At 42.1% G+C, this 139,064-nt stretch overlaps 60 non-coding genes and 9 pseudogenes across 60 annotated transcripts; 68 read left to right on the top strand and 1 right to left on the bottom strand.

Moving 5' to 3' along the window:
* Positions 1–57: 57 nt before the first annotated feature.
* Positions 58–131, bottom strand: TRNAY-AUA (transfer RNA tyrosine (anticodon AUA)). Its single transcript has one exon. It is a non-coding gene; the product is annotated as a tRNA-Tyr (tRNA).
* A 76,878-nt stretch (positions 132–77,009) lies between these two features.
* LOC134981891 (U1 spliceosomal RNA) lies at positions 77,010–77,173 on the top strand. The gene has a single exon (XR_010190791.1). It is a non-coding gene; the product is annotated as a U1 spliceosomal RNA (small nuclear RNA).
* A 152-nt stretch (positions 77,174–77,325) lies between these two features.
* LOC134981500 (U1 spliceosomal RNA) lies at positions 77,326–77,488 on the top strand. The gene has a single exon (XR_010190648.1). It is a non-coding gene; the product is annotated as a U1 spliceosomal RNA (small nuclear RNA).
* A 671-nt stretch (positions 77,489–78,159) lies between these two features.
* Positions 78,160–78,323, top strand: LOC134981881 (U1 spliceosomal RNA). Its single transcript, XR_010190783.1, has one exon. It is a non-coding gene; the product is annotated as a U1 spliceosomal RNA (small nuclear RNA).
* A 152-nt stretch (positions 78,324–78,475) lies between these two features.
* Positions 78,476–78,638, top strand: LOC134981384 (U1 spliceosomal RNA). Its single transcript, XR_010190582.1, has one exon. It is a non-coding gene; the product is annotated as a U1 spliceosomal RNA (small nuclear RNA).
* A 671-nt stretch (positions 78,639–79,309) lies between these two features.
* Positions 79,310–79,473, top strand: LOC134981956 (U1 spliceosomal RNA). The gene has a single exon (XR_010190844.1). It is a non-coding gene; the product is annotated as a U1 spliceosomal RNA (small nuclear RNA).
* Positions 79,474–79,625: 152 nt separating this feature from the next.
* LOC134981499 (U1 spliceosomal RNA) lies at positions 79,626–79,788 on the top strand. Its single transcript, XR_010190647.1, has one exon. It is a non-coding gene; the product is annotated as a U1 spliceosomal RNA (small nuclear RNA).
* A 671-nt stretch (positions 79,789–80,459) lies between these two features.
* LOC134981880 (U1 spliceosomal RNA) lies at positions 80,460–80,623 on the top strand. The gene has a single exon (XR_010190782.1). It is a non-coding gene; the product is annotated as a U1 spliceosomal RNA (small nuclear RNA).
* A 152-nt stretch (positions 80,624–80,775) lies between these two features.
* On the top strand, positions 80,776–80,938 carry LOC134981495 (U1 spliceosomal RNA). The gene has a single exon (XR_010190644.1). It is a non-coding gene; the product is annotated as a U1 spliceosomal RNA (small nuclear RNA).
* A 671-nt stretch (positions 80,939–81,609) lies between these two features.
* Positions 81,610–81,773, top strand: LOC134981872 (U1 spliceosomal RNA). Its single transcript, XR_010190775.1, has one exon. It is a non-coding gene; the product is annotated as a U1 spliceosomal RNA (small nuclear RNA).
* Positions 81,774–81,925: 152 nt separating this feature from the next.
* Positions 81,926–82,088, top strand: LOC134981385 (U1 spliceosomal RNA). The gene has a single exon (XR_010190583.1). It is a non-coding gene; the product is annotated as a U1 spliceosomal RNA (small nuclear RNA).
* Positions 82,089–92,284: 10,196 nt separating this feature from the next.
* LOC134981998 (U1 spliceosomal RNA) lies at positions 92,285–92,448 on the top strand. The gene has a single exon (XR_010190878.1). It is a non-coding gene; the product is annotated as a U1 spliceosomal RNA (small nuclear RNA).
* A 152-nt stretch (positions 92,449–92,600) lies between these two features.
* LOC134981462 (U1 spliceosomal RNA) lies at positions 92,601–92,763 on the top strand. The gene has a single exon (XR_010190627.1). It is a non-coding gene; the product is annotated as a U1 spliceosomal RNA (small nuclear RNA).
* Positions 92,764–93,433: 670 nt separating this feature from the next.
* On the top strand, positions 93,434–93,597 carry LOC134981917 (U1 spliceosomal RNA). Its single transcript, XR_010190813.1, has one exon. It is a non-coding gene; the product is annotated as a U1 spliceosomal RNA (small nuclear RNA).
* A 152-nt stretch (positions 93,598–93,749) lies between these two features.
* Positions 93,750–93,912, top strand: LOC134981412 (U1 spliceosomal RNA). Its single transcript, XR_010190599.1, has one exon. It is a non-coding gene; the product is annotated as a U1 spliceosomal RNA (small nuclear RNA).
* A 671-nt stretch (positions 93,913–94,583) lies between these two features.
* On the top strand, positions 94,584–94,747 carry LOC134981894 (U1 spliceosomal RNA). The gene has a single exon (XR_010190794.1). It is a non-coding gene; the product is annotated as a U1 spliceosomal RNA (small nuclear RNA).
* A 152-nt stretch (positions 94,748–94,899) lies between these two features.
* LOC134981395 (U1 spliceosomal RNA) lies at positions 94,900–95,062 on the top strand. The gene has a single exon (XR_010190588.1). It is a non-coding gene; the product is annotated as a U1 spliceosomal RNA (small nuclear RNA).
* A 674-nt stretch (positions 95,063–95,736) lies between these two features.
* Positions 95,737–95,900, top strand: LOC134981848 (U1 spliceosomal RNA). The gene has a single exon (XR_010190755.1). It is a non-coding gene; the product is annotated as a U1 spliceosomal RNA (small nuclear RNA).
* Positions 95,901–96,052: 152 nt separating this feature from the next.
* On the top strand, positions 96,053–96,194 carry LOC134981522 (U1 spliceosomal RNA; annotated as a pseudogene).
* A 694-nt stretch (positions 96,195–96,888) lies between these two features.
* Positions 96,889–97,052, top strand: LOC134981430 (U1 spliceosomal RNA). The gene has a single exon (XR_010190607.1). It is a non-coding gene; the product is annotated as a U1 spliceosomal RNA (small nuclear RNA).
* A 152-nt stretch (positions 97,053–97,204) lies between these two features.
* Positions 97,205–97,367, top strand: LOC134981457 (U1 spliceosomal RNA). Its single transcript, XR_010190622.1, has one exon. It is a non-coding gene; the product is annotated as a U1 spliceosomal RNA (small nuclear RNA).
* A 670-nt stretch (positions 97,368–98,037) lies between these two features.
* Positions 98,038–98,201, top strand: LOC134981899 (U1 spliceosomal RNA). Its single transcript, XR_010190797.1, has one exon. It is a non-coding gene; the product is annotated as a U1 spliceosomal RNA (small nuclear RNA).
* A 152-nt stretch (positions 98,202–98,353) lies between these two features.
* Positions 98,354–98,495, top strand: LOC134981482 (U1 spliceosomal RNA; annotated as a pseudogene).
* Positions 98,496–99,190: 695 nt separating this feature from the next.
* On the top strand, positions 99,191–99,354 carry LOC134981983 (U1 spliceosomal RNA). Its single transcript, XR_010190866.1, has one exon. It is a non-coding gene; the product is annotated as a U1 spliceosomal RNA (small nuclear RNA).
* Positions 99,355–99,506: 152 nt separating this feature from the next.
* On the top strand, positions 99,507–99,669 carry LOC134981375 (U1 spliceosomal RNA). Its single transcript, XR_010190575.1, has one exon. It is a non-coding gene; the product is annotated as a U1 spliceosomal RNA (small nuclear RNA).
* Positions 99,670–100,341: 672 nt separating this feature from the next.
* LOC134981919 (U1 spliceosomal RNA) lies at positions 100,342–100,506 on the top strand. Its single transcript, XR_010190814.1, has one exon. It is a non-coding gene; the product is annotated as a U1 spliceosomal RNA (small nuclear RNA).
* A 152-nt stretch (positions 100,507–100,658) lies between these two features.
* On the top strand, positions 100,659–100,800 carry LOC134981511 (U1 spliceosomal RNA; annotated as a pseudogene).
* Positions 100,801–101,495: 695 nt separating this feature from the next.
* LOC134981965 (U1 spliceosomal RNA) lies at positions 101,496–101,659 on the top strand. The gene has a single exon (XR_010190851.1). It is a non-coding gene; the product is annotated as a U1 spliceosomal RNA (small nuclear RNA).
* Positions 101,660–101,812: 153 nt separating this feature from the next.
* On the top strand, positions 101,813–101,975 carry LOC134981449 (U1 spliceosomal RNA). Its single transcript, XR_010190621.1, has one exon. It is a non-coding gene; the product is annotated as a U1 spliceosomal RNA (small nuclear RNA).
* A 671-nt stretch (positions 101,976–102,646) lies between these two features.
* On the top strand, positions 102,647–102,810 carry LOC134981882 (U1 spliceosomal RNA). The gene has a single exon (XR_010190784.1). It is a non-coding gene; the product is annotated as a U1 spliceosomal RNA (small nuclear RNA).
* Positions 102,811–102,962: 152 nt separating this feature from the next.
* Positions 102,963–103,104, top strand: LOC134981432 (U1 spliceosomal RNA; annotated as a pseudogene).
* Positions 103,105–103,798: 694 nt separating this feature from the next.
* LOC134981344 (U1 spliceosomal RNA) lies at positions 103,799–103,957 on the top strand. The gene has a single exon (XR_010190549.1). It is a non-coding gene; the product is annotated as a U1 spliceosomal RNA (small nuclear RNA).
* A 152-nt stretch (positions 103,958–104,109) lies between these two features.
* On the top strand, positions 104,110–104,272 carry LOC134981472 (U1 spliceosomal RNA). Its single transcript, XR_010190634.1, has one exon. It is a non-coding gene; the product is annotated as a U1 spliceosomal RNA (small nuclear RNA).
* Positions 104,273–104,942: 670 nt separating this feature from the next.
* On the top strand, positions 104,943–105,106 carry LOC134981915 (U1 spliceosomal RNA). The gene has a single exon (XR_010190811.1). It is a non-coding gene; the product is annotated as a U1 spliceosomal RNA (small nuclear RNA).
* Positions 105,107–105,258: 152 nt separating this feature from the next.
* Positions 105,259–105,421, top strand: LOC134981528 (U1 spliceosomal RNA). The gene has a single exon (XR_010190668.1). It is a non-coding gene; the product is annotated as a U1 spliceosomal RNA (small nuclear RNA).
* Positions 105,422–106,094: 673 nt separating this feature from the next.
* Positions 106,095–106,254, top strand: LOC134981340 (U1 spliceosomal RNA). Its single transcript, XR_010190547.1, has one exon. It is a non-coding gene; the product is annotated as a U1 spliceosomal RNA (small nuclear RNA).
* Positions 106,255–106,406: 152 nt separating this feature from the next.
* LOC134981437 (U1 spliceosomal RNA) lies at positions 106,407–106,569 on the top strand. Its single transcript, XR_010190611.1, has one exon. It is a non-coding gene; the product is annotated as a U1 spliceosomal RNA (small nuclear RNA).
* A 671-nt stretch (positions 106,570–107,240) lies between these two features.
* Positions 107,241–107,404, top strand: LOC134981860 (U1 spliceosomal RNA). Its single transcript, XR_010190765.1, has one exon. It is a non-coding gene; the product is annotated as a U1 spliceosomal RNA (small nuclear RNA).
* A 152-nt stretch (positions 107,405–107,556) lies between these two features.
* Positions 107,557–107,719, top strand: LOC134981394 (U1 spliceosomal RNA). The gene has a single exon (XR_010190587.1). It is a non-coding gene; the product is annotated as a U1 spliceosomal RNA (small nuclear RNA).
* Positions 107,720–108,393: 674 nt separating this feature from the next.
* Positions 108,394–108,557, top strand: LOC134982000 (U1 spliceosomal RNA). Its single transcript, XR_010190879.1, has one exon. It is a non-coding gene; the product is annotated as a U1 spliceosomal RNA (small nuclear RNA).
* A 152-nt stretch (positions 108,558–108,709) lies between these two features.
* Positions 108,710–108,872, top strand: LOC134981411 (U1 spliceosomal RNA). Its single transcript, XR_010190598.1, has one exon. It is a non-coding gene; the product is annotated as a U1 spliceosomal RNA (small nuclear RNA).
* Positions 108,873–109,543: 671 nt separating this feature from the next.
* On the top strand, positions 109,544–109,707 carry LOC134981368 (U1 spliceosomal RNA). Its single transcript, XR_010190568.1, has one exon. It is a non-coding gene; the product is annotated as a U1 spliceosomal RNA (small nuclear RNA).
* A 152-nt stretch (positions 109,708–109,859) lies between these two features.
* Positions 109,860–110,022, top strand: LOC134981418 (U1 spliceosomal RNA). The gene has a single exon (XR_010190603.1). It is a non-coding gene; the product is annotated as a U1 spliceosomal RNA (small nuclear RNA).
* Positions 110,023–110,690: 668 nt separating this feature from the next.
* On the top strand, positions 110,691–110,854 carry LOC134981367 (U1 spliceosomal RNA). The gene has a single exon (XR_010190567.1). It is a non-coding gene; the product is annotated as a U1 spliceosomal RNA (small nuclear RNA).
* A 152-nt stretch (positions 110,855–111,006) lies between these two features.
* LOC134981450 (U1 spliceosomal RNA) lies at positions 111,007–111,148 on the top strand (annotated as a pseudogene).
* Positions 111,149–111,843: 695 nt separating this feature from the next.
* LOC134981981 (U1 spliceosomal RNA) lies at positions 111,844–112,007 on the top strand. Its single transcript, XR_010190865.1, has one exon. It is a non-coding gene; the product is annotated as a U1 spliceosomal RNA (small nuclear RNA).
* Positions 112,008–112,159: 152 nt separating this feature from the next.
* LOC134981417 (U1 spliceosomal RNA) lies at positions 112,160–112,322 on the top strand. The gene has a single exon (XR_010190602.1). It is a non-coding gene; the product is annotated as a U1 spliceosomal RNA (small nuclear RNA).
* A 671-nt stretch (positions 112,323–112,993) lies between these two features.
* Positions 112,994–113,157, top strand: LOC134981905 (U1 spliceosomal RNA). The gene has a single exon (XR_010190803.1). It is a non-coding gene; the product is annotated as a U1 spliceosomal RNA (small nuclear RNA).
* Positions 113,158–113,309: 152 nt separating this feature from the next.
* LOC134981481 (U1 spliceosomal RNA) lies at positions 113,310–113,451 on the top strand (annotated as a pseudogene).
* Positions 113,452–114,146: 695 nt separating this feature from the next.
* LOC134981980 (U1 spliceosomal RNA) lies at positions 114,147–114,310 on the top strand. Its single transcript, XR_010190864.1, has one exon. It is a non-coding gene; the product is annotated as a U1 spliceosomal RNA (small nuclear RNA).
* Positions 114,311–114,462: 152 nt separating this feature from the next.
* On the top strand, positions 114,463–114,625 carry LOC134981416 (U1 spliceosomal RNA). Its single transcript, XR_010190601.1, has one exon. It is a non-coding gene; the product is annotated as a U1 spliceosomal RNA (small nuclear RNA).
* A 671-nt stretch (positions 114,626–115,296) lies between these two features.
* LOC134981904 (U1 spliceosomal RNA) lies at positions 115,297–115,460 on the top strand. Its single transcript, XR_010190802.1, has one exon. It is a non-coding gene; the product is annotated as a U1 spliceosomal RNA (small nuclear RNA).
* Positions 115,461–115,612: 152 nt separating this feature from the next.
* LOC134981487 (U1 spliceosomal RNA) lies at positions 115,613–115,754 on the top strand (annotated as a pseudogene).
* Positions 115,755–116,449: 695 nt separating this feature from the next.
* LOC134981979 (U1 spliceosomal RNA) lies at positions 116,450–116,613 on the top strand. Its single transcript, XR_010190863.1, has one exon. It is a non-coding gene; the product is annotated as a U1 spliceosomal RNA (small nuclear RNA).
* A 152-nt stretch (positions 116,614–116,765) lies between these two features.
* On the top strand, positions 116,766–116,928 carry LOC134981364 (U1 spliceosomal RNA). The gene has a single exon (XR_010190566.1). It is a non-coding gene; the product is annotated as a U1 spliceosomal RNA (small nuclear RNA).
* A 671-nt stretch (positions 116,929–117,599) lies between these two features.
* LOC134981997 (U1 spliceosomal RNA) lies at positions 117,600–117,763 on the top strand. Its single transcript, XR_010190877.1, has one exon. It is a non-coding gene; the product is annotated as a U1 spliceosomal RNA (small nuclear RNA).
* Positions 117,764–117,915: 152 nt separating this feature from the next.
* LOC134981421 (U1 spliceosomal RNA) lies at positions 117,916–118,078 on the top strand. The gene has a single exon (XR_010190605.1). It is a non-coding gene; the product is annotated as a U1 spliceosomal RNA (small nuclear RNA).
* A 674-nt stretch (positions 118,079–118,752) lies between these two features.
* LOC134981966 (U1 spliceosomal RNA) lies at positions 118,753–118,916 on the top strand. Its single transcript, XR_010190852.1, has one exon. It is a non-coding gene; the product is annotated as a U1 spliceosomal RNA (small nuclear RNA).
* A 152-nt stretch (positions 118,917–119,068) lies between these two features.
* LOC134981458 (U1 spliceosomal RNA) lies at positions 119,069–119,231 on the top strand. The gene has a single exon (XR_010190623.1). It is a non-coding gene; the product is annotated as a U1 spliceosomal RNA (small nuclear RNA).
* A 671-nt stretch (positions 119,232–119,902) lies between these two features.
* Positions 119,903–120,066, top strand: LOC134981955 (U1 spliceosomal RNA). The gene has a single exon (XR_010190843.1). It is a non-coding gene; the product is annotated as a U1 spliceosomal RNA (small nuclear RNA).
* A 152-nt stretch (positions 120,067–120,218) lies between these two features.
* Positions 120,219–120,360, top strand: LOC134981422 (U1 spliceosomal RNA; annotated as a pseudogene).
* A 692-nt stretch (positions 120,361–121,052) lies between these two features.
* Positions 121,053–121,216, top strand: LOC134981901 (U1 spliceosomal RNA). The gene has a single exon (XR_010190799.1). It is a non-coding gene; the product is annotated as a U1 spliceosomal RNA (small nuclear RNA).
* Positions 121,217–121,368: 152 nt separating this feature from the next.
* On the top strand, positions 121,369–121,531 carry LOC134981419 (U1 spliceosomal RNA). The gene has a single exon (XR_010190604.1). It is a non-coding gene; the product is annotated as a U1 spliceosomal RNA (small nuclear RNA).
* Positions 121,532–122,205: 674 nt separating this feature from the next.
* LOC134981897 (U1 spliceosomal RNA) lies at positions 122,206–122,369 on the top strand. Its single transcript, XR_010190795.1, has one exon. It is a non-coding gene; the product is annotated as a U1 spliceosomal RNA (small nuclear RNA).
* A 152-nt stretch (positions 122,370–122,521) lies between these two features.
* On the top strand, positions 122,522–122,663 carry LOC134981471 (U1 spliceosomal RNA; annotated as a pseudogene).
* A 692-nt stretch (positions 122,664–123,355) lies between these two features.
* Positions 123,356–123,519, top strand: LOC134981864 (U1 spliceosomal RNA). The gene has a single exon (XR_010190768.1). It is a non-coding gene; the product is annotated as a U1 spliceosomal RNA (small nuclear RNA).
* Positions 123,520–123,671: 152 nt separating this feature from the next.
* On the top strand, positions 123,672–123,834 carry LOC134981532 (U1 spliceosomal RNA). Its single transcript, XR_010190670.1, has one exon. It is a non-coding gene; the product is annotated as a U1 spliceosomal RNA (small nuclear RNA).
* Positions 123,835–124,504: 670 nt separating this feature from the next.
* Positions 124,505–124,668, top strand: LOC134981862 (U1 spliceosomal RNA). The gene has a single exon (XR_010190767.1). It is a non-coding gene; the product is annotated as a U1 spliceosomal RNA (small nuclear RNA).
* Positions 124,669–124,820: 152 nt separating this feature from the next.
* On the top strand, positions 124,821–124,983 carry LOC134981339 (U1 spliceosomal RNA). The gene has a single exon (XR_010190546.1). It is a non-coding gene; the product is annotated as a U1 spliceosomal RNA (small nuclear RNA).
* Positions 124,984–139,064: the final 14,081 nt, after the last annotated feature.

Here is a 139,064-nt window from a genome sequence, read left to right as displayed (position 1 = left end):
TTGAAATTTTGACTTGTCTACTTAAAGATCACCAAAATCTGATAACAAGGTCAATTACGTCCCTTGGTGGGATTGAACCACCAGCCTTTTGGTTTATAACCAAACACGCTAGCTGATTGCGCCACAGAGACACTTTGCAAAAGTACATACTGACAAAGGCTAATAAGCATTCATCTAGAACGTTTCCTAGAAAAACTTTAAAAAGTCAATAATCTGGAGAGTTTTTGTAAGATGTTTCTTCCATCAACCAACGAAGAAACACATTGGTACTTTCCCATGATGAGTGAGTGCTTCAGGATCTCTTGCACTTACATGTGCTGCAGAGTACTGCAATGGAAGCATGCTGGGCCCATAACCCAGAGGTAGGCAGATTGAAACTATCCTCTGCTATATGTATTTTTTTTGTTAATTAAAGTAATCCAAAACTGGGATTGATATTTTTGCTCTTTTATTTTTACTTAAAGTACAATAACTTTTACCATTTTAATTTGTTTTAATAGTATATTGACAGTATTGTTTTCTTTCAAAATCCACTTAATTTTCTTTAATCTATTATTAAAATGGTAATTGACAAAAACAAACTACATTGTCACCAGAAGAGCAATACAAAATGTACAAGTGATATATTAAAATCATCTTTCCAGCTTGAATTTCAATGATGCATTGGTGCAACGATTTTGTGAGAAACATCTTCACCCTTAAATAAAGATTTTCTTAATTCCTTACCTGTGTGCTAATCAGATATCACCTTGTTTTCACATTAAACAGACTTCCACATAAGAAAGCAGCAAGGATGCAGTGGCGTTAATGTTTCCTGGTGTCAACCTGTATTATTTCAGTAGACATTGAAATGAGGATGCATCTTCCTGCCTTTCCAATGAAGCAAGTTTAATTTAGTAATAGGTGAAAAACCATCCTTACAAAGGTGTTAATCAGAGACTTGGCTTTGTGGACACTTATCAGAGAACAAATTTGTTAGCATAAAAATAAAGCCAGAAAATGAAGAGCTGTTTAATCACTCAATTGGATTTTTCTGCCAGCATATATTTTTTCTGCAACCCACTGCTAAATTGTGCTTACTAGATGTTTTTTTAATATTACTGAATCAAATATAACTCTGATTACATCAGAGAAGGCCAGGTACCCTACACCATAAGAGGGGGTTTGAAATTTTGACTTGTCTACTTAAAGATCACCAAAATCTGATAAGAAGGTCAATTACGTCCCTGGGTGGGATTGAACTACCAATCTTTTGGTTAATAGCCGTACACACAAACTGATTGCGCCACAGAGACACGTTGCAAAAGTACATACTGACAAAGGCTAATAAGCATTCATCTAAAACGTTTCCTAGAAAAACTTTAAAAAGTCAATAATCTGGAGAGTTTTTGTAAAATGTTTCTTCCATCAACCAACGAAGAAACACATTGGTACTTTCCCATGATGAGTGAGTGCTTCAGGATCTCTTGCACTTACATGTGCAGCAGAGTACTGCAATGGAAGCATGCTGGACCCATAACCCAGAGGTAGGCAGATTGAAACTATCCTCTGCTATATGTATTTTTTTTGTTAATTAAAGTAATCCAAAACTGGGATTGATATTTTTGCTCTTTTATTTTTACTTAAAGTACAATAACTTTTACCATTTTAATTTGTTTTAATAGTATTTTGACAGTATTGTTTTCTTTCAAAAATCCACTTAATTTTCTTTACCCTATTACTAAAATGGTAATTGATAAAAACAAACTACATTGTCACCAGAAGAGCAATACAAAATGTACAAGTGATATATTAAAATCATCTTTCCAGCTTGAATTTCAATGATGCATTGGGGCAACGATTTTGTGAGAAACATCTTCACCCTTAAATAAAGATTTTCTTAATTCCTTACCTGTGTGCTAATCAGATATCACCTTGTTTTCACATTAAACAGACTTCCACATAAGAAAGCAGCAAGGATGCAGTGGCGTTAATGTTTCCTGGTGTCAACCTCTATTATTTCAGTAGACATTGAAATGAGGATGCATCTTCCTGCCTTTCCAATGAAGCAAGTTTAATTTAGTAATAGGTGAAAAACCATCCTTACAAAGATGTTAATCAGAGACTTGGCTTTGTGGACACTTTTCAGAGAACAAATTTGTTAGCATAAAAATAAAGCCAGAAAACGAAGAGCTGTTTAATCACTCAATTGGATTTTTCTGCCAGCATATATTTTTTCTGCAACCCACTGCTAAATTGTGCTTCCTAGCTGTTTTTTTTTATATCACTGAATCAAATCTAACTCTGATTACATCAGAGAAGGCCAGGTACCCTACACCATAAGAGGGGGTTTGAAATTTTGACTTGTCTACTTAAAGATCACCAAAATCTGATAACAAGGTTAATTACGTCCCTGGGTGGGATTGAACTACCAACGTTTTGGTTAATAGCCGTATACACTAACTGATTGCGCCACAGAGACACTTTGCAAAAGTACATACTGACAAAGGCTAATAAGCATTCATCTAAAACGTTTCCTAGAAAAACTTTAAAAAGTCAATAATCTGGAGAGTTTTTGTAAGATGTTTCTTCCATCAACCAACGAAGAAACACATTGGTACTTTCCCATGATGAGTGAGTGCTTCAGGATCTCTTACACTTACATGTGCAGCAGAGTACTGCAATGGAAGCATGCTGGGCCCATAACTTAGAGGTAGGCAGATTGAAACTATCCTCTGCTATATGTATTTTTTTTGTTAATTAAAGTAATCCAAAACTGGGATTGATATTTTTGCTCTTTTATTTTTACTTAAAGTACAATAACTTTTACCATTTTAATTTGTATTAATAGTATATTGACAGTATTGTTTTCTTTCAAAAATCCACTTAATTTTCTTTACCCTATTATTAAAATGGTAATTGACAAAAACAAACTACATTGTCACCAGAAGAGCAATACAAAATGTACAAGTGATATATTAAAATCATCTTTCCAGCTTGAATTTTAATGATGCATTGGGGCAACGATTTTGTGAGAAACATCTTCACCCTTAAATAAAGATTTTCTTAATTCCTTACCTGTGTGCTAATCAGATATCACCTTGTTTTCACATTAAACAGACTTCCACATGAGAAAGCAGCAAGGATGCAGTGGCGTTAATGTTTCCTGGTGTCATCCTGTATTATTTCAGTAGACATTGAAATGAGGATGCATCTTGCTGCCTTTCCAATGAAGCAAGTTTAATTTAGTAATAGGTGAAAAACCATCATTACAAAGGGGTTAATCAGAGACTTGGCTTTGTGGACACTTTTCAGAGAACAAATTTGTTAGCATAAAAATAAAGCCAGAAAATGAAGAGCTGTTTAATCACTCAATTGTATTTTTCTGCCAGCATATATTTTTTCTGCAACCCACTGCTAAATTGTGCTTCCTAGCTGTTTTTTTTTATATCACTGAATCAAATCTAACTCTGATTACATCAGAGATGGCCAGGTACCCTACACCATAAGAGGGGGTTTGAAATTTTGACTTGTCTACTTAAAGATCACCAAAATCTGATAACAAGGAAAATTACGTCCCTGGGTGGGATTGAACTACCAACCTTTTGGTTAATAGCCGTACACACTAACTGATTGCGCCACAGAGACACTTTGCAAAAAATACATACTGACAAAGGCTAATAAGCATTCATCTAAAACGTTTCCTAGAAAAACTTTAAAAAGTCAATAATCTGGAGAGTTTTTGTAAGATGTTTCTTCCATCAACCAACGAAGAAACACATTGGTACTTTCCCATGATGAGTGAGTGCTTCAGAATCTCTTGCACTTACATGTGCAGCAGAGTACTGCAATGGAAGCATGCTGGGCCCATAACCCAGAGGTAGGCAGATTGAAACTATACTCTGCTATATGTATTTTTTTGTTAATTAAAGTAATCCAAAACTGGGATTGATATTTTTGCTCTTTTATTTTTACTTAAAGTACAATAACTTTTACCATTTTAATTTGGTTTAATAGTATATTGACAGTATTGTTTTCTTTCAAAAATCCACTTAATTTTCTTTACCCTACTATTAAAATGGTAATTGACAAAAACAAACTACATTGTCACCAGAAGAGCAATACAAAATGTACAAGTGATATATTAAAATCATCTTTCCAGCTTGAATTTCAATGATGCATTGGGGCAACGATTTTGTGAGAAACATCTTCACCCTTAAAAATAAAGATTTTCTTAATTCCTTACCTGTGTGCTTATTAGATATCACCTTGTTTTCACATTAAACAGACTTCCACATGAGAAAGCAGCAAGGATGCAGTGGCGTTAATGTTTCCTGGTGTCAACCTGTATTATTTCAGTAGACATTGAAATGAGGATGCATCTTGCTGCCTTTCCAATGAAGCAAGTTTAATTTAGTAATAGGTAAAAAAACTATCCTTACAAAGGTGTTAATCAGAGACTTGGCTTTGTGGACACTTTTCAGAGAACAAATTTGTTAGTATAAAAATAAAGCCAGAAAATTAAGAGCTGTTTAATCACTCAATTGGATTTTTCTGCCAGCATATATTTTTTCTGCAACCCACTGCTAAATTGTGCTTCCTAGCTGTTTTTTTTAATATCACTGAATCAAATCTAACTCTGATTACATCAGAGAAGGCCAGGTACCCTACACCATAAGAGGGGGTTTTAAATTTTGACTATTCTACTTAAAGATCACTAAAATCTGATAACAATATCAATTGCGTCCCTGGGTGGAATTGAACTACCAACCTTTTGGTTAATAGCCGTACACACTAACTGATTGCGCCACAGAGACACTTTGCAAAATTACATACTGACAAAGGCTAATAAGCATTCATCTAAAACGTTTCCTAGAAAAACTTTAAAAAGTCAATAATCTGGAGAGTTTTTGTAAGATGTTTCTTCCATCAACCAACGAAGAAACACATTGGTACTTTCCCATGATGAGTGAGTGCTTCAGGATCTCTTGCACTTACATGTGCAGCAGGGTACTGCAATGGAAGCATGCTGGGCCCATATCCCAGAGGTAGGCAGATTGAAACTATCCTCTGCTATATGTATTTTTTTTGTTAATTAAAGTAATCCAAAACTGGGATTGATATTTTTGCTCTTTTATTTTTACTTAAAGTACAATAACTTTTACCATTTTAATTTGTTTTAATAGTATTTTGACAGTATTGTTTTCTTTCAAAAATCCACTTAATTTTCTTTACCCTATTACTAAAATGGTAATTGATAAAAACAAACTACATTGTCACCAGAAGAGCAATACAAAATGTACAAGTGATATATTAAAATCATCTTTCCAGCTTGAATTTCAATGATGCATTGGGGCAACGATTTTGTGAGAAACATCTTCACCCTTAAATAAAGATTTTCTTAATTCCTTACCTGTGTGCTAATCAGATATCACCTTGTTTTCACATTAAACAGACTTCCACATGAGAAAGCAGCAAGGATGCAGTGGCGTTAATGTTTCCTGGTGTCATCCTGTATTATTTCAGTAGACATTGAAATGAGGATGCATCTTGCTGCCTTTCCAATGAAGCAAGTTTAATTTAGTAATAGGTGAAAAACCATCATTACAAAGGGGTTAATCAGAGACTTGGCTTTGTGGACACTTTTCAGAGAACAAATTTGTTAGCATAAAAATAAAGCCAGAAAACGAAGAGCTGTTTAATCACTCAATTGTATTTTTCTGCCAGCATATATTTTTTCTGCAACCCACTGCTAAATTGTGCTTCCTAGCTGTTTTTTTTTATATCACTGAATCAAATCTAACTCTGATTACATCAGAGATGGCCAGGTACCCTACACCATAAGAGGGGGTTTGAAATTTTGACTTGTCTACTTAAAGATCACCAAAATCTGATAACAAGGAAAATTACGTCCCTGGGTGGGATTGAACTACCAACCTTTTGGTTAATAGCCGTACACACTAACTGATTGCGCCACAGAGACACTTTGCAAAAAATACATACTGACAAAGGCTAATAAGCATTCATCTAAAACGTTTCCTAGAAAAACTTTAAAAAGTCAATAATCTGGAGAGTTTTTGTAAGATGTTTCTTCCATCAACCAACAAAGAAACACATTGGTACTTTCCCATGATGAGTGAGTGCTTCAGAATCTCTTGCACTTACATGTGCAGCAGAGTACTGCAATGGAAGCATGCTGGGCCCATAACCCAGAGGTAGGCAGATTGAAACTATACTCTGCTATATGTATTTTTTTGTTAATTAAAGTAATCCAAAACTGGGATTGATATTTTTGCTCTTTTATTTTTACTTAAAGTACAATAACTTTTACCATTTTAATTTGGTTTAATAGTATATTGACAGTATTGTTTTCTTTCAAAAATCCACTTAATTTTCTTTACCCTACTATTAAAATGGTAATTGACAAAAACAAACTACATTGTCACCAGAAGAGCAATACAAAATGTACAAGTGATATATTAAAATCATCTTTCCAGCTTGAATTTCAATGATGCATTGGGGCAACGATTTTGTGAGAAACATCTTCACCATTAAATAAAGATTTTCTTAATTCCTTACCTGTGTGCTAATTAGATATCACCTTGTTTTCACATTAAACAGACTTCCACATGAGAAAGCAGCAAGGATGCAGTGGCGTTAATGTTTCCTGGTGTCAGCCTGTATTATTTCAGTAGACATTGAAATGAGGATGCATCTTGCTGCCTTTCCAATGAAGCAAGTTTAATTTAGTAATAGGTAAAAACTATCCTTACAAAGGTGTTAATCAGAGACTTGGCTTTGTGGACACTTTTCAGAGAACAAATTTGTTAGTATAAAAATAAAGCCAGAAAATGAAGAGCTGTTTAATCACTCAATTGGATTTTTCTGCCAGCATATATTTTTTCTGCAACCCACTGCTAAATTGTGCTTCCTAGCTGTTTTTTTATAAAATCACTTAATAAAATCTAACTCTGATTACATCAGAGAAGGCCAGGTACCCTACACCATAAGAGGGGGTTTGAAATTTTGACTTGTCTACTTAAAGATCACCAAAATCTGATAACAAGGTCAATTACGTCCCTGGGTGGGATTGAACTACCAGCCTTTTGGTTAATAGCCGTACAAACTAACTGATTGCGCCACAGAGACACTCTGCAAAATTACATACTGACAAAGGCTAATAAGCATTCATCTAAAACGTTTCCTAGAAAAACTTTAAAAAGTCAATAATCTGGAGAGTTTTTGTATGATGTTTCTTCCATCAACCAACGAAGAAACACATTGGTACTTTCCCATGATGAGTGAGTGCTTCAGGATCTCTTGCACTTACATGTGCAGCAGGGTACTGCAATGGAAGCATGCTGGGCCCATATTCCAGAGGTAGGCAGATTGAAACTATCCTCTGCTATATGTATTTTTTTGTTAATTAAAGTAATCCAAAACTGTGATTGATATTTTTGCTCTTTTATTTTTACTTAAAGTACAATAACTTTTACCATTTTAATTTGTTTTAATAGTATATTGACAGTATTGTTTTCTTTCAAAAATCCACTTAATTTTCTTTACCCTATTACTAAAATGGTAATTGACAAAAATAAACTACATTGTCACCAGAAGAGCAATTTAAAATGTACAAGTGATATATTAAAATCATCTTTCCAGCTTGAATTTCAATGATGCATTGGGGCAACGATTTTGTGAGAAACATCTTCACCCTTAAATAAAGATTTTCTTAATTCCTTACCTGTGTGCTAATCAGATATCACCTTGTTTTCACATTAAACAGACTTCCACATGAGAAAGCAGCAAGGATGCAGTGGCGTTAATGTTTCCTGGTGTCAACCTGTATTATTTCAGTAGACATTGAAATGATGATGCATCTTGCTGCCTTTCCAATGAAGCAAGTTTAATTTAGTAAAAGGTGAAAAACCATCCTTACAAAGGTGTTAATCAGAGACTTGGCTTTGTGATCACTTTTCATAGAACAAATTTGTTAGCATAAAAATAAAGCCTGAAAATGAAGAGCTGTTTAATCACTCAATTGGATTTTTTTGCCATCATATTTCTTTTTCTCTGCAACCCACTGCTAAATTGTGCTTCCTAGCTGTTTTTATAAATTCACTGAATCAAATCTAACTCTGATTACATCAGAGAAGGCCAGGTACCCTACACCATAACAGGGGTTTGAAATTTTGACTTCTCTACATAAAGATCACCAAAATCTGATAACAAGGTCAATTACATCCCTGGGTGGGATTGAACCACCAACCTTTTGGTTAATAGCCGTACACACTAACTGATTGCGCCACAGAGACACTTTGCTAAAGTGCATACTGACAAAGGCTAATAAGCATTCATCTAAAACGTTTCCTAGAAAAACTTTAAAAAGTCAATAATCTGGAGAGTTTTTGTAAGATGTTTCTTCCATCAACCAACGAAGAAACACATTGGTACTTTCCCATGATGAGTGAGTGCTTCAGGATCTCTTGCACTTACATGTGCAGCAGAGTACTGCAATGGAAGCATGCTGGGCCCATATCCCAGAGGTAGGCAGATTGAAACTATCCTCTGCTATATGTATTTTTTTGTTAATTAAAGTAATCCAAAACTGTGATTGATATTTTTGCTCTTTTATTTTTACTTAAAGTACAATAACTTTTACCATTTTAATTTGTTTTAATAGTATATTGACAGTATTGTTTTCTTTCAAAAATCCACTTAATTTTCTTTACCCTATTATTAAAATGGTAATTGACAAAAACAAACTACATTGTCACCAGAAGAGCAATACAAAATGTTCAAGTGATATATTAAAATCATCTTTCCAGCTTGAATTTCAATGATGCATTTGGGCAACGATTTTGTAAGAAACATCTTCACCCTTAAATAAAGATTTTCTTAATTCCTTACCTGTGTGCTAATCAGATATCACCTTGTTTTCACATTAAACAGACTTCCACATGAGAAAGCAGCAAGGATGCAGTGGCGTTAATGTTTCCTGGTGTCAACCTGTATTATTTCAGTAGACATTGAAATGAGGATGCATCTTGCTGCCTTTCCAATGAAGCAAGTTTAATTTAGTAATAGGTGAAAAACCATCCTTACAAAGGTGTTAATCAGAGACTTGGCTTTGTGGACACTTTTCAGAGAACAAATTTGTTAACATAAAAATAAATCCAGAAAATGAAGAGCTGTTTAATCACTCAATTGGATTTTTCTGCCCGCATATATTTTTTCTGCAACCCACTTCTAAATTGTGCTTCCTAGCTGTTTTTTTTAATATCACTGAATAAAATCTAACTCTGATTACATCAGAGAAGGCCAGATACCCTACACCATAAGAGGGGGTTTGAAATTCTGACTTGTCTACTTAAAGATCACCAATCTCTGATAACAAGGTCAATTACGTCCCTGGGTGAGATTGAACCACCAACCTTTTGGTTAATAGCCGTACACACTAACCGATTGCACCACAGAGACACTTTGCAAAACTACATACTGACAAAGGCTAATAAGCATTCATCTAAAACGTTTCCTAGAAAAACTTTAAAAAGTCAATAATCTAAAGAGTTTTTGTAAGATGTTTCTTCCATCAACCAACGAAGAAACACATTGGTACTTTCCCATGATGTGTGAGTGCTTCAGGATCTCTTGCACTTACATGTGCAGCAGGGTACTGCAATGGAAGCATGCTGAGGCCATATCCCAGAGGTAGGCAGATTGAAACTATCCTCTGCTATATGTATTTTTTTTGTTAATTAAAGTAATCCAAAACTGGGATTGATATTTTTGCTCTTTTCTTTTTACTTAAAGTACAATAACTTTTACCATTTTAATTTGTTTTAATAGTATATTGACAGTATTGTTTTCTTTCAAAAATCCACTTAATTTTCTTTACCCTATTACTAAAATGGTAATTGACAAAAACAAACTACATTGTCACCAGAAGAGCAATTTAAAATGTACAAGTGATATATTAAAATCATCTTTCCAGCTTGAATTTCAATGATGCATTGGGGCAACGATTTTGTGAGAAACATCTTCACCCTTAAATAAAGATTTTCTTAATTCCTTACCTGTGTGCTAATCAGATATCACCTTGTTTTCACATTAAACAGACTTCCACATGAGAAAGCAGCAAGGATGCAGTGGCGTTAATGTTTCCTGGTGTCAACCTGTATTATTTCAGTAGACATTGAAATGAGGATGCATCTTGCTGCCTTTCCAATGAAGCAAGTTTAATTTAATAAAAGGTGAAAAACCATCCTTACAAAGGTGTTAATCAGAGACTTGGCTTTGTGATCACTTTTCATAGAACAAATTTGTTAGCATAAAAATAAAGCCAGAAAATGAAGAGCTGTTTAATCACTCAATTGGATTTTTATGCCATCATATTTCTTTTTCTCTGCAACCCACTGCTAAATTGTGCTTCCTAGCTGTTTTTATAAAATCACTGAATCAAATCTAACTCTGATTACATCAGAGAAGGCCAGGTACCCTACACCATAAGAGGGGATTTGAAATTCTGACTTGTCTACTTAAAGATCACCAATATCTGATAACAAGGTTAATTACGTCCCTGGGTGGGATTGAACCACCAACCTTTTGGTTAATAGCCGTACACACTAACTGATTGCGCTACAGAGACACTTTGCGAAAGTACATACTGACAAAGGCTAATAAGCATTCATCTAAAACGTTTCCTAGAAAAACTTTAAAAAGTCAATAATCTGGAGAGTTTTTGTAAGATGTTTCTTCCATCAACCAACGAAGAAACACATTGGTACTTTCCCATGATGAGTGAGTGCTTCAGGATCTCTTGCACTTACATGTGCAGCAGAGTACTGCAATGGAAGCATGCTGGGCCCATAACCCAGAGGTAGGCAGATTGAAACTATCCTCTGCTATATGTATTTTTTTTGTTAATTAAAGTAATCCAAAACTGGGATTGATATTTTTGCTCTTTTATTTTTACTTAAAGTACAATAACTTTTACCATTTTAATTTGGTTTAATAGTATATTGACAGTATTGTTTTCTTTCAAAAATCCACTTAATTTTCTTTACCCTACTATTAAAATGGTAATTGACAAAAACAAACTACATTGTCACCAGAAGAGCAATACAAAATGTACAAGTGATATATTAAAATCATCTTTCCAGCTTGAATTTCAATGATGCATTGGGGCAACGATTTTGTGAGAAACATCTTCACCCTTAAAAATAAAGATTTTCTTAATTCCTTACCTGTGTGCTTATTAGATATCACCTTGTTTTCACATTAAACAGACTTCCACATGAGAAAGCAGCAAGGATGCAGTGGCGTTAATGTTTCCTGGTGTCAACCTGTATTATTTCAGTAGACATTGAAATGAGGATGCATCTTGCTGCCTTTCCAATGAAGCAAGTTTAATTTAGTAATAGGTAAAAAAACTATCCTTACAAAGGTGTTAATCAGAGACTTGGCTTTGTGGACACTTTTCAGAGAACAAATTTGTTAGTATAAAAATAAAGCCAGAAAATTAAGAGCTGTTTAATCACTCAATTGGATTTTTCTGCCAGCATATATTTTTTCTGCAACCCACTGCTAAATTGTGCTTCCTAGCTGTTTTTTTTAATATCACTGAATCAAATCTAACTCTGATTACATCAGAGAAGGCCAGGTACCCTACACCATAAGAGGGGGTTTTAAATTTTGACTATTCTACTTAAAGATCACTAAAATCTGATAACAATATCAATTGCGTCCCTGGGTGGAATTGAACTACCAACCTTTTGGTTAATAGCCGTACACACTAACTGATTGCGCCACAGAGACACTTTGCAAAATTACATACTGACAAAGGCTAATAAGCATTCATCTAAAACGTTTCCTAGAAAAACTTTAAAAAGTCAATAATCTGGAGAGTTTTTGTAAGATGTTTCTTCCATCAACCAACGAAGAAACACATTGGTACTTTCCCATGATGAGTGAGTGCTTCAGGATCTCTTGCACTTACATGTGCAGCAGGGTACTGCAATGGAAGCATGCTGGGCCCATATCCCAGAGGTAGGCAGATTGAAACTATCCTCTGCTATATGTATTTTTTTTGTTAATTAAAGTAATCCAAAACTGGGATTGATATTTTTGCTCTTTTATTTTTACTTAAAGTACAATAACTTTTACCATTTTAATTTGTTTTAATAGTATTTTGACAGTATTGTTTTCTTTCAAAAATCCACTTAATTTTCTTTACCCTATTACTAAAATGGTAATTGATAAAAACAAACTACATTGTCACCAGAAGAGCAATACAAAATGTACAAGTGATATATTAAAATCATCTTTCCAGCTTGAATTTCAATGATGCATTGGGGCAACGATTTTGTGAGAAACATCTTCACCCTTAAATAAAGATTTTCTTAATTCCTTACCTGTGTGCTAATCAGATATCACCTTGTTTTCACATTAAACAGACTTCCACATGAGAAAGCAGCAAGGATGCAGTGGCGTTAATGTTTCCTGGTGTCATCCTGTATTATTTCAGTAGACATTGAAATGAGGATGCATCTTGCTGCCTTTCCAATGAAGCAAGTTTAATTTAGTAATAGGTGAAAAACCATCATTACAAAGGGGTTAATCAGAGACTTGGCTTTGTGGACACTTTTCAGAGAACAAATTTGTTAGCATAAAAATAAAGCCAGAAAACGAAGAGCTGTTTAATCACTCAATTGTATTTTTCTGCCAGCATATATTTTTTCTGCAACCCACTGCTAAATTGTGCTTCCTAGCTGTTTTTTTTTATATCACTGAATCAAATCTAACTCTGATTACATCAGAGATGGCCAGGTACCCTACACCATAAGAGGGGGTTTGAAATTTTGACTTGTCTACTTAAAGATCACCAAAATCTGATAACAAGGAAAATTACGTCCCTGGGTGGGATTGAACTACCAACCTTTTGGTTAATAGCCGTACACACTAACTGATTGCGCCACAGAGACACTTTGCAAAAAATACATACTGACAAAGGCTAATAAGCATTCATCTAAAACGTTTCCTAGAAAAACTTTAAAAAGTCAATAATCTGGAGAGTTTTTGTAAGATGTTTCTTCCATCAACCAACAAAGAAACACATTGGTACTTTCCCATGATGAGTGAGTGCTTCAGAATCTCTTGCACTTACATGTGCAGCAGAGTACTGCAATGGAAGCATGCTGGGCCCATAACCCAGAGGTAGGCAGATTGAAACTATACTCTGCTATATGTATTTTTTTGTTAATTAAAGTAATCCAAAACTGGGATTGATATTTTTGCTCTTTTATTTTTACTTAAAGTACAATAACTTTTACCATTTTAATTTGGTTTAATAGTATATTGACAGTATTGTTTTCTTTCAAAAATCCACTTAATTTTCTTTACCCTACTATTAAAATGGTAATTGACAAAAACAAACTACATTGTCACCAGAAGAGCAATACAAAATGTACAAGTGATATATTAAAATCATCTTTCCAGCTTGAATTTCAATGATGCATTGGGGCAACGATTTTGTGAGAAACATCTTCACCATTAAATAAAGATTTTCTTAATTCCTTACCTGTGTGCTAATTAGATATCACCTTGTTTTCACATTAAACAGACTTCCACATGAGAAAGCAGCAAGGATGCAGTGGCGTTAATGTTTCCTGGTGTCAGCCTGTATTATTTCAGTAGACATTGAAATGAGGATGCATCTTGCTGCCTTTCCAATGAAGCAAGTTTAATTTAGTAATAGGTAAAAACTATCCTTACAAAGGTGTTAATCAGAGACTTGGCTTTGTGGACACTTTTCAGAGAACAAATTTGTTAGTATAAAAATAAAGCCAGAAAATGAAGAGCTGTTTAATCACTCAATTGGATTTTTCTGCCAGCATATATTTTTTCTGCAACCCACTGCTAAATTGTGCTTCCTAGCTGTTTTTTTATAAAATCACTTAATAAAATCTAACTCTGATTACATCAGAGAAGGCCAGGTACCCTACACCATAAGAGGGGGTTTGAAATTTTGACTTGTCTACTTAAAGATCACCAAAATCTGATAACAAGGTCAATTACGTCCCTGGGTGGGATTGAACTACCAGCCTTTTGGTTAATAGCCGTACAAACTAACTGATTGCGCCACAGAGACACTCTGCAAAATTACATACTGACAAAGGCTAATAAGCATTCATCTAAAACGTTTCCTAGAAAAACTTTAAAAAGTCAATAATCTGGAGAGTTTTTGTATGATGTTTCTTCCATCAACCAACGAAGAAACACATTGGTACTTTCCCATGATGAGTGAGTGCTTCAGGATCTCTTGCACTTACATGTGCAGCAGGGTACTGCAATGGAAGCATGCTGGGCCCATATTCCAGAGGTAGGCAGATTGAAACTATCCTCTGCTATATGTATTTTTTTGTTAATTAAAGTAATCCAAAACTGTGATTGATATTTTTGCTCTTTTATTTTTACTTAAAGTACAATAACTTTTACCATTTTAATTTGTTTTAATAGTATATTGACAGTATTGTTTTCTTTCAAAAATCCACTTAATTTTCTTTACCCTATTACTAAAATGGTAATTGACAAAAATAAACTACATTGTCACCAGAAGAGCAATTTAAAATGTACAAGTGATATATTAAAATCATCTTTCCAGCTTGAATTTCAATGATGCATTGGGGCAACGATTTTGTGAGAAACATCTTCACCCTTAAATAAAGATTTTCTTAATTCCTTACCTGTGTGCTAATCAGATATCACCTTGTTTTCACATTAAACAGACTTCCACATGAGAAAGCAGCAAGGATGCAGTGGCGTTAATGTTTCCTGGTGTCAACCTGTATTATTTCAGTAGACATTGAAATGATGATGCATCTTGCTGCCTTTCCAATGAAGCAAGTTTAATTTAGTAAAAGGTGAAAAACCATCCTTACAAAGGTGTTAATCAGAGACTTGGCTTTGTGATCACTTTTCATAGAACAAATTTGTTAGCATAAAAATAAAGCCTGAAAATGAAGAGCTGTTTAATCACTCAATTGGATTTTTTTGCCATCATATTTCTTTTTCTCTGCAACCCACTGCTAAATTGTGCTTCCTAGCTGTTTTTATAAATTCACTGAATCAAATCTAACTCTGATTACATCAGAGAAGGCCAGGTACCCTACACCATAACAGGGGTTTGAAATTTTGACTTCTCTACATAAAGATCACCAAAATCTGATAACAAGGTCAATTACATCCCTGGGTGGGATTGAACCACCAACCTTTTGGTTAATAGCCGTACACACTAACTGATTGCGCCACAGAGACACTTTGCTAAAGTGCATACTGACAAAGGCTAATAAGCATTCATCTAAAACGTTTCCTAGAAAAACTTTAAAAAGTCAATAATCTGGAGAGTTTTTGTAAGATGTTTCTTCCATCAACCAACGAAGAAACACATTGGTACTTTCCCATGATGAGTGAGTGCTTCAGGATCTCTTGCACTTACATGTGCAGCAGAGTACTGCAATGGAAGCATGCTGGGCCCATATCCCAGAGGTAGGCAGATTGAAACTATCCTCTGCTATATGTATTTTTTTGTTAATTAAAGTAATCCAAAACTGTGATTGATATTTTTGCTCTTTTATTTTTACTTAAAGTACAATAACTTTTACCATTTTAATTTGTTTTAATAGTATATTGACAGTATTGTTTTCTTTCAAAAATCCACTTAATTTTCTTTACCCTATTATTAAAATGGTAATTGACAAAAACAAACTACATTGTCACCAGAAGAGCAATACAAAATGTTCAAGTGATATATTAAAATCATCTTTCCAGCTTGAATTTCAATGATGCATTTGGGCAACGATTTTGTAAGAAACATCTTCACCCTTAAATAAAGATTTTCTTAATTCCTTACCTGTGTGCTAATCAGATATCACCTTGTTTTCACATTAAACAGACTTCCACATGAGAAAGCAGCAAGGATGCAGTGGCGTTAATGTTTCCTGGTGTCAACCTGTATTATTTCAGTAGACATTGAAATGAGGATGCATCTTGCTGCCTTTCCAATGAAGCAAGTTTAATTTAGTAATAGGTGAAAAACCATCCTTACAAAGGTGTTAATCAGAGACTTGGCTTTGTGGACACTTTTCAGAGAACAAATTTGTTAACATAAAAATAAATCCAGAAAATGAAGAGCTGTTTAATCACTCAATTGGATTTTTCTGCCCGCATATATTTTTTCTGCAACCCACTTCTAAATTGTGCTTCCTAGCTGTTTTTTTTAATATCACTGAATAAAATCTAACTCTGATTACATCAGAGAAGGCCAGATACCCTACACCATAAGAGGGGGTTTGAAATTCTGACTTGTCTACTTAAAGATCACCAATCTCTGATAACAAGGTCAATTACGTCCCTGGGTGAGATTGAACCACCAACCTTTTGGTTAATAGCCGTACACACTAACCGATTGCACCACAGAGACACTTTGCAAAACTACATACTGACAAAGGCTAATAAGCATTCATCTAAAACGTTTCCTAGAAAAACTTTAAAAAGTCAATAATCTAAAGAGTTTTTGTAAGATGTTTCTTCCATCAACCAACGAAGAAACACATTGGTACTTTCCCATGATGTGTGAGTGCTTCAGGATCTCTTGCACTTACATGTGCAGCAGGGTACTGCAATGGAAGCATGCTGAGGCCATATCCCAGAGGTAGGCAGATTGAAACTATCCTCTGCTATATGTATTTTTTTTGTTAATTAAAGTAATCCAAAACTGGGATTGATATTTTTGCTCTTTTCTTTTTACTTAAAGTACAATAACTTTTACCATTTTAATTTGTTTTAATAGTATATTGACAGTATTGTTTTCTTTCAAAAATCCACTTAATTTTCTTTACCCTATTACTAAAATGGTAATTGACAAAAACAAACTACATTGTCACCAGAAGAGCAATTTAAAATGTACAAGTGATATATTAAAATCATCTTTCCAGCTTGAATTTCAATGATGCATTGGGGCAACGATTTTGTGAGAAACATCTTCACCCTTAAATAAAGATTTTCTTAATTCCTTACCTGTGTGCTAATCAGATATCACCTTGTTTTCACATTAAACAGACTTCCACATGAGAAAGCAGCAAGGATGCAGTGGCGTTAATGTTTCCTGGTGTCAACCTGTATTATTTCAGTAGACATTGAAATGAGGATGCATCTTGCTGCCTTTCCAATGAAGCAAGTTTAATTTAATAAAAGGTGAAAAACCATCCTTACAAAGGTGTTAATCAGAGACTTGGCTTTGTGATCACTTTTCATAGAACAAATTTGTTAGCATAAAAATAAAGCCAGAAAATGAAGAGCTGTTTAATCACTCAATTGGATTTTTATGCCATCATATTTCTTTTTCTCTGCAACCCACTGCTAAATTGTGCTTCCTAGCTGTTTTTATAAAATCACTGAATCAAATCTAACTCTGATTACATCAGAGAAGGCCAGGTACCCTACACCATAAGAGGGGATTTGAAATTCTGACTTGTCTACTTAAAGATCACCAATATCTGATAACAAGGTTAATTACGTCCCTGGGTGGGATTGAACCACCAACCTTTTGGTTAATAGCCGTACACACTAACTGATTGCGCTACAGAGACACTTTGCGAAAGTACATACTGACAAAGGCTAATAAGCATTCATCTAAAACGTTTCCTAGAAAAACTTTAAAAAGTCAATAATCTGGAGAGTTTTTGTAAGATGTTTCTTCCATCAACCAACGAAGAAACACATTGGTACTTTCCCATGATGAGTGAGTGCTTCAGGATCTCTTGCACTTACATGTGCAGCAGAGTACTGCAATGGAAGCATGCTGGGCCCATAACCCAGAGGTAGGCAGATTGAAACTATCCTCTGCTATATGTATTTTTTTTGTTAATTAAAGTAATCCAAAACTGGGATTGATATTTTTGCTCTTTTAGTTTTACTTAAAGTACAATAACTTTTACCATTTTAATTTGTTTTAATAGTATATTGACAGTATTGTTTTCTTTCAAAAATCCACTTAATTTTCTTTACCCTATTATTAAAATGGTAATTGACAAAAACAAACTACATTGTCACCAGAAGAGCAATACAAAATGTACAAGTGATATATTAAAATCATCTTTCCAGCTTGAATTTCAATGATGCATTGGGGCAACGATTTTGTGAGAAACATTTTCACCCTTAAATAAAGATTTTCTTAATTCCTTACCTGAGTGCTAATCAGATATCACCTTGTTTTCACATTAAACAGACTTCCACATGAGAAAGCAGCAAGGATGCAGTGGCGTTAATGTTTCCTGGTGTCAACCTGTATTATTTCAGTAGACATTGAAATAAGGATGCATCTTGCTGCCTTTCCAATGAAGCAAGTTTTATTTAGTAATAGGTGAAAAACCATCCCTACAAAGGTGTTAATCAGAGACTTGGCTTTGTGGACACTTTACAGAGAACAAATTTGTTAACATAAAAATAAATCCAGAAAATGAAGAGCTGTTTAATCACTCAATTGGATTTTTCTGCCCGCATATATTTTTTCTGCAACCCACTTCTAAACTGTGCTTCCTAGCTGTTTTTTTTAATATCACTGAATAAAATCTAACTCTGATTACATCAGAGAAGGCCAGGTACCCTACACCATAAGAGGGGGTTTGAAATTCTGACTTGTCTACTTAAAGATCACCAATATCTGATAACAAGGTCAATTACGTCCCTGGGTGGGATTGAACCACCAACCTTTTGGTTAATATCCATACACACTAACTGATTGTGCCACAGAGACACTTTGCAAGAGTACATACTGACAAAGGCTAATAAGCATTCATCTAAAACGTTTCATAGAAAAACTTTAAAAAGTCAATAATCTGGAGAGTTTTTGTAAGATGTTTCTTCCATCAACCAACGAAGAAACACATTGGTACTTTCCCATGATGAGTGAGTGCTTCAGGATCTCTTGAACTTACATGTGCAGCAGAGTACTGCAATGGAAGCATGCTGGGCCCATAACCCAGAGGTAGGCAGATTGAAACTATCCTCTGCTATATGTTTATTTTTTGTTAATTAAAGTAATCCAAAACTGGGATTGATATTTTTGCTCTTTTATTTTTACTTAAAGTACAATAACTTTTACCATTTTAATTTGTTTTAATAGTATATTGACAGTATTGTTTTCTTTCAAAAATCCACTTAATTTTCTTTACCCTATTATTAAAATGGTAATTGACAAAAACAAACTACATTGTCACCAGAAGAGCAATACAAAATGTACAAGTGATATATTAAAATCATCTTTCCAGCTTGAATTTCAATGATGCATTGGGGCAACGATTTTGTGAGAAACATCTTCACCCTTAAATAAAGATTTTCTTAATTCCTTACCTGTGTGCTAATCAGATATCACCTTGTTTTCACATTAAACAGACTTCCACATGAGAAAGCAGCAAGGATGCAGTGGCGTTAATGTTTCCTGGTGTCAACCTGTATTATTTCAGTAGACATTGAAATGAGGATGCATCTTGCTGCCTTTCCAATGAAGCAAGTTTAATTTAATAAAAGGTGAAAAACCATCCTTACAAAGGTGTTAATCAGAGACTTGGCTTTGTGATCACTTTTCATAGAACAAATTTGTTAGCATAAAAATAAAGCCAGAAAATGAGGAGCTGTTTAATCACTCAATTGGATTTTTATGCCATCATATTTCTTTTTCTCTGCAACCCACTGCTAAATTGTGCTTCCTAGCTGTTTTTATAAAATCACTGAATCAAATCTAACTCTGATTACATCAGAGAAGGCCAGGTACCCTACACCATAAGAGGGGATTTGAAATTCTGACTTCTCTACTTAAAGATCACCAATATCTGATAACAAGGTTAATTACGTCCCTGGGTGGGATTGAACCACCAACCTTTTGGTTAATAGCCGTACACACTAACTGATTGCGCCACAGAGACACTTTGCAAAAGTGCATACTGACAAAGGCTAATTAGCATTCATCTAAAACGTTTCCTAGAAAAACTTTAAAAAGTCAATAATCTGGAGAGTTTTTGTAAGATGTTTCTTCCATCAACCAACGAAGAAACACATTGGTACTTTCCCATGATGAGTGAGTGCTTCAGGATCTCTTGCACTTACATGTGCAGCAGAGTACTGCAATGGAAGCATGCTGGGCCCATATCCCAGAGGTAGGCAGATTGAAACTATCCTCTGCTATATGTATTTTTTGTTAATTAAAGTAATCCAAAACTGGGATTGATATTTTTGCTCTTTTATTTTTACTTAAAGTACAATAACTTTTACCATTTTCATTTGTTTTAATAGTATATTGACAGTATTGTTTTCTTTCAAAAATCCACTTAATTTTCTTTACCCTATTATTAAAATGGTAATTGACAAAAACAAACTACATTGTCACCAGAAGAGCAATACAAAATGTACAAGTGATATATTAAAATCATCTTTCCAGCTTGAATTTCAATGATGCATTGGGGCAACGATTTTGTGAGAAAATTCTTCACCCTTAAAAAAAAAGATTTTCTTAATTCCTTACCTGTGTGCTAATCAGATATCACCTTGTTTTCACATTGAACAGACTTCCACATGAGAAAGCAGCAAGGATGCAGTGGCGTTAATGTTTCCTGGTGTCAACCTGTATTATTTCAGTAGACATTGAAATGAGGATGCATCTTGCTGCCTTTCCAATGAAGCAAGTTTAATTTAGTAATAGGTGAAAAACCATCCCTACAAAGGTGTTAATCAGAGACTTGGCTTTGTGGACACTTTTCAGAGAACAAATGTGTTAGCATAAAAATAAAGCCAGAAAATGAAGAGCTGTTTAATCACTCAATTGGATTTTTTTGCCAGCATATTTCTTTTTCTCTGCCACCCACTGCTAAATTGTGCTTCCTAGCTGTTTTTATAAAATCATTGAATCAAATCTAACTCTGATTACATCAGAGAAGGCCAGGTACCCTACACCATAACAGGGGTTTGAAATTTTGACTTGTCTACTTAAAGATCACCAAAATCTGATAACAAGGTCAATTACGTCCCTGGGTGGGATTGAACCACCAACATTTTGGTTATTAGCCATACACACTAACTGATTGTGCCACAGAGACACTTTGCAAGAGTACATACTGACAAAGGCTAATAAGCATTCATCTAAAACGTTTCATAGAAAAACTTTAAAAAGTCAATAATCTGGAGAGTTTTTGTAAGATGTTTCTTCCATCAACCAACGAAGAAACACATTGGTACTTTCCCATGATGAGTGAGTGCTTCAGGATCTCTTGTACTTACATGTGCAGCAGAGTACTGCAGTGGAAGCATGCTGGGCCCATAACCCAGAGGTAGGCAGATTGAAACTATCCTCTGCTATATGTATTTTTTTTGTTAATTAAAGTAATCCAAAACTGGGATTGATATTTTTGCTCTTTTAGTTTTACTTAAAGTACAATAACTTTTACCATTTTAATTTGTTTTAATAGTATATTGACAGTATTGTTTTCTTTCAAAAATCCACTTAATTTTCTTTACCCTATTATTAAAATGGTAATTGACAAAAACAAACTACATTGTCACCAGAAGAGCAATACAAAATGTACAAGTGATATATTAAAATCATCTTTCCAGCTTGAATTTCAATGATGCATTGGGGCAACGATTTTGTGAGAAACATTTTCACCCTTAAATAAAGATTTTCTTAATTCCTTACCTGAGTGCTAATCAGATATCACCTTGTTTTCACATTAAACAGACTTCCACATGAGAAAGCAGCAAGGATGCAGTGGCGTTAATGTTTCCTGGTGTCAACCTGTATTATTTCAGTAGACATTGAAATGAGGATGCATCTTGCTGCCTTTCCAATGAAGCAAGTTTAATTTAGTAATAGGTGAAAAACCATCCTTACAAAGGTGTTAATCAGAGACTTGGCTTTGTGGACACTTTTCAGAGAACAAATTTGTTAACATAAAAATAAATCCAGAAAATGAAGAGCTGTTTAATCACTCAATTGGATTTTTCTGCCAGCATATATTTTTTCTGCAACCCACTTCTAAATTGTGCTTCCTAGCTGTTTTTTTTAATATCACTGAATAAAATCTAACTCTGATTACATCAGAGAAGGCCAGATACCCTACACCATAAGAGGGGGTTTGAAATTCTGACTTGTCTACTTAAAGATCACCAATATCTGATAACAAGGTCAATTACGTCCCTGGGTGGGATTGAACCACCAACCTTTTGGTTAATAGCCGTACACACTAACTGATTGTTCCACAAAGACACTATGCAAGAGTACATACTGACAAAGGCTAATAAGCATTCATCTAAAATGTTTCCTAGAAAAACTTTAAAAAGTCAATAATCTAGAGAGTTTTTGTAAGATGTTTCTTCCATCAACCAACAAAGAAACATATTGGTACTTTCCCATGATGAGTGAGTGCTTCAGGATCTCTTGAACTTACATGTGCAGCAGAGTACTGCAATGGAAGCATGTTGGGCCCATAACCCAGAGGTAGGCAGATTGAAACTATCCTCTGCTATATGTTTATTTTTTGTTAATTAAAGTAATCCAAAACTGGGATTGATATTTTTGCTCTTTTATTTTTACTTAAAGTACAATAACTTTTACCATTTTAATTTGTTTTAATAGTATATTGACAGTATTGTTTTCTTTCAAAAATCCACTTAATTTTCTTTACCCTATTATTAAAATGGTAATTGACAAAAACAAACTACATTGTCACTAGAAGAGCAATACCAAATGTACAAGTGATATATTAAAATCATCTTTCCAGCTTGAATTTCAATGATGCATTGGGGCAACGATTTTGTGAGAAACATCTTCACCCTTAAATAAAGATTTTCTTAATTCCTTACCTGTGTGCTAATTAGATATCACCTTGTTTTCACATTAAACAGACTTCCACATGAGAAAGCAGCAAGGATGCAGTGGCGTTAATGTTTCCTGGTGTCAACCTGTATTATTTCAGTAGACATTGAAATGAGGATGCATCTTGCTGCCTTTTCAATGAAGCAAGTTTAATTTAGTAATAGGTGAAAAACCATCCTTACAAAGGTGTTAATCAGAGACTTGGCTTTGTGGACACTTTTCAGAGAACAAATTTGTTAGTATAAAAATAAAGCCAGAAAATGAAGAGCTGTTTAATCACTCAATTGGATTTTTATGCCAGCATATATTTTTTCTGCAACCCACTGCTAAATTGTGCTTCCTAGCTGTTTTTTTTAATATCACTGAATCAAATCTAACTCTGATTACATCAGAGAAGGCCAGGTACCCTACACCATAAGAGGGGGTTTTAAATTTTGACTTGTCTACTTAAAGATCTCTAAAATCTGATAACAATATCAATTGCGTCTCTGGGTGGGATTGAACCACCAACCTTTTGGTTAATAGCCGTACACACTAACCGATTGCACCACAGAGACACTTTGCAAAATTACATTCTGACAAAGGCTAATAAGCATTCATCTAAAACGTTTCCTAGAAAAACTTTAAAAAGTCAATAATCTAAAGAGTTTTTGTAAGATGTTTCTTCCATCAACCAACGAAGAAACACATTGATACTTTCCCATGATGTGTGAGTGCTTCAGGATCTCTTGCACTTACATGTGCAGCAGGGTACTGCAATGGAAGCATGCTGAGGCCATATCCCAGAGGTAGGCAGATTGAAACTATCCTCTGCTATATGTATTTTTTTGTTAATTAAAGTAATCCAAAACTGGGATTGATATTTTTGCTCTTTTATTTTTACTTAAAGTACAATAACTTTTACCATTTTAATTTGTTTTAATAGTATTTTGACAGTATTGTTTTCTTTCAAAAATCCACTTAATTTTCTCTACCCTATTACTAAAATGGTAATTGACAAAAACAAACTACATTGTCACCAGAAGAGCAATTTAAAATGTACAAGTGATATATTAAAATCATCTTTCCAGCTTGAATTTCAATGATGCATTGGGGCAACGATTTTGTGAGAAACATCTTCACCCTTAAATAAAGATTTTCTTAATTCCTTACCTGTGTGCTAATCAGATATCACCTTGTTTTCACATTAAACAGACTTCCACATGAGAAAGCAGCAAGGATGCAGTGGCGTTAATGTTTCCTGGTGTCAACCTGTATTATTTCAGTAGACATTGAAATGATGATGCATCTTGCTGCCTTTCCAATGAAGCAAGTTTAATTTAATAAAAGGTGAAAAACCATCCTTACAAAGGTGTTAATCAGAGACTTGGCTTTGTGATCACTTTTCATAGAACAAATTTGTTAGCATAAAAATAAAGCCAGAAAATGAAGAGCTGTTTAATCACTCAATTGGATTTTTATGCCATCATATTTCTTTTTCTCTGCAACCCACTGCTAAATTGTGCTTCCTAGCTGTTTTTATAAAATCACTGAATCAAATCTAATTACATCAGAGAAGGCCAGGTACCCTACACCATAAGAGGGGATTTGAAATTCTGACTTGTCTACTTAAAGATCACCAATATCTGATAACAAGTTTAATTACGTCCCTGGGTGGGATTGAACCATCAACCTTTTGGTTAATAGCCGTACACACTAACTGATTGCGCCACAGAGACACTTTGCAAAAGTGCATACTGACAAAGGCTAATTAGCATTCATCTAAAACGTTTCCTAGAAAAACTTTAAAAAGTCAATAATCTGGAGAGTTTTTGGTAGATGTTTCTTCCATCAACCAACGAAGAAACACATTGGTACTTTCCCATGATGAGTGAGTGCTTCAGGATCTCTTGCACTTACATGTGCAGCAGAGTACTGCAATGGAAGCATGCTGGGCCCATAACCCAGAGGTAGGCAGATTGAAACTATCCTCTGCTATATGTTTTTTTTTTGTTAATTAAAGTAATCCAAAACTGGGATTGATATTTTTGCTCTTTTAGTTTTACTTAAAGTACAATAACTTTTACCATTTTAATTTGTTTTAATAGTATATTGACAGTATTGTTTTCTTTCAAAAATCCACTTAATTTTCTTTACCCTATTATTAAAATGGTAATTGACAAAAACAAACTACATTGTCACCAGAAGAGCAATACAAAATGTACAAGTGATATATTAAAATCATCTTTCCAGCTTGAATTTCAATGATGCATTGGGGCAACGATTTTGTGAGAAACATTTTCACCCTTAAATAAAGATTTTCTTAATTCCTTACCTGAGTGCTAATCAGATATCACCTTGTTTTCACATTAAACAGACTTCCACATGAGAAAGCAGCAAGGATGCAGTGGCGTTAATGTTTCCTGGTGTCAACCTGTATTATTTCAGTAGACATTGAAATGAGGATGCATCTTGCTCCCTTTCCAATGAAGCAAGTTTAATTTAGTAATAGGTGAAAAACCATCCCTACAAAGGTGTTAATCAGAGACTTGGCTTTGTGGACACTTTACAGAGAACAAATTTGTTAACATAAAAATAAATCCAGAAAATGAAGAGCTGTTTAATCACTCAATTGGATTTTTCTGCCCGCATATATTTTTTCTGCAACCCACTTCTAAACTGTGCTTCCTAGCTGTTTTTTTTTATATCACTGAATAAAATCTAACTCTGATTACATCAGAGAAGGCCAGGTACCCTACACCATAAGAGGGGGTTTGAAATTCTGACTTGTCTACTTAAAGATCACCAATATCTGATAACAAGGTCAATTACGTCCCTGGGTGGGATTGAACCACCAACCTTTTAGTTAATAGCCGTACACACTAACTGATTGCGCCACAGAGACACTTTGCAAAAGTATATACTGACAAAGGCTAATAAGCATTTATCTAAAACGTTTCCTAGAAAAACTTTAAAAAGTCAATAATCTGGAGAGTTTTTGTAAGATGTTTCTTCCATCAACCAACGAAGAAACACATTGGTACTTTCCCATGATGAGTGAGTGCTTCAGGATCTCTTGAACTTACATGTGCAGCAGAGTACTGCAATGGAAGCATGCTGGGCCCATAACCCAGAGGTAGGCAGATTGAAACTATCCTCTGCTATATGTTTATTTTTTGTTAATTAAAGTAATCCAAAACTGGGATTGATATTTTTGCTCTTTTATTTTTACTTAAAGTACAATAACTTTTACCATTTTAATTTGTTTTAATAGTATATTGACAGTATTGTTTTCTTTCAAAAATCCACTTAATTTTCTTTACCCTATTATTAAAATGGTAATTGACAAAAACAAACTACATTGTCACCAGAAGAGCAATACAAAATGTACAAGTGATATATTAAAATCATCTTTCCAGCTTGAATTTCAATGATGCATTGGGGCAACGATTTTGTGAGAAAAATCTTCACCCTTAAAAAAAAAGATTTTCTTAATTCCTTACCTGTGTGCTAATCAGATATCACCTTGTTTTCACATTGAACAGACTTCCACATGAGAAAGCAGCAAGGATGCAGTGGCGTTAATGTTTCCTGGTGTCAACCTGTATTATTTCAGTAGACATTGAAATGAGGATGCATCTTGCTGCCTTTCCAATGAAGCAAGTTTAATTTAGTAATAGGTGAAAAACCATCCTTACAAAGGTGTTAATCAGAGACTTGGCTTTGTGGACACTTTTCAGAGAACAAATGTGTTAGCATAAAAATAAAGCCAGAAAATGAAGAGCTGTTTAATCACTCAATTGGATTTTTTTGCCAGCATATTTCTTTTTCTCTGCCACCCACTGCTAAATTGTGCTTCCTAGCTGTTTTTATAAAATCATTGAATCAAATCTAACTCTGATTACATCAGAGAAGGCCAGGTACCCTACACCATAACAGGGGTTTGAAATTTTGACTTGTCTACTTAAAGATCACCAAAATCTGATAACAAAGTCAATTACGTCCCTGGGTGGGATTGAACCACCAACCTTTTGGTTAATAGCCATACACACTAACTGATTGCGCCACAGAGACACTTTGCAAAAGTCCATACTGACAAAGGCTAATAAGCATTCATCTAAAACGTTTCCTAGAAAAACTTTAAAAAATCAATAATCTGGAGAGTTTTTGTAAGATGTTTCTTCCATCAACCAACGAAGAAACACATTGGTACTTTCCCATGATGAGTGAGTGCTTCAGGATCTCTTGAACTTACATGTGCAGCAGAGTACTGCAATGGAAGCATGTTGGGCCCATAACCCAGAGGTAGGCAGATTGAAACTATCCTCTGCTATATGTTTATTTTTTGTTAATTAAAGTAATCCAAAACTGGGATTGATATTTTTGCTCTTTTAGTTTTACTTAAAGTACAATAACTTTTACCATTTTAATTTGTTTTAATAGTATATTGACAGTATTGTTTTCTTTCAAAAATCCACTTAATTTTCTCTACCCTATTACTAAAATGGTAATTGACAAAAACAAACTACATTGTCACCAGAAGAGCAATTTAAAATGTACAAGTGATATATTAAAATCATCTTTCCAGCTTGAATTTCAATGATGCATTGGGGCAACGATTTTGTGAGAAACATCTTCACCCTTAAATAAAGATTTTCTTAATTCCTTACCTGTGTGCTAATCAGATATCACCTTGTTTTCACATTAAACAGACTTCCACATGAGAAAGCAGCAAGGATGCAGTGGCGTTAATGTTTCCTGGTGTCAACCTGTATTATTTCAGTAGACATTGAAATGATGATGCATCTTGCTGCCTTTCCAATTAAGCAAGTTTAATTTAATAAAAGGTGAAAAACCATCCTTACAAAGGTGTTAATCAGAGACTTGGCTTTGTGATCACTTTTCATAGAACAAATTTGTTAGCATAAAAATAAAGCCAGAAAATGAAGAGCTGTTTAATCACTCAATTGGATTTTTATGCCATCATATTTCTTTTTCTCTGCAACCCACTGCTAAATTGTGCTTCCTAGCTGTTTTTATAAAATCACTGAAACAAATCTAATTACATCAGAGAAGGCCAGGTACCCTACACCATAAGAGGGGATTTGAAATTCTGACTTGTCTACTTAAAGATCACCAATATCTGATAACAAGGTTAATTAAGTCCCTGGGTGGGATTGAACCACCAACCTTTTGGTTAATAGCCGTACACACTAACTGATTGCGCCACAGAGACACTTTGCAAAACTGCATACTGACAAAGGCTAATTAGCATTCATCTAAAACGTTTCCTAGAAAAACTTTAAAAAGTCAATAATCTGGAGAGTTTTTGTAAGATGTTTCTTCCATCAACCAACGAAGAAACACATTGGTACTTTCCCATGATGAGTGAGTGCTTCAGGATCTCTTGCACTTACATGTGCAGCAGAGTACTGCAATGGAAGCATGCTGGGCCCATATCCCAGAGGTAGGCAGATTGAAACTATCCTCTGCTATATGTATTTTTTGTTAATTAAAGTAATCCAAAACTGGGATTGATATTTTTGCTCTTTTATTTTTACTTAAAGTACAATAACTTTTACCATTTTAATTTGTTTTAATAGTATATTGACAGTATTGTTTTCTTTCAAAAATCCACTTAATTTTCTTTACCCTATTATTAAAATGGTAATTGACAAAAACAAACTACATTGTCACCAGAAGAGCAATACAAAATGTACAAGTGATATATTAAAATCATCTTTCCAGCTTGAATTTCAATGATGCATTTGGGCAACGATTTTGTGAGGAACATCTTCACCCTTAAATAAAGATTTTCTTAATTCCTTACCTGTGTGCTAATCAGATATCACCTTGTTTTCACATTAAACAGACTTCCACATGAGAAAGCAGCAAGGATGTTGTGGCGTTAATGTTTCCTGGTGTCAACCTGTATTATTTCAGTAGACATTGAAATGAGGATGCATCTTGCTGCCTTTCCAATGAAGCAAGTTTAATTTAGTAATAGTTGAAAAACCATCCTTACAAAGGTGTTAATCAGAGACTTGGCTTTGTGGACACTTTTCAGAGAACAAATTTGTTAGCATAAAAATAAATCCAGAAAATGAAGAGCTATTTAATCACTCAATTGGATTTTTCTGCCAGCATATATTTTTTCTGCAACACACTGCTAAATTGTGCTTCCTAGCTGTTTTTTTTAATATCACTGAATCAAATCTAACTCTGATTACATCAGAGATGGCCAGGTACCCTACACCATAACAGGGGTTTGAAATTCTGACTTGTCTACTTAAAGATCACCAATATCTGATAACAAGGTCAATTACGTCCCTGGGTGGGATTGAACCACCAACCTTTTAGTTAATAGCCGTACACACTAACTGATTGCGCCACAGAGACACTTTGCAAAAGTACATACTGACAAAGGCTAATAAGCATTCATCTAAAACGTTTCCTAGAAAAACTTTAAAAAGTCAATAATCTAGAGAGTTTTTGTAAGATGTTTCTTCCATCAACCAACGAAGAAACACATTGGTACTTTCCCATGATGAGTGAGTGCTTCAGGATCTCTTGAACTTACATGTGCAGCAGAGTACTGCAATGGAAGCATGCTGGGCCCATAACCCAGAGGTAGGCAGAATGAAACTATCCTCTGCTATATGTATTTTTTTTTGTTAATTAAAGTAATCCAAAACTGGGATTGATATTTTTGCTCTTTTATTTTTACTTAAAGTACAATAACTTTTACCATTTTCATTTGTTTTAATAGTATATTGACAGTATTGTTTTCTTTCAAAAATCCACTTAATTTTCTTTACCCTATTATTAAAATGGTAATTGACAAAAACAAACTACATTGTCACCAGAAGAGCAATACAAAATGTACAAGTGATATATTAAAATCATCTTTCCAGCTTGAATTTCAATGATGCATTGGGGCAACGATTTTGTGAGAAAAATCTTCACCCTTAAAAAAAAAGATTTTCTTAATTCCTTACCTGTGTGCTAATCAGATATCACCTTGTTTTCACATTAAACAGACTTCCACATGAGAAAGCAGCAAGGATGCAGTGGCGTTAATGTTTCCTGGTGTCAACCTGTATTATTTCAGTAGACATTGAAATGAGGATGCATCTTGCTGCCTTTCCAATGAAGCAAGTTTAATTTAGTAATAGGTGAAAAACCATCCCTACAAAGGTGTTAATCAGAGACTTGGCTTTGAGGACACTTTTCAGAGAACAAATGTGTTAGCATAAAAATAAAGCAAGAAAATGAAGAGCTGTTTAATCACTCAATTGGATTTTTTTGCCAGCATATTTCTTTTTCTCTGCCACCCACTGCTAAATTGTGCTTCCTAGCTGTTTTTATAAAATCATTGAATCAAATCTAACTCTGATTACATCAGAGAAGGCCAGGTACCCTACACCATAACAGGGGTTTGAAATTTTGACTTGTCTACTTAAAGATCACCAAAATCTGATAACAAAGTCAATTACGTCCCTGGGTGGGATTGAACCACCAACCTTTTGGTTAATAGCCATACACACTAACTGATTGCGCTACAGAGACACTTTGCGAAAGTACATACTGACAAAGGCTAATAAGCATTCATCTAAAACGTTTCCTAGAAAAACTTTAAAAAGTCAATAATCTGGAGAGTTTTTGTAAGATGTTTCTTCCATCAACCAACGAAGAAACACATTGGTACTTTCCCATGATGAGTGAGTGCTTCAGGATCTCTTGCACTTACATGTGCAGCAGAGTACTGCAATGGAAGCATGCTGGGCCCATAACCCAGAGGTAGGCAGATTGAAACTATCCTCTGCTATATGTATTTTTTTTGTTAATTAAAGTAATCCAAAACTGGGATTGATATTTTTGCTCTTTTAGTTTTACTTAAAGTACAATAACTTTTACCATTTTAATTTGTTTTAATAGTATATTGACAGTATTGTTTTCTTTCAAAAATCCACTTAATTTTCTTTACCCTATTATTAAAATGGTAATTGACAAAAACAAACTACATTGTCACCAGAAGAGCAATACAAAATGTACAAGTGATATATTAAAATCATCTTTCCAGCTTGAATTTCAATGATGCATTGGGGCAACGATTTTGTGAGAAACATGTTCACCCTTAAATAAAGATTTTCTTAATTCCTTACCTGAGTGCTAATCAGATATCACCTTGTTTTCACATTAAACAGACTTCCACATGAGAAAGCAGCAAGGATGCAGTGGCGTTAATGTTTCCTGGTGTCAACCTGTATTATTTCAGTAGACATTGAAATGAGGATGCATCTTGCTGCCTTTCCAATGAAGCAAGTTTAATTTAGTAATAGGTGAAAAACCATCCCTTCAAAGGTGTTAATCAGAGACTTGGCTTTGTGGACACTTTACAGAGAACAAATTTGTTAACATAAAAATAAATCCAGAAAATGAAGAGCTGTTTAATCACTCAATTGGATTTTTCTGCCCGCATATATTTTTTCTGCAACCCACTTCTAAATTGTGCTTCCTAGCTGTTTTTTTTTTATATCACTGAATAAAATCTAACTCTGATTACATCAGAGAAGGCCAGGTACCCTACACCATAAGAGGGGGTTTGAAATTCTGACTTGTCTACTTAAAGATCACCAATATCTGATAACAAGGTCAATTACGTCCCTGGGTGGGATTGAACCACCAACCTTTTGGTTAATATCCATACACACTAACTGATTGTGCCTCAGAGACACTTTGCAAGAGTACATACTGACAAAGGCTAATAAGCATTCATCTAAAACGTTTCATAGAAAAACTTTAAAAAGTCAATAATCTGGAGAGTTTTTGTAAGATGTTTCTTCCATCAACCAACGAAGAAACACATTGGTACTTTCCCATGATGAGTGAGTGCTTCAGGATCTCTTGAACTTACATGTGCAGCAGAGTACTGCAATGGAAGCATGCTGGGCCCATAACCCAGAGGTAGGCAGATTGAAACTATCCTCTGCTATATGTTTATTTTTTGTTAATTAAAGTAATCCAAAACTGGGATTGATATTTTTGCTCTTTTATTTTTACTTAAAGTACAATAACTTTTACCATTTTAATTTGTTTTAATAGTATATTGACAGTATTGTTTTCTTTCAAAAATCCACTTAATTTTCTTTACCCTATTATTAAAATGGTAATTGACAAAAACAAACTACATTGTCACCAGAAGAGCAATACAAAATGTACAAGTGATATATTAAAATCATCTTTCCAGCTTGAATTTCAATGATGCATTGGGGCAACGATTTTGTGAGAAAAATCTTCACCCTTAAAAAAAAAGATTTTCTTAATTCCTTACCTGTGTGCTAATCAGATATCACCTTGTTTTCACATTAAACAGACTTCCACATGAGAAAGCAGCAAGGATGCACTGGCGTTAATGTTTCCTGGTGTCAACCTGTATTATTTCAGTAGACATTGAAATGAGGATGCATCTTGCTGCCTTTCCAATGAAGCAAGTTTAATTTAGTAATAGGTGAAAAACCATCCCTACAAAGGTGTTAATCAGAGACTTGGCTTTGTGGACACTTTTCAGAGAACAAATTTGTTAACATAAAAATAAAGCCAGAAAATGAAGAGCTGTTTCATCACTCAATTGGATTTTTCTGCCCGCATATATTTTTTCTGCAACCCACTTCTAAATTGTGCTTCCTAGCTGTTTTTTTTAATATCACTGAATCAAATCTAACTCTGATTACATCAGAGAAGGCCAGGTACCCTACACCATAAGAGGGGGTTTGAAATTTTGACTTGTCTACTTAAAGATCACCAATATCTGATAACAAGGTCAATTACGTCCCTGGGTGGGATTGAACCACCAACATTTTGGTTAATAGCCGTACACACTAACTGATTGCGCCACAGAGACACTTTGCAAAAGTACATACTGACATAGGCTAATAAGCATTCATCTAAAACGTTTCCTAGAAAAACTTTAAAAAGTCAATAATCTGGAGAGTTTTTGTAAGATGTTTCTTCCATCAACCAACGAAGAAACACATTGGTACTTTCCCATGATGAGTGAGTGCTTCAGGATCTCTTGCACTTACATGTGCAGCAGAGTACTGCAATGGAAGCATGCTGGGCCCATAGCCCAGAGGTAGGCAGATTGAAACTATCCTCTGCTATATGTATATTTTTTGTTAATTAAAGTAATCCAAAACTGGGATTGATATTTTTGCTCTTTTAGTTTTACTTAAAGTACAATAACTTTTACCATTTTAATTTGTTTTAATAGTATATTGACAGTATTGTTTTCTTTCAAAAATCCACTTAATTTTCTTTACCCTATTATTAAAATGGTAATTGACAAAAACAAACTACATTGTCACCAGAAGAGCAATACAAAATGTACAAGTGATATATTAAAATCATCTTTCCAGCTTGAATTTCAATGATGCATTGGGGCAACGATTTTGTGAGAAACATCTTCACCCTTAAATAAAGATTTTCTTAATTCCTTACCTGTGTGCTAATTAGATATCACCTTGTTTTCACATTAAACAGACTTCCACATGAGAAAGCAGCAAGGATGCAGTGGCGTTAATGTTTCCTGGTGTCAACCTGTATTATTTCAGTAGACATTGAAATGAGGATGCATCTTGCTGCCTTTCCAATGAAGCAAGTTTAATTTAGTAATAGGTGAAAAACCATCCCTACAAAGGTGTTAATCAGAGACTTGGCTTTGTGGACACTTTTCAGAGAACAAATGTGTTAGCATAAAAATAAAGCCAGAAAATGAAGAGCTGTTTAATCACTCAATTGGATTTTTTTGCCAGCATATTTCTTTTTCTCTGCAACCCACTGCTAAATTGTGCTTCCTAGCTGTTTTTATAAAATCACTGAATCAAATCTAACTCTGATTACATCAGAGAAGGCCAGGTACCCTACACCATAACAGGGGTTTGAAATTTTGACTTGTCTACTTAAAGATCACCAAAATCTGATAACAAGGTCAATTACGTCCCTGGGTGGGATTGAACCACCAACCTTTTGGTTAATATCCGTACACACTAACTGATTGCGCCACAGAGACACTTTGCAAAAGTACATACTGACAAAGGCTAATAAGCATTCATCTAAAACGTTTCCTAGAAAAACTTTAAAAAGTCAATAATCTGGAGAGTTTTTGTAAGATGTTTCTTCCATCAACCAACGAAGAAACACATTGGTACTTTCCCATGATGAGTGAGTGCTTCAGGATCTCTTGCACTTACATGTGCAGCAGAGTACTGCAATGGAAGCATGCTGGGCCCATAACCCAGAGGTAGGCAGATTGAAACTATCCTCTGCTATATGTATATTTTTTGTTAATTAAAGTAATCCAAAACTGGGATTGATATTTTTGCTCTTTTAGTTTTACTTAAAGTACAATAACTTTTACCATTTTAATTTGTTTTAATAGTATATTGACAGTATTGTTTTCTTTCAAAAATCCACTTAATTTTCTTTACCCTATTATTAAAATGGTAATTGACAAAAACAAACTACATTGTCACCAGAAGAGCAATACAAAATGTACAAGTGATATATTAAAATCATATTTCCACCTTGAATTTCAATGATGCATTGGGGCAACGATTTTGTGAGAAACATTTTCACCCTTAAATAAAGATTTTCTTAATTCCTTACCTGAGTGCTAATCAGATATCACCTTGTTTTCACATTAAACAGACTTCCACATGAGAAAGCAGCAAGGATGCAGTGGCGTTAATGTTTCCTGGTGTCAACCTGTATTATTTCAGTAGACATTGAAATGAGGATGCATCTTGCTGCCTTTCCAATGAAGCAAGTTTAATTTAGTAATAGGTGAAAAACCATCCTTACAAAATGTGTTAATCAGAGACTTGGCTTTGTGGACACTTTTCAGAGAACAAATTTGTTAACATAAAAATAAAGCCAGAAAATGAAGAGCTGTTTAATCACTCAATTGGATTTTTCTGCCCACATATATTTTTTCTGCAACCCACTTCTAAATTGTGCTTCCTAGTTGTTTTTTTTAATATCACTGAATCAAATCTAACTCTGATTACATCAGAGAAGGCCAGGTACCCTACACCATAAGAGGGGGTTTGAAATTTTGACTTGTCTACTTAAAGATCACCAAAATCTGATAACAAGGTCAATTACGTCCCTGGGTGGGATTGAACCACCAACATTTTGGTTATTAGCCATACACACTAACTGATTGTGCCACAGAGACACTTTGCAAGAGTACATACTGACAAAGGCTAATTAGCATTCATCTAAAACGTTTCCTAGAAAAACTTTAAAAAGTCAATAATCTGGAGAGTTTTTGTAAGATGTTTCTTCCATCAACCAACGAAGAAACACATTGGTACTTTCCCATGATGAGTGAGTGCTTCAGGATCTCTTGAACTTACATGTGCAGCAGAGTACTGCAATGGAAGCATGCTGGGCCCATAACCCAGAGGTAGGCAGATTGAAACTATCCTCTTTTATATATATTTTTTTTGTTAATTAAAGTAATCCAAAACTGGGATTGATAATTTTGCTCTTTTATTTTTACTTAAAGTACAATAACTTTTACCATTTTAATTTGGTTTAATAGTATATTGACAGTATTGTTTTCTTTCAAAAATCCACTTAATTTTCTTTACCCTATTATTAAAATGGTAATTGACAAAAACAAACTACATTGTCACCAGAAGAGCAATACAAAATGTACAAGTGATATATTAAAATCATCTTTCCAGCTTGAATTTCAATGATGCATTGGGGCAACGATTTTGTGAGAAACATCTTCACCCTTAAATAAAGATTTTCTTAATTCCTTACCTGTGTGCTAATTAGATATCACCTTGTTTTCACATTAAACAGACTTCCACATGAGAAAGCAGCAAGGATGCAGTGGCGTTAATGTTTCCTGGTGTCAACCTGTATTATTTCAGTAGACATTGAAATGAGGATGCATCTTGCTGCCTTTCCAATGAAGCAAGTTTAATTTAGTAATAGGTGAAAAACCATCCTTACAAAGGTGTTAATCAGAGACTTGGCTTTGTGGACACTTTTCAGAGAACAAATTTGTTAGTATAAAAATAAAGCCAGAAAATGAAGAGCTGTTTAATCACTCAATTGGATTTTTCTGCCAGCATATATTTTTTCTGCAACACACTGCTAAATTGTGCTTCCTAGCTGTTTTTTTTAATATCACTGAATCAAATCTAACTCTGATTACATCAGAGATGGCCAGGTACCCTACACCATAACAGGGGTTTGAAATTTTGACTTGTCTACTTAAAGATCACCAAAATCTGATAACAAGGTCAATTACGTCCCTGGGTGGGATTGAACCACCAACCTTTTGGTTAATATCCGTACACACTAACTGATTGCGCCACAGAGACACTTTGCAAAAGTACATACTGACAAAGGCTAATAAGCATTCATCTAAAACGTTTCCTAGAAAAACTTTAAAAAGTCAATAATCTGGAGAGTTTTTGTAAGATGTTTCTTCCATCAACCAACGAAGAAACACATTGGTACTTTCCCATGATGAGTGAGTGCTTCAGGATCTCTTGCACTTACATGTGCAGCAGAGTACTGCAATGGAAGCATGCTGGGCCCATAACCCAGAGGTAGGCAGATTGAAACTATCCTCTGCTATATGTATATTTATTTGTTAATTAAAGTAATCCAAAACTGGGATTGATATTTTTGCTCTTTTAGTTTTACTTAAAGTACAATAACTTTTACCATTTTAATTTGTTTTAATAGTATATTGACAGTATTGTTTTCTTTCAAAAATCCACTTAATTTTCTTTACCCTATTATTAAAATGGTAATTGACAAAAACAAACTACATTGTCACCAGAAGAGCAATACAAAATGTTCAAGTGATATATTAAAATCATCTTTCCACCTAGAATTTCAATGATGCATTGGGGCAACGATTTTGTGAGAAACATTTTCACCCTTAAATAAAGATTTTCTTAATTCCTTACCTGAGTGCTAATCAGATATCACCTTGTTTTCACATTAAACAGACTTCCACATGAGAAAGCAGCAAGGATGCAGTGGCGTTAATGTTTCCTGGTGTCAACCTGTATTATTTCAGTAGACATTGAAATGAGGATGCATCTTGCTGCCTTTCCAATGAAGCAAGTTTAATTTAGTAATAGGTGAAAAACCATCCTTACAAATGTGTTAATCAGAGACTTGGCTTTGTGGACACTTTTCAGAGAACAAATTTGTTAACATAAAAATAAAGCCAGAAAATGAAGAGCTGTTTAATCACTCAATTGGATTTTTCTGCCCACATATATTTTTTCTGCAACCCACTTCTAAATTGTGCTTCCTAGTTGCTTTTTTTTAATATCACTGAATAAAATCTAACTCTGATTACATCAGAGAAGGCCAGGAACCCTACACCATAAGAGGGGGTTTGGAATTTTGACTTGTCTACTTAAAGATCACCAAAATCAGATAACAAGGTCAATTACGTCCCAGGGTGGGATTGAACCACCAACATTTTGGTTAATAGCCGTACACACTAACTGATTGCGCCACAGAGACACTTTGCAAAAGTACATACTGACAAAGGCTAATAAGCATTCATCTAAAACGTTTCCTAGAAAAACTTTAAAAAGTCAATAATCTGGAGAGTTTTTGTAAGATGTTTCTTCCATCAACCAACGAAGAAACACATTGGTACTTTCCCATGATGAGTGAGTGCTTCAGGATCTCTTGCACTTACATGTGCAGCAGAGTACTGCAATGGAAGCATGCTGGGCCCATAACCCAGAGGTAGGCAGATTGAAACTATCCTCTGCTATATGTATTTTTTTTGTTAATTAAAGTAATCCAAAACTGGGATTGATATTTTTGCTCTTTTAGTTTTACTTAAAGTACAATAACTTTTACCATTTTAATTTGTTTTAATAGTATATTGACAGTATTGTTTTCTTTCAAAAATCCACTTAATTTTCTTTACCCTATTATTAAAATGGTAATTGACAAAAACAAACTACATTGTCACCAGAAGAGCAATACAAAATGTACAAGTGATATATTAAAATCATCTTTCCAGCTTGAATTTCAATGATGCATTGGGGCAACGATTTTGTGAGAAACATTTTCACCCTTAAATAAAGATTTTCTTAATTCCTTACCTGAGTGCTAATCAGATATCACCTTGTTTTCACATTAAACAGACTTCCACATGAGAAAGCAGCAAGGATGCAGTGGCGTTAATGTTTCCTGGTGTCAACCTGTATTATTTCAGTAGACATTGAAATGAGGATGCATCTTGCTGCCTTTCCAATGAAGCAAGTTTAATTTAGTAATAGGTGAAAAACCATCCTTACAAAGGTGTTAATCAGAGACTTGGCTTTGTGGACACTTTTCAGAGAACAAATTTGTTAACATAAAAATAAATCCAGAAAATGAAGAGCTGTTTAATCACTCAATTGGATTTTTCTGCCCGCATATATTTTTTCTGCAACCCACTTCTAAATTGAGCTTCCTAGCTGTTTTTTTTTAATATCACTGAATAAAATCTAACTCTGATTACATCAGAGAAGGCCATGTACCCTACACCATAAGAGGGGTTTTACATTTTGACTTGTCTACTTAAAGATCACTAAAATCTGATAACAATATCAATTGCGTCCCTGGGTGGGATTGAACTACCAGCCTTTTGGTTAATAGCCGTACACACTAACTGATTGCGCCACAGAGACACTTTGCAAAATTACATACTGACAAAGGCTAATAAGCATTCATCTAAAACGTTTCCTAGAAAAACTTTAAAAAGTCAATAATCTGGAGAGTTTTTGTAAGATGTTTCTTCCATCAACCAACGAAGAAACACATTGGTACTTTCCCATGATGAGTGAGTGCTTCAGGATCTCTTGCACTTACATGTGCAGCAGGGTACTGCAATGGAAGCATGCTGGGCCCATATTCCAGAGGTAGGCAGATTGAAACTATCCTCTGCTATATGTATTTTTTTTGTTAATTAAAGTAATCCAAAACTGGGATTGATATTTTTGCTCTTTTATTTTTACTTAAAGTACAATAACTTTTACCATTTTAATTTGTTTTAATAGTATTTTGACAGTATTGTTTTCTTTCAAAAATCCACTTAATTTTCTTTACCCTATTACTAAAATGGTAATTGACAAAAACAAACTACATTGTCACCAGAAGAGCAATTTAAAATGTACAAGTGATATATTAAAATCATCTTTCCAGCTTGAATTTCAATGATGCATTGGGGCAACGATTTTGTGAGAAACATCTTCACCCTTAAATAAAGATTTTCTTAATTCCTTACCTGTGTGCTAATCAGATATCACCTTGTTTTCACATTAAACAGACTTCCACATGAGAAAGCAGCAAGGATGCAGTGGCGTTAATGTTTCCTGGTGTCAACCTGTATTATTTCAGTAGACATTGAAATGATGATGCATCTTGCTGCCTTTCCAATGAAGCAAGTTTAATTTAGTAAAAGGGAAAAACCATCCTTACAAAGGTGTTAATCAGAGACTTGGCTTTGTGATCACTTTTCATAGAACAAATTTGTTAGCATAAAAATAAAGCCAGAAAATGAAGAGCTGTTTAATCACTCAATTGGATTTTTTTGCCATCATATTTCTTTTTCTCTGCAACCCACTGCTAAATTGTGCTTCCTAGCTGTTTTTATAAATTCACTGAATCAAATCTAACTCTGATTACATCAGAGAAGGCCAGGTACCCTACACCATAACAGGGGTTTGAAATTTTGACTTCTCTACATAAAGATCACCAAAATCTGATAACAAGGTCAATTACATCCCTGGGTGGGATTGAACCACCAACCTTTTGGTTAATAGCCGTACACACTAACTGATTGCGCCACAGAGACACTTTGCAAAAGTACATACTGACAAAGGCTAATAAGCATTCATCTAAAACGTTTCCTAGAAAAACTTTAAAAAGTCAATAATCTGGAGAGTTTTTGTAAGATGTTTCTTCCATCAACCAACGAAGAAACACATTGGTACTTTCCCATGATGAGTGAGTGCTTCAGGATCTCTTGCACTTACATGTGCAGCAGAGTACTGCAATGGAAGCATGCTGGGCCCATAACCCAGAGGTAGGCAGATTGAAACTATCCTCTGCTATATGTATATTTTTTGTTAATTAAAGTAATCCAAAACTGGGATTGATATTTTTGCTCTTTTAGTTTTACTTAAAGTACAATAACTTTTACCATTTTAATTTGTTTTAATAGTATATTGACAGTATTGTTTTCTTTCAAAAATCCACTTAATTTTCTTTACCCTATTATTAAAATGGTAATTGACAAAAACAAACTACATTGTCACCAGAAGAGCAATACAAAATGTACAAGTGATATATTAAAATCATCTTTCCACCTTGAATTTCAATGATGCATTGGGGCAACGATTTTGTGAGAAACATTTTCACCCTTAAATAAAGATTTTCTTAATTCCTTACCTGAGTGCTAATCAGATATCACCTTGTTTTCACATTAAACAGACTTCCACATGAGAAAGCAGCAAGGATGCAGTGGCGTTAATGTTTCCTGGTGTCAACCTGTATTATTTCAGTAGACATTGAAATGAGGATGCATCTTGCTGCCTTTCCAATGAAGCAAGTTTAATTTAGTAATAGGTGAATAACCATCCTTACAAATGTGTTAATCAGAGACTTGGCTTTGTGGACACTTTTCAGAGAACAAATTTGTTAACATAAAAATAAAGCCAGAAAATGAAGAGCTGTTTAATCACTCAATTGGATTTTTCTGCCCACATATATTTTTTCTGCAACCCACTTCTAAATTGTGCTTCCTAGTTGCTTTTTTTTAATATCACTGAATAAAATCTAACTCTGATTACATCAGAGAAGGCCAGGAACCCTACACCATAAGAGGGGGTTTGAAATTTTGACTTGTCTACTTAAAGATCACCAAAATCTGACAACAAGGTCAATTACGTCCCTGGGTGGGATTGAACCACCAACATTTTGGTTATTAGCCGTACACACTAACTGATTGCGCCACAGAGACACTTTGCAAAAGTACATACTGACAAAGGCTAATAAGCATTCATCTAAAACGTTTCCTAGAAAAACTTTAAAAAGTCAATAATCTGGAGAGTTTTTGTAAGATGTTTCTTCCATCAACCAACGAAGAAACACATTGGTACTTTCCCATGATGAGTGAGTGCTTCAGGATCTCTTGCACTTACATGTGCAGCAGAGTACTGCAATGGAAGCATGCTGGGCCCATAACCCAGAGGTAGGCAGATTGAAACTATCCTCTGCTATATGTATTTTTTTTGTTAATTAAAGTAATCCAAAACTGGGATTGATATTTTTGCTCTTTTAGTTTTACTTAAAGTACAATAACTTTTACCATTTTAATTTGTTTTAATAGTATATTGACAGTATTGTTTTCTTTCAAAAATCCACTTAATTTTCTTTACCCTATTATTAAAATGGTAATTGACAAAAACAAACTACATTGTCACCAGAAGAGCAATACAAAATGTACAAGTGATATATTAAAATCATCTTTCCAGCTTGAATTTCAATGATGCATTGGGGCAACGATTTTGTGAGAAACATTTTCACCCTTAAATAAAGATTTTCTTAATTCCTTACCTGAGTGCTAATCAGATATCACCTTGTTTTCACATTAAACAGACTTCCACATGAGAAAGCAGCAAGGATGCAGTGGCGTTAATGTTTCCTGGTGTCAACCTGTATTATTTCAGTAGACATTGAAATGAGGATACATCTTGCTGCCTTTCCAATGAAGCAAGTTTAATTTAGTAATAGGTGAAAAACCATCCTTACAAAGGTGTTAATCAGAGACTTGGCTTTGTGGACACTTTTCAGAGAACAAATTTGTTAACATAAAAATAAATCCAGAAAATGAAGAGCTGTTTAATCACTTAATTGGATTTTTCTGCCCGCATATATTTTTTCTGCAACCCACTTCTAAATTGAGCTTCCTACAGATGTGTCCACTATTACCTTTCTGAAAACAGAGCTATGGTAGTAAATTTGGCATGACATGTATTCCTTGTACTTTTGTGCCATCATATTGTGCCGTGACAGTTCGTGACAATTGATAGTTTCACCACTGGGTGGCCAGTGCATCACGTAACATAGCTTCGCACTAACATTGCTGTTAAATAGACACTGTAATCAGTATGGCCAGCTTTAAAGTCTAATTGCTAATTGTGTAGGTGTGAAAATCTCAGTGTGAGAGGCCTTTGAAGTAGACTCCTTGGGGGTTACAGATTTTATCCTGGCTGGGAAATGTTACTATCAGTGACGTGCGGTGGGCACGTTCCTGCTTACTATACAGTATGTTGCTCAAAGCACAGAGGTGAATGAAATCTAAAGTGAAATTAAATAATAAGTTAATAAGTTAATAAAAACCTTAGTGCTATAGAGTACAAGAACATATTATAAGATTTTGCAATGATAAAATATTTCCAAATAAAGGGCCTCATTACGAGTTGATCAGACGAAAATGCTTTTTTCAGCCCGTGCGACAAACTAACCTCCGCCTATGGTTTTTTTTTTTTTCCCCATACCAAGGATTTGATCACTTCTGCAGGCCTGTTATGGTAAAAAATGTTGTGCAGTTTCTAAGTAGTTCTGGACTTAGGGGGTCATTATGACCCAATCGCAGCGTGTTGTCGTTCGCACAGCTGCAATCGGGTCCCTACTGCACATGTGCGACGGCCGCTATGCGCACGGCCATCGACGGGAAACGACGCTGGAACCGAAAAAAAAGCGATCGCTGCAATGATTGCACGAAGATTGACAGGCGGAGGGGGTACCTGGGCATCAACTCACCGTTTGCAGCCGTTTTCGGGGGGGGGGGGGGGATGGTAAGAAAATGCGGGTGTAGTGAGAGAAACGCAGGCGTGTCCAGGACGGGTGTTTGGCGTCAGAGCCAGGACCGAACAGGCTGAAAACGTTGCAGCAGGTAAGTAAGTCACCGGCACCCCTGCACTGAGGACACCGCCGGCACTGCCCACACTGCCGGCACACCTGCACTGGGGATGCTGCCAGCACTCCTGCGCTGAGGACACCTCCTGCACTGCCGACACTGCCAGCACTTTTGCACCGAGGACACTTCCGGCACTCCCACACTGCCTGCACCCCTGACTGCTGACACTTCTGGCACCCCTGCGCTGGGGATACTGCCAGCACTCCTGCACTGAAGACACCTCTCGCACCAAGGACACTTCTGGCACTCCCACACTGCCGACACACTTGAACTCCTGCACTAAGGACACCTCCAGTACTCCCGCACTGCCGACACTGCCGGTACCCCTGCACTGAGGACACCGCCGGCACTTCCCGCACTGCTGACACTCCTGCACTGGGTATACTGCCAGCATTCCTGCACTGAGGACACCTCCTCCACTGCCGACACTGCCGGCACCCCTGCACAGACGACACTTCTGGCACTCCCACACTGCTGGCACCCCTGAACTCCTGCAATGAGGACACCGCCCTCACTGCCAGCACTCCTGCAATGAGCACACCTTTTGCACTGCCGACACCCCTGCCCTGCCGGCACACCTATTGCTAGCACTCATGGACTGAGGACACCTCCCGCACTGCCGGCACTTCTACACCGAGGACACTTACGGCAACCCCACACTGCCGGCACCCCTGAATTCCTGCAATGAGGACACCTCCCGCACTGTCGACACTGCCGGCACACCTGCACTGGGGATACTGCCAGCACTCCTAGACTGAGGACACCTCCCGCACTGCTGGCACCCCTGCACCGAGGACACTTCCGACACTCCCACACTGCCGACACTGCCAGCACCCCTGAACTCCTGCACTGGGGACACCTCCCACACTGCCAACACTGCTGGAACCCCTGCACCGAGGACACTTCTGGCACTCCCAAACTGCCGACACCCCTGAACTCTTGCACTAAGTACACCTCCAGTACTCCCGCACTGCCGACACTGCCGACACCCCTGCACTGAGGACACCACTGGCACTGCCTGCACTGCTGACACTCCTGCACTGGGGATACTGCCAGAATTCCTACACTAAGGACACCTCCTGCACTGCCAACACTGCCGTCACCCCTGCACTGAGGACACTTCCGGCACTCCCACACTGCCGGCACCCCTGAACTCCTGCAATGAGGACACCGCCCTCACTGCCGGCACTCCTGCAATGAGGACACCTTTTACACTGCCGACACCCCTGCCCTGCCGGCACACCTATTGCTAGCACTCATGGACTGAGGACACCTCCCGCACTGCTGGCACTTCTACACCGAGGACACTTCCGGCAACCCCACACTGCCGGCACCCCTGAACTCCTGCAATGAGGACACCTCCCGCACTGTTGACACTGCCGACACCCCCGTTCTGCCGGCACACCTATTGCCAGCACTCCTACACTGAGGACACCTCCCACACTGCCGACACCACTACCCTGCCGGCACACCTATTGTTAGCTCTCATGGACTGAGGACATCTCCCGTACTGCCGACACTGATGGGACCCCTGCACCGAGGACACTTCCGGTACACCCACATTGCCGACACTGCCAGCACCTCTGAACTCCTGCACTGAGGATACCTCCCACACTGATGGCATCCCTGCACCGAGGACTACATTGTTTGACCAGTAATGAGTGAAGCTGAAGCAATTATATTTTTAAATACATAACATATTTTTTTATTGCAAGGAACAAGAAATGTATAAAAAAACTTTTAATATTGTAGCTGCATACACTAAAGTTAGAAGCTGAGAAAACTTGTGACAATAACTCGGCATTCAAATCGTATTTTTTATATATAGTGTACAGTACATGAAATATACAGTACAATAGCTGCTGCAGGAAATACAGTATCTAGCAATGACTGTTGCAGGATATACAGTATCTAACAATGGACAGTATTAGGTTAGGCAGAGGCTGTGGTTCAATACATGGCTTTGGGCTGAAATTAGCAGAGTTCCACGTTGGACATCATTATCCCAGGGCTGTACTCTGCGCATCCTTAGCAATGAATTCAAAGTACTCTTAATCTTTGTAATATCACTGTTTATTAGTTGGAATTTCTCCCCACATCGCTTCAGGATATCCTCCTTTAGATTTACTTGTAGCGCCCTTTTTATCTTGTTACCATCAAAGTTCACATTATTAACCCAAGCCAGGTACAGTTGGTGTGGAACATGCTCCTGGAATATGGCTTGGGCATATCGATGAAGATGTCCCTTGCTCAGGGTGAACAGCAATAAATCTGTTTCAGGTGAGATGTTTCTGAGTGGTATGTTTTCCACAGGTCTTCCTGCTATCGCTGAAAAATCACTTTGTGTAAGTCGCTCAGGTGTGCTGAACCTGTGTGGCACTCCTGTATCACTATCGCCAGTCCTTCTTACTGTTGGTTGCTGTACTGGTGTTATCGGTGCAGTGGCATCGTTAGTGAAAAGTAAGTCATCTTCCATGCAGACACTGTCAAAATCATTTAAGAATTGTTTGGGATTTTGAGATTCTGTCTCTTTCATTGTAGTACTTTGCTCAGTAATAGCATTCTTCCACTCAACAGCAGCCTCTCGAACAGACTCATGGACAGTGTCCTGAACAACATTTCTAACAGTTTCCACCAAAGCAACACTCATAATGTCCACTTCAGCCCTGAGCTGTGTAGAGATGAGCGGGTTCGGTTCCTCGGAATCCGAACCCGCCCGAACTTCATGTTTTTTTTCACGGGTCCGAGCGACTCGGATCTTCCCGCCTTGCTCGGTTAACCCGAGCGCGCCCGAACGTCATCATGACGCTGTCGGATTCTCGCGAGGCTCGGATTCTATCGCGAGACTCGGATTCTATATAAGGAGCCGCGCGTCGCCGCCATTTTCACTCGTGCATTGAGATTGATAGGGAGAGGACGTGTCTGGCGTCCTCTCCATTAGAATAGAGATAGATTAGATAGAGAGAGAGAGATTGTGCAGAGTCGCAGACAGAGTTAGTTTACCACAGTCAGTGACCAGTGCAGTTGCTAGTTAACTTTTATTTAATATAATATATCCGTTCACTTCTCTCTGCTATATCCGTTCTCTGCCTGAAAAAAAAAACGATACACAGCACAGTCAGTCACACAGTGTGACTCAGTCTGTGTGCACTCAGCTCAGCCCAGTGTGCTGCACAGTCATCAATGTAAAAGCTTATAATTAATTGTGGGGGAGACTGGGGAGCACTGCAGGTTGTTAGCAGGAGCCAGGAGTACAATTATATTAATTAACAGTGCACACTTTTGCTGCAGGAGTGGTGACCAGTGCCTGACCACCAGTATAGTATTGTTGTATACTACTAATATCTCTTTAAATATCAACCAGTCTATATTAGCAGCAGACACAGTACAGTGCGGTAGTTCACGGCTGTGGCTACCTCTGTGTCGGCACACGGCAGGCAGTCCGTCCGACCAGAATTGTATTATTTATTATTATATACCTACCACCTAACCGTGGTTTTTTTTTCATTCTTTATACCGTCATAGTGTCATCCTAATTGTTACGAGTATACTACTATCTCTTTATCAACCAGTGTACAGTGCGGTAGTTCACGGCTGTGGCTACCTCTGTGTCGGCACACGGCAGGCAGTCCGTCCGACCAGAATTGTATTATTTATTATTATATACCTACCACCTAACCGTGGTTTTTTTTTTCATTCTTTATACCGTCATAGTGTCATCCTAATTGTTACGAGTATACTACTATCTCTTTATCAACCAGTGTACAGTGCGGTAGTTCACGGCTGTGGCTACCTCTGTGTCGGCACACGGCAGGCAGTCCGTCCGACCAGAATTGTATTATTTATTATTATATACCTACCACCTAACCGTGGTTTTTTTTTCATTCTTTATACCGTCATAGTGTCATCCTAATTGTTACGAGTATACTACTATCTCTTTATCAACCAGTGTACAGTGCGGTAGTTCACGGCTGTGGCTACCTCTGTGTCGGCACACGGCAGGCAGTCCGTCCGACCAGAATTGTATTATTTATTATTATATACCTACCACCTAACCGTGGTTTTTTTTTTCATTCTTTATACCGTCATAGTGTCATCCTAATTGTTACGAGTATACTACTATCTCTTTATCAACCAGTGTACAGTGCGGTAGTTCACGGCTGTGGCTACCTCTGTGTCGGCACACGGCAGGCAGTCCGTCCGACCAGAATTGTATTATTTATTATTATATACCTACCACCTAACCGTGGTTTTTTTTTTCATTCTTTATACCGTCATAGTGTCATCCTAATTGTTACGAGTATACTACTATCTCTTTATCAACCAGTGTACAGTGCGGTAGTTCACGGCTGTGGCTACCTCTGTGTCGGCACACGGCAGGCAGTCCGTCCGACCAGAATTGTATTATTTATTATTATATACCTACCACCTAACCGTGGTTTTTTTTTCATTCTTTATACCGTCATAGTGTCATCCTAATTGTTACGAGTATACTACTATCTCTTTATCAACCAGTGTACAGTGCGGTAGTTCACGGCTGTGGCTACCTCTGTGTCGGCACACGGCAGGCAGTCCGTCCGACCAGAATTGTATTATTTATTATTATATACCTACCACCTAACCGTGGTTTTTTTTTTTCATTCTTTATACCGTCATAGTGTCATCCTAATTGTTACGAGTATACTACTATCTCTTTATCAACCAGTGTACAGTGCGGTAGTTCACGGCTGTGGCTACCTCTGTGTCGGCACACGGCAGGCAGTCCGTCCGACCAGAATTGTATTATTTATTATTATATACCTACCACCTAACCGTGGTTTTTTTTTTCATTCTTTATACCGTCATAGTGTCATCCTAATTGTTACGAGTATACTACTATCTCTTTATCAACCAGTGTACAGTGCGGTAGTTCACGGCTGTGGCTACCTCTGTGTCGGCACACGGCAGGCAGTCCGTCCGACCAGAATTGTATTATTTATTATTATATACCTACCACCTAACCGTGGTTTTTTTTTCATTCTTTATACCGTCATAGTGTCATCCTAATTGTTACGAGTATACTACTATCTCTTTATCAACCAGTGTACAGTGCGGTAGTTCACGGCTGTGGCTACCTCTGTGTCGGCAGTCGGCAGGCAGTCCGTCCATCCATAATTGTATTATTATTATAATATATACCACCTAACCGTGGTTTTTTTTTCATTCTTTATACCGTCGTCATAGTGTCATACTAGTTGTTACGAGTATACTACTATCTCTTTATCAACCAGTGTACAGTGCGGTAGTTCACGGCACAAACAGAATGTGCACAAACTGGCTTTATTCTACCTAAGTTGCCCTCCCACAAGTGTGTACTCCGAAAGAGTGTTTAGTGCCGCCGCTCACCTTGTCAGCAATCGGCGTACGAGGTTACATCCAGAAAATGTGGAGAAGATGATGTTCATTAAAATGAATTATAATCAATTCCTCCGCGGAGACATTGACCAGCAGCAATTGCCTCCACAAAGTACACAGGGAGCTGAGATGGTGGATTCCAGTGGGGACGAATTGATAATCTGTGAGGAGGGGGATGTACACGGTGATATATCGGAGGGTGAAGATGAGGTGGACATCTTGCCTCTGTAGAGCCAGTTTGTGCAAGGAGAGATTAATTGCTTCTTTTTTGGGGGGGGTCCAAACCAACCCGTCATATCAGTCACAGTCGTGTGGCAGACCCTGTCACTGAAATGATGGGTTGGTTAAAGTGTGCATGTCCTGTTTTGTTTATACAACATAAGGGTGGGTGGGAGGGCCCAAGGATAATTCCATCTTGCACCTCTTTTTTCTTTTCTTTTTCTTTGCATCATGTGCTGATTGGGGAGGGTTTTTTGGAAGGGACATCCTGCGTGACACTGCAGTGCCACTCCTAGATGGGCCCGGTGTTTGTGTCGGCCACTAGGGTCGCTAATCTTACTCACACAGTCAGCTACCTCATTGCGCCTCTTTTTTTCTTTGCGTCATGTGCTGTTTGGGGAGGGTTTTTTGGAAGGGACATCCTGCGTGACACTGCAGTGCCACTCCTAGATGTGCCCGGTGTTTGTGTCGGCCACTAGGGTCGCTAATCTTACTCACACAGTCAGCTACCTCATTGCGCCTCTTTTTTTCTTTGCGTCATGTGCTGTTTGGGGAGGGTTTTTTGGAAGGGCCATCCTGCGTGACACTGCAGTGCCACTCCTAGATGGGCCCGGTGTTTGTGTCGGCCACTAGGGTCGCTTATCTTACTCACACAGCGACCTCGGTGCAAATTTTAGGACTAAAAATAATATTGTGAGGTGTGATGTGTTCAGAATAGGCTGAAAATGAGTGTAAATTATGTTTTTTGAGGTTAATAATACTTTGGGATCAAAATGACCCCCAAATTCTATGATTTAAGCTGTTTTTTAGGGTTTTTTGAAAAAAACACCCGAATCCAAAACACACCCGAATCCGACAAAAAAAATTCGGTGAGGTTTTGCCAAAACGCGGTCGAACCCAAAACACGGCCGCGGAACCGAACCCAAAACCAAAACACAAAACCCGAAAAATTTCCGGCGCTCATCTCTAGAGCTGTGTCCTCATCTCGGCTCTCAATTCTTTTACCTCACCCATCAGCTGACTCACCAACTCAGCACAGGTGCTTGTACAGACACCATCACTGACTCCCATGTACTCAAGTTTCCTACGGAGTCCAAGCGGGGATCTGCTACATGGTAACACTGGTGTGACTGTACTGTTCTCTGGTAAAACGTTGTCTTGCTCCATTATACCAATATCATCCATTAATGGCATAAAATTAGGTGTAGCTGGGTCATTCTGGAAGTTCACTGCTTGCTCCACATCGATGTTGGCTTCCCAGTTTCGAGAAAGAACTGCACACTTTGCCTTTGCAGTTTTTTTCCTTGCATTTGGTACATTTTCTTTCCCCACTTTCTGTGGTTTAGTGGTCTTCGGTACCATACTGGCAAGCTTCTTGGAAACACGTCTATTTGGAGATTTGTTATAGAAAGAATTCTTCTTCATTCTGCTGGTCTTTGTTCACAGAAAGCGTAGTACTGTGAAGTCCAATAGGTAACAGACCACTATTTAAACTGTGAACTAATTTGTATACAATCCTGTCTCAAGTTCCCAAAGGTTGTCCTTGAAATGATTGGACAGCTTTATGAGACATCCCACATTCAAACCTGTATGTACTGGTCTGCTCTTATGACCTCCTCCACTTTTCTGCAGTACATAAAATTATACCTACTGTAAACAGTATGTTTGTACACACTACAAGATGACACGCACAATTTCAAAGAGTGTGAGCCAAATCATTGCTAATATGAAGAAGGAGAATAAGAAAATAAGTGAGATAAAACAGTGGCTGCAATACAGTGGTATTGAGGTCAGTTTACCCACGGTTCGTTATCATGCCTTTGAGAGGACTTTACTAAGAATCAACACACCTACAAAATGCACATGGTACGTATAGTCATTTTCAATATCTGTTGTTTCAATTGTTTACTAAACAGTTTCAAAATATATCACTATATTTAATATTATGAAGCCAGGAAATCACATTCTAGTTAAATGACTGCACTTTAATGTAGACATACAGTACATATTAGTGCTTAAAAATATGGTACCAAATAGTATTTCATACACTGATGCAGTATAATGTAATTAAATTACTGACAGTGATTGTGTGACTTTCATCCACTGTTTGCCTCAAAACACAGAAAGAAGGAACAAGAAATTTGGAGACAGTGCATGTGCTACTTTATGAGAATGAGACTGTACAAAAGTCTCAATACAACATCAATTAGCATTAACAAAAGGCAGGGGGGAGGGCAAATGGAGACCTAATTAGTTGTCTGTCTGGGGACAGTGCACTGGGCCTCATGTATGAAGCTTAAAAAGTGATAAAATGCAGAGTGATAAAGTACCAGCCAATCAGCTCCTTACTACCCGGTCACAGGCTGTGTTTGAAATATGACAGTTAGGAGCTGATTGGTTGGTGGTTTATCACTCTCCACTTTATCACTTTTTAAGGCTTAGTACATCTTACCAATTGTCTCCAAATTCATTTCTCATTCCCCCTTTGTGTTGAGGCAAACAATAGATGAAAGCAGGGTCTCTTTAAGAGAGCAGGAGGCGCGTGTGATCGCTGACATCACTGGGCTGAAAATTGCTCAGTGCATACACACTGAGTGATTTCCCCCCTGCCCAGCGATGTCAGCGGGGGTGAATGGCTTTCCATAGCAGGACGCTATGGAAAGCCGTCCACCCCACCATTCATTTGCTGGTAACACCAGCAGATGAACGGCTGCCGCCGGCGATGAAACGGAAACACACTTCGGCGCTCACCGTTCATCGCCAGGGCATACACACTGGGCGGTTTTGAGCTGAAAGCAGCTCAAACAACCAAAAGGGAGCTGCTTTCAGCTCAAAATCGCTGGAGGAGAGAGCACCGATACACAGAGCTGGATTAAAGGGGGGGGGGAGTACGTACCCCGGGCCCCCCTTTCCAAAGGGCCCCCTGCCACACCACAGATCGGATCTCTCTTCCGATCCAATCTGTGGTGCTGGGCTCCCGGCTCACGTCCTCACTGCATAGGCGGCCGCAGAGGTAGGACAGCTGAGCTGAGCGACAGCTCAGCTGTCCAATAATATATGAATGAAGCAGCCAGTCCCTGCAGCCTGCGTGCCCATCCAATGACTGGCTACTTCATTCATACATTATTGGACAGCTGAGCCATCGCTCAGCTCAGCTGTCCTGTCTGTGTGGCCACTGCTGCAGTGGGGACGGTAGTGCAGGGCAGGTCAGGAGGTCTGCCGTGTGCTGCTTGGGGAGCACATTAAGCTGCTGCATATATATATATATATATATATATATATATCAGCTGCCTTCTTTTTATTAGAGGCTCCACAGTATTAAGAGCCACAGGCCCCCCATGGTCTTAATCCGGCTCTGCCGATACACATACAGTACGATACACCCTTGTCATTTGTTTTTATTTAAACTCTTTGACAATACTGTATTCTTGCTGAATTGGCATAGATATACTATAGATAGTACTTTACATTTTGATTATAATCTCTAATTTTTCGTCAACTGTACTTTAGGAGAGTCAAGAAAATAGTAGATGAGCTGACTGCTGATAATGATGAGCTTACTGCCATAGAACTCTGTCGTATTCTGCAAGCTGAGTATGGCCTTGACATCTCCTGTAGTAGCATAAAAAGAATGCGGAGGCAACTTGGTTGGACTTATGCCGGTGCTAGGTACTGTACAGTAAATTGAAATTTCAATTACAATTATAATACAATTTCTATACAGTTTGTATACAGTGCGGTAAACTAATTACATCTCTGAAATCAGCATCTGATTTTTCTTTAACATTATCTTAGTTTGGACGCTCAATTATCCTATTCCCACTGTAAAATGTATCCCATTTTACATTCCTTTCACAGGATGACTCACATGATTAGAGATGTTAACAAGGAAAAGAGAGTTCAACAGGCTCGTCAATGGATTGCTATTGGAGAAAATTTTGACAATGTCATATTTACAGATGAAACTTCTGTAGCACTTGAAAGGTTTGCAAGGAGGTCCTTCCGCAAACGTGGCCATTTATCATTTAAGCCATCTCCAAAGCACCCATTAAAAGTACATGTGTGGGGTGGTATCTCCCGCAGAGGCCCAGGACCAATTTTAATTTTTGAAGGTACATATAAAGTACAGTAGTAATGTACATTACTATGTTGTTTTTCAATATTTTCTATTTAGAACTACTGTCCAGTGACTACTGTAAGTCTATGGACTACGAGAAAAGGATTTACTGGTAGGTATATAAAATCCTGTTTTTTTTATTGTTCTACGTCAGGTATCATGGATAAAACATTCTTCCAGTCCATGATCATTAATGATACTTTAGTGCCGTATGTAAGAAAGTATTGGTCATCTGGACATCGAATGTTCCAGGACAATGATCCAAAACATAGTGCTTCGGCCAAATTCATAGAGGAAAAAGGCATCATTTGGCAACGCACACCACCAGAGTAAGTACAGTTTTGCCCTGTAGACTGATGCTTCCTGTAAAGCATGAAATGCCAAATATTCCATTTTTAAATTCTCTCCCTTTATTGACTTTTCACAGATCACCGGACATGAATCCTATCGAGCTAGTGTGGTCTCAAATGAAAAGTTATATTCGTTCTCAATGTAAGCCAAGGACAAAAGAGCAACTGATTGATGGCATCAATACATTTTGGAAAAACGTACTTACATTGGAGACCTGTAATAATTATGTAGACCATTTATTTTCTGTGCTGCCAGTGATTATAGAAAGAAATGGACAAGCCAGCTGCATGTAATTGGAATGGATCATATTGTCGACAAAAAGAAGGTCAACAGTCATTAGGTCGACCAATATTGGTCGACAGGCCATATGTCGACACATCAAAAAAGACAGTACGCAAACGAATAATGCATAGAATTTTCATAAAGGGCCCTTTACCTATCGTACTCATCCTTTCTGCAAATGCTTGAAATATCAAAATTAGACTACCTGCTTAAATTAATTAATTTGTTATATTTTATCTGTAACATGTACTTCATCCTAGTATTACATTTGTTATGCAATCTTGAAAATTGTTTAAAAAAAAAAAGTAGTCACCTCTGCAACACTGTATTCTGTAATTGTGTATGGATTGTACAAAGCATCCAAGTGATTGCATTCAGTTTTGTCTAACTTACAGTATATTTATACTATTTAGTTGGAATTATTTTATCATTGCAAAGTCTTATAATATGTTCCGTTACCTTGTAGCACTATTAGGTTTTAATTAACTTATTCTTTAATGTCACTTTAGACTTCATTCACCTCTGTGCTCTGAGTAACAAATAACCCCAATTTTTTCATTAATAAACTGAGGCTCTGAATTGCTAAAAGTTCACTGTTTATTTCAAATTCCAGGACAGCAGCCCTTCCCCCACCCAGAATACACGTTACTGTGCTGTAACTCTATTCCCCAAGGAATCTACTTCAAAGGCCTCTCACACTGAGATTTTCACACCTACACAATTAAGAACTGGACTCTAAAGCTGGCAATACTGTACATCAGAATGACCTGAATACGATCACACACACATAGCGATTTGGGCTGCTTTTCTAATTGATTTGCTGAGTCACTTAGAAATACAGCACAAATCGCTATGTGTGTATAGCGATAGTGATGTGTGTCCCTGCATGCTTGAAAGATCTAGTCATCACCCATGTTTTCTCTATTGCAAACACGGGCAGTGACAGATCGCTCAGCACACATCGCTGGTGCAGCTCTGTGTGCTGAGTGATCTTGCTGAGCCCGTGTGATCACCGATATCGCTGGGCAGAAAACAGTCAACATAGGTAAGTATGTGTGTGTCGACATGTGTGAAATAAAGTTTTACTGTCACGGTGTGTGTCTCCTGTTTTTATTTGGGTATTTTTTTTCCATTAGAACTACAGGTACCAGCGGGCACGTTTTTCTCCCGCATGCTGGTACTTGTGGTTCTCCAAGTACCAGCTTGCGGGGGAGGCTTGCTGGGACTTGTAGTACTACTGGAAAAAACAATATTCTTTCAATTTTCTCAAGGCTATCAGCCCCCATCCGCAGCCTTTGGATGGGGGGACAGCCTCGGGCTTCACCCCTGGCCCTTGGGTGGCTGGGGGGTGGACCCCTTGATTGAAGGGGTCCCCACTCCCCCAGGGTACCCTGGCCAGGGGTGACTAGTTGGATATTTAATGCCATGGCCGCAGGGCACTGTATAAAAGTGACCCCCGGCTGTGGCATTATCTGTCCAGCTAGTGGAGCCCGATGCTGGTGTAAAAAATACGGGGGACCCCTACTCTTTTTGTCCCCCGTATTTTTTGCACCAGCACCAGGCACAGAGCCCGGTGCTGGTTTTAAAAATACAGGGGATGCTCGTCCATTTTCCCCCCGGATTTTTAGAACCAGGACCGGCTCGAAGAGCCCGAGGCTGGTTATGCTTTGGAGGGGGGACCCCACACAATTTTTTGGGGGTTTTTTCCCATCCCATTAAAAAAAAATATATATATATATAATAATAATCTTTTTAAAAATATATAAATAATACTTGTGCCTCCAAAAAAGAGGGCAGTGGGGTGCTGGCAGTGCGGGAGTGCCAGAAGTGTCCACGGTACCATCAACCAAGTACAAGGAGCACATCTCCCGCACTACTGACACTCCTGCACTGGGGATACTGCCAGCCCTCCTGCACTGATTACACCACCTACACCTCTGCACCGAGGACACTGCTGGCACTCCCACATGTATTGGAGATATATTAATACTTCACAATTAGCTGCCACTGCTGATATTCCCGTGTGCCTGATGGATAAATTGCCCTGCACATATGGATGTCCATGTTGCTGCCCACGGTGCTGTTGGTGGCTAGAGGTGGGAGGAGAAGCCACCGGCATCCTTGATTCTGCTGACCGGAAGTCTGACCCGGTCACATACTCGTGGCCAGGGGTTACATGCTCGTTGCCAGGGGTTACATATGCTTTTTGCCATAGGGGTTATATGCTTAGAGCCAGGGGGTTACATGCTCATTCTGGGTAGCGCTGGGTAATGGTCTAGTAATACCCCTGGCATCTGTCTCCTATAAGGGCCATCTTCCAATGCGATCTGCATGGAATCTGCAGCTTCCAGTAGTAGGTAGAGCCTAAGCATCTATTGTGCCGGTGCTGCGCCCCCCCAGGACTCAGCTATCCAGGCTGCAGCCTTATGGCTGATCAGGCCCTGGGTCTCATGTTTCTTCACCCACTTGTATGGCAGGCAGAGCACCCACTGACTTATGGAGCACAGCCCAAGCACAGGACTGATTTGTGGCAGACAGGCACAGCACCCACTTGTATGGCAGACAGAGCACCCAGTGACTTATTATGGAGCACAGCCCAAGCACAGGACTGATTTGTGGCAGACAGGCACAGCACCCACTTGTATGGCAGGCAGAGCACCCACTGACTTATGGAGCACAGCCCAAGCACAGGACTGATTTGTGGCAGACAGGCACAGCACCCACTTGTATGGCAGACAGAGCACCCAGTGACTTATTATGGAGCACAGCCCAAGCACAGGACTGATTTGTGGCAGACAGGCACAGCACCCACTTGTATGGCAGACAGAGCACCCAGTGATTTATTATGGAGCACAGCCCAAGCACAGGACTGATTTGTGGCAGACAGGCACAGCACCCACTTGTATGGCAGACAGAGCACCCAGTGACTTATTATGGCAACACAGCCTCAGCGCTGGACCGATTTGTGGCAGACAGACGCAGCACCCACTTGTATGGCAGACACTGTCGATCTTCAGACCGGATCCCAGTGAAATATATGTGGTATTGAAATACCAAAAATTCTCTCTACTCACACCTTAACCACCAAACAATTGCAAAAAATTACAAGTATCAATAGTGCCTTTTAGTTAGTATCATAATTTCTATATTGAATCTCTGTGTGGAGTTTGTATGAACTCTTCATCAGCACATTATCAATCACAAGGAAAAAGATTTTTTTAAACATATAGGCAACATTGAGCCAGGTACATGTTGGAAGTTAGTATGAGAGATGTATTGGAAAAATATTAATACTTCACAATTAGCTGCTGCAGCTGATATTCCCGTGTGCATGATGGATAAATTGGCCTGCACACACGGCTCATGGGGGTCATTCTGACCCGATCGCTGCTGCTGACCAGCCGCTGCGGGCCGTGTAGTAATGAGTAGCTCCCGGCCAGCACGCTAAAGCTGCGCTGGCCGGGAGCTACTCCTGAAGTACAAAAGCATTGCCGCTGTGCAATACTTTTGCACTTCTGCAGGGGGGGGGCGTAACTGACCTGCGGGGCGGACTGGCCCTGTGCTGGGCATCCCCCGCATATCTCTGTTCCTGATCGTAGCCCTGCAAAATTTTGCAGGGCTACGATCAACTCGGAATGACCCCCCCATAGCTGCAATTTTGTTAGCAGATGGGTAAAACCATGGGGGTCATGCAGGCCTGATTGCACGCTAGGTTGTTTTGCTGAGCTGCGATCAGGACATAACTGCGCATGTGTGTGCCCCGCAATACGCAGGCGCGTCGCACAGGTACAAAGTGGATCGTTGCTGAGCAATGGATTTAATGAAGAATCCATTTGCACAGACAATCGCAAGGAGATTGACTGGAAGAAAACATTTGTGGATGTCAACTGACCATTTTCTGGGAGTGTTTGGAAAAACGCAGGTGTGTCAATGCGTTTGCAGGGTGGGTGTCTGATGTAAATTCGGGGCAAACACTTTAGCCTGTTCGTGTCCGGAATTGACATCAGACACCTGCCCTGCAAACGCTTGGACACGCCTGCGTTTTTCCAAACACTCCCAGAAAGCGTTCAGTTGCCACCCACAAATGCCCTCTTCCTGTCAATCTCCTTGCTATCTGCTGTACGAATCGATTCTTCGTTAAATCCATTGCTCAGCAATGATCCGCTTTGTACCCGTACGACGCACATGCGCATTGAGGTGCATACGCATGTGCAGTTTCGACCTGATCGCACCGCTGCAAAACAACCTAGCGTGCGATCATTTCGGAATGACCCCCATGGTTTTGCCCATTTGCAAATAAAATGCTGCTAGAATCAGGTCTGAACTACTCCCTCTAGAATCTCTTTATCAGACTTTCTGCTTGCTCAGTTTCTGAAAATTCCACCTGCTGTCTGAAAAGTGGTACTGCACTATATTTCAGAGGAGATACACATGGCTTGCCGTGTATATCTTAAGAGGAAATCTTATCTCGTGCCATGAACGGCAGGCCATGATACTTTTTTCAGAAAGGTAATAGTGGACACATCTGTAGCTGTTTTTTTTAATATCACTGAATCAAATCTAACTCTGATTACATCAGAGAAGGCCAGGTACCCTACACCATAAGAGGGGGTTTGAAATTCTGACTTGTCTACTTAAAGATCACCAATATCTGATAACAAGGTCAATTACGTCCCTGGGTGGGATTGAACCACCAACCTTTTGGTTAATATCTGTACACACTAACTGATTGTGCCACAGAGACACTTTGCAAGAGTACATACTGACAAAGGCTAATTAGCATTCATCTAAAACGTTTCCTAGAAAAACTTTAAAAAGTCAATAATCTGGAGAGTTTTTGTAAGATGTTTCTTCCATCAACCAACGAAGAAACACATTGGTACTTTCCCATGATGAGTGAGTGCTTCAGGATCTCTTGCACTTACATGTGCAGCAGAGTACTGCAATGGAAGCATGCTGGGCCCATAACCCAGAGGTAGGCAGGTTGAAACTATCCTCTGCTATATGTATTTTTTTTGTTAATTAAAGTAATCCAAAACTGGGATTGATAATTTTGCTCTTTTATTTTTACTTAAAGTACAATAACTTTTACCATTTTAATTTGGTTTAATAGTATATTGACAGTATTGTTTTCTTTCAAAAATCCACTTAATTTTCTTTACCCTATTATTAAAATGGTAATTGACAAAAACAAACTACATTGTCACCAGAAGAGCAATACAAAATGTACAAGTGATATATTAAAATCATCTTTCCAGCTTGAATTTCAATGATGCATTGGGGCAACGATTTTGTGAGAAACATCTTCACCCTTAAATAAAGATTTTCTTAATTCCTTACCTATGTGCTAATTAGATATCACCTTGTTTTCACATTAAACAGACTTCCACATGAGAAAGCAGCAAGGATGCAGTGGCGTTAATGTTTCCTGGTGTCAACCTGTATTATTTCAGTAGACATTGAAATGAGGATGCATCTTGCTGCCTTTCCAATGAAGCAAGTTTAATTTAGTAATAGGTGAAAAACCATCCTTACAAAGGTGTTAATCAGAGACTTGGCTTTGTGGACACTTTTCAGAGAACAAATTTGTTAGTATAAAAATAAAGCCAGAAAATGAAGAGCTGTTTAATCACTCAATTGGATTTTTCTGCCAGCATATATTTTTTCTGCAACACACTGCTAAATTGTGCTTCCTAGCTGTTTTTTTTAATATCACTGAATCAAATCTAACTCTGATTACATCAGAGAAGGCCAGGTACCCTACACCATAAGAGGGGGTTTTACATTTTGACTTGTCTACTTAAAGATCACTAAAATCTGATAACAATATCAATTGCGTCCCTGGGTGGGATTGAACTACCAGCCTTTTGGTTAATAGCCGTACACACTAACTGATTGCGCCACAGAGACACTTTGCAAAATTACATACTGACAAAGGCTAATAAGCATTCATCTAAAACGTTTCCTAGAAAAACTTTAAAAAGTCAATAATCTGGAGAGTTTTTGTAAGATGTTTCTTCCATCAACCAACGAAGAAACACATTGGTACTTTCCCATGATGAGTGAGTGCTTCAGGATCTCTTGCACTTACATGTGCAGCAGAGTACTGCAATGGAAGCATGCTGGGCCCATATCCCAGAGGTAGGCAGATTGAAACTATCCTCTGCTATATGTATTTTTTTGTTAATTAAAGTAATCCAAAACTGGGATTGATATTTTTGCTCTTTTTATTTTTACTTAAAGTACAATAACTTTTACCATTTTAATTTGTTTTAATAGTATATTGACAGTATTGTTTTCTTTCAAAAATCCACTTAATTTTCTTTACCCTATTATTAAAATGGTAATTGACAAAAACAAACTACATTGTCACCAGAAGAGCAATACAAAATGTACAAGTGATATATTAAAATCATCTTTCCAGCTTGAATTTCAATGATGCATTTGGGCAACGATTTTGGGAGAAACATCTTCACCCTTAAATAAAGATTTTCTTAATTCCTTAACTGTGTGCTAATCAGATATCACCTTGTTTTCACATTAAACAGACTTCCACATGAGAAAGCAGCAAGGATGCAGTGGCGTTAATGTTTCCTGGTGTCAACCTGTATTATTTCAGTAGACATTGAAATGAGGATGCATCTTGCTGCCTTTCCAATGAAGCAAGTTTAATTTAGTAATAGGTGAAAAACCATCCCTACAAAGGTGTTAATCAGAGACTTGGCTTTGTGGACACTTTTCAGAGAACAAATGTGTTAGCATAAAAATAAAGCCAGAAAATGAAGAGCTGTTTAATCACTCAATTGGATTTTTTTGCCAGCATATTTCTTTTTATCTGCCACCCACTGCTAAATTGTGCTTCCTAGCTGTTTTTATAAAATCATTGAATCAAATCTAACTCTGATTACATCAGAGAAGGCCAGGTACCCTACACCATAACAGGGGTTTGAAATGTTGACTTGTCTACTTAAAGATCACCAAAATCTGATAACAAAGTCAATTACGTCCCTGGGTGGGATTGAACCACCAACCTTTTGGTTAATAGCCGTACACACTAACTGATTGCGCCACAGAGACACTTTACAAAAGTACATACTGACAAAGGCTAATAAGCATTCATCTAAAACGATTCCTAGAAAAACTTTAAAAAGTCAATAATCTGGAGAGTTTTTGTAAGATGTTTCTTCCATCAACCAACAAAGAAACACATTGGTTCTTTCCCATGATGAGTGAGTGCTTCAGGATCTCTTGAACTTACATGTGCAGCAGAGTACTGCAATGGAAGCATGCTGGGCCCATAACCCAGAGGTAGGCAGATTGAAACTATCCTCTGCTATATGTATTTTTTGTTAATTAAAGTAATCCAAAACTGGGATTGATATTTTTGCTCTTTTATTTTTACTTAAAGTACAATAACTTTTACCATTTTAATTTGTTTTAATAGTATATTGACAGTATTGTTTTCTTTCAAAAATCCACTTAATTTTCTTTACCCTATTATTAAAATGGTAATTGACAAAAACAAACTACATTGTCACCAGAAGAGCAATACAAAATGTACAAGTGATATATTAAAATCATCTTTCCAGCTTGAATTTCAATGATGCATTGGGGCAACGATTTTGTGAGAAAAATCTTCACCCTTAAAAAAAAAGATTTTCTTAATTCCTTACCTGTGTGCTAATCAGATATCACCTTGTTTTCACATTAAACAGACTTCCACATGAGAAAGCAGCAAGGATGCAGTGGCGTTAATGTTTCCTGGTGTCAACCTGTATTATTTCAGTAGACATTGAAATGAGGATGCATCTTGCTGCCTTTCCAATGAAGCAAGTTTAATTTAGTAATAGGTGAAAAACCATCCCTACAAAGGTGTTAATCAGAGACTTGGCTTTGTGGACACTTTTCAGAGAACAAATGTGTTAGCATAAAAATAAAGCCAGAAAATGAAGAGCTGTTTAATCACTCAATTGGATTTTTTTGCCAGCATATTTCTTTTTCTCTGCCACCCACTGCTAAATTGTGCTTCCTAGCTGTTTTTATAAAATCATTGAATCAAATCTAACTCTGATTACATCAGAGAAGGCCAGGTACCCTACACCATAACAGGGGTTTGAAATTTTGACTTGTCTACTTAAAGATCACCAAAATCTGATAACACAGTCAATTACGTCCCTGGGTGGGATTGAACCACCAACCTTTTGGTTAATAGCCGTACACACTAACTGATTGCGCCACAGAGACACTTTGCAAAAGTACATACTGACAAAGGCTAATAAGCATTCATCTAAAACGTTTCCTAGAAAAACTTTAAAAAGTCAATAATCTGGAGAGTTTTTGTAAGATGTTTCTTCCATCAACCAACGAAGAAACACATTGGTACTTTCCCATGATGAGTGAGTGCTTCAGGATCTCTTGCACTTACATGTGCAGCAGAGTACTGCAATGGAAGCATGCTGGGCCCATAACCCAGAGGTAGGCAGATTGAAACTATCCTCTGCTATATGTATTTTTTTTGTTAATTAAAGTAATCCAAAACTGGGATTGATATTTTTGCTCTTTTAGTTTTACTTAAAGTACAATAACTTTTACCATTTTAATTTGTTTTAATAGTATATTGACAGTATTGTTTTCTTTCAAAAATCCACTTAATTTTCTTTACCCTATTATTAAAATGGTAATTGACAAAAACAAACTACATTGTCACCAGAAGAGCAATACAAAATGTACAAGTGATATATTAAAATCATCTTTCCAGCTTGAATTTCAATGATGCATTGGGGCAACGATTTTGTGAGAAACATTTTCACCCTTAAATAAAGATTTTCTTAATTCCTTACCTGAGTGCTAATCAGATATCACCTTGTTTTCACATTAAACAGACTTCCACATGAGAAAGCAGCAAGGATGCAGTGGCGTTAATGTTTCCTGGTGTCAACCTGTATTATTTCAGTAGACACTGAAATGAGGATGCATCTTGCTGCCTTTCCAATGAAGCAAGTTTAATTTAGTAATAGGTGAAAAACCATCCTTACAAAGGTGTTAATCAGAGACTTGGCTTTGTGGACACTTTTCAGAGAACAAATTTGTTAACATAAATAAATCCAGAAAATGAAGAGCTGTTTAATCACTCAATTGGATTTTTATGCCATCATATTTCTTTTTCTCTGCAACCCACTGCTAAATTGTGCTTCCTAGCTGTTTTTTTTAATATCACTGAATCAAATCTAACTCTGATTACATCAGAGAAGGCCAGGTACCCTACACCATAAGAGGGGGTTTTACATTTTGACTTGTCTACTTAAAGATCACTAAAATCTGATAACAATATCAATTGCGTCCCTGGGTGGGATTGAACTACCAGCCTTTTGGTTAATAGCCGTACACACTAACTGATTGCGCCACAGAGACACTTTGCAAAATAACATACTGACAAAGGCTAATAAGCATTCATCTAAAACGTTTCCTAGAAAAACTTTAAAAAGTCAATAATCTGGAGAGTTTTTGTAAGATGTTTCTTCCATCAACCAACGAAGAAACACATTGGTACTTTCCCATGATGAGTGAGTGCTTCAGGATCTCTTGCACTTACATGTGCAGCAGGGTACTGCAATGGAAGCATGCTGGGCCCATATTCCAGAGGTAGGCAGATTGAAACTATCCTCTGCTATATGTATTTTTTTTGTTAATTAAAGTAATCCAAAACTGGGATTGATATTTTTGCTCTTTTATTTTTACTTAAAGTACAATAACTTTTACCATTTTAATTTGTTTTAATAGTATTTTGACAGTATTGTTTTCTTTCAAAAATCCACTTAATTTTCTTTACCCTATTACTAAAATGGTAATTGACAAAAACAAACTACATTGTCACCAGAAGAGCAATTTAAAATGTACAAGTGATATATTAAAATCATCTTTCCAGCTTGAATTTCAATGATGCATTGGGGCAACGATTTTGTGAGAAACATCTTCACCCTTAAATAAAGATTTTCTTAATTCCTTACCTGTGTGCTAATCAGATATCACCTTGTTTTCACATTAAACAGACTTCCACATGAGAAAGCAGCAAGGATGCAGTGGCGTTAATGTTTCCTGGTGTCAACCTGTATTATTTCAGTAGACATTGAAATGATGATGCATCTTGCTGCCTTTCCAATGAAGCAAGTTTAATTTAGTAAAAGGGAAAAACCATCCTTACAAAGGTGTTAATCAGAGACTTGGCTTTGTGATCACTTTTCATAGAACAAATTTGTTAGCATAAAAATAAAGCCAGAAAATGAAGAGCTGTTTAATCACTCAATTGGATTTTTTTGCCATCATATTTCTTTTTCTCTGCAACCCACTGCTAAATTGTGCTTCCTAGCTGTTTTTATAAATTCACTGAATCAAATCTAACTCTGATTACATCAGAGAAGGCCAGGTACCCTACACCATAACAGGGGTTTGAAATTTTGACTTCTCTACGTAAAGATCACCAAAATCTGATAACAAGGTCAATTACATCCCTGGGTGGGATTGAACCACCAACCTTTTGGTTAATAGCCGTACACACTAACTGATTGCGCCACAGAGACACTTTGCAAAAGTGCATAATGACAAAGGCTAATTAGCATTCATCTAAAACGTTTCCTAGAAAAACTTTAAAAAGTCAATAATCTGGAGAGTTTTTGTAAGATGTTTCTTCCATCAACCAACGAAGAAACACATTGGTACTTTCCCATGATGAGTGAGTGCTTCAGGATCTCTTGCACTTACATGTGCAGCAGAGTACTGCAATGGAAGCATGCTGGGCCCATATCCCAGAGGTAGGCAGATTGAAACTATCCTCTGCTATATGTATTTTTTGTTAATTAAAGTAATCCAAAACTGGGATTGATATTTTTGCTCTTTTATTTTTACTTAAAGTACAATAACTTTTACCATTTTAATTTGTTTTAATAGTATATTGACAGTATTGTTTTCTTTCAAAAATCCACTTAATTTTCTTTACCCTATTATTAAAATGGTAATTGACAAAAACAAACTACATTGTCACCAGAAGAGCAATACAAAATGTACAAGTGATATATTAAAATCATCTTTCCAGCTTGAATTTCAATGATGCATTGGGGCAACGATTTTGTGAGAAAAATCTTCACCCTTAAAAAAAAAGATTTTCTTAATTCCTTACCTGTGTGCTAATCAGATATCACCTTGTTTTCACATTAAACAGACTTCCACATGAGAAAGCAGCAAGGATGCAGTGGCGTTAATGTTTCCTGGTGTCAACCTGTATTATTTCAGTAGACATTGAAATGAGGATGCATCTTGCTGCCTTTCCAATGAAGCAAGTTTAATTTAGTAATAGGTGAAAAACCATCCCTACAAAGGTGTTAATCAGAGACTTGGCTTTGTGGACACTTTTCAGAGAACAAATGTGTTAGCATAAAAATAAAGCCAGAAAATGAAGAGCTGTTTAATCACTCAATTGGATTTTTTTGCCAGCATATTTCTTTTTCTCTGCCACCCACTGCTAAATTGTGCTTCCTAGCTGTTTTTATAAAATCATTGAATCAAATCTAACTCTGATTACATCAGAGAAGGCCAGGTACCCTACACCATAACAGGGGTTTGAAATTTTGACTTGTCTACTTAAAGATCACCAAAATCTGATAACAAAGTCAATTACGTCCCTGAGTGGGATTGAACCACCAACCTTTTGGTTAATAGCCATACACACTAACTGATTGCGCTACAGAGACACTTTGCGAAAGTACATACTGACAAAGGCTAATAAGCATTCATCTAAAACGTTTCCTAGAAAAACTTTAAAAAGTCAATAATCTGGAGAGTTTTTGTAAAATGTTTCTTCCATCAACCAACGAAGAAACACATTGGTACTTTCCCATGATGAGTAAGTGCTTCAGGATCTCTTGAACTTACATGTGCAGCAGAGTACTGCAATGGAAGCATGCTGGGCCCATAACCCAGAGGTAGGCAGATTGAAACTATCCTCTGCTATATGTATATTTTTTGTTAATTAAAGTAATCCAAAACTGGGATTGATATTTTTGCTCTTTTAGTTTTACTTAAAGTACAATAACTTTTACCATTTTAATTTGTTTTAATAGTATATTAACAGTATTGTTTTCTTTCAAAAATCCACTTAATTTTCTTTACCCTATTATTAAAATGGTAATTGACAAAAACAAACTACATTGTCACCAGAAGAGCAATACAAAATGTACAAGTGATATATTAAAATCATCTTTCCAGCTTGAATTTCAATGATGCATTGGGGCAACGATTTTGTGAGAAACATTTTCACCCTTAAATAAAGATTTTCTTAATTCCTTACCTGAGTGCTAATCAGATATCACCTTGTTTTCACATTAAACAGACTTCCACATGAGAAAGCAGCAAGGATGCAGTGGCGTTAATGTTTCCTGGTGTCAACCTGTATTATTTCAGTAGACATTGAAATGAGGATGCATCTTGCTGCCTTTCCAATGAAGCAAGATTAATTTAGTAATAGGTGAAAAACCATCCTTACAAATGTGTTAATCAGAGACTTGGCTTTGTGGACACTTTTCAGAGAACAAATTTGTTAACATAAAAATAAAGCCAGAAAATGAAGAGCTGTTTAATCACTCAATTGGATTTTTCTGCCCACATATATTTTTTCTGCAACCCACTTCTAAATTGTGCTTCCTAGTTGTTTTTTTTTTTAATATCACTGAATCAAATCTAACTCTGATTACATCAGAGAAGGCCAGGTACCCTACACCATAAGAGGGGGTTTGAAATTTTGACTTGTCTACTTAAAGATCACCAAAATATAATAACAAGGTCAATTACGTCCCTGGGTGGGATTGAACCACCAACATTTTGGTTAATAGCCGTACACACTAACTGATTGCGCCACAGAGACACTTTGCAAAAGTACATACTGACAAAGGCTAATAAGCATTCATCTAAAACGTTTCCTAGAAAAACTTTTAAAAGTCAATAATCTGGAGAGTTTTTGTAAGATGTTTCTTCCATCAACCAACGAAGAAACACATTGGTACTTTACCATAATGAGTGAGTGCTTCAGGATCTCTTGAACTTACATGTGCAGCAGAGTACTGCAATGGAAGCATGCTGGGCCCATAACCCAGAGGTAGGCAGATTGAAACTATCCTCTGCTATATGTTTATTTTTTGTTAATTAAAGTAATCCAAAACTGGGATTGATATTTTTGCTCTATTATTTTTACTTAAAGTACAATAACTTTTACCATTTTAATTTGTTTTAATAGTATATTGACAGTATTGTTTTCTTTCAAAAATCCACTTAATTTTCTTTACCCTATTATTAAAATGGTAATTGACAAAAACAAACTACATTGTCACCAGAAGAGCAATACAAAATGTACAAGTGATATATTAAAATCATCTTTCCAGCTTGAATTTCAATGATGCATTTGGGGCAACGATTTTGTGAGAAACATTTTCACCCTTAAATAAAGATTTTCTTAATTCCTTACCTGAGTGCTAATCAGATATCACCTTGTTTTCACATTAAACAGACTTCCACATGAGAAAGCAGCAAGGATGCAGTGGCGTTAATGTTTCCTGGTGTCAACCTGTATTATTTCAGTAGACATTGAAATGAGGATGCATCTTGCTGCCTTTCCAATGAAGCAAGATTAATTTAGTAATAGGTGAAAAACCATCCTTACAAAGGTGTTAATCAGAAACTTGGCTTTGTGGACACTTTTCAGAGAACAAAGTTGTTAACATAAAAATAAAGCCAGAAAATGAAGAGCTGTTTAACCACTCAATTGGATTTTTCTGCCCGCATATATTTTTTCTGCAACCCACTTCTAAATTGTGCTTCCTAGCTTTTTTTTAATATCACTGAATCAAATCTAACTCTGATTACATCAGAGAAGGCCAGGTACCCTACACCATAAGAGGGGGTTTGCAATTTTGACTTGTCTACTTAAAGATCACCAATATCTTATAACAAGGTCAATTACATCCCTGGGTGGGATTGAACCACCAACCTTTGGTTAATAGCCGTACACACTAACTGATTGCGCCACAGAGACACTTTGCAAAAGTCCATACTGTCAAAGGCTAATAAGCATTCATCTAAAACGTTTCCTAGAAAAACTTTAAAAAGTCAATAATCTGGAGAGTTTTTGTAAGATGTTTCTTCCATCAACCAACGAAGAAACACATTGGTACTTTCCCATGATGAGTAAGTGCTTCAGGATCTCTTGAACTTACATGTGCAGCAGAGTACTGCAATGGAAGCATGCTGGGCCCATAACCCAGAGGTAGGCAGATTGAAACTATCCTCTGCTATATGTATTTTTTTTTTGTTAATTAAAGTAATCCAAAACTGGGATTGATATTTTTGCTCTTTTATTTTTACTTAAAGTACAATAACTTTTACCATTTTAATTTGTTTTAATAGTATATTGACAGTATTGTTTTCTTTCAAAAATCCACTTAATTTTCTTTACCCTATTATTAAAATGGTAATTGACAAAAACAAACTACATTGTCACCAGAAGAGCAATACAAAATGTACAAGTGATATATTAAAATCATCTTTCCAGCTTGAATTTCAATGATGCTTTGGGGCAACGATTTTGTGAGAAAAATCTTCACCCTTAAAAAAAAAGATTTTCTTAATTCCTTACCTGTGTGCTAATCAGATATCACCTTGTTTTCACATTAAACAGACTTCCACATGAGAAAGCAGCAAGGATGCAGTGGCGTTAATGTTTCCTGGTGTCAACCTGTATTATTTCAGTAGACATTGAAATGAGGATGCATCTTGCTGCCTTTCCAATGAAGCAAGTTTAATTTAGTAATAGGTGAAAAACCATCCCTACAAAGGTGTTAATCAGAGACTTGGCTTTGTGGACACTTTTCAGAGAACAAATGTGTTAGCATAAAAATAAAGCCAGAAAATGAAGAGCTGTTTAATCACTCAATTGGATTTTTTTGCCAGCATATTTCTTTTTCTCTGCAACCCACTGCTAAATTGTGCTTCCTAGCTGTTTTTATAAAATCACTGAATCAAATCTAACTCTGATTACATCAGAGAAGGCCAGGTACCCTACACTATAACAGGGGTTTGAAATTTTGACTTGTCTACTTAAAGATCACCAAAATCTGATAACAAGGTCAATTACGTCCCTGGGTGGGATTGAACCACCAACCTTTTGGTTAATATCCGTACACACTAACTGATTGCGCCACAGAGACTCTTTGCAAAAGTATATACTGACAAAGGCTAATAAGCATTCATTTAAAAATTTCCTAGAAAAACTTTAAAAAGTCAATAATCTGGAGAGTTTTTGTAAGATGTTTCTTCCATCAACCAACGAAGAAACACATTGGTACTTTCCCATGATGAGTGAGTGCTTCAGGATCTCTTGCACTTACATGTGCAGCAGAGTACAGCAATGGAAGCATGCTGGGCCCATAACCCAGAGGTAGGCAGATTGAAACTATCCTCTGCTATATGTATATTTTTTGTTAATTAAAGTAATCCAAAACTGGGATTGATATTTTTGCTCTTTTAGTTTTACTTAAAGTACAATAACTTTTACCATTTTAATTTGTTTTAATAGTATATTGACAGTATTGTTTTCTTTCAAAAATCCACTTAATTTTCTTTACCCTATTATTAAAATGGTAATTGACAAAAACAAACTACATTGTCACCAGAAGAGCAATACAAAATGTACAAGTGATATATTAAAATCATCTTTCCACCTTGAATTTCAATGATGCATTGGGGCAACGATTTTGTGAGAAACATTTTCACCCTTAAATAAAGATTTTCTTAATTCCTTACCTGAGTGCTAATCAGATATCACCTTGTTTTCACATTAAACAGACTTCCACATGAGAAAGCAGCAAGGATGCAGTGGCGTTAATGTTTCCTGGTGTCAACCTGTATTATTTCAGTAGACATTGAAATGAGGATGCATCTTGCTGCCTTTCCAATGAAGCAAGTTTAATTTAGTAATAGGTGAAAAACCATCCTTACAAAGGTGTTAATCAGAGACTTGGCTTTGTGGACACTTTTCAGAGAACAAATTTGTTAACATAAAAATAAAGCCAGAAAATGAAGAGCTGTTTCATCACTCAATTGGATTTTTCTGCCCGCATATATTTTTTCTGCAAACCCACTTCTAAGTTGTGCTTCCTAGCTGTTTTTTTAAATATCACTGAATCAAATCTAACTCTGATTACATCAGAGAAGGCCAGGTACCCTACACCATAAGAGGGGGTTTGAAATTTTGACTTGTCTACTTAAAGATCACCAATATCTGATAACAAGGTCAATTACGTCCCTGGGTGGGATTGAACCACCAACATTTTGGTTAATAGCCGTACACACTAACTGATTGCGCCACAGAGACACTTTGCAAAAGTACATACTGACAAAGGCTAATAAGCATTCATCTAAAACGTTTCCTAGAAAAACTTTAAAAAGTCAATAATCTGGAGAGTTTTTGTAAGATGTTTCTTCCATCAACCAACGAAGAAACACATTGGTACTTTCCCATGATGAGTGAGTGCTTCAGGATCTCTTGCACTTACATGTGCAGCAGAGTACTGCAATGGAAGCATGCTGGGCCCATAACCCAGAGGTAGGCAGATTGAAACTATCCTCTGCTATATGTATATTTTTTGTTAATTAAAGTAATCCAAAACTGGGATTGATATTTTTGCTCTTTTAGTTTTACTTAAAGTACAATAACTTTTACCATTTTAATTTGTTTTAATAGTATATTGACAGTATTGTTTTCTTTCAAAAATCCACTTAATTTTCTTTACCCTATTATTAAAATGGTAATTGACAAAAACAAACTACATTGTCACCAGAAGAGCAATACAAAATGTACAAGTGATATATTAAAATCATCTTTCCAGCTTGAATTTCAATGATGCATTTGGGCAACGATTTTGTGAGGAACATCTTCACCCTTAAATAAAGATTTTCTTAATTCCTTACTTGTGTGCTAATCAGATATCACCTTGTTTTCACATTAAACAGACTTCCACATGAGAAAGCAGCAAGGATGCAGTGGCGTTAATGTTTCCTGGTGTCAACCTGTATTATTTCAGTAGACATTGAAATGAGGATGCATCTTGCTGCCTTTCCAATGAAGCAAGTTTAATTTAGTAATAGGTGAAAAACCATCCTTACAAAGGTGTTAATCAGAGACTTGGCTTTGTGGACACTTTTCAGAGAACAAATTTGTTAACATAAAAATAAAGCCAGAAAATGAAGAGCTGTTTAATCACTCAATTGGATTTTTCTGCCCACATATATTTTTTCTGCAACCCACTTCTAAATTGTGCTACCTAGTTGTTTTTTTTAATATCACTGAATCAAATCTAACTCTGATTACATCATAGAAGGCCAGGTACCCTACACCATAAGAGGGGGTTTGAAATTTTGACTTGTCTACTTAAAGATCACCAATATCTGATAACAAGGTCAATTACGTCCCTGGGTGGGATTGAACCACCAACATTTTGGTTAATAGCCGTACACACTAACTGATTGCGCCACAGAGACACTTTGCAAAAGTCCATACTGACAAAGGCTAATAAGCATTCATCTAAAACGTTTCCTAGAAAAACTTTAAAAAGTCAATAATCTGGAGAGTTTTTGTAAGATGTTTCTTCCATCAACCAACGAAGAAAACATTGGTACTTTCCCATAATGAGTGAGTGAGTCAGGATCTCTTGAACTTACATGTGCAGCAGAGTACTGATATGGAAGCATGCTGGGCCCATAACCCAGAGGTAGGCAGATTGAAACTATCATCTGCTATATGTATATTTTTTGTTAATTAAAGTAATCCAAAACTGGGATTGATATTTTTGCTCTTTTATTTTTACTTAAAGTACAATTACTTTTACCATTTTAATTTGTTTTAATAGTATATTGACAGTATTGTTTTCTTTCAAAAATCCACTTAATTTTCTTTACCCTATTATTAAAATGGTAATTGACAAAAACAAACTACATTGTCACCAGAAGAGCAATACAAAATGTACAAGTGATATATTAAAATCATCTTTCCAGCTTGAATTTCAATGATGTATTGGGGCAACGATTTTGTGAGAAACATCTTCACCCTTAAATAAAGATTTTCTTAATTCCTTACCTGTGTGCTAATTAGATATCACCTTGTTTTCACATTAAACAGACTTCCACATGAGAAAGCAGCAAGGATGCAGTGGCGTTAATGTTTCCTGGTGTCAACCTGTATTATTTCAGTAGACATTGAAATGAGGATGCATCTTGCTGCCTTTCCAATGAAGCAAGTTTAATTTAGTAATAGGTGAAAAACCATCCCTACAAAGGTGTTAATCAGAGACTTGGCTTTGTGGACACTTTTCAGAGAACAAATGTGTTAGCATAAAAATAAAGCCAGAAAATGAAGAGCTGTTTAATCACTCAATTGGATTTTTTTGCCAGCATATTTCTTTTTCTCTGCAACCCACTGCTAAATTGTGCTTCCTAGCTGTTTTTATAAAATCACTGAATCAAATCTAACTCTGATTACATCAGAGAAGGCCAGGTACCCTACACCATAACAGGGGTTTGAAATTTTGACTTCTCTACTTAAAGATTACCAAAATCTGATAACAAGGTCAATTACGTCCCTGGGTGGGATTGAACCACCAACCTTTTGGTTAATAGCAGTACACACGAACTGATTGCGCCACAGAGACACTTTGCCAAAGTACATACTGACAAAGGCTAATAAGCATTCATCTAAAACGTTTCCTAGAAAAACTTTAAAAATTCAATAATCTGGAGAGTTTTTGTAAGATGTTTCTTCCATCAACCAATGAAGAAACACATTGGTACTTTCCCATGATGAGTGAGTGCTTCAGGATATCTTGCACTTACATGTGCAGCAGAGTACTGCAGTGGAAGCATGTTGGGCCCATAATCCAGAGGTAGGCAGATTGAAACTATCCTCTGCTATATGTATATTTTTTGTTAATTAAAGTAATCCAAAACTGGGATTGATATTTTTGCTCTTTTATTTTTACTTAAAGTACAATAACTTTTACCATTTTAATTTGTTTTAATAGTATATTGACAGTATTGTTTTCTTTCATAAATCCACTTACTTTTCTTTACCCTATTATTAAAATGGTAATTGACAAAAACAAACTACATTGTCACCAGAAGAGCAAGACAAAATGTACAAGTGATATATTAAAATCATCTTTCCAGCTTGAATTTCAATGATGCATTGGGGCAACGATTTTGTGAGAAAAATCTTCACCCTTAAAAAAAAAGATTTTCTTAATTCCTTACCTGTGTGCTAATCAGATATCACCTTGTTTTCACATTAAACAGACTTCCACATGAGAAAGCAGCAAGGATGCAGTGGCGTTAATGTTTCCTGGTGTCAACCTGTATTATTTCAGTAGACATTGAAATGAGGATGCATATTGCTGCCTTTCCAATGAAGCAAGTTTAATTTAGTAAGCGCATGTATGTATAGATGCAGGATAATAATCACACAGCGTGTAACATAAACACCGCTAATTCTACTTACACACAATAATTTCAGTTTGCGACCAGGAGTCGGCAATGTATGTGCACCCAAATGAAGCCACTGTACATGCCCTGCAGGCTGCTATGTACTGCACAGGTGCAACAAATTTAAATGCCCTATCTTTAAAATGGGGCATATTTTACTAAAGTAAAAAAACCTGTAACTTTCTGTAAAACCTTAACCCCAAAAGGCACTACACTAACATCGGGGTGTAGAGTTGTATCTTGATCCATGGCACCAACAGGCTAAAGCTTTGACTGTTTCCAGGATGCCTTGCACCGCCTCCTCTATAACCCTGCCCAGTGGCGTAACTAGACCTTTGTGGGCCCCATAGCAAAATTCTGAATGGGCCCACTAGCACTCAACAAGAATGAGTGGCATTTGGGGTCAGAAAAGTAGAGGGGAAGGGGTCTAACAGAGTAGGGGGCAGGACATGAATGAATAGAAACTGAGGTGTCCATTATATAAAGAAATACAGTATGTGTGTCTGTGTGTATATCACACACACACACATTTAAGGGAAATTCAAATGCCCCCAATTATTGCGCCCATTACACTCTGGTTTAGGTGCACAAAGCACCTAAACCTGAATAAAGTAATGGGCGCGATTGTGAAAAGACACCGTTTGGTTGCCCAAGTGGGTCTCTTTACACACATTTCAGCTTGTTTCCCCTGGGGGTAGCGAGCTGAAATAAACATGTCGCACCCGTTGGCAGCAACATTAGAATAGCTGCTGACGGGCGCTATTGAGGGAGGAAAGGGACATTTGAATCCAGCCCATAGATGCAATGTGAATATGTAATTTGTACCTTCCTATCTTAAAATGTATATAGTAGTGTATACACTAGAGGTCTTTCCGAACCCCCTAATCCTAACATTGTAATTTGCTTTAGAGCGCACCTCCAATTAGTCTAGTGTTTCGTATTTTCACATTAAATACTTTCTTGCATTGGTTGGTTAAAGATTAGATTGTATATTTTTCTAGATATAGCTGTGCATAGTCTACAAGGCTACATGTTTCTTCCCTAACTAGAGATGTGCAACGGGCATTTTTTGTGTTTCATGTTTTGGTTTTGGATTCGGATCCTCAGTTGTGTTTTGGATACGGACGCGTTTTGGCAAAACCACCCTTTTGGGTGTTGGATTCGGGTGATTTTTTTTTAAAACCTCAAACTGCTAAAATCATAGAATTTGGGGTAATTTTGATCGTATAGTATTAAGCTCAATAACCATAATTTCTACTCCTTTCCAGTCTATTCTGAACACCTCACACCTCACAATAATATTTTTAGTCCTAAAATTTGCACCAAGGTCCCTGGATGACTAAGCTAAGCGACCCAAGTGGGCAGCACAAACACCTGGCCCATCTAGGAGTGGCACTGCAGTGTCAGACAGGATGGCACTTAAAAAAATAGCCCCAAACAGCACATGATGCAAAGATAAATAAAAAAAGAGGCGCAAGATGAAATTGTAGTGTGTCTCTCCTGCTCAGTGTCAGTTCTCAGTAGTATCCTCATCAGTGCTCAGTATCACTGCTCATTGTCTTGTGCTGCATTGTGGTGCTCAGTATACTACAGAACATTACTAATAGTCCAGTGCTGCATCTGGCTGCTCAGTGTCAGTTCTAGTAATCTCATCAGTGCTCCGTATCACTGCTCATTGTCTTGTGGTGCTCAGTATACTACAGTACATTACTAATACTCCAGTGTCTTGTGCCGCATATGGCTGCTGTAGGGTGCTGTGGTAGTGTCCTGTCACTGTGCATATGTCATCATTCCAGTCACAGTGATATCTGGTATCTATCTAGTGGTATCTAATTCCAGACATTACCACCGTCTAATTCCAGATATATTACTTGCATATAATTCCACACATTAAAAAATGGAGAACAAAAAGGTGGAGGGTAAAATAGGGAAAGATCAAGATCCACTTCCACCTAGTGCTGAAGCTGCTGCCACTAGTCAAGGCAGAGACAATTCAATGCCATCAACATTATGTAATGATTATACGATACATTATATATCATATCATTGTATGGTTGTAAATTACAACTTAAAAACTTTAATGAATAAATACATAAAGTAGCTTTTATGTAACCTTTTTAAACCTATTAGCATAGACCGAATCTCATCGTGTGTATAGGCCTTTAGTTCAACAACAGCATGGGACCAGTTAGTGTGTTTTGACCACTGCACAGCACCTGGTGTTATATAGTAAGCACCACTATGGCATAGTATACAGCATTATGCGCCTGATATGAGTGTGACCAGCGGTGATGTGGAATGCAGTAGGAGGTGCTGTTTAGTAAGCACCACTTCGATATTCACCATGCAGTATATTGTGTGAATATAGAAGTGTTGGCTGTGTTATGTATTAGAGTAATTATTGCAACTCCCAGCTAAAATTGCAACAATGTAATTTAGTGACAAGCAGCAGAGATTAACCCTTTCTGTGGCTGCTGCACAACCTCTATTCATATTGCTGAATTCAATTAGGGAGATGCTCTCACCCCGCGAGCAAGCGCAGGTATATGCCACACTTATGGTAACATTGGATTTGCAGATATTTTCTTGCAGGGCTGTTTCTAAACAATTTGGCTTCAAATGCGAGATTTAAAAATGCGTGCCCCCCGCCACCATTGGCATTAAAAATTGTGCCCCTCCCCCATATATATATATATATATATATATATATATATATATAAAAAAAAAATATATTTGCGTGAGCGCTCCGGACGGGATGGGGGGGCGTAACCTCGCAAAAATGGGTATGGTCTCCATAAAATGGGCATAGCCTTGCAGGCAAAGACTACCTTACACCCCAGTTATTGACCCTGCACCAAAAGACCTCGGCCACCACAGGGAAAAAAGTACAGTAATTTCCACCATGTTAAGCCCCACACATTAATGCCCTTTGGAACATATTATGTCACTCACCACAATATCTGTGATACACTATGCCCTACAGTAAAGCTTCTAATTACTTTTACAAAAACTGCTCAGTGCCAAGAGTTTCACATGCTGGGTGTCATGCTCATTGCCAGGGGTTTCACTCTCTGGGTGTCATGCTCATTGCCAGGGGGAACGCAGTAGGAGGTGTTATATAGTAAGCACCACTATGGCATAGTATATAGCATTATATATATTGTGAGCACTGGTGATGTTGAGTGCAGTAGAGCTGCTGCTGGGTAATTACAATTGACTACAACCACCAATATAATCTGCTGCACTATATATATGCAAAGCTAATTCTGCTGGGTAATTACAATTGACTACAACCACCAATATATTCTGCTGCACTATATCTATATATGCAAAGCTAATTCTCCTGGGTAATTACAATTGACTACAACCACCAATATATTCTGCTGCACTATATCTATATATGCAAAGCTAATTCTGCTGGGTAATGCAAATTGAAACATTATTGCATAGTATGTGATTTTGAAGTACTTTTTTAAAGTTTTGAATGATATAGACCCAGTTTAATCTTTGTGGAATGCCTGGTTGTTGTTTTTAAGGTAATTTATTGCCTGGCATTTGAGGGGGTGGGGTGTGGTTACAGATTTCAATTATTGGTTTCACTTGTAATAGTCTTCTACTTAAGTCCAATGGTGTAGGCTGTGCAAAGCCGTTTGGCTGTGCATTTATTGATCTAAGCGTACATTTTTATCAAAGCGTGATAAAATTGACACATAACAGCAGCGTTCAATCAGCATTAATTTATATTCAGCTGATATCGATTGTGAATTGACGTTTCTTCTCTTCTTGTCACCTACAGGTAATTACAATTGACTACAACCACCAATATATTCTGCTGCACTATATCTATATATGCAAAGCTAATTCTGCTGGGTAATGCAAATTGAAACATTATTGCATAGTATGTGATTTTGAAGTACTTTTTTAAAGTTTTGAATGATATAGACCCAGTTTAATCTTTGTGGAATGCCTGGTTGTTGTTTTTAAGGTAATTTATTGCATGGCATTTGAGGGGGTGGGGTGTGGTTACAGATTTCAATTATTGGTTTCTCCCTGCAGTTGTTGTCCCCAGATGAGAGTTCCCTTGTGCTGCCTCAGTTGAATCTCCTTTACTTGACAGAGATGTGCCTGAGCAGCGGCCCTCCCCAGCCCTATCCCAAATCATACTTATTTTGCATAGGAGATACCATGGTCATGGAGATTGTTCTCCCAGGGTGAGGTTCATTCATTGCATTCTGGGTATGCTGACCCCTGTGATTTCCCCAAATGTGGGAAACTCGACTGCATTATTTGTGGTAGTCGGGGACTGTGTTTGTGCTTTCCTCTGGTCAGCTCTGGTAAAAGTCAGATTTCTTTGTCTCAGATCTTCCTCTAGCCTTGTTCTTCTTTCGAGAGTTCCCTTGTGCTGCCTCAGTTGGATCTCCTTCACTTGACAGGGGGGTGCCCGAGCAGCAACCCTCCCCAGCTCTAGCCCAACTCCTACTTACCTGCAAGGTGAGATACTATGAACAGGAAGGTTCTTCTCCCAGGGCAAGGCTCACCCATTGCACTCTGGGTGTGCTGCCCCTGCGATTTCCCCAAACGTGGAAAACTTGACTACATAATTTATGTTTCCCCTGGTCGGCTCTCGTATAATTCAGATCTCTTTGTCTCAGGTCTCTCTCCAGTCTAGTTTGCTGTCTGTATCCACTTCTTTTTTCTTGAGCCGCTCCCTTCTATGCCCTTGCGCACTATCCTGACTTCTCCTGTCTGCTTACTTTGTGCCTTCCAACGCACAATGTGAACTACAGGTAGTGCTGCAGGGCTCACACCCTTTTACTTGCCTTACAGAGCAGCTCTGGAGCTGTTACAGTGCCCAGCTGCTGCAAGAAATCAGCTTGAATGCTTCAGGAGCTGGGGCATAGCCAACATGAGCCCCACACCGAAGGAGGGTGGAGGTGTTTAATGCGAACGAGGGGTCATCCAAGCACCGCAAAAGGCCGCCATGCCCTGCATGCCCCTTTTCTCTTTTCATATGCAGACGAGGGTTGAAGCCAACTTTGACCCACTGCTTTGATGACATCACCATATGCAAATCCATCTGCTGCAGGCCTTCCCCCAGGAATGCTTGCACTAGTTGTTGCATTTGGTTTGTTGTTTGGAAGTGCTTCAGTATTAGGCAGCCTTCTGCCCTCCCATGTTCATCTGAAAATATGTGTTCTCCCTGCAGTTGTTGTCCCCAGATGAGAGTTCCCTTGTGCTGCCTCAGTTGAATCTCCTTTACTTGACAGAGATGTGCCTGAGCAGCGGCCCTCCACAGCCCCATCCCAAATCATACTTATTTTGCATAGGAGATACCATGGTCATGAAGATTGTTCTCCCAGGGTTAGGTTCATTCATTGCATTCTGGGTATGCTGACCCCTGTGATTTCCCCAAATGTGGGAAACTCGACTGCATTATTTGTGGTAGTCGGGGACTGTGTTTGTGCTTTCCTCTGGTCAGCTCTGGTTAAAGTCAGATTTCTTTGTCTCAGTACTTCCTCTAGCCTTGTTCTTCTTTCGAGAGTTCCCTTGTGCTGCCCCAGTTGGATCTCCTTCACTTGACATGGGGGTGCCCGAGCAGCGACCCTCCCCAGCTCTAGCCCAACTCCTACTTACCTGCCAGGTGAGATACTATGATCAGGAAGGTGCTTCTCCCAGGGCAAGGCTCACCCATTGCACTCTGGATGTGCTGCTCCTGCGATTTCCCCAAATGTGGGAAACTTGACTGCATAATTTGTGTTTCCCCTGGTCGGCTCTCGTATAATTCAGATCTCTTTGTCTCAGGTCTCTCTCCAGCCTAGTTTGCTGTCTGTTTCCACTTCTCATTTCTTAAACCGCTCCCTTCTATGCCCTTGTGCACTATCCTGACTTCTCCCGTCTGCTTACTTTGTGCCTTCCAACGCACAATGCGTACTACAGGTACTGCTGCAGGGCCCACACCCTTTTTCTTGCCTTACAGAGCAGCTCTGGAGCTGTTACAGTGCCCAGCTGCTGCAAGAAATCAGCTTGAAGGCTTCAGGGGCTGGGGCATAGCCAACATGAGCCCCACACCGAAGGAGGGTGGAGGTGTTTAATGCAAATTAGGGGTCATCCAAGCGCTGCAAAAGGCCGCCATGCCCTGCACGCCCCTTTTTTCTTTTCATATGCAGACGAGGGTTGAAGCCAACTTTGACCCACTGCTTGGATGACATCACCATATGCAAATCCATCTGCTGCAGGCCTTCCCCCAGGAATGCTTTCACTAATTTTTGCATTTGGTTTGTTGTTTGGGGGTGCTTCAGTATTAGGCAGCCTTCTGCCCTCCCATGTTCATCTGAAAATATGTGTTCTCCCTGCAGTTGTTGTCCCCAGATGAGAGTTCCCTTGTGCTGCCTCAGTTGAATCTCCTTTACTTGACAGAGATGTGCCTGAGCAGCGGCCCTCCTCAGTCCTATCCCAAATCATACTTATTTTGCATAGCAGATACCATGGTCATGAAGATTGTTCTCCCAGGGTGAAGTTCATTCATTGCATTCTGAGTATGTTGACCACTGTGATTTCCCCAAATGTGGGAAACTCGACTGCATTATTTGTGGTAGTGGGGGACTGTGTTTGTGCTTTCCTCTGGTCAGCTCTGGTAAAAGTCAGATTTCTTTGTCTCAGATCTTCCTCTAGCCTTGTTCTTCTTTCGAGAGTTCCCTTGTGCTGCCTCAGTTGGATCTCCTTCACTTGACAGGGGGGTGCCCGAGCAGCGACCCTCCCCAGCTCTAGCCCAACTCCTACTTACCTGCAAGGTGAGATACTATGAACAGGAAGGTTCTTCTCCCAGGGCAAGGCTCACCCATTGCACTCTGGGTGTGCTGCCCCTGCGATTTCCCCAAACGTGGAAAACTTGACTACATAATTTATGTTTCCCCTGGTCGGCTCTCGTATAATTCAGATCTCTTTGTCTCAGGTCTCTCTCCAGTCTAGTTTGCTGTCTGTATCCACTTCTTTTTTCTTGAGCCGCTCCCTTCTATGCCCTTGCGCACTATCCTGACTTCTCCTGTCTGCTTACTCTGTGCCTTCCAACGCACAATGTGAACTACAGGTAGTGCTGCAGGGCTCACACCCTTTTACTTGCCTTACAGAGCAGCTCTGGAGCTGTTACAGTGCCCAGCTGCTGCAAGAAATCAGCTTGAATGCTTCAGGAGCTGGGGCATAGCCAACATGAGCCCCACACCGAAGGAGGGTGGAGGTGTTTAATGCGAACGAGGGGTCATCCAAGCACCGCAAAAGGCCGCCATGCCCTGCATGCCCCTTTTCTCTTTTCATATGCAGACGAGGGTTGAAGCCAACTTTGACCCACTGCTTTGATGACATCACCATATGCAAATCCATCTGCTGCAGGCCTTCCCCCAGGAATGCTTGCACTAGTTGTTGCATTTGGTTTGTTGTTTGGAAGTGCTTCAGTATTAGGCAGCCTTCTGCCCTCCCATGTTCATCTGAAAATATGTGTTCTCCCTGCAGTTGTTGTCCCCAGATGAGAGTTCCCTTGTGCTGCCTCAGTTGAATCTCCTTTACTTGACAGAGATGTGCCTGAGCAGCGTCCCTCCACAGCCCCATCCCAAATCATACTTATTTTGCATAGGAGATACCATGGTCATGAAGATTGTTCTCCCAGGGTTAGGTTCATTCATTGCATTCTGGGTATGCTGACCCCTGTGATTTCCCCAAATGTGGGAAACTCGACTGCATTATTTGTGGTAGTCGGGGACTGTGTTTGTGCTTTCCTCTGGTCAGCTCTGGTTAAAGTCAGATTTCTTTGTCTCAGTACTTCCTCTAGCCTTGTTCTTCTTTCGAGAGTTCCCTTGTGCTGCCCCAGTTGGATCTCCTTCACTTGACATGGGGGTGCCCGAGCAGCGACCCTCCCCAGCTCTAGCCCAACTCCTACTTACCTGCCAGGTGAGATACTATGATAAGGAAGGTGCTTCTCCCAGGGCAAGGCTCACCCATTGCACTCTGGATGTGCTGCTCCAGCGATTTCCCCAAATGTGGGAAACTTGACTGCATAATTTGTGTTTCCCCTGGTCGGCTCTCGTATAATTCAGATCTCTTTGTCTCAGGTCTCTCTCCAGCCTAGTTTGCTGTCTGTTTCCACTTCTCATTTCTTAAACCGCTCCCTTCTATGCCCTTGTGCACTATCCTGACTTCTCCCGTCTGCTTACTTTGTGCCTTCCAACGCACAATGCGTACTACAGGTACTGCTGCAGGGCCCACACCCTTTTTCTTGCCTTACAGAGCAGCTCTGGAGCTGTTACAGTGCCCAGCTGCTGCAAGAAATCAGCTTGAAGGCTTCAGGGGCTGGGGCATAGCCAACATGAGCCCCACACCGAAGGAGGGTGGAGGTGTTTAATGCAAATTAGGGGTCATCCAAGCGCTGCAAAAGGCCGCCATGCCCTGCACGCCCCTTTTTTCTTTTCATATGCAGACGAGGGTTGAAGCCAACTTTGACCCACTGCTTGGATGACATCACCATATGCAAATCCATCTGCTGCAGGCCTTCCCCCAGGAATGCTTGCACTAGTTGTTGCATTTGGTTTGTTGTTTGGCGGTGCTTCAGTATTAGGCAGCCTTCTGCCCTCCCATGTTCATCTGAAAATATGTATTCTCCCTGCAGTTGTTGTCCCCAGATGAGAGTTCCTTTGTGCTGCCTCAGTTGAATCTCCTTTACTTGACAGAGATGTGCCTGAGCAGCGGCCCTCCCCAGCCCTATCCCAAATCATACTTATTTTGCATAGGAGATACCATGGTCATGAAGATTGTTCTCCCAGGGTGAGGTTCATTCATTGCATTCTGGGTATGCTGACCCCTGTGATTTCCCCAAATGTGGGAAACTCGACTGCATTATTTGTGGTAGTGGGGGACTGTGTTTCTGCTTTCCTCTGGTCATCTCTGGTAAAAGTCAGATTTCTTTGTCTCAGATCTTCCTCTAGCCTTGTTCTTCTTTTGAGAGTTCCCTTGTGCTGCCTCAGTTGGCTCTCCTTCACTTGACAGGGGGGTGCCCGAGCAGCGACCCTCCCCAGCTCTAGCCCAACTCCTACTTACCTGCCAGGTGAGATACTGTGATCATGAAGGTGGTTCTCCCAGGGCAAGGCTCATCCATTGCACTCTGGGTATGCTGCCCCTGTGATTTCCCCAAATGTGGGAAACTTGACTGCATAATTTGTGTTTCCCCTGGTCGGCTCTCGTATAATTCAGATCTCTTTGTCTCAGGTCTCTCTCCAGCCTAGTTTGCTGTCTGTTTCCACTTCTTTTTTCTTGAGCCCCTTCCTTCTATACCCTTGTGCACTATCCTGACTTCTCCTCCCGTCTTCTTACTTTGTGCCTTCTAATGCACAAAGCAAACTACAGGTAGTGTTGCAGGGCCTACACCCTTTTACCTGCCTTACAGAGCAGCTCTGGAGCTGTTACAGTGCCAAGCTGCTGCAAGAAATCAGCTTGAATGCTTCAGGGGCTGGGGCATGGCCAACATGAGCCCCACACCGAAGGAGGGTGGGGGTGTTTAATGCGAACAAGGGGTCATCCAAGCGCCTCAAAAGGCCGCCATGCCCTGCATACCCCTTTTCTCTTTTCATATGTAGATGAGGGTTCCAGACAACTTTGGCCAACTGCTTGGATGACATCACCGTATGCAAATACATCTTCTGCAGACCTTCCCCCAGGAATGCTTGTACTAGTTGTTGCATTTGGTTTGTTGTTTGGGGGTACTTCAGTATTAGGCAGCCTTCTGCCCTCCCATGTTCATCTGAAAATATGTGTTCTCCCTGCAGTTGTTGTCCCCAGATGAGAATTCCCTTGTGCTGCCTCAGTTGAATCTCCTTTACTTGACAGAGATGTGCCTGAGCATCGGCCCTCCCCAGCCCTATCCCAAATCATACCTATTTTGCAAAGGACATACCGTGGTCATGAAGATTGTTCAAAACATCTACTCTCCCTGACAGTTCTTCAACAACATGGTTGGCTCCTAAACTTGCCAAAATCGAGTTGGTCCCAATGACGCGGTTGTTGTTTTTGGGAGTCATACTGGACACAGAAGAGGCTTTCTTCCAGTGGAAAGGCTATGGAGATCCAGAGTCTGGTCAAACAAATTCTGAAACCAGCAAGAGTGTTATTCCATCAATGCATTCGGTTGCTGGGGAAGATGGTTACCGCCTACGAGGCCATTCAGTTTGGTAGGTTCCATGCCAGAGTGTTCCAGTGGGACTGCTGGACAAGTGGTCCGGATCCCACCTACACATGCACCGGAGGATAATCCTGTCTTCCAAGACCAGAATCTCACTACATTGGTGGCTGCATAGTTCTCACCTCCTAGAGGGACTGGATCCTTGGGACCATGGATGCAACCCTACGAGGCTGGGGAGCAGTCACACAGGGGGAAAACATCCAAGGAAGATGGTCAAGCCAAGGAAAGTTGTCTCCAAATAAATGTTCTGGAGTTAAGGGCCATTTGATAACTGCAGACACAGTACGCACTGGGACGGGTGCCCAGCATCCTCTACGGACTAAGAGAAAAGGATTTACCGGTAGGTATTAAAATCCTATTTTCTCTAACGTCCTAGAGGATGCTGGGGACTCCGTAAGGACCATGGGGATAGACAGGCTCCGCAGGAGACATGGGTACTTTAAAAAAGACTTTAGTTCTGGGTGTGCACTGGCTCTTCCCTCTATGCCCCTCCTCCAGACCTCAGTTTGATACTGTGCCCAGTGGAGACTGGGTGCTTTTCAGGAGCTCTCCTGAGCTTTCTGACAGAAAATATTTTGTTAAGTTTTTAATTTTCACTGCTGGCAACAGACTCCCTGCATCGAGGGACTGAGGGGAGAGAAGCAGCCCTACTCTCTGAGTTGCAAGGTCCTGCTTCTTAGGCTACTGGACACCATTAGCTCCAGAGGGATTGGTACGCAGGATCTCACCCTCGCCATCCGTCCCAGAGCCGCGCCTCCGTCCCCCTCGCAGAGCCGGAAGATAGAAGCCGGGTGAGTATGAGAAGAAAAGAAGACTTCAGAGGCGACAGAAGACTTTATGATCTTCACTGAAGTAACGCACAGCACTGCAGCTGTGCGCCATTGCTCCCATACACCTCACATACTCCGGTCAATGTAAGGGTGCAGGGCGCAGGGGGGGGGCGCCCTGGGCAGCAATATAAACCTCTTTTTGGCAAAAATATAACACATATACAGCTGGGCACTGTATATATGTATGAGCCCCCACCAATTTTACAGTTTAAGCGGGACAGAAGCCCGCCGCCGAGGGTGCGGGGCTTCTCCCTCAGAACTCACCAGCGCCATTTTTTCTTCACAGCATCGCTGAGAGGAAGCTCCCCGGACTCTCCCCTGCTTATACCACGGTAGACAAGAGAGTTGAAAAGAGGGGGGGGGCACATAATTCGGCGCAAATTACATACAGCAGTACTACAGGGCAAACATTAAGTTACTGTGTTATTCCTGGGTTATATAGCACTGGGTTGTGTGCTGGCATACTCTCTCTCTGTCTCTCCAAAGGGCCTTGTGGGGAAACTGTCTTCAGAAAAAGCATTCCCTGTGTGTGTGATGTGTCGGTACACGTGTGTCGACATGTCTGAGGAAGAAGGCTATATTAGAGAGGAGTAGGAGCAAATGAATGTGGTGTCTCCGCCGACAGCTGATTGGATGGATATGTGGAATGTTTTAAATGCTAGTGTAAACTCATTGCACAAAAGATTAGACAAGGCTGAAGCTTTGGGACAGTCAGGGTCTCAACCCATGCCTGATCCTATGTTGCAGGGACTGTCAGGGTCTCATAAGCGCCCACTATCCCAGATTGTTGACACAGATACCAACACGGATTCTGACTCCAGTGTCGATTACGATGATGCAAAGTTACAGCCAAAATTGGCAAAATCCATTAGATATATGATTATGGCAATAAAAGATGTTTTGCACATCACAGAGGAACCCTCTGTCCCTAAAACATATTTACTCTTTCTATATGTGGGAGTAAAGGAGGGCCTAGTCACAGATATAGGAGTGGATTAGGATGGAAAACCAACTCGAGAAATATCTGGAACCTAATGGGCCAGGGTATTTTGCTGCAGTTGAGCCTGTAACAACATGCTAATGTCATCACACAGCCCCAGTGGTGGAGTTATGGGTCTTGCCGCCCCTAGGCACAACAATATTGGCCGTCCCCCCCCCCCCCTTTCCTCCCCCCACACACACCTACATGCACCTTCTGAGGACCTTTGCAACACATTCCTCTTACTTCTACTTTCCTGATTGCATGGGCCTTGTGATCTCCCTGTGCTGTACAGAGGTCACATGACATGGATGCAAGTAATGATCACTACCTTCCAGTGTGCTCTGCTTACCTTCAATGGCAGCACTGTGCACACATTGGCATCCCCCTTTCTCCACAGCTCCTCTCTCTGCATTTGACATAGCAAGTCACACGCAGCACTCGGCACTCGTGAGACAGAGCGGCACGCGCAGGCTGGAGAGGAGAGCCGATGTCCCCATAAATCAGGTACTGAACTAACTGGCGGTGCAACAATATTTGGTGTGCAGAGACTCTATTTCAGCGGCAGCCTTTCTGTGTGCCTACAAAGACCCATTGGGCCCTAAGCACCCACTTGTGCTGCTTGGTGGGAAGTCCGCTTTTGTAAGGTGGTACGGACAACGGCCTGATGTGCCGCCCCAGGAGGTGCTTCACGTTCCTAATGGGAAATCCAGCACTGCACAGCCCTTCGCTGGTGTACATCTGTGCGTCCTAATGTCCAAGGACTAAGGCACCCACTTGCAGAATCTGTACTGCGCCTCTGTAGGATCCCCATTGAGATGTATCTGCCACGCAACTCAAATGGAAAACAACCTCTACTGCACTCAACATCACCAGTGCTCACAATATATATAATGCTATATACTATGCCATAGTGGTGCTTACTATATAACACCTCATACTGCGTTCCCCCTGGCAATGAGCATGACACCCAGAGAGTGAAACCCCTGGCAATGAGCATGACACCCAGCACGTGAAACTCTTGGCATTGAGCAGTTTTTGTAAAAGTAATTAGAAGCTTTACTGTAGGGCATAGTGTATCACAGATATTGTGGTGAGTGACATAATATGTTCCAAAGGGCATTAATGTGTGGGGCTTAACATGGTGGAAATTACTGTACTTTTCCCCTGTGGTGGCCGAGGTCTTTTGGCGCAGGGTCAAGAACTGGGGTGTAAGGTAGTCTTTGCCTGCAAGGCTACGCCCATTTTATGGAGACCAGACCCATTTTTGCAAGGTCACGCCCCCCCCATCCCGTCCGGAGCGCTCACGCAAATATAGTTTATATATATATATATATATATATATATATATATATATGGGGGAGGGGCACAATTTTTAATGCCAATGGTGGCGGAGGGCACGCATTTTTAAATCTCGCATTTGAAGCCAAATTGTTTAGAAACAGCCCTGCAAGAAAATATCTGCAAATCCAATGTTACCATAAGTGTGGCATATACCTGCGCTTGCTCGCGGGGTGAGAACAATATAATTGAATTCAGTGATATGAACAGAGGTTGTGCAGCAGCCACAGAAAGGGTTAATCTCTGCTGCTTGTCACTAAATTACATTGTTGCAATTTTAGCTGGGAGCTGCAATAATTACTCTAATACATAACACAGCCAACACTTCTATATTCACACAATATACTGCATGGTGAATATCGAAGTGGTGCTTACTAAACAGCACCTCCTACTGCATTCCACATCACCGCTGGTCACACTCATATCAGGCCCATAATGCTGTATACTATGCCATAGTGGTGCTTACTATATAACACCAGGTGCTGTGCAGTGGTCAAAAAACACTAACTGGTCCCATGCTGCTGTTGAACTAAAGGCCTATACACACGATTCGGTCTATGCTAATAGGTTTAAAAAGGTTACATAAAAGCTACTTTATGTATTTATTCATTAAAGTTTTTAAGTTGTATTTTACAACCATACAATGATATGATATATAATGTATCGTATAATCATTACATAATGTTGATGGCATTGAATTGTCTCTGCCTTGACTAGTGGCAGCAGCTTCAGCACTAGGTGGAAGTGGATCTTGATCTTTCCCTATTTTACCCTCCACCTTTTTGTTCTCCATTTTTTAATGTGTGGAATTATATGCCAGTAATATATCTGGAATTAGACGGTGGTAATGTCTGGAATTAGATACCACTAGATAGATACCAGATATCACTGTGACTGGAATGATGACATATGCACAGTGACAGGACACTACCACAGCACCCTACAGCAGCCATATGCGGCACAAGACACTGGCGTATTAGTAATGTACTGTAGTATACTGAGCACCACAAGACAATGAGCAGTGATACGGAGCACTGATGAGATTACTAGAACTGACACTGAGCAGCCAGATACAGCACTGGACAATTAGTAATGTTCTGTAGTATACTGAGCACCACAATGCAGCACAAGACAATGAGCAGTGATACTGAGCACTGATGAGGATACTAGAACTGACACTGAGCAGCAAGATGCAGCACTGGACTATTAGTAATGTACTCTAGTATACTGAGCACCACAATGCAGCACAAGACAATGAGCAGTGATACTGAGCACTGATGAGGATACTACTGAGAACTGACACTGAGCAGGAGAGACACACTACAATTTCATCTTGCGCCTCTTTTTTTATTTATCTTTGCATCATGTGCTGTTTGGGGACTATTTTTTTAAGTGCCATCCTGTCTGACACTGCAGTGCCACTCCTAGATGGGCCAGGTGTTTGTGCTGCCCACTTGGGTCGCTTGGCTTAGTCATCCAGGGACCTTGGTGCAAATTTTAGGACTAAAAATAATATTGTGAGGTGTGAGGTGTTTAGAAAAGACTGGAAAGGAGTAGAAATTATGGTTATTGAGCTTAATACTATAGGATCAAAATTACCCCCAAATTCTATGATTTTAGCTGTTTGAGGTTTTAAAAAAAAATCACCCGAATCCAAAACCCGGAAGGGTGGTTTTGCCAAAACGCGTCCGTATCCAAAACACAACTGCGGATCCGAATCCAAAACCAAAACATGAAACACGTAAAATGACCGCTGCACATCTCTAGTTAGGGGAGAAGCATGTAGCCTTGTAGACTATGCACAGCTATATCTAGAAAAATATACGATCTAATCTTTAACCAACCAATGCAAGAAAGTATTTAATGTGAAAATACGAAACACTAGACTAATTGGAGGTGCGCCCTAAAGCAAATTACAATGTTAGGATTAGGGGGTTCGGAAAGACCTCTAGTGTATACACTACTATATACATTTTAAGATAGGAAGGTACAAATTACATATTCACATTGCATCTATGGGCTGGGTTCAAATGTCTCTTTCCTCCCTCAATCATGCCCGTCAGCAGCTATTCTAATGTTGCTGCCAACGGGTGCGACATGTTTATTTCAGCTCGCTACCCCCAGGGGAAACAAGCTGAAATGTGTGCAAAGAGATCCATTTGGGGAACCAAACGGTGTCTTTTCACGGTCGCGCCCATTACTTTATTCAGGTTTAGGTGCTTTGTGCACCTAAACCAGAGTGTAATGGGCGCAATAATTGGGGGCATTTGAATTTCCCTTATATGTGTGTGTGTGATATATACACAGACACACATACTGTATTTCTTTATATAATGGACACCTCAGTTTCTATTCATTCATGTCCTGCCCCCTACTCTGTCAGACCCCTTCCCCTCTACTTTTCTGACCCCAAACGCCACTCATTCTTGTTGAGTGCTGGTGGGCCCATTCAGAATTTTGCTATGGGGCCCACAAAGGTCTAGTTACGCCACTGGGCAGGGTTATAGAGGAGGCGGTGCAAGGCATCCTGGGAACAGTCCAAGTTTTAGCCTGTTGGTGCCTTGGATCAAGATCCAACTCTACACCCCGATGTTAGTGTAGTGCCTTTTGGGGTTAAGGTTTTACAGAAAGTTACAGGTTTTTTTAATTTAGTAAAATATGCCCCATTTTAAAGATAAGGCATTTAAATTTGTTGCACCTGTGCAGTACATAGCAGCCTGCAGGGCATGTACAGTGGCTTCATTTGGGTGCACATACATTGCCGGCTCCTGGTCGCAAACTGAAATTATTGTGTGTAAGTGGAATTAGCGGTGTTTATGTCATACAGGGGGGTGGGGGAGGTTTGTGGTTGGTGGGGGGCACGCTGTGTGATTATTATCCTGCATCTATACATACATGCGCTGACACCTGGACATACACTGATGTACCCACACCTAATATCCATACATACACGCCCTGACACCTGGACATACACCAACATTCCCACACCTGCATCTATATATACACACGCTGACAAATGGACATACACCGACGTACCCACACTTGCATCTATACATACATGCAGTGACATCTGGACATACAAGCACCTGCATCTATACATACACGCGCTGCCACCTGAACCTACACTGACGTTCCCACACCTGCATCTATACATACACATTCTGACACCTGGACATACACAGACGTACCCACACCTGCATCTATACATACACGCGTTGATACCTGGACGTACACTGACGTACACACACCTACATCTATATATGCATGGATGCAAATGTGGGTACGTCTGTCTACCTCCAGGTGTTAGCATGTGTATGTACAGATGTTAGGTGTGGGTACATCAGTGTATGTCCAGGTGTCAGCACATGTATGTATAGATTCACATGTGGGTAAGCCGGTGTACGTCCACGTGTCAGCATGTGTAGGTATAGATGCAGGTGTGGGTACGTTGGCGTACGTTTAGGGGTCAGCGTGTTTATGTATAGATGTTGGTGTGTGTATGTCAGTGTACGTACAGATATAGGTGTGTGTATGTATGTATGTATGTATGTATATGTATAGAGGAAGGTGTGATACATACATATAACACATACATGATAGATACATACATATATCACACACACGATAGACAGATGGATAGATAGATAGATAGAACACATACATACATACATACAAGATAGATAGATAGATATATACATGCATACATACATGATAGATACATATACACACACACATACGATAGATAGATAGATAGATAGATAGATAGATATATCACAAACATATATGATTCATACATATATCACACACACATACATGATACATACATGAGAAAGACCTGGGATGGTGATGAGGCCCGGGCCCCCTGCTGATGTTGCGTTGAGGAAGGCAGTGTTCCAGGGCGGATGCCAGTCAGGGAGAGCGTCGCGCAGCCCGGGAAAAATACTGCTGAGGAGCTACATCTGGAAGAGCCCCAGGGAGGGAGAGTGCCACATGCCCCATCCTGCACGGCACACTCTGCAGGCCTGCACATGGGAAGGGAGGTCTCTGGCCACACATACTCACCCTGCTGCTGAAGCCCCGCTGCTGTCCCCATCAGCGCTCTCCAGCGGGGAGCGGGGCCAGGATGAACCTCAACCTGTGAGAACTATCTTCATGATCAAGAGATCTCATATGCAAGATAAGTATGTGTTGGGATAGGGCTGGGTAGGGCGGCTGCTCGGGCACCCCCCCCGTCAAGTTTAGGAGATTTAACTGAGGAAGCACAAGGGATCTCTCGTCTGGGGTCAACAACTGCAGGGAGACCACATCTTTTCAGATGAACATGGAAGGGGGGAAGGCTGCCTAATACTGACGCACCCTCAGACATTAAACCATATGAAACAACTATTGCAAGCATTCCTGGGGGAAGGTCTGCAGCAGACGGATTTGCATACGGTGATGTCATCCAAGCAGTGGGCCAAAGTTGGCTGGAACCCTCATCTGTATATGAAAAGAGAAAAGGGGCATGCAGGGCATGGCGGCCTTTTGCGGCGCTTGGATAACCCCAAGTTCGCATTAAACACCCCCACCCTCCTTCGGTGTGGGGCTCATGTTGGCCATGCCCAAGCCCCTGAAGCATTCAAGCTGATTTCTTGCAGCAGCTGGGCACTGTAACAGCTTCAGAGCTGCTCTACAAGACAAGTAAAAGGGTGTGGGCCCTGCAGCACCACCTGTAGTTTGCATACACACATATATAGAACAGCATCTCTTATATGCCCCAGGGTCAATAAAATAGTATCCTTATCTAGGCTATCCATCCCCTCAGATAAGGTATTCGTCCATGCCGCTACAGCACTACACACCCAGGCCGACGCAATTGCCGGTCTGAGTAAGGTACCTGAATGTGTATAAATGGACTTCAGGGTAATCTCCTGTTTGCGGTCAGCACACTCTTTGAGGGTAGCCGTATCCTGGGACGGGAGGGCTACCTTCTTGGATAAGCGTGTTAATGCTTTGTCCACCCTAGGGGAGGATTCCCATCGTAACCTATCCGTTGATGGGAAAGGATACGCCATAAGAATCCTTTTGGAAATCTGCAGTCTTTTATCTGGAGATTCCCAAGCTTTTTCACATAACTCGTTGAGCTCGTGTGAGGGGGGAAAGGTTTACCTCAGGCTTCTTTCCCTTGTACATATGTACCCTCTTCTCAGGGACAAGGGGTTCCTCTGTGATGTGCAAAACATCTTTTATTGCCATAATCATAAATCAAATGGATTTTGCCAATTATGACTGTAACTTTGCATCATCGTAATCGACACTGGAGTCAGAATCTGTGTCGGTATCTGTGTCAACAATCTGGGATAGTGGGCGCTTATGAGATCCTGACAGTCCCTGCATCATAGGATCAGGCATGGGTTGAGACCCTGACTGTCCCAATGCTTCTGCCTTGTCTAATCTTTTGTACAATGAGTTTACACTAGCATTTAAAACATTCCACATATCCATCCAATCAGCTGTCGGCGGAGACACCACATTCATTTGCTCCCTCTCCTCTCTAATATAGCCTTCTTCCTCAGACATGTCGACACACGTGTACCAACACACCACACACACAGGGAATGCTTTTTCTGAAGACAGTTTCCCCACATGGCCCTTTGGAGAGACAGAGAGAGAGAGTATGCCAGCACACACCTCAGCGCTATATAATCCAGGAATAACACAGTAACTTAATGTCCAAGCGCCGCAAAAGGCCACCATGCCCTGCATACCCCTTTTCTTTTTTCATATGCAGATGGGGGTTCCATCCAACTTTGGCCCACTGCTTGGATGACATCACCGTATGCAAATCCGTCTTCTGCAGACCTTCCCCCAGGAATGCTTGTACTAGTTGTTGCATTTGGTTTGTTGTTTGGGGGTGCTTCAGTATTAGGCAGCCTTCTGCCCTCCCATGTTCATCTGAAAATATGTGTTCTCCCTGCAGTTGTTGTCCCCAGATGAGAGTTCCCTTGTGCTGCCTCAGTTGAATCTCCTTTACTTGACAGAGATGTGCCTGAGCAGCGGCCCTCCCCAGCCCTATCCCAAATCATACTTATTTTGCATAGGAGATACCATGGTCATGAAGATTGTTCTCCCAGAGTGAGGTTCCTTAATTGCATTCTGGGTATGCTGACTCTTATGATTTCCCCAAATGTGGGAAACTCGACTGCATTATTTGTGGTAGTGGGGGACTGTGTTTGTGCTTTCCTCTGGTCAGCTCTGGTAAAAGTCAGATTTCTTTGTCTCAGATTTTCCTCGAGCCTTGTTCTTCTTTCGAGAGTTCCCTTGTGCTGCTTCAGTTGGACCTCCTTCACTTGACAGGGGGGTGCCCGAGCAGCGACCCTCCCCAGCTCCAGCCCAAATCCTACTTACCTGCCAGGTGAGATACTATGATCATGAAGGTGCTACTCCCAGGGCAAGGCTCACCCATTGCACTCTGGGTGTGCTGCTCCTGTGATGTCCCCAAATGTGGGAAACTTGACTGCATAATTTGTGTTTCCCCTGGTCGGCTCTCGTATAATTCAGATCTCTTTGTCTCAGGTCTCTCTCCAGCCTAGTTTGCTGTCTGTTTCCACTTCTCTTTTCTTGAGCCGCTCCCTTCTATGCCCTTGCGCACTATCCTAACTTCTCCCGTCTGCTTGCTTTGTGCCTTCCAACGCACAATGCGAACTACAGGTAGTGCTGCAGGGCCCACACCCTTTTACTTGCCTTACAGAGCAGCTCTGGAGCTGTTACAGTGCCCAGCTGCTGCAAGTAATCAGCTTGAATGCTTCAGGGGTTGGGGCATAGCCAACATGAGCCCCACACCGAAGGAGGGTGGGGGTGTTTAATGCAAACTAGGGGTCATCCAAGCGCTGCAAAAGGCCGCCATGCCCTGCACGCCCCTTTTTTCTTTTCATATGCAGACGAGGGTTGAAGCCAACTTTGACCCACTGCTTGGATGACATCCCATATGCAAATCCATCTTCTGCAGACCTTCCCCCAGGAATGCTTGCACTAGTTGTTGCATTTGGTTTGTTGTTTGGCGGTGCTTCAGTATTAGGCAGCCTTCTGCCCTCCCATGTTCATCTGAAAATATGTGTTCTCCATGCAGTTGTTGTCCCCAGATGAGAGTTCCCTTGTGCTGCCTCAGTTGAATCTCCTTTACTTGACAGAGATGTGCCTGAGCAGCGGCCCTCCCCAGCCCTATCCCAAATCATACTTATTTTGCATAGGAGATACCATGGTCATGAAGAGTGTTCTCCCAGGGTGAGGTTCATTCATTGCATTCTGGGTATGCTGACCCCTGTGATTTCCCCAAATGTGGGAAACTCGACTGCATTATTTGTGGTAGTGGGAGACTGTGTTTGTGCTTTCCTCTGGTCAGCTCTGGTAAAAGTCAGATTTCTTTGTCTCAGATTTTCCTTGAGCCTTGTTCTACTTTCAAAAGTTCCCTTGTGCTGCTTCAGTTGGACCTCCTTCACTTGACAGGGGGGTGCCCGAGCAGCGACCCTCCCCAGCTCTAGCCCAAATCCTACTTACCTGCCAGGTGAGATACTATGATCATGAAGGTGCTTCTCCCAGGGCAAGGCTCACCCATTGCACTCTGGGTGTGCTGCTCCTGTGATGTCCCCAAATGTGGGAAACTTGACTGCATAATTTGTGTTTCCCCTGGTCGGCTCTCGTATAATTCAGATCTCTTTGTCTCAGGTCTCTCTCCAGCCTAGTTTGCTGTCTGTTTCCACTTCTTTTTTCTTGAGCCCCTCCCTTTTATACCCTTGTGCACTATCCTGACTTCTCCCGTCTGCTTACTTTGTGCCTTCCAACGCACAATGCGAACTACAGGTAGTGCTGCAGGGCCCACACCCTTTTACTTGCCTTACAGAGCAGCTCTGGAGCTGTTACAGTGCCCAGCTGCTGCAAGAAATCAGCTTGAATGCTTCAGGGGCTGGGGCATAGCCAACATGAGCCCCACACCGAAGGAGGGTGGAGGTGTTTAATGCAAACTAGGGGTCATCCAAGCACCGCAAAAGGCCGGCATGCCCTGCATGCCCCTTTTCTCTTTTCATATGCAGACGAAGGTTGAAGCCAACTTTGACCCACTGCTTGGATGACATCACCATATGCAAATCCATCTGCTGCAGGCCTTCCCCCAGGAATGCTTGCACTAGTTGTTGCATTTGGTTTGTTGTTTGGCGGTGCTTCAGTATTAGGCAGCCTTCTGCCCTCCCATGTTTATCTGAAAATATGTGTTCTCCCTGCAGTTGTTGTCCCCAGATGAGAGTTCCCTTGTGCTGCCTCAGTTGAATCTCCTTTACTTGACAGAGATGTGCCTGAGCAGCGGCCCTCCCCAGCCCTATCCCAAATCATACTTATTTTGCATAGGAGATCCCATGGTCATGAAGATTGTTCTCCCAGGGTGAGGTTCATTCATTGCATTCTGGGAATGCTGACCCCTGTGATTTCCCCAAATGTGGGAAACTCGACTGCATTATTTGTGGTAGTGGGGGACTGTGTTTGTGCTTTCCTCTGGTCAGCTCTGGTAAAAGTCAGATTTCTTTGTCTCAGATCTTCCTCTAGCCTTGTTCTTCTTTCGAGAGTTCCCTTGTGCTGCCTCAGTTGGATCTCCTTCACTTGACAGGGGGGTGCCCGAGCAGCGACCCTCACCAGCTCTAGCCCATCTTCTACTTACCTGCCAGGTGAGATACTGTGATCATGAAGGTGCTTTTCCCAGGGCAAGGCTCACCCATTGTACTCTGGGTGTGCTGCCCCTGCGATTTCCCCAAATGTGGGAAACTTGACTGCATAATTTGTGTTTCCCCTGGTCGGCTCTCGTATAATTCAGATCTCTTTGTCTCAGGTCTCTCTCCAGCCTAGTTTGCTGTCTGTTTCCACTTCTTTTTTCTTGAGCCCCTCCCTTCTATACCCTTGTGCACTATCCTGACTTCTCCTCCCGTCTGCTTACTTTGTGCCTTCCAATGCACAATGCAAACTACTGGTAGTGCTGCAGGGCCCACACCCTTTTACCTTCCTTACAGAGCAGCTCTGGAGCTGTTACAGTGCCCAGATGCTGCAAGAAATCAGCTTGAATGCTTCAGGGGATGGGGCATGGCCAACATGAGCCCCACACCGAAGGAGGGTGGGGGTGTTTAATGCAAACTAGGGGTCATCCAAGTGCCGCAAAAGGCCACCATGCCCTGCATACCCCTTTTCTTTTTTCATATGCAGATGAGGGTTCCATCCAACTTTGGCCCACTGCTTGGATGACATCACCATATGCAAATCCATCTGCTGCAGGCCTTCCCCCAGGAATGCTTGCACTAGTTGTTGCATTTGGTTTGTTGTTTGGGGGTGCTTCAGTATTAGGCAGCCTTCTGCCCTCCCATGTTCATCTGAAAATATGTGTTCTCCCTGCAGTTGTTGTCCCCAGATGAGAGTTCCCTTGTGCTGCCTCAGTTGAATCTCCTTTGCTTGACAGAGATGTGCCTGAGCAGCGGCCCTCCCCAGCCCTATCCCAAATCATACTTATTTTGCATAGGAGATACCATGGTCATGAAGATTGTTCTCCCAGGGTGAGGTTCATTCATTGCATTCTGGGTATGCTGACCCCTGTGATTTCCCCAAATGTGGGAAACTCGACTGCATTATTTGTGGTAGTGGGGGACTGTGTTTGTGCTTTCCTCTGGTCAGCTCTGGTAAAAGTCAGATTTATTTGTCTCAGATTTTCTTCTAGCCTTGTTCTTCTTTCGAGAGTTCCCTTGTGCTGCCTCAGTTGGATCTCCTTCACTTGACAGGGGGGTGCCCGAGCAGCGACCCTCCCCAGCTCTAGCCCAACTCCTACTTACCTGCCAGGTGAGATACTATGATCATGAAGTTGCTTCTCCCAGGGCAAGGCTCAACCATTGCACTCTGGGTGTGCTGCCCCTGCGAGTTCCCTCAATGTGGGAAACTTGACTGCATAATTTGTGTTTCCCCTGGTCGGCTCTTATATAATTCAGATCTCTTTGTCTCAGGTCTCTCTCCAGCCTAGTTTGCTGTCTGTTTTCACTTATCTTTTCTTGAGCCGCTCCCTTCTATGCCCTTTCACACTATCCTGACTTCTCCTCCCGTCTGCTTACTTTGTGCCTTCAATGCACAATGCACACTACAGGTAGTGCTGCAGGGCCCACACCTTTTTACTTGCCTTACAGAGCAGCTCTGGAGCTGTTACAGTGCCCAGCTGCTGCAAGAAATCAGCTTGAATGCTTCAGGGGTTGGGGCATAGCCAACATGAGCCCCACACCGAAGGAGGGTGGAGGTGTTTAATGCAAACTAGGGGTCATCCAAGTGCCGCAAAAGGCCGCCATGCCCTGCACGCCCCTTTTCTCTTTTCATATGCAGACGAGGGTTGAAGCCAACTTTGACCCACTGCTTGGATGACATCACCATATGCAAATCCATCTGCTGCAGGCCTTCCCCCAGGAATGCTTGCACTAGTTGTTGCATTTGGTTTGTTGTTTGGCGGTGCTTCAGTATTAGGCAGCCTTCTGCCCTCCCATGTTCATCTGAAAATATGTGTTCTCCCTGCAGTTGTTGTCCCCAGATGAGAGTTCCCTTGTGCTGCCTAAGTTGAATCTCCTTTACTTGACAGAGATGTGCCTGAGCAGCGGCCCTCCCCAGCCCTATCCCAAATCATACTTATTTTGCATAGGAGATACCATGGTCATGAAGATTGTTCTCCCAGAGTGAGGTTCATTAACTGCATTCTGGGTATGCTGACTCTTAGGATTTCCCCAAATGTGGGAAACTCGACTGCATTATTTGTAGTATTGGGGGACTGTGTTTGTGCTTTCCTCTGGTCAGCTCTGGTAAAAGTCAGATTTATTTGTCTCAGATTTTCCTCTAGCCTTGTTCTTCTATCGAGAGTTCCCATGTGCTGCTTCAGTTGGACCTCCTTCACTTGACAGGGGGGTGCCCGAGCAGCGACCCTCCCCAGCTCTAGCCCAAATCATACTTACCTGCCTGGTGAGATACTATGATCATGAAGGTGCTTCTCCCAGGGCACGGCTCACCCATTGCACTCTGGGTGTGCTGCTCCTGTGATGTCCCCAAATGTGGGAAACTTGACTGCATAATTTGTGTTTCCCCTGGTCGGCTCTCGTATAATTCAGATCTCTTTGTCTCAGTCTCTATCCAGCCTAGTTTGCTGTCTGTTTCCACTTCTCTTTTCTTGAGCCGCTCCCTTCTATGCCCTTGCGCACTATCCTGACTTCTCCCGTCTGCTTACTTTGTGCCTTCCAAACCACAATGCGAACTACAGGTAGTGCTGCAGGGCCCACACCCTTTTACCTGCCTTACAGAGCAGCTCTGGAGCTGTTACAGTGCCCAGCTGCTGCAAGAAATCAGCTTGAATGCTTCAGGGGCTGGGGCATAGCCAACATGAGCCCCACACCGAAGGAGGGTGGAGGTGTTTAATGCAAACTAGGGGTCATCCAAGCGCCGCAAAATTCCACAATGTCCTGCACGCCCCTTTTCTCTTTTCATATACAGACGAGGGTTGAAGCCAACTTTGACCCACTGCTTGGATGACATCACCATATGCAAATCCATCTGCTGCAGGCCTTCCCCCAGGAATGCTTGCACTAGTTGTTGCATTTGGTTTGTTGTTTGGGGGTGCTTCAGTATTAGGCAGCCTTCTGCCCTCCCATGTTCATCTGAAAATATGTGTTCTCCCTGCAGTTGTTGTCCCCAGATGAGAGTTCCCTTGTGCTGCCTCAGTTGAATCTCCTTTACTTGACAGAGATGTGCCTGAGCAGCGGCCCTCCCCAGCCCTATCCCAAATCATACTTATTTTGCATAGGAGATACCATGGTCATGAAGATTGTTCTCCCAGGGTGAGGTTCATTCATTGCATTCTGGGTATGCTGACCCCTGTGATTTCCCCAAATGTGGGAAACGCAACTGCATTATTTGTGGTAGTGGGGTACTGTGTTTGTGCTTTCCTCTGGTCAGCGATGGTAAAAGTCAGATTTCTTTGTCTCAGATCTTCCTCTAGCCTTGTTCTTCTTTCGAGAGTTCCCTTGTGCTGCCTCAGTTGGATCTCCTTTACTTGACAGGGGGGTGCCCGAGCAGCGACCCTCCCCAGCTCTAGCCCAACTCCTACTTACCTGCCAGGTGAGATACTATGATCATGAAGTTGCTTCTCCCAGGGCAAGGCTCAACCATTGCACCCTGGGTGTGCTGCCCCTGCGATTTCCCCAAATGTGGGAAACTTGACTGCATAATTTGTGTTTCCCCTGGTCGGCTCTCATATAATTCAGATCTCTTTGTCTCAGGTCTCTCTCCAGCCTAGTTTGCTGTCTGTTTCCACTTATCTTTTCTTGAGCCGCTCCCTTCTATGCCCTTACACACTATCCTGACTTCTCCTCCCGTCTGCTTACTTTGTGCCTTACAATGCACAATGCAAACTACAGGTAGTGCTGCAGGGCCCACGCCTTTTTACTTGCCTTACAGAGCAGCTCTGGAGCTGTTACAGTGCCTAGCTGCTGCAAGAAATCAGCTTGAATGCTTCAGGGGTTGGGGCATAGCCAACATGAGCCCCACACCGAAGGAGGGTGGAGGTGTTTAATGCAAACTAGGGGTCATCCAAGCGCCGCAAAAGGCCGCCATGTCCTGCACGCCCCTTTTCTCTTTTCATATGCAGACGAGGGTTGAAGCCAACTTTGACCCACTGCTTGGATGACATCACCATATGCAAATCCATCTGCTGCAGGCCTTCCCCCAGGAATGCTTGCACTAGTTGTTGCATTTGGTTTGTTGTTTGGCGGTGCTTCAGTATTAGGCAGCCTTCTGCCCTCCCATGTTCATCTGAAAATATGTGTTCTCCCTGCAGTTGTTGTCCCCAGATGAGAGTTCCCTTGTGCTGCCTCAGTTGAATCTCCTTTACTTGACAGAGATGTGCCTGAGCAGCGGCCCTCCCCAGCCCTATCCCAAATCATACTTATTTTGCATAGGAGATACCATGGTCATGAAGATTGTTCTCCCAGAGTGAGGTTCATTAATTGCATTCTGGGTATGCTGACTCTTATGATTTCCCCAAATGTGGGAAACTCGACTGCATTATTTGTGGTAGTGGGGGACTGTGTTTGTGCTTTCCTCTGGTCAGCTCTGGTAAAAGTCAGATTTCTTTGTCTCAGATTTTCCTCTAGCCTTGTTCTTCTTTCGAGAGTTCCTTTGTGCTGCTTCAGTTGGACCTCCTTCACTTGACAGGGGGGTGCCCGAGTAGCGACCCTCCCCAGCTCTAGCCCAAATCCTACTTACCTGCCAGGTGAGATACTATGATCATGAAGGTGCTTCTCACAGGGCAAGGCTCACCCATTGCACTCTGGGTGTGCTGCTCCTGTGATGTCCCCAAATGTGGGAAACTTGACTGCATAATTTGTGTTTCCCCTGGTCGGCTCTCGTATAATTCAGATCTCTTTGTCTCAGGTCTCTCTCCAGCCTAGTTTGCTGTCTGTTTCCACTTCTCTTTTCTTGAGCCTCTCCCTTCTATGCCCTTGCGCAATATCCTGACTTCTCCCGTCTGCTTACTTTGTGCCTTCCAACGCACAATGCGAACTACAGGTAGTGCTGCAGGGCCCACACCCTTTTACTTGCCTTACAGAGCAGCTCTGGAGCTGTTACAGTGCCCAGCTGCTGCAAGAAATCAGCTTGAATGCTTCAGGGGCTGGGGCATAGCCAACATGAGCCCCACACCGAAGGAGGGTGGAGGTGTTTAATGCAAACTAGGGGTCATCCAAGCGCCGCAAAATTCCACCATGCCCTGCACACCCCTTTTCAATTTTTCATATACAGACGAGGGTTGAAGCCAACTTTGACCCACTGCTTGGATGACATCACCATATGCAAATCCATCTGCTGCAGGCCTTCCCCCAGGAATGCTTGCACTAGTTGTTGCATTTGGTTTGTTGTTTGGGGGTGCTTCAGTATTAGGCAGCCTTCTGCCCTCCCATGTTCATTTGAAAATATGTGTTCTCCCTGCAGTTGTTGTCCCCAGATGAGAGTTCCCTTGTGCTGCCTCAGTTGAATCTCCTTTACTTGACAGAGATGTGCCTGAGCAGCGGCCCTCCCCAGCCCTATCCCAAATCATACTTATTTTGCATAGGAGATACCATGGTCATGAATATTGTTCTCCCAGGGTGAGGTTCATTCATTGCATTCTGGGTATGTTGAACCCCTGTGATTTCCCCAAATGTGGGAAACTCGACTGCATTATTTGTGGTAGTGGGGGACTGTGTTTGTGCTTTCCTCTGGTCAGCTCTGGTAAAAGTCAGATTTCTTTGTCTCAGATTTTCCTCTAGCCTTGTTCTTCTTTCGAGAGTTCCCTTGTGCTGCCTCAGTTGGATCTCCTTCACTTGACAGTGGGGTGCCCGAGCAGCGACCCTCCCCAGCTCTAGCTCAACTCCTACTTACCTGCCAGGTGAGATACTATGATCATGAAGTTGCTTCTCCCATGGCAAGGCTCAACCATTGCACTCTGGGTGTGCTGCCCCTGCGATTTCCCCAAATGTGGGAAACTTGACTGCATAATTTGTGTTTCCCCTGGTCGGCTCTCATATAATTCAGATCTCTTTGTCTCAGGTCTCTCTCCAGCCTAGTTTGCTGTCTGTTTCCACTTATCTTTTCTTGAGCCGCTCCCTTCTATACCCTTACACACTATCCTGACTTCTCCTCCCGTCTGCTTACTTTGTGCCTTACAATGCACAATGCAAACTACAGGTAGTGCTGCAGGGCCCACACCCATTTACCTGCCTTACAGAGCAACTCTGGAGATGTTACAGTGCCCAGCTGCTGCAAGAAATCAGCTTGAATGCTTCAGGGGCTGGGGCATGGCCAACATGAGCCCCACACCGAAGGAGGGTGGCGGTGTTTAATGCGAACTAGGGGTCATCCAAGCGCCGCAAAAGGCCGCCATGCCCTGCATACCCCTTTTCTCTTTTCATATGCAGATGAGAGTTCCAGCCAACTTTGGCCCACTGCTTGGATGACATCACCGTATGCAAATCCGTCTTCTGCAGACCTTCCCCCAGGAATGCTTGTATTATTTGTTGCATTTGGTTTGTTGTTTGGGGATGCTTCAGTATTAGGCAGCCTTCTGCCCTCCCATGTTCATCTGAAAATATGTGTTCTCCCTGCAGTTGTTGTCCCCAGATGAGAGTTCCCTTGTGCTGCCTCAGTTGAATCTTCTTTACTTGACAGAGATGTGCCTGAGCAGCGGCCCTCCACAGCCTTATCCCAAATCATACCTATTTTGCATAGGGTATACCATGGTCATGAAGATTGTTCTCCCAGGGTGAGGTTCATTCATTGCATTCTGGGTATGCTGACCCCTGTGATTTCCCCAAATCTTGGAAACTCGACTGCATTATTTGTGGTAGTGGGGGACTGTGTTTGTGCTTTCCTCTGGTCAGCTCTGGTAAAAAGTCAGATTTCTTTGTCTCAGATCTTCCTCTAGCCTTGTTCTTCTTTCGAGAGTTCCCTTGTGCTGCCTCAGTTGGATCTCCTTCACTTGACAGGGGGGTGCCCGAGCAGCGACCCTCCCCAGCTCTAGCCCAACTCCTACTTACCTGCCAGGTGAGATACTATGATCATGAAGGTGCTTCTCCCAGGGCAAGGCTCACCCATTGCACTCTGGGTGTGCTGCTCCTGTGATTTCCCCAAATGTGGGACACTTGACTGCATTATTTGTGTTTCCCCTGGTCGGCTCTCGTATAATTCAGATCTCTTTGTCTCTGGTCTCTCTCCAGCCTAGTGTGCTGTCTGTTTCCACTTCTCTTTTCTTAAGCCGCTCACTTCTATGCCCTTGCACACTATCCTGACTTCTCCCGTCTGCTTACTTTGTGCCTTCCAATGCACAATGCGAATTACACGTAGTGCTGCAGGGCCCACACCCTTTTACTTGCCTTACAGAGCAGCTCTGGAGCTGTTACAGTGCCCAGCTGCTGCAAGAAATCAGCTTGAATGCTTCAGGGGCTGGGGCATAGCCAACATGAGCCCCACACCGAAGGAGGGTGGAGGTGTTTAATGCAAACTAGGGGTCATCCAAGCGCCGCAAAATTCCACCATGCCCTGCACGCCCCTTTTCTCTTTTCATATACAGACGAGGGTTGAAGCCAACTTTGACCCACTGCTTGGATGACATCACCATATGCAAATCCATCTGCTGCAGGCCTTCCCCCAGGAATGCTTGCACTAGTTTTTGCATTTGGTTTGTTGTTTGGGGGTGCTTCAGTATTAGGCAGCCTTCTGCCCTCCCATGTTCATCTGAAAATATGTGTTCTCCCTGCAGTTGTTGTCCCCAGATGAGAGTTCCCTTGTGCTGCCTCAGTTGAATCTCCTTTACTTGACAGAGATGTGCCTGAGCAGCGGCCCTCCCCAGCCCTATCCCAAATCATACTTATTTTGCATAGGAGATACCATGGTCATGAAGATTGTTCTCCCAGAGTGAGGTTCATTCATTGCATTCTGGGTATGCTGACCCCTGTGATTTCCCCAAATGTGGGAAACTCGACTGCATTATTTGTGGTAGTGGGGGACTGTGTTTGTGCTTTCCTCTGGTCAGCTCTGGTAAAAGTCAGAATTATTTGTCTCAGATTTTCCTCTAGCCTTGTTCTTCTTTCGAGAGTTCGCTTGTGCTGCCTCAGTTGGATCTCCTTCACTTGACAGGGGGGTGCCCGAGCAGCGACCCTCCTCAGCTGTAGCCCAACTCCTACTTACCTGCCAGGTGAGATATTATGATCATGAAGTTGCTTCTCCCAGGGCAAGGCTCAACCATTGCACTCTGGGTGTGCTGCCCCTGCGATTTCCCCAAATGTGGGAAACTTGACTGCATAATTTGTGTTTCCCCTGGTCGGCTCTCATATAATTCAGATATCTTTGTCTCAGGTCTCTCTCCAGCCTAGTTTGCTGTCTGTTTCCACTTATCTTTTCTTGAGCCGCTCCCTTCTATGCCCTTACACACTATCCTGACTTCTCCTCCCGTCTGCTTACTTTGTGCATTACAATGCACAATGCAAACTACAGGTAGTGCTGCAGGGCCCACACCTTTTTACTTGCCTTACAGAGCAGCTCTGGAGCTGTTACAGTGCCCAGCTGCTGCAAGAAATCAGCTTGAATGCTTCAGGGGTTGGGGCATAGCCAACTTGAGCCCCACACCGAAGGAGGGTGGGGGTGTTTAATGCAAACTAGGGGTCATCCAAGCGCTGCAAAAGGCCTGCATGCCCTGCACGCCCCTTTTTTCTTTTCATATGCAGTTGAGGGTTCCAGCCAACTTTGGCCAACTGCTTGGATGACATCACCGTATGCAAATACATCTTTTGCAGACCTTTCCCCAGGAATGCTTGTACTAGTTGTTGCATTTGGTTTGTTGTTTGGGGTACTTCAGTATTAGGCAGCCTTCTGCCCTCCCATGTTCATCTGAAAATATGTGTTCTCCCTGCAGTTGTTGTCCCCAGATGAGAGTTCCCTTGTGCTGCCTCAGTTGAATCTCCTTTACTTGACAGAGATGTGCCTGAGCAGCGGCCCTCCCCAGCCCTATCCCAAATCATACTTATTTTGCATAGGAGATACCATGGTCATGAAGATTGTTCTCCCAGAGTGAGGTTCATTGCATTCTGGGTATGCTGACTCTTATGATTTCCCCAAATGTGGGAAACTCGACTGCATTATTTGTGGTAGTGGGGGACTGTGTTTGTGCTTCCTCTGGTCAGCTCTGGTAAAAGTCAGATTTCTTTGTCTCAGATTTTCCTCTAGCCTTGTTCTACTTTCAAAAGTTCCCTTGTGCTGCTTCAGTTGGACCTCCTTCACTTGACAGGGGGGTGCCCGAGCAGCGACCCTCCCCAGCTCTAGCCCAAATCCTACTTACCTGCCAGGTGAGATACTATGATTATGAAGGTGCTTCTCCCAGGGCAAGGCTCACCCATTGCACTCTGGGTGTGCTGCTCCTGTGATGTCCCCAAATGTGGGAAACTTGACTGCATAATTTGTGTTTCCCCTGGTCGGCTCTCGTATAATTCAGATCTCTTTGTCTCAGGTCTCTCTCCAGCCTAGTTTGCTGTCTGTTTCCACTTCTTTTTTCTTGAGCCCCTCCCTTTTATACCCTTGTGCACTATCCTGACTTCTCCCGTCTGCTTACTTTGTGCCTTCCAACGCACAATGCGAACTACAGGTAGTGCTGCAGGGCCCACACCCTTTTACTTGCCTTACAGAGCAGCTCTGGAGCTGTTACAGTGCCCAGCTGCTGCAAGAAATCAGCTTGAATGCTTCAGGGGCTGGGGCATAGCCAACATGAGCCCCACACCGAAGGAGGGTGGAGGTGTTTAATGCAAACTAGGGGTCATCCAAGCACCGCAAAAGGCCGGCATGCCCTGCACGCCCCTTTTCTCTTTTCATATGCAGACGAAGGTTGAAGCCAACTTTGACCCACTGCTTGGATGACATCACCGTATGCAAATACATCTTTTGCAGACCTTTCCCCAGGAATGCTTGTACTAGTTGTTGCATTTGGTTTGTTGTTTGGGGTACTTCAGTATTAGGCAGCCTTCTGCCCTCCCATGTTCATCTGAAAATATGTGTTCTCCCTGCAGTTGTTGTCCCCAGATGAGAGTTCCCTTGTGCTGCCTCAGTTGAATCTCCTTTACTTGACAGAGATGTGCCTGAGCAGCGGCCCTCCCCAGCCCTATCCCAAATCATACTTATTTTGCATAGGAGATACCATGGTCATGAAGATTGTTCTCCCAGGGTGAGGTTCATTCATTGCATTCTGGGAATGCTGACCCCTGTGATTTCGCCAAATGTGGGAAACTCGACTGCATTATTTGTGGTAGTGGGGGACTGTGTTTGTGCTTTCCTCTGGTCAGCTCTGGTAAAAGTCAGATTTCTTTGTCTCAGATTTTCCTCTAGCCTTGTTCTACTTTCAAAAGTTCCCTTGTGCTGCCTCAATTTGCTCTCCTTCACTTGACAGGGGGGTGCCCGAGTAGCGACCCTCCCCAGCTCTAGCCCAACTCCTACTTACCTACCAGGTGAGATACTGTGATCATGAAGGTGGTTTTCCCAGGGCAAGGCTCACAAACTGCACTCTGGGTGTGCTGCCCCTGCGATTTCCCCAAATGTGGGAAACTTGACTGCATAATTTGTGTTTCCCCTGGTCGGCTCTCGTATAATTCAGATCTCTTTGTCTCAGGTCTCTCTCCAGCCTAGTTTGCTGTCTGTTTCCACTTCTTTTTTCTTGAGCCCCTCCCTTCTATACCCTTGTGCACTATCCTGACTTCTCCTCCCGTCTGCTTACTTTGTGCCTTCTAATGCACAATGCAAACTACAGGTAGTGCTGCAGGGCCCACACCCTTTTACCTGCCTTACAGAGCAGCTCTGGAGCTGTTACAGTGCCCAGCTGCTGCAAGAAATCAGCTTGAATGCTTCAGGGGCTGGGGCATGGCCAACATGAGCCCCACACCGAAGGAGGGTGTGGGTGTTTAATGCGAACAAGGGGTCATCCAAGCGCCTCAAAAGGCCGCCATGCCCTGCATACCCCTTTTCTCTTTTCATATGTAGATGAGGGTTCCAGCCAACTTTGGCCAACTGCTTGGATGACATCACCGTATGCAAATACATCTTTAGCAGACCTTTCCCCAGGAATGCTTGTACTAGTTGTTGCATTTGGTTTGTTTTTTGGGGTACTTCAGTATTAGGCAGCCTTCTGCCCTCCCATGTTCATCTGAAAATATGTGTTCTCCCTGCAGTTGTTGTCCCCAGATGAGAGTTCCCTTGTGCTGCCTCAGTTGAATCTCCTTTACTTGACAGAGATGTGCCTGAGCAGTGGCCCTCCCCAGCCCTATCCCAAATCATACTTATTTTGCATAGGAGATACCATGGTCATGAAGATTGTTCTCCCAGAGTGAGGTTCATTGCATTCTGGGTATGCTGACTCTTAGGATTTCCCCAAATGTGGGAAACTCGACTGCATTATTTGTGGTAGTGGGGGACTGTGTTTGTGCTTTCCTCTGGTCAGCTCTGGTAAAAGTCAGATTTCTTTGTCTCAGATTTTCCTCTAGCCTTGTTCTACTTTTAAAAGTTCCCTTGTGCTGCTTCAGTTGGACCTCCTTCACTTGACAGGGGGGTGCCCGAGCAGCGACCCTCCCCAGCTCTAGCCCAAATCCTACTTACCTGCCAGGTGAGATACTATGATCATGAAGGTGCTTTTCCCAGGGCAAGGCTCACCCATTGCACTCTGGGTGTGCTGCTCCTGTGATGTTCCCAAATGTGGGAAACTTGACTGCATAATTTGTGTTTCCCCTGGTCGGCTCTCGTATAATTCAGATCTCTTTGTCTCAGGTCTCTCTCCAGCCTAGTTTGCTGTCTGTTTCCACTTCTTTTTTCTTGAGCCCCTCCCTTTTATACCCTTGTGCACTATCCTGACTTCTCCCGTCTGCTTACTTTGTGCCTTCCAACGCACAATGCGAACTACAGGTAGTGCTGCAGGGCCCACACCCTTTTACTTGCCTTACAGAGCAGCTCTGGAGCTGTTACAGTGCCCAGCTGCTGCAAGAAATCAGCTTGAATGCTTCAGGGGCTGGGGCATAGCCAACATGAGCCCCACACCGAAGGAGGGTGGAGGTGTTTAATGCAAACTAGGGGTCATCCAAGCACCGCAAAAGGCCGGCATGCCCTGCATGCCCCTTTTCTCTTTTCATATGCAGACGAAGGTTGAAGCCAACTTTGACCCACTGCTTGGATGACATCACCATATGCAAATCCATCTGCTGCAGGCCTTCCCCCAGGAATGCTTGCACTAGTTGTTGCATTTAGTTTGTTGTTTGGCGGTGCTTCAGTATTAGGCAGCCTTCTGCCCTCCCATGTTTATCTGAAAATATGTGTTCTCCCTGCAATTGTTGTCCCCAGATGAGAGTTCCCTTGTGCTGCCTCAGTTGAATCTCCTTTACTTGACAGAGATGTGCCTGAGCAGCGGCCCTCCCCAGCCCTATCCCAAATCATACTTATTTTGCATAGGAGATACCATGGTCATGAAGATTGTTCTCCCAGGGTGAGGTTCATTCATTGCATTCTGGGAATGCTGACCCCTGTGATTTCCCCAAATGTGGGAAACTCGACTGCATTATTTGTGGTAGTGGGGGACTGTGTTTGTGCTTTCCTCTGGTCAGCTCTGGTAAAAGTCAGATTTCTTTGTCTCAGATCTTCCTCTAGCCTTGTTCTTCTTTCGAGAGTTCCCTTGTACTGCCTCAGTTGGATCTCCTTCACTTGACAGGGGGGTGCCCGAGCAGCGACCCTCCCCAGCTCTAGCCCATCTTCTACTTACCTGCCAGGTGAGATACTGTGATCATGAAGGTGCTTTTCCCAGGGCAAGGCTCACCCATTGTACTCTGGGTGTGCTGCCCCTGCGATTTCCCCAAATGTGGGAAACTTGACTGCATAATTTGTGTTTCCCCTGGTCGGCTCTCGTATAATTCAGATCTCTTTGTCTCAGGTCTCTCTCCAGCCTAGTTTGCTGTCTGTTTCCACTTCTTTTTTCTTGAGCCCCTCCCTTCTATACCCTTGTGCACTATCCTGACTTCTCCTCCCGTCTGCTTACTTTGTGTCTTCCAATGCACAATGCAAACTACTGGTAGTGCTGCAGGGCCCACACCCTTTTACCTTCCTTACAGAGCAGCTCTGGAGCTGTTACAGTGCCCAGCTGCTGCAAGAAATCAGCTTGAATGCTTCAGGGGATGGGGCATGGCCAACATGAGCCCCACACCGAAGGAGGGTGGGGGTGTTTAATGCAAACTAGGGGTCATCCAAGTGCCGCAAAAGGCCACCATGCCCTGCATACCCCTTTTCTTTTTTCATATGCAGATGAGGGTTCCATCCAACTTTGGCCCACTGCTTGGATGACATCACCGTATGCAGATCCGTCTTCTGCAGACCTTCCCCCAGGAATGCTTGTACTAGTTGTTGCATTTGGTTTGTTGTTTGGGGGTGCTTCAGTATTAGGCAGCCTTCTGCCCTCCCATGTTCATCTGAAAATATGTGTTCTACCTGCAGTTGTTGTCCCCAGATGAGAGTTCCCTTGTGCTGCCTCAGTTGAATCTCCTTTACTTGACAGAGATGTGCCTGAGCAGCGGCCCTCCCCAGCCCTATCCCAAATCATACTTATTTTGCATAGGAGATACCATGGTCATGAAGATTGTTCTCCCAGAGTGAGGTTCATTAATTGCATTCTGGGTATGCTGACTCTTATGATTTCCCCAAATGTGGGAAACTTGACTGCATTATTTGTGGTAGTGGGGGACTGTGTTTGTGCTTTCCTCTGGTCAGCTCTGGTAAAAGTCAGATTTCTTTGTCTCAGATTTTCCTCGAGCCTTGTTCTTCTTTCGAGAGTTCCCTTGTGCTGCTTCAGTTGGACCTCCTTCACTTGACAGGGGGGTGCCCGAGCAGCGACCCTCCCCAGCTCCAGCCCAAATCCTACTTACCTGCCAGGTGAGATACTATGATCATGAAGGTGCTTCTCCCAGGGCAAGGCTCACCCATTGCACTCTGGGTGTGCTGCTCCTGTGATGTCCCCAAATGTGGGAAACTTGACTGCATAATTTGTGTTTCCCCTGGTCGGCTCTCGTATAATTCAGATCTCTTTGTCTCAGGTCTCTCTCCAGCCTAGTTTGCTGTCTGTTTCCACTTCTCTTTTCTTGAGCCGCTCCCTTCTATGCCCTTGCGCACTATCCTGACTTCTTCCGTCTGCTTACTTTGTGCCTTCCAAACCACAATGCGAACTACAGGTAGTGCTGCAGGGCCCACACCCTTTTACCTGCCTTACAGAGCAGCTCTGGAGCTGTTACAGTGCCCAGCTGCTGCAAGAAATCAGCTTGAATGCTTCAGGGGCTGGGGCATAGCCAACATGAGCCCCACACCGAAGGAGGGTGGAGGTGTTTAATGCAAACTAGGGGTCATCCAAGTGCCGCAAAAGGCCGCCATGCCCTGCACGCCCCTTTTCTCTTTTCATATGCAGACGAGGGTTGAAGCCAACTTTGACCCACTGCTTGGATGACATCACCATATGCAAATCCATCTGCTGCAGGCCTTCCCCCAGGAATGCTTGCACTAGTTGTTGCATTTGGTTTGTTGTTTGGGGGTGCTTCAGTATTAGGCAGCCTTCTGCCCTCCCATGTTCATCTGAAAATATGTGTTCTCCCTGCAGTTGTTGTCCCAAGATGAGAGTTCCCTTGTGCTGCCTCAGTCGAATCTCCTTTACTTGACAGAGATGTGCCTGAGCAGCGGCCCTCCCCAGCCCTATCCCAAATCATACTTATTTTGCATAGGAGATACCATGGTCATGAAGATTGTTCTCCCAGAGTGACTTTCATTAATTGCATTCTGGGTATGCTGACTCTTATGATTTCCCCAAATGTGGGAAACTCGACTGCATTATTTGTGGTAGTGGGGGACTGTGTTTGTGCTTTCCTCTGGTCAGCTCTGGTAAAAGTCTGATTTCTTTGTCTCAGATTTTCCTCGAGCCTTGTTCTTCTATCGAGAGTTCCCTTGTGCTGCTTCAGTTGGACCTCCTTCACTTGACAGGGGGGTGCCCGAGCAGCGACCCTCCCCAGCTCTAGCCCAAATCTTACTTACCTGCCAGGTGAGATACTATGATCATGAAGGTGCTTCTCCCAGGGCACGGCTCACCCATTGCACTCTGGGTGTGCTGCTCCTGTGATGTCCCCAAATGTGGGAAACTTGACTGCATAATTTGTGTTTCCCCTGGTCGGCTCTCGTATAATTCAGATCTCTTTGTCTCAGGTCTCTATCCAGCCTAGTTTGCTGTCTGTTTCCACTTCTCTTTTCTTGAGCCGCTCCCTTCTATGCCCTTGCGCACTATCCTGACTTCTCCCGTCTGCTTACTTTGTGCCTTCCAAACCACAATGCGAACTACAGGTAGTGCTGCAGGGCCCACACCCTTTTACCTGCCTTACAGAGCAGCTCTGGAGCTGTTACAGTGCCCAGCTGCAAGAAATCAGCTTGAATGCTTCAGGGGCTGGGGCATAGCCAACATGAGCCCCACACCGAAGGAGGGTGGAGGTGTTTAATGCAAACTAGGGGTCATCCAAGTGCCGCAGAAGGCCGCCATGCCCTGCACGCCCCTTTTCTCTTTTCATATGCAGACGAGGGTTGAAGCCAACTTTGACCCACTGCTTGGATGACATCACCATATGCAAATCCATCTGCTGCAGGCCTTCCCCCAGGAATGCTTGCACTAGTTGTTGCATTTGGTTTGTTGTTTGGGGGTGCTTCAGTATTAGGCAGCCTTCTGCCCTCCCATGTTCATCTGAAAATATGTGTTCTCCCTGCAGTTGTTGTCCCAAGATGAGAGTTCCCTTGTGCTGCCTCAGTTGAATCTCCTTTACTTGACAGAGATGTGCCTGAGCAGCGGCCGTCCCCAGCCCTATCCCAAATCATACTTATTTTGCATAGGAGATACCATGGTCATGAAGATTGTTCTCCCAGAGTGACTTTCATTAATTGCATTCTGGGTATGCTGACTCTTATGATTTCCCCAAATGTGGGAAACTCGACTGCATTATTTGTGGTAGTGGGGGACTGTGTTTGTGCTTTCCTCTGGTCAGCTCTGGTAAAAGTCAGATTTATTTGTCTCAGATTTTCCTCTAGCCTTGTTCTTCTTTCGAGAGTTCCCTTGTGCTGCCTCAGTTGGATCTCCTTCACTTGAAAGGGGGGTGCCCGAGCAGCGACCCTCCCCAGCTCTAGCCCAACTCCTACTTACCTGCCAGGTGAGATACTATGATCATGAAGTTGCTTCTCCCAGGGCAAGGCTCAACCATTGCACTCTGGGTGTGCTGCCCCTGCGATTTCCCCAAATGTGGGAAACTTGACTGCATAATTTGTGTTTCCCCTGGTCGGCTGTCATATAATTCAGATCTCTTTGTCTCAGGTCTCTCTCCAGCCTAGTTTGCTGTCTGTTTCCACTTATCTTTTCTTGAGCCGCTCCCTTCTATGCCCTTACACACTATCCTGACTTCTCCTCCCGTCTGCTTACTTTGTGCCTTACAATGCACAATGCACACTACAGGTAGTGCTGCAGAGCCCACACCTTTTTACTTGCCTTACAGAGCAGCTCTGGAGCTGTTACAGTGCCCAGCTGCTGCAAGAAATCAGCTTGAATGCTTCAGGGGTTGGGGCATAGCCAACATGAGCCCCACACCGAAGGAGGGTGGAGGTGTTTAATGCAAACTAGGGGTCATCCAAGTGCCGCAAAAGGCCGCCATGCCCTGCACGCCCCTTTTCTCTTTTCATATGCAGACGAGGGTTGAAGCCAACTTTGACCCACTGCTTGGATGACATCACCATATGCAAATCCATCTGCTGCAGGCCTTCCCCCAGGAATGCTTGCACTAGTTGTTGCATTTGGTTTGTTGTTTGGCGGTGCTTCAGTATTAGGCAGCCTTCTGCCCTCCCATGTTCATCTGAAAATATGTGTTCTCCCTGCAGTTGTTGTCCCCAGATGAGAGTTCCCTTGTGCTGCCTCAGTTGAATCTCCTTTACTTGACAGAGATGTGCCTGAGCAGCGGCCCTCCCCAGCCCTATCCCAAATCATACTTATTTTGCATAGGAGATACCATGGTCATGAAGATTGTTCTCCCAGAGTGAGGTTCATTAATTGCATTCTGGGTATGCTGACTCTTATGATTTCCCCAAATGTGGGAAACTCGACTGCATTATTTGTGGTAGTGGGGGACTGTGTTTGTGCTTTCCTCTGGTCAGCTCTGGTAAAAGTCAGATTTCTTTGTCTCAGATTTTCCTCGAGCCTTGTTCTTCTTTCGAGAGTTCCCTTGTGCTGCTTCAGTTGGACCTCCTTCACTTGACAGGGGGGTGCCCGAGCAGCGACCCTCCCCAGCTCTAGCCCAAATCTTACTTACCTGCCAGGTGAGATACTATGATCATGAAGGTGCTTCTCCCAGGGCACGGCTCACCCATTGCACTCTGGGTGTGCTGCTCCTGTGATGTCCCCAAATGTGGGAAACTTGACTGCATAATTTGTGTTTCCCCTGGTCGGCTCTCGTATAATTCAGATCTCTTTGTCTCAGGTCTCTCTCCAGCCTAGTTTGCTGTCTGTTTCCACTTCTCTTTTCTTGAGCCGCTCCCTTCTATGCCCTTGCGCACTATCCTGACTTCTCCCGTCTGCTTACTTTGTGCCTTCCAAACCACAATGCGAACTACAGGTAGTGCTGCAGGGCCCACACCCTTTTACCTGCCTTACAGAGCAGCTCTGGAGCTGTTACAGTGCCCAGCTGCTGCAAGAAATCAGCTTGAATGCTTCAGGGGCTGGGGCATAGCCAACATGAGCCCCACACCGAAGGAGGGTGGAGGTGTTTAATGCAAACTAGGGGTCATCCAAGCGCCGCAAAATTCCACCATGCCCTGCACGCCCCTTTTCTCTTTTCATATACAGACGAGGGTTGAAGCCAACTTTGACCCACTGCTTGGATGACATCACCATATGCAAATCCATCTGCTGCAGGCCTTCCCCCAGGAATGCTTGTACTAGTTGTTGCATTTGGTTTGTTGTTTGGGGGTGCTTCAGTATTAGGCAGCCTTCTGCCCTCCCATGTTCATCTGAAAATATGTGTTCTCCCTGCAGTTGTTGTCCCCAGATGAGAGTTCCCTTGTGCTGCCTCAGTTGAATCTCCTTTACTTGACAGAGATGTGCCTGAGCAGCGGCCCTCCCCAGCCCTATCCCAAATCATACTTATTTTGCATAGGAGATACCATGGTCATGAAGATTGTTCTCCCAGGGTGAGGTTCATTCATTGCATTCTGGGTATACTGACCCCTGTGATTTCCCCAAATGTGGGAAACGCAACTGTATTATTTGTGGTAGTGGGGTACTGTGTTTGTGCTTTCCTCTGGTCAGCGATGGTAAAAGTCAGATTTCTTTGTCTCAGATCTTCCTCTAGCCTTGTTCTTCTTTCGAGAGTTCCCTTGTGCTGCCTCAGTTGGATCTCCTTCACTTGACAGGGGGGTGCCCGAGCAGCGACCCTCCCCAGCTCTAGCCCAACTCCTACATACCTGCCAGGTGAGATATTATGATCATGAAGTTGCTTCTCCCAGGGCAAGGCTCAACCATTGCACTCTGGGTGTGCTGCCCCTGCGATTTCCCCAAATGTGGGAAACTTGACTGCATAATTTGTGTTTCCCCTGGTCGGCTCTCATATAATTCAGATCTCTTTGTCTCAGGTCTCTCTCCAGCCTAGTTTGCTGTCTGTTTCCACTTATCTTTTCTTGAGCCGCTCCCTTCTATGCCCTTACACACTATCCTGACTTCTCCTCCCGTCTGCTTACTTTGTGCCTTACAATGCACAATGCAAACTACAGGTAGTGCTGCAGGGCCCACGCCTTTTTACTTGCCTTACAGAGCAGCTCTGGAGCTGTTACAGTGCCCAGCTGCTGCAAGAAATCAGCTTGAATGCTTCAGGGGTTAGGGCATAGCCAACATGAGCCCCACACCGAAGGAGGGTGGAGGTGTTTAATGCAAACTAGGGGTCATCCAAGCGCCGCAAAAGGCCGCCATGTCCTGCACGCCCCTTTTCTCTTTTCATATGCAGACGAGGGTTGAAGCCAACTTTGACCCACTGCTTGGATGACATCACCATATGCAAATCCATCTGCTGCAGGCCTTCCCCCAGGAATGCTTGCACTAGTTGTTGCATTTGGTTTGTTGTTTGGCGGTGCTTCAGGATTAGGCAGCCTTCTGCCCTCCCATGTTCATCTGAAAATATGTGTTCTCCCTGCAGTTGTTGTCCCCAGATGAGAGTTCCCTTGTGCTGCCTCAGTTGAATCTCCTTTACTTGACAGAGATGTGCCTGAGCAGCGGCCCTCCCCAGCCCTATCCCAAATCATACTTATTTTGCATAGGAGATACCATGGTCATGAAGATTGTTCTCCCAGAGTGAGGTTCATTAATTGCATTCTGGGTATGCTGACTCTTATGATTTCCCCAAATGTGGGAAACTCGACTGCATTATTTGTGGTAGTGGGGGACTGTGTTTGTGCTTTCCTCTGGTCAGCTCTGGTAAAAGTCAGATTTCTTTGTCTCAGATTTTCCTCGAGCCTTGTTCTTCTATCGAGAGTTCCCTTGTGCTGCTTCAGTTGGACCTCCTTCACTTGACAGGGGGGTGCCCGAGCAGCGACCCTCCCCAGCTCTAGCCCAAATCTTACTTACCTGCCAGGTGAGATACTATGATCATGAAGGTGCTTCTCCCAGGGCACGGCTCACCCATTGCACTCTGGGTGTGCTGCTCCTGTGATGTCCCCAAATGTGGGAAACTTGACTGCATAATTTGTGTTTCCCCTGGTCGGCTCTCGTATAATTCAGATCTCTTTGTCTCAGGTCTCTCTCCAGCCTAGTTTGCTGTCTGTTTCCACTTCTCTTTTCTTGAGCCGCTCCCTTCTATGCCCTTGCGCACTATCCTGACTTCTCCCGTCTGCTTACTTTGTGCCTTCCAAACCACAATGCGAACTACAGGTAGTGCTGCAGGGCCCACACCCTTTTACCTGCCTTACAGAGCAGCTCTGGAGCTGTTACAGTGCCCAGCTGCTGCAAGAAATCAGCTTGAATGCTTCAGGGGCTGGGGCATAGCCAACATGAGCCCCACACCGAAGGAGGGTGGAGGTGTTTAATGCAAACTAGGGGTCATCCAAGCGCCGCAAAATTCCACCATGCCCTGCACGCCCCTTTTCTCTTTTCATATACAGACGAGGGTTGAAGCCAACTTTGACCCACTGCTTGGATGACATCACCATATGCAAATCCATCTGCTGCAGGCCTTCCCCCAGGAATGCTTGCACTAGTTGTTGCATTTGGTTTGTTGTTTGGGGGTGCTTCAGTATTAGGCAGCCTTCTGCCCTCCCATGTTCATCTGAAAATATGTGTTCTCCCTGCAGTTGTTGTCCCCAGATGAGAGTTCCCTTGTGCTGCCTCAGTTGAATCTCCTTTACTTGACAGAGATGTGCCTGAGCAGCGGCCCTCCCCAGCCCTATCCCAAATCATACTTATTTTGCATAGGAGATACCATGGTCATGAAGATTGTTCTCCCAGGGTGAGGTTCATTCATTGCATTCTGGGTATACTGACCCCTGTGATTTCCCCAAATGTGGGAAACGCAACTGTATTATTTGTGGTAGTGGGGTACTGTGTTTGTGCTTTCCTCTGGTCAGCGATGGTAAAAGTCAGATTTCTTTGTCTCAGATCTTCCTCTAGCCTTGTTCTTCTTTCGAGAGTTCCCTTGTGCTGCCTCAGTTGGATCTCCTTCACTTGACAGGGGGGTGCCCGAGCAGCGACCCTCCCCAGCTCTAGCCCAACTCCTACATACCTGCCAGGTGAGATATTATGATCATGAAGTTGCTTCTCCCAGGGCAAGGCTCAACCATTGCACTCAGGGTGTGCTGCCCCTGCGATTTCCCCAAATGTGGGAAACTTGACTGCATAATTTGTGTTTCCCCTGGTCGGCTCTCATATAATTCAGATCTCTTTGTCTCAGGTCTCTCTCCAGCCTAGTTTGCTGTCTGTTTCCACTTATCTTTTCTTGAGCCGCTCCCTTCTATGCCCTTACACACTATCCTGACTTCTCCTCCCGTCTGCTTACTTTGTGCCTTACAATGCACAATGCAAACTACAGGTAGTGCTGCAGGGCCCACGCCTTTTTACTTGCCTTACAGAGCAGCTCTGGAGCTGTTACAGTGCCCAGCTGCTGCAAGAAATCAGCTTGAATGCTTCAGGGGTTAGGGCATAGCCAACATGAGCCCCACACCGAAGGAGGGTGGAGGTGTTTAATGCAAACTAGGGGTCATCCAAGCGCCGCAAAAGGCCGCCATGTCCTGCACGCCCCTTTTCTCTTTTCATATGCAGACGAGGGTTGAAGCCAACTTTGACCCACTGCTTGGATGACATCACCATATGCAAATCCATCTGCTGCAGGCCTTCCCCCAGGAATGCTTGCACTAGTTGTTGCATTTGGTTTGTTGTTTGGCGGTGCTTCAGGATTAGGCAGCCTTCTGCCCTCCCATGTTCATCTGAAAATATGTGTTCTCCCTGCAGTTGTTGTCCCCAGATGAGAGTTCCCTTGTGCTGCCTCAGTTGAATCTCCTTTACTTGACAGAGATGTGCCTGAGCAGCGGCCCTCCCCAGCCCTATCCCAAATCATACTTATTTTGCATAGGAGATACCATGGTCATGAAGATTGTTCTCCCAGAGTGAGGTTCATTAATTGCATTCTGGGTATGCTGACTCTTATGATTTCCCCAAATGTGGGAAACTCGACTGCATTATTTGTGGTAGTGGGGGACTGTGTTTGTGCTTTCCTCTGGTCAGCTCTGGTAAAAGTCAGATTTCTTTGTCTCAGATTTTCCTCTAGCCTTGTTCTTCTTTCGAGAGTTCCCTTGTGCTGCTTCAGTTGGACCTCCTTCACTTGACAGGGGGGTGCCCGAGCAGCGACCCTCCCCAGCTCTAGCCCAAATCCTACTTACCTGCCAGGTGAGATACTATGATCATGAAGGTGCTTCTCACAGGGCAAGGCTCACCCATTGCACTCTGGGTGTGCTGCTCCTGTGATGTCCCCAAATGTGGGAAACTTGACTGCATAATTTGTGTTTTCCCTGGTCGGCTCTCGTATAATTCAGATCTCTTTGTCTCAGGTCTCTCTCCAGCCTAGTTTGCTGTCTGTTTCCACTTCTCTTTTCTTGAGCCGCTCCCTTCTATGCCCTTGCGCACTATCCTGACTTCTCCCGTCTGCTTACTTTGTGCCTTCCAACGCACAATGCGAACTACAGGTAGTGCTGCAGGGCCCACACCCTTTTACTTGCCTTACAGAGCAGCTCTGGAGCTGTTACAGTTCCCAGCTGCTGCAAGAAATCAGCTTGAATGCTTCAGGGGCTGGGGCATAGCCAACATGAGCCCCACACCGAAGGAGGGTGGAGGTGTTTAATGCAAACTAGGGGTCATCCAAGCGCCGCAAAATTCCACCATGCCCTGCACACCCCTTTTCTCTTTTCATATACAGACGAGGGTTGAAGCCAACTTTGACCCACTGCTTGGATGACATCACCATATGCAAATCCATCTGCTGCAGGCCTTCCCCCAGGAATGCTTGCACTAGTTGTTGCATTTGGTTTGTTGTTTGGGGGTGCTTCAGTATTAGGCAGCCTTCTGCCCTCCCATGTTCATCTGAAAATATGTGTTCTCCCTGCAGTTGTTGTCCCCAGATGAGAGTTCCCTTGTGCTGCCTCAGTTGAATCTCCTTTACTTGACAGAGATGTGCCTGAGCAGCGGCCCTCCCCAGCCCTATCCCAAATCATACTTATTTTGCATAGGAGATACCATGGTCATGAAGATTGTTCTCCCAGAGTGAGGTTCCTTAATTGCATTCTGGGTATGCTGACTCTTATGATTTCCCCAAATGTGGGAAACTCGACTGCATTATTTGTGGTAGTGGGGGACTGTGTTTGTGCTTTCCTCTGGTCAGCTCTGGTAAAAGTCAGATTTCTTTGTCTCAGATCTTCCTCTAGCCTTGTTCTTCTTTCGAGAGTTCCCTTGTGCTGCCTCAGTTGGATCTCCTTCACTTGACAGGGGGGTGCCCGAGCAGCGACCCTCCCCAGCTCTAGCCCAACTCCTACTTACCTGCCAGGTAAGATACTGTGATCATGAAGGTGCTTCTCCCAGGGCAAGGCTCACCCATTGCACTCTGGGTGTGCTGCCCCTGCGATTTCCCCAAATGTGGGAAACTTGACTGCATAATTTGTGTTTCCCCTGGTCGGCTCTCGTATAATTCAGATCTCTTTGTCTTAGGTCTCTCTCCAGCCTAGTTTGCTGTCTGTTTCCACTTCTTTTTTCTTGAGCCCCTCCCTTCTATACCCTTGTGCACTATCCTGACTTCTCCTACCGTCAGCTTACTTTGTGCCTTCCAGTGCACAATGCAAACTTCAGGTAGTGCTGCAGGGCCCACACCCTTTTACCTACCTTACAGAGCAGCTCTGGAGCTGTTACAGTGCCCAGCTGCTGCAAGAAATCAGCTTGAATGCTTCAGGGGCTGGGGCATGGCCAACATGAGCCCCACACCGAAGGAGGTTGGGGGTGTTTAATGCGAACTAGGGGTCATCCAAGTGCCGCAAAAGGCCGCCATGCCCTGCATACCCCTTTTCTCTTTTCATATGCAGATGAGGGTTCCAGCCAACTTTGGCCCACTGCTTGGATGACATCACCGTATGCAAATCCGTCTTCTGCAGACCTTCCCCCAGGAATGCTTGTACTAGTTGTTGCATTTGGTTTGTTGTTTGGGGGTGCTTCAGTATTAGGCAGCCTTTTGCCCTCCCATGTTCATCTGAAAATATGTGTTCTCCCTGCAGTTGTTGTCCCCAGATGAGAGTTCCCTTGTGCTGCCTCAGTTGAATCTCCTTTACTTGACAGAGATGTGCCTGAGCAGCGGCCCTCCCAAGCCCTATCCCAAATCATACTTATTTTGCATAGCAGATACCATGGTCATGAAGATTGTTCTCCCAGGGTGAGGTTCATTCATTGCATTCTGAGTATGTTGACCACTGTGGTTTCCCCAAATGTGGGAAACTCAACTGCATTATTTGTGGTAGTCGGGGACTGTGTTTGTGCTTTCCTCTGGTCAGCTCTGGTTAAATTCCGATTTCTTTGTCTCAGATCTTCCTCTAGCTTTGTTCTTCTTTTGAGAGTTCCCTTGTGCTGCCCCAGTTGGATCTCCTTCACTTGACAGGGGGGTGCCCGAGCAGCGACCCTCCCCAGCTCTAGCCCAACTCCTACTTACCTGCCAGGTGAGATACTATGATCAGGAAGGTGCTTCTCCCAGGGCAAGGCTCACCCATTACACTCTGGGTGTGCTGCTCCTGTGATTTCCCCAAATGTGGGAAACTTGACTGCATAATTTGTGTTTCCCCTGGTCGGCTCTCGTATAATTCAGATCTCTTTGTCTCAGGTCTCTCTCCAGCCTAGTTTGCTGTCTGTTTCCACTTCTCTTTTCTTGAGCCACTCCCTTCTATGCCCTTGCGCACTATCCTGACTTCTCCCGTCTGCTTACTTTGTGCCTTCCAACGCACAATGCGAACTACAGGTAGTGCTGCAGGGCCCACACCCTTTTACTTGCCTTACAGAGCAGCTCTGGAGCTGTTACAGTGCCCAGCTGCTGCAAGAAATCAGCTTGAATGCTTCAGGAGCTGGGGCATAGCCAACATGAGCCCCACACCAAAGGAGGGTGGAGGTGTTTAATGCAAACTAGGGGTCATCCAAGCGCCGCAAAAGGCCGCCATGCCCTACATGCCCCTTTTCTCTTTTCATATGCAGACAACGGTTGAAGCCAACTTTGACCCACTGCTTGGATGACATCACCATATGCAAATCCATCTGCTGCAGGCCTTCCCCCAGGAATGCTTTCACTAATTTTTGCATTTGGTTTGTTGTTTGGGGGTGCTTCAGTATTAGGCAGCCTTCTGCCCTCCCATGTTCATCTGAAAATATGTGTTCTCCCTGCAGTTGTTGTCCCCAGATGAGAGTTCCCTTGTGCTGCCTCAGTTGAATCTCCTTTACTTGACAGAGATGTGCCTGAGCAGCGGCCCTCCTCAGTCCTATCCCAAATCATACTTATTTTGCATAGCAGATACCATGGTCATGAAGATTGTTCTCCCAGGGTGAAGTTCATTCATTGCATTCTGAGTATGTTGACCACTGTGATTTCCCCAAATGTGGGAAACTCGACTGCATTATTTGTGGTAGTGGGGGACTGTGTTTGTGCTTTCCTCTGGTCAGGTCTGGTAAAAGTCAGATTTCTTTGTCTCAGATCTTCCTCTAGCCTTGTTCTTCTTTCGAGAGTTCCCTTGTGCTGCCTCAGTTGGATCTCCTTCACTTGACAGGGGGGTGCCCGAGCAGCGACCCTCCCCAGCTCTAGCCAAACTCCTACTTACCTGCCAGGTGAGGTACTATGATCATGAAGGTGCTTCTCCCATGGCAAGGCTCATCCATTGCACTCTGGGTGTGCTGCTCCTGCGATTTCCCCAAATGTGGGAAACTTGACTGCATAATTTGTGTTTCCCCTGGTCGGCTCTCATATAATTCAGATCGATTTGTATCAGGTCTCTCTCCAGCCTAGTTTGCTGTCTGTTTCCACTTCTCTTTTCTTGAGCCGCTCCCTTCTATGTCCTTGCGCACTATCCTGACTTCTCCCGTCTGCTTACTTTGTGCCTTCCAACGCACAATGCGAACTACAGGTAGTGCTGCAGGGCCCACACCCTTTTAATTGAATTACAGAGCAGCTCTGGAGCTGTTACAGTGCCCAGCTGCTGCAAGAAATCAGCTTGAATGCTTCAGGGGCTGACGCATAGCCAACATGAGCCCCACACCGAAGGAGGGTGGAGGTGTTTAATGCAAACTAGGGGTCATCCAAGCGCCGCAAAAGGCCGCCATGCCCTGCATGCCCCTTTTCTCTTTTCATATGAAGACGAGGGTTGAAGCCAACTTTGACCCACTGCTTGGATGACATCACCATATGCAAATCCATCTGCTGCAGGCCTTCCCCCAGGAATGCTTGCACTAGTTGTTGCATTTGGTTTGTTGTTTGGCGATGCTTCAGTATTAGGCAGCCTTCTGCCCTCCCATGTTCATCTGAAAATATGTGTTCTCCCTGCAGTTGTTGTCCCCAGATGAGAGTTCCCTTGTGCTGCCTCAGTTGAATCTCCTTTACTTGACAGAGACGTGCCTGAGCAGCGGCCCTCCCCAGCCCTATCCCAAATCATACTTATTTTGCATAGGCGATACCATGGTCATGAAGATTGTTCTCCCAGGGTGAGGTTCATTCATTGCATTCTGGGTATGCTGACCCCTGTGATTTCCCCAAATGTGGGAAACTCAACTGCATTATTTGTGGTAGTGGGGTACTGTGTTTGTGCTTTTCTCTGGTCAGCTCTGGTAAAAGTCAGATTTCTTTGTCTCAGATCTTCCTCTAGCTTTGTTCTTCTTTCGAGAGTTCCCTTGTGCTGCCTCAGTTGGATCTCCTTCAATTGACAGGGGGGTGCCCGAGCAGCGACCCTCCCCAGCTCTAGCCCAACTCCTACTTACCTGCCAGGTAAGATACTGTGATCATGAAGGTGCTTCTCCCAGGGCAAGGCTCACCCATTGCACTCTGGGTGTGCTGCCCCTGCGATTTCCCCAAATGTGGGAAACTTGACTGCATAATTTGTGTTTCCCCTGGTCGGCTCTCGTATAATTCAGATCTCTTTGTCTTAGGACTCTCTCCAGCCTAGTTTGCTGTCTGTTTCCACTTCTTTTTTCTTGAGCCCCTCCCTTCTATACCCTTGTGCACTATCCTGACTTCTCCTACCGTCAGCTTACTTTGTGCCTTCCAGTGCACAATGCAAACTACAGGTAGTGCTGCAGGGCCCACACCCTTTTACCTGCCTTACAGAGCAGCTCTGGAGCTGTTACAGTGCCCAGCTGCTGCAAGAAATCAGCTTGAATGCTTCAGGGGCTGGGGCATGGCCAACATGAGCCCCACACCGAAGGAGGGTGGGGGTGTTTAATGCGAACTAGGGGTCATCCAAGCGCCGCAATAGGCCGCCATGCCCTGCATACCCCTTTTCTCTTTTCATATGCAGATGAGGGTTCCAGCCAACTTTGGCCCACTGCTTGGATGACATCACCGTATGCAAATCCGTCTTCTGCAGACCCTCCCCCAGGAATGCTTGTACTAGTTGTTGCATTTGGTTTGTTGTTTGGGGGTGCTTCAGTATTAGGCAGCCTTTTGCCCTCCCATGTTCATCTGAAAATATGTGTTCTCCCTGCAGTTGTTGTCCCCAGATGAGAGTTCCCTTGTGCTGCCTCAGTTGAATCTCCTTTACTTGACAGAGATGTGCCTGAGCAGCGGCCCTCCCCATCCCTATCCCAAATCATACTTATTTTGCATAGGAGATACCATGGTCATGAAGATTGTTCTCCCAGGGTGAGGTTCATTCATTGCATTCTGAGTATGTTGACCACTGTGATTTCCCCAAATGTGGGAAATTCGACTGCATTATTTGTGGTAGTGGGGGACTGTGTTTGTGCTTTCCTCTGGTCAGCTCTGGTAAAAGTCAGATTTCTTTGTCTCAGATCTTCCTCTAGCCTTGTTCTTCTTTCGAGAGTTCCCTTGTGCTGCCTCAGTTGGATCTCCTTCACTTGAAAGGGGGGTGCCCGAGCAGCGACCCTCCCCAGCTCTAGCCCAACTCCTACTTACCTGCCAGGTGAGATACTATGATCATGAAGGTGCTTCTCCCATGGCAAGGCTCACCCATTGCACTCTGGGTCTGCTGCTCCTGCGATTTCCCCAAATGTGGGAAACTTGACTGCATAATTTGTGTTTCCCCTGGTCGGCTCTCATATAATTCAGATCTATTTGTATCAGGTCTCTCTCCAGCCTAGTTTGATGTCTGTTTCCACTTCTCTTTTCTTGAGCCGCTCCCTTCTATGTCCTTGCGCACTATCATGACTTCTCCCGTCTGCTTACTTTGTGCCTTCCAACGCACAATGCGAACTACAGGTAGTGCTGCAGGGCCCACACCCTTTTACTTGAATTACAGAGCAGCTCTGGAGCTGTTACAGTGCCCAGCTGCTGCAAGAAATCAGCTTGAATGCTTCGGGGGCTGACGCATAGCCAACATGAGCCCCACACCGAAGGAGGGTGGAGGTGTTTAATGCAAACTAGGGGTCATCCAAGCGCCGCAAAAGGCCGCCATGCCCTGCATGCCCCTTTTCTCTTTTTATATGCAGACGAAGGTTGAAGCTAACTTTGACCCACTGCTTGGATGACATCACCATATGCAAATCCATCTACTGCAGGCCTTCCCCCAGGAATGCTTGCACTAGTTGTTGCATTTGGTTTGTTGTTTGGCGGTGCTTCAGTATTAGGCAGCCTTCTGCCCTCCCATGTTCATCTGAAAATATGTGTTCTCCCTGCAGTTGTTGTCCCCAGATGAGAGTTCCCTTGTGCTGCCTCAGTTGAATCTCCTTTACTTGACAGAGATGTGCCTGAGCAGCGGCCCTCCCCAGCCCTATCCCAAATCATACTTATTTTGCATAGGAGATACCATGGTCATGAAGATTGTTCTCCCAGGGTGAGGTTCATTCATTGCATTCTGGGTATGCTGACCCCTGTGATTTCCCCAAATGTGGGAAACTCGACTGCATTATTTGTGGTAGTGGGGTACTGTGTTTGTGCTTTCCTCTGGTCAGCTCTGGTAAAAGTCAGATTTCTTTGTCTCAGATCTTCCTCTAGCCTTGTTCTTCTTTCGAGAGTTCCCTTGTGCTGCCTCAGTTGGATCTGCTTCACTTGACAGGGGGGTGCCCGAGCAGCGACCCTCCCCAGCTCTAGCCCAACTCCTACTTACCTACCAGGTAAGATACTGTGATCATGAAGGTGCGTCTCCCAGGGCAAGGCTCACCCATTGCACTCTGAGTGTGCTGCCCCTGCGATGTCCCCAAATGTGGGAAACTTGACTGCATAATTTGTGTTTCCCTTGGTCGGCTCTCGTGTAATTCAGATCTCTTTGTCTCAGGTCTCTCTCCAGCCTAGTTTGCTGTCTGTTTCCACTTCTCTTTTCTTGGGCCGCTCCCTTCTATGCCCTTGCGCACTATCCTGACTTCTCCCGTCTGCTTACTTTGTGCCTTCCAACGCACAATGCGAACTACAGGTAGTGCTGCAGGGCCCACACCCTTTTACTTGCCTTACAGAGCAGCTCTGGAGCTGTTACAGTGGCCAGCTGCTGCAAGAAATCAGCTTGAATGCTTCAGGGGCTGGGGCATGGCCAACATGAGCCCCACACCGAAGGAGGGTGGAGGTGTTTAATGCAAACTAGGGGTCATCCAAGCGCCGCAAAAGGCTGCCATGCCCTGCACGCCCCTTTTTTCTTTTCATATGCAGACGAGGGTTGAAGCCAACTTTGACCCACTGCTTGGATGACATCCCATATGCAAATCCATCTGCTGCAGGCCTTCTCCCAGGAATGCTTGCACTAGTTGTTGCATTTGGTTTGTTGTTTGGCGGTGCTTCAGTATTAGGCAGCCTTCTGCCCTCCCATGTTCATCTGAAAATATGTGTTCTCCCTGCAGTTGTTGTCCCCAGATGAGAGTTCCCTTGTGCTGCCTCAGTTGAATCTCCTTTACTTGACAGAGATGTGCCTGAGCAGCGGCCCTCCCCAGCCCTATCCCAAATCATACTTATTTTGCATAGGAGATACCATGGTCATGAAGATTGTTCTCCCAGGGTGAGGTTCATTCATTGCATTCTGGGTATGCTGACCCCTGTGATTTCCCCAAATCTGGGAAACTCGACTGCATTATTTGTGGTAGTGGGGGACTGTGTTTGTGCTTTCCTCTGGTCAGCTCTGGTAAAAGTCAGATTTCTTTGTCTCAGATCTTCCTCTAGCCTTGTTCTTCTTTCGAGAGTTCCCTTGTGCTGCCTCAGTTGGCTCTCCTTCACTTGACAGGGGGGTGCCCGAGCAGCGACCCTCCCCAGCTCTAGCCCAACTCCTACTTACCTGCCAGGTGAGATACTGTGATCATGAAGGTGGTTCTCTCAGGGCAAGGCTCACCCATTGCACTCTGGGTGTGCTGCCCCTGCGATTTCTCCAAATGTGGAAAACTTGACTGCATAATTTGTGTTTCCCCTGGTCGGCTCTCGTATAATTCAGATCTCTTTGTCTCAGGTCTCCCTCCAGCCTAGTTTGCTGTCTGTTTCCACTTCTTTTTTCTTGAGCCCCTCCCTTCTATACCCTTGTGCACTATCCTGACTTCTCCTCCCGTCTGCTTACTTTGTGCCTTCTAATGCACAATGCAAACTTCAGGTAGGGCTGCAGGGCCCACACCCTTTTACCTGCCTTACAGAGCAGCTCTGGAGCTGTTACAGTGCCCAGCTGCTGCAAGAAATCAGCTTGAATGCTTCAGGGGCTGGGGCATGGCCAACATGAGCCCCACACCGAAGGAGGGTGGGGGTGTTTAATACAAACAAGGGGTCGTCCAAGCGCCGCAAAAGGCCGCCATGCCCTGCATACCCCTTTTCTCTTTTCATATGTAGATGAAAGTTCCAGCCAACTTTGGCCAACTGCTTGGATGACATCACCGTATGCAAATACATCTTCTGCAGACCTTCCCCCAGGAATGCTTGTACTAGTTGTTGCATTTGGTTTGTTTTTTGGGGGTACTTCAGTATTAGGCAGCCTTCTGCCCTCCCATGTTCATCTGAAAATATGTGTTCTCCCTGCAGTTGTTGTCCCCAGATGAGAGTTCCCTTGTGCTGCCTCAGTTGAATCTCCTTTACTTGACAGAGATGTGCCTGAGCAGCGGCCCTCCCCAGCCCTATCCCAAATCATACCTATTTTGCATAGGACATACCGTGGTCATGAAGATTGTTCAAAACATCTACTCTCCCTGACAGTTCTTCAACAACATGGTTGGCTCCTAAACTTGCCAAAATCGAGTTGGTCCCAATGCCGCGGTTGTTGTTTTTGGAAGTCATACTGGACACAGAAGAGGCTTTCTTCCAGTGGAAAGGCTATGGAGATCCAGAGTCTGGTCAAACAAATTCTGAAACCAGCAAGAGTGTTATTCCATCAATGCATTCGGTTGCTGGGGAAGATGGTTGCGGCCTACGTGGCCATTCAGTTTGGCAGGTTCCATGCCAGAGTGTTCCAGTGGGACCTGTTGGACAAGTGGTCCGGATCCCACCTACACATGCACCGGAGGATAATCCTGTCTTCCAAGACCAGAATCTCACTCCATTGATGGCTGCACAGTTCTCACCTCCTAGAGGGGCGATGGTTCGGGATCCAGGACGGGATCATTGGGACCATGGATGCAACCCTACGAGGCTGGGAAGCAGTCACACAGGGGGAAAACATCCAAGGAAAATGGTCAAGTCAGGAAAGTTGTCTCCACATAAATGTTCTGGAGTTAAGGGCCATTTTATAACTGCAGACACAGTACACACTGGGACGGGTGCCCAGCATCCTCTACGGACTAAGAGAAAAGGATTTACCGGTAGGTATTAAAATCCTATTTTCTCTAACGTCCTAGAGAATGCTGGGGACTCCGTAAGGACCATGGGGATAGTCAGGCTCCGCAGGAGACATGGGTACTTTAAAAAAGACTTTAGTTCTGGGTGTACACTGGCTCCTCTCTCTATGCCCCTCCTCCAGACCTCAGTTTGATACTGTGCCCAGTGGAGACTGGGTGCTTTTCAGGAGCTCTCCTGAGCTTTCTGACAGAAAGTATTTTGTTAAGTTTTTAATTTTCAGGGAGCACTGCTGGCAACAGACTCCCTGCATCGAGGGACTGAGGGGAGAGAAGCAGCCCTACTCTCTGAGTTGCAAGGTCCTGCTTCTTAGGCTACTGGACACCATTAGCTCCAGAGGGATTGGTACGCAGGATCTCACCCTCGCCGTCCGTCCCAGAGCCGCGCCTCCATCCCCCTCGCAGAGCCGGAAGATAGAAGCCGGGTGAGTATGAGTAGAAAAGAAGACTTCAGAGGCGGCAGAAGACTTTATGATCTTCACTGAAGTAACGCACAGCACTGCAGCTGTGCGCCATTGCTCCCATACACCTCACATACTCCTGATAAAGCTAATATTTATCTTACTAAAAACCCTCTAAAAGGTTAAAGAACACAGTACGCAATTGACGTATGGAATACCGTAAGAGTACGCACGTTGCGTATCAAACGCTTAGCCGTGGTCGAGACGCACGAGCGGCACGTTCGCTCACGGCTAAGAGCGTACGGGCAAGCACGCTATAGGCTGCCGACTAACGTAATGGTACGCTATCAGCGTAGCGGACGCTTGAGACCACGAGGAGATCACCAGTGGCGCTGACGCTCACAGTGTTAAACCTTTATAACTATACCATAAACAATATACTTATACTGTAAACCCTTGTTTAGTGATAAGGTGTAAATGCAACAGAGTGTAACCTTGTTAGTTTAAAAGCTGTATGAGCGTATGTGACGCTCAGAGAACCCCTTAGCAATATAATAAACACTCAAATACCGGTCTAATGGTCTAACGCCTTTTAAGGAAATGAATGAACGTTCAATCGCAAAAGAATAATACAGTACAAGTTATACACTACCAAAATAACATAGAATATCTAACCAAGTAACTACACATAAAATACAATAAAGATACAATTACTTTTAAAGGGGGAAGGAGAGAGAGAAAGTGAGAGAGAATGAGAGAGAATGGCTTATAACAATAAAGACAATATGATTGCAGAGAAACTTACGCACAAAGGGAAACAATCGCATGCGCCTACTGGATATCCAGCTCCCTATTATCAGTGATGAGAACCGTTGAAGAGAATAGAGAGCTGGCCCAGATCGGCTTGTCCTTTTATACACTACACACAATACAGTACAATGGTCCCTATATTCTTATTGTTCATTGGACACAGGAATTCGTCTTCGCATTATAACAAAAGGTCATAGGTTGATTCATACAGGTGGGCTGTGACTATTCCTAACTGCTCAGGTGGGTGGGAAACTGGGTTTTCCGCCGCATGGGTAATAAAGTGCAAATACAGTAAATGTTCATAAACTTCTTATGTCCATAACTATTCGCACGAGCGATTAATCCGCTTCAAACCAACACCGGAATATTGCTAATTAAATACTCTTCCGATGGATACTAAACACCATTGTATAACCCCTGTCTGACCCTTCGTATCAAACAAAGAGGGATCTCTTTGTCTATGAACATGCTACATTAACTAAACTTTCAGATTCTATCAAAGGGACCATAATCTACAAAATACATTATATGGTTAAAATATGTTACGATTGAGTCGCACGCTAGATGTATACAAACTCTACCGTAAATGCGCATACCGTGCGCCCGCGGGTGCACGCAACAGCGAGTATGCGCACGCACGGGAGAGCTCATGCACGCGCAGCGGGGACACGCATGAGGTGCAAATATGGCAATGTGTAGCGTGATATTTTTCTGACTTTGACAGTCCACCCTTTGGCAGTCACCAATAACTGCCACTTTCTAAAACATTTCAAAAAGAGAAAAATATATGTCATGTATAATACATTTCTATGATTGGGTAGAGGAGGAGAGGAGAAGGAAGGAAAAGGGTATGACCTAGTGAGATAGCAGAAGCATGTGTGTATGAATCCATGTTTGGGGGGTCATGTATCATCGTGCCGTACGTGTTTTAAATCAAGCTTCGAGGTATTGCGAAGTATACATTTGAATTCCTTCTTACCCCGTGGTACGGGTCTGTGGATGGGCTGTCAAACTTTACCGAGCTCTCTTCGGCTTTTGGTTGCAACAAAATGGGGGAGCACATTTTAGTTGATGATACATGAATGGGGGAATATGTGAGTGCTGATATCTGTGCCTATATTCCCTATCGACTATGTGTGTTATTACCTGAAGGTTGTAGAGATGAAGATAAAGAACAATTATGGTAAATGCAGTGATAAACTATGTGAGTTTAATATACATTTGCCGATTGAGGTCTTGTCTTGTGTCTTGTCTTGTCTCGATGTACATGTTGACTGTAGTCTCTTTGTGCTTTTGCCAATAAACGCAAGCAAAGCTTTATCAATGTCCATAGACTTACAAAAAGTGTTGGGCTAGCGTAAAATTAAAAGTACTAGGGATATGGGGGTCTATGGCATAGTCCATCAGTTGTCTGTGTAAAAGGTTGTCAAATTCTTCTTCCAGGCGGATGTCTTTTTACCTTGGAGGAAAACAAAGGAGAAACGGGTGAAAGAAACGGACTGTGGAATCACATTTTCATCACAACATTTTCTCTATCATTGGGTCATAAATCAAATCAGTCGTTGTTATTACAGTATCTTCACTCCTTAAACTCATCACTCGGGCGCTACGTTTACACTTTGTTAAAACCCGAACGCATCTAAATATCTGACCGACCAATATGATGACACCCAGAATACACAAAAGGAATTTCCCTACATCCATGATAATACCTTGGGTCCATTCTCCTAAACCAGAGGACCAATTTCGCGGGTTCAACCATGACACCCAACTGGTCAGCTCATTACCCACAGCGGCAAGGGTGAGATTGTGTTTCCTTCGGAACTCCCATTTTAACTGCAACCTCGGTGCTGTTTGTTATATACGTGCAGCACTTTATTCCATACTGAGTTGCTAGGGTAACACAATACCCACCTGTCACAGCTGTGAGATAATTGAGAATCATCCTATGCTGAACCAGTTCTGTTTTATAAGCTTGGAGCTCCCTTCCGGTATACCTAAAAGTGTTGTCATACATTTCAGTGATATTGTCTAATAAATTTGCAAGCGCTGATATGTATTTATAATTTATCACTCCTCTGGCGGTACGAGTGATATCTAACGCGATTAGGAATTGAATCCCGGTGGATTCATTGATCAGGTCAGAGGCCGGATGCTCTGTTCTTTCTATTAGGTGCCGTTTAACGATGTGCTCGTAATGAGTGTGAGTATAAGGAGCTTGGGCACTACGGTGAATATCTTTCATTTTAGTATGTGATACCGTCATTACTTCAGGCAGTACTTTTCCAATATAACATAACCCTTCTGAGTTTGGGGCAAGCCACTTATACGCCTTCCTCCCGCATATGAAATATGCATCATCGCGGAGAACATATGGGACGGAGTAGGACATTACCATATTACACATTTTCCATATGAAATCTCCTAACCCTAATTCTCCCATCTGTTTAGTACACGTATCAGTTTGTACGATATGTGCACAGTATCCTGGTGATACCTCTCCAACTCTCATGGTCCTACTTCCTAAGGTATACCTATATCGGAAATATTTTCCACTACCGGCTATGTGGCGTATAAGTTCTGTATCTGTTGGCATTCTATCGGCTCTGTATGAAAAGGTCATGGTTTGGTTATTCCATGACACTTCCCAATTTCCCGGCTTTCAGGGATTGGAAATGTTAAAACATACTAGGGATCTATCCACATGATATTGGTGGAGCTTCAAACTAGGAGGACTGGAGATATTAAACCTCCTGTCCACCGGCCTCCCACCACTTAGCTCAAGTACCTCCCCTATAGTTAACGGGAAGGGCACTAATCCTGATTTGCTATGGCCTTGAGGTACTTGAGAGCATACCCAACAATCTGTCTGATTTAACACTTTACCCACTAAGGAGTGATAGTCACTCAATGGATGCCGGTCCATGTGGATATTAAAACTGGATTGGCATTTCTTGATACACCCATCCTCAACTACACTGTCACAGAGTCTACAGATACAGTTCTCTTCAACTAACAATCCGTCACAATTTCTTCTATTGTCAATGCTAGCAGATCGTTTTCTGATACTCACCTTTACTCGGTGATTATGTTGTTCTTGGAAATCTACGCCTCCATCTTTGTCATCAGAACCCATTCCAGAACCTCTCTCGACCTCCATGGTACTCTCGCCGGAACAGACTGCTCTGGTCAACATCATGGTCAACAGGAAAATCCGGATCACAGTCTCTTGGGGCAAGTCCATCTTATTGGAGGAAATGGAGAAGGATGAGAAGGGGGAAAGAAACAATTGAGGGAGATGGGATGGGAAGTGGAGAAAAACAATAAAAGGGAACAGGGAATCGACAACTGCCAATGATCTTATTATTCTCAATGCTCAGGTGCCGTCTCAGTCCTCCTGAAACAGACACTCCAGTGATACAACTTCCTCTACCGTCTGTTCTTTATCACGGGACCTCTCTGGATCAGCAACCTTCTTACAATGGGACGAATGAACCCAAGTCTCTCTCTCGGCAACCTTTAATGCTGTCGTGCTAATCAATAAGACTTGGTATGGTCCTTCCCATCTGTCAATAAGGCAACCTGAGCGTAGAAAATTCCGTATCATTACATAATCCCCAGGTTCAATGTCATGACAATTACTATCTGGCAAATCAGGAATCACTAACTTCAGATTGTCATTCTGATTCCTTAGCTGTTTACTCATGTTAACCAGGTATTTTACAGTCACTTCATTGTTACACTTCAAATCATCCTGAGGGTTAATCATAACATGCGGTTGTCGACCAAACAGAATTTCAAAGGGGGACAGATTAAGAGGGGACCTGGGAGTGGTTCTGATGCTGTATAGTACAATGGGTAAAGCTTCTGGCCATGTTAATCCTGTTTCTGCCATAACTTTGCTCAATTTATTTTTAATAGTGCTGTTCACTCTTTCTACTTTCGCACTCGCCTGGGAGCGGTACGGAGTGTGCAGCTTACTATCAATTCCCATCAACTTACACATTCCTTGAAAGACATCACCTGTAAAATGGGTACCCCTATCACTTTCAATTATTCTAGGGATACCGTATCTACACACAAATTCCTGCACAATTTTCTTAGCAGTAAACATAGCGGTATTTGTGGCCGCAGGAAATGCTTCGACCCAATTTGAAAACACATCTATACAAACAAGTACATATTTCAAATTTCGACAAGGGGGTAATTGTATAAAATCAATCTGTATTACCTGAAAAGGGACGCCTGTAGGTGGGATATGAGATGGTTCTGTTGGTATTGCCTTTCCGATGTTCTTCCTCAAGCAGGTAAGGCATGACATTGCTCTCTTACCTGCATGGGATGAGAATCCTGGGGCGCACCAATATGCTCTTACCAACTTGCACATTCCTTCCTTGCCCAGATGAGTCAGCCCATGTGCTGCTTCAGCTAAACATGGAAGGTATGCTCTGGGTGCCACTAGTTTACCCTGTCCATCTGTCCAGAGTCCTGAGGACTCCTGGCCATATCCTTTTGACCTCCAAACTGCCTTTACCTGTGTGGAACACAAATTTTGCATTTCACTAAACTTCTGTGTGTTGATGGTATTGAATACCATCAATTGTGTGGTGTCTGTCTGTCTGGGGGTACCAGCTGCTAACTTAGCAGCTTCGTCTGCTCGGCTGTTACCAAGTGATACTGGGACTTGGCTATATGTATGTGCTTTACACTTGATAACAGCCACTCTGTCGGGTTCCTGTATCGCTGTTAGAAGTCTTTTGATGTGAGCTGCATGCGATATCGGTGTACCAGCTGCCGTCATGAAATTTCTGAGGCGCCATAGGGCTCCGAAATCATGGACTACCCCGAAGGCGTATCTAGAACCGGTGTAGATATTGGCTGACTTTCCCTTAGCCAATTCACATGCTCTGGTTAGGGCAACCAGTTCAGCAACCTGGGCTGAGTGAGGTGGGCCTAGCGGTTCTGCTTCTATGGTGCCTTGGTCGTATCCAGTACACAAGTCTCCCGAGTCCGTCTGTCTGTGACAACTACCGTCAGTGTAGAAAGTAAAATCTACATCTTCCAGTGGGTTGTCACTGATGTCAGGCCTTGCCGTGAAATTTTGGGTCAAATATTCCATACAATCATGTGTGTCATCCCTTGTATTAAATCCTCCTTCCCCATCACTCTCATCCTCCACCCTTTGTGCCTGTCCAGGCACACCTGGGAGATATGTTGCAGGATTTAATGCACTGCATCTCCTTATGGTGATGTTTACGGGGGCCATTAATGCCAATTCCCATCTTGTAAACCGCGCTGATGAGACGTGCCTGGTTTGGGCAGAATTCAGCAAGGCTGACACTGCATGTGGTGTATGAATTGTGAGGTTGTGTCCTAGCACTACATCTTCGCTTTTTGTAACTAGCAATGCTATCGCAGCGACAGTTCGCAAGCATGTGGGGAGGGATCGCGCTACCGTGTCTAGCTGAGCGCTGTAGTATGCTACCGGCCTGCTGGCATCACCGTGCTTTTGGATTAGGACGCCTGCCGCGCAACCAGCACTTTCTGTTCCGTACAGCTCAAAGGGTTTCCCATAGTCTGGCATACCTAATGCTGGTGCCTGCGTTAGGCACTGGTTATGTCTCTCAAATGCCATCTCGGATTCGTCTGTATGCGAAATCCGATCAGGTTTGTTTGATGAAACCATCTCCTGCAAAGGTAATGCTAGAATGGAAAACCCTGGGATCCAGTTACGGCAATACCCACACATTCCTAAAAACATTCTGATCTGTTGCTGGGTTTGTGGCAGAGTCATGTCTCTAATTGCTTGAATTCTATCAGCGGTCAGGTGTCTCAGTCCTTGTGTTAGACAGTGTCCCAGATATTTTACTTTAGGCTGGCATAATTGTAATTTGTCTTTGGAAACCTTGTGTCCTGTGTCTGAAAGATTAAACAGGAGCTGTTTCGTATCTTTCAGGGACGCTTCCAGTGAATCTGAACACAAGAGTAAATCGTCCACATACTGTATCAATATTGATCCACTCTCTGGTTGGAAAGACTGTAAACAATCATGCAAAGCCTGTGAAAATATACTTGGACTGTCTATGAAACTTTGCGGTAATCGAGTCCATGTGTATTGGACTCCTCTGTATGTAAATGCAAACAAATATTGGCTGTCAGGATGCAGGGGTACCGAGAAAAAGGCGGAGCAGAGGTCAATAACAGTGAAAAATTTCGCAGTGGGAGGGATCTGCATAAGGATGACAGCTGGATTTGGCACTACGGGGAACTGACTCTCAACTATTTTGTTAATCCCCCTTATATCCTGTACTAGCCTGTAACCCCTCCCCCCACTCTTTTTCACAGGGAAGATGGGACTATTGGCAGAGCTGGATGTTCTTACCAGAATGCCCTGTTGTAGCAAGCACTCTATTACGGGGTATACTCCTAATTCCACCTCTGGCTTCAGAGGGTATTGTGGGATTTTTGGAGCTATCCTACCATCTTTTACTTGCACAACTACTGGAGCTACGTTTGCCATTAATCCAGTGTCTTGTCCATCTTTAGTCCAAAGTGACTCTGGTATTTGGGATGTCATTTCTTCTACCTGGGATGGATTCCTATTTATCATAACAGTATGTGACATTAATTTTGATGAGGAGTCTAGCATGTCTCGCACTTCCTGAGCGTGATTCTCAGGTATGTCTAAGAATACACCTTCAGTAGTACAATAAATGACGCACCCCATTTTACACAATAAATCTCTTCCCAGGAGATTAGTCGGTGCCGTGGCCGCCAGCAAAAAGGAATGCTTGGTATGCAAAGGCCCTATTGTAATCTCTGCTGGTTTGCTAACAGGGTAGTGCTGGACTACTCCCGTTACTCCCATGGCTGGAATTGTCTTACCAGTGGTTCTCATGCCCACTGTTGAATTTATCACTGATTTGGCCGGCCCCGTATCTACAAGGAAGTTTAATGATTTACCAGCTACATCAATTGTGACCTCGGGTTCACTTCCAAGGCTTGCAATCAATTTCACTGGCTGCAGATTACAGGTATGGCCACACCCCTTTTGGGTATGGTGACCTCCCTGAATCGCGCTGGCAGCAACTACTTGAGAAGGGGGTAAATGGGAACTACCAGAGACTTGCCAGTCTCTTTTTGGGGGATACCTTTTTGTTTCCCCTGCATGTGGCTCATGACTCCGTCTCTGCGGTCCCTGATCCCAATTTCGTGTGTCATGTCGTTGTCTAGGGGGTTGATATGATTTTTGTGTGTGTTTCACTCTACAGTCTCGTGCAAAATGTCCCTCTCTATGACAGGAATAACAAGTTACCACATTTGACTTACCCACAGGGTTTGGAGATTTATACAAAGGTTGCCTTGTGGTCAGGGCCTGTATACTTACGGCCATTAACTTATCACTTTGTGACTCCCTGTGTCTGGTGATATTCCGATCGTGATCAATAGCAGCCTCTCTCAAAGTAGCCACCGACAGACCTCGCCAACATGGTTGCGTGGTCTGTACCCTTGTCCACAATACCTCCTTTAAACCATCCATTAACACAGATACTGCTACCTCTCTATGATTTGCATTTGTCTTAATGTCTTCTATGCCTGTGTATTTAGCCATTTCCAGTAGTGCCCTATGAAAATACTCAGCAGCTGTTTCTGACTCTTTTTGTTTAATGGAGAAAATTTTGTTCCATTTAACTACAGCTGGAAAATACTCTTTTAACTGTAAAATTATCCTCTTTACATTGTCTTGGTTGTACACATCCGTAAGGGGTACATCTTCATCTAATTTACAGTCAGCTAAAAATTGTGCTGAGTCGACATTGGAGGGTAAACATGTCATCAGCAATATCTGCCAGTCTTTGTTATTGGGCTCTACCGTATTCCCTAGATCTCTAATGTATTTCTAGCTGAGCAACTAGATCCTTCCTAGGATCAGGGAATTCAGACATATTGCTCTTAATTCCATTCGGGAAAACGGGCAGTGCATGGCAATGTTTCTGACAGGAGTGACTCCTGAAGTGTCCGTTTTCCCATTTGGCACTGCTATTACCCTAACGGGATTAAGTCTAATAACATCATTCTGAGTAGATTCTACAGCTTGTGGTGAAATGGTTTCAGCATAGTGTATGGTGCCGTACTTACCCGTTGATACGACCTCACCTGTCCCTCCGCTAGGGGCCTTGGATACTAATCTTACGGGTTGGGTCGTGCCCACTGCTGTTTCTGATATGGTGGCTGCTAGGGAGAGTGCCGATAGTGTTGTTGACTCGTCCTCTTGATCACACTCCTGGGGAAAGTTTAAAACAGGGTACAACTTGCACGGGTTAATATTTGCATTACTCATCTTATTCATATTATCCTTAACATTTATACAGTTACTAAGTGCCTGTTTATCACACATTAGTGCGTCATTCTCTGCAACCAACTTCTCTCCCGTTATGTAAGGTGGCGGTGGTGCCGTAGCTATCAGTTTCCTGATAGGGTTAGATCCAGCCGCCTGAGCCAATCCTCTCTGTATTTCACCCTCCTGTTGCCATAACTGTAAGTAGTCATAATGTTTGATCCGTCTCTTTGTTGATTTAATGAGACATATCCTTCTCCTTAGATTTTGTAACACATCTGGGCTAAAACTACCTACCCGGGGAAACTTTTCCCCGTCATGCACAGTCATCCTTTCCCATTCATCACATAAAACCTCTGTGTGTGAACCGTATTTTTCACACATTACATACCTTGCCGACCCGATTGGCCGGTTTACTGAATCAACCCGAACCGAGGTTGATCGCCCCCTACCTGAACAACTGGCCCCCATACTTGCAGGTGTTGCTTTCACTACCTCTGACCTTCAAATCAGGGTCTTCAGCGAACCCTTACAAAACCAAGATGTTCGGGGTAGGCCGACGGTGGCAGTTTACCGAGTACTCCACTCACTCCTCGCCCACGTTGGCCAGTACTGCAATCACTGATTCAGAGCTGCTGTACCCAACCTAGGGCCCCTATGAACCTTTACTTACTGGGGCGTGTTGGACCTACCAGTCCCCAGCAAGTATCGGATGTTGGATAGTTCCCGAGTGACCAGCGAACCTCCCTTAAAATAAAAAAAAATTACACAAATCACGTTAGAATGTACAAATAGCGTTTATGACCCCTTTCGTATGCAAATGGTACTGGTCAGGTTACTAACTAATGCACACAATTACGTGCGGTACAATCGTTCTGCACATAAGCAACTAATCTTATGTGCGGAGCGACCAGTGGAATCGAAAATTACGGCTGCGAATTCCTTCAGCCAGAGCTTTAATGGCCTATATGGGTTCCGCACCAACCCTTCCTGGTGTTGTGCTACTTTTCTCTATAGCGGACTTCTTAGTCTGCTGTACCTAGACCTCCTGGTCTGTTCCGGACCTCCTGGTCTGTGCTACAGTAGACCTCCTGGTCTGCTATACTCTAATGCTCAAATTTATGTTTAACAAGGGATGCCTCCCAAGCCACCATGCACGTCACTTACATGTATGTACCTCACGAGAACTCGACTTCTTGTGGTTCAACCCAAAAATTGTAAAAACTTATATATACAAACACTCACCACATGTACACTTTAATTTTTATTTCTGCGCAGAAATTCCTTTCATTCAGTAAACAGTCTAGACCAGATGAGTCGCAAATTGGAGAAGGATCTATTAGCTTAAAATTTTGGACACTAAAATTGACTTGCGCTATTTATCGCGTTGCCTCCTTTTCGCCTGTTAAAAATAATACTATCGTGTGTTTTGAATTATGTGGGCGTACCCGGACGCTCCGTTGCGTAATATACGCTACGTGCGTCGGCCTTTGTGTTGCGTACACTAGTCTCACCCTTTTGTTAGAGACACGTGTATGCCAGCCAGATATGTCCACAGAAATACAATTAACACGTTTATCAATGTAGATGATCTTTAATTGTATTCATCTACCGAGCACCACACAGGTCTCTCCTTGTATCTTAGGCAAAGCTGTGTGCGTGCTTTACAAATTACCCCTTAATGTATTACTTTTACTCTTTAACTACTAATAGCAACAAATCTTTCTAAGCACGTTATCAATTGTGAAATGGCAACCAGGAGAGTGATATGTGAAAATACACGAATGAAAAGAAATGCAGATGTATGCGTGCGTGCGTACGCAAGACAGAACAGGAAAAAAAAACAGTTTTAAAAGACACTAGCGTATTGTTCTTACCTCCGGTTCCGGATTCCTTCAGCACCCTTTACTAAGCGAAGCAGACGCTTATCTGGTCAGCACTACGAGGAATATTACCTCCCGCCCTTTGCTGACCGATAATGTCTGCTGAAATTACCTAGTGCAGATATGTGAAGGACGGACGAGCCGCCAATTGATAAAGCCTAATATTTATCTTACTAAAAACCCTCTAATAGGTTAAAGAACACAGTACGCAATTGACGTATGGAATACCGTAAGAGTACGCACGTTGCGTATCAAACGCTTAGCCGTGGTCGAGACGCACGAGCGGCACGTTCGCTCACGGCTAAGAGCGTACGGGCAAGCATGCTATAGGCTGCCGACTAACGTAATGGTACGCTATCAGCGTAGCGGACGCTTGAGACCACGAGGAGATCACCAGCGGCGCTGACGCTCACAGTGTTAAACCTTTATAACTATACCATAAACAATATACTTATACTGTAAACCCTTGTTTAGTGATAAGGTGTAAATGCAACAGAGTGTAACCTTGTTAGTTTAAAAGCTGTATGAGCGTATGTGACGCTCAGAGAACCCCTTAGCAATATAATAAACACTCAAATACCGGTCTAAGGGTCTAACGCCTTTTAAGGAAATGAATGAACGTTCAATCGCAAAAGAATAATACAGTACAAGTTATACACTACCAAAATAACATAGAATATCTAACCAAGTAACTACACATAAAATACAATAAAGATACAATTACTTTTAAAGGGGGAAGGAGAGAGAGAGAGAGAGAGAGAGAAAGTGAGAGAGAACGAGAGAGAATGGCTTATAACAATAAAGACAATATGATTGCAGAGAAACTTACGCACAAAGGGAAACAATCGCATGCGCCTTCTGGATATCCAGCTCCAGATTATCAGTGATGAGAACCGTTGAAGAGAATAGAGAGCTGGCCCAGATCGGCTTGTCCTTTTATACACTACACACAATACAGTACAATGGTCCCTATATTCTTATTGTTCATTGGACACAGGAATTCGTCTTCACATTATAACAAAAGGTCATAGGTTGATTCATACAGGTGGGCTGTGACTATTCCTGACTGCTCAGGTGGGTGGGAAACTGGGTTTCCCGCCGCATGGGTAATAAAGAGCAAATACAGTAAATGTTCATAAACTTCTTATGTCCATAACTATTCGCACGAGCGATTAATCCGCTTCAAACCAACACCGGAATATTGCTAATTAAATACTCTTCCGATGGATACTAAACACCACTGTATAACCCCTGTCTGACCCTTCGTATCAAA

Source organism: Pseudophryne corroboree, chromosome 12 (genome assembly GCF_028390025.1).
Source record: "Pseudophryne corroboree isolate aPseCor3 chromosome 12, aPseCor3.hap2, whole genome shotgun sequence".
In the NCBI taxonomy this organism is placed as follows: domain Eukaryota; kingdom Metazoa; phylum Chordata; class Amphibia; order Anura; family Myobatrachidae; genus Pseudophryne; species Pseudophryne corroboree.
The sequence above is the reverse complement of the archived record's forward strand: the minus strand, read 5'-3'. Positions and strand labels throughout refer to the sequence as shown.